Below are 144,179 nucleotides of genomic sequence, written 5' to 3'. Positions count from 1 at the left end.
TGTTTTTTTAATTAAATCTGGTTCCAACCATGGTCTATATCTGTCCCAACAGCACCAGGTCACCAACATTTCTCACTTGTCCCAGGGTAAATTCTGTTTAACTTGATCAGGCTTGAATACCAACTACAAACCAATCAATAATAAATAAAATTCATGTACTTTGTTGCTCATGATGCATATTTCCAGATCCATTCCAAACTCCAAAGGCATTTCTTTGGAAAAATCAGTCAATGCAGTCATACTTATAATAGCAGGGGCATGAAAATTTTTCAGTACCAATCATTGAAAACTTAAAGCAAAAACCCCAAGAAAAGAAGTTGCAGTCCAATTGCTGTAGGGCTGCAGAACCCTTTTCAACTCACAGACCAAATTCTATTTAGGAGAAACTCTCGGGGCCACATTCCAGTCCTGGATGGAACCAAAAGCAGAAATGGCTGGAGCAAAGCTAACAGCACATTTTAGCTTAAAGTTCTTAGTCCAGTAACTAAGCTTTAGGAGGAGCATTTCAACCTTTAGAATGGGAGAAAAGCTGTATAAAAGTCTAGAAGTTGGCAAATGATCAGTGGCCAGGGAAAATGGTGTGTTCATGGACTGGCCCCCTGTTGAAAAAGTTTGGGGACCCCTGTGCTGGCCCCCTGTTGAAAAAGTTTGGGGACCCCTGTGCTGGAGGATTATTCCATGCAACACAAGGATGATGTGATCTCTAATTCTGATGAATGGAAGAACCATTTCCAAGGTTAACATTTTCTGCTGCAGTGTTACAAATTTTCCCTCCAATATTTATCTATGGCTCTTGGTTTTACAGCTGAAGCAGGATTTGCTGTTTCAGCAGTCCCTAACTTCTGTAAACTGAAATCCTTCATTTAAAGTCCCCCTGCAAACATTTTAAGGTAATCTTGGCATTAACAGAAGAACGGGATCACACTGCAGTGAAGCTGTGCACAGCTGTTCAGTCATTCCTGTCCTCTTAATTTGCACTTTATTTTGATTAATATCTGCCAGCCATGAAGGGGACTTGCAGCTCCAGTTTATACCATCAAGGAGCAGAGAACATACTACTCATTTGCTCTTAGAAGCGCAGTACAGTTCAGTTGAGTGCAATCTGGTGTTATCTTAAAGAAATTGCTAGATAGTTGACAGTACAGAATGCTAATTGGACTTAATGAGTTTTCCATGCTTCGTAGTGCAGAGGGAAGAAGGAAAAAAAATGGAGTTAAGAACTATGGCAAGATCCTGCAGAAGTTCTTGGGTTCAGTGCATAGCATCTTTATTTTATTTATTTCATTTTTATACCACCCACTAGTCAAAGGCTCTCTGGATGGTTAGAAAAATTTAAACAAGAAAAACAGGGAACAAACATGTAAAACAATAAAAATGCAATTGCAATTTCCAATTAATAGAGGCATTAACAGAAGAACTGGATCACACTGCAGTGACACAGAGAGATGCAGTGATTAAGAGAAAGGTTTATACCAGGAGTGGCGTATCTCAGATCGAAGGACCAAATTTGGCCTCCCTGGAGTCCCAGTCTGATGCGCTGAGGTTTTCCAGGTAGCCATTCCCACTTTCCTGACAACCACAGATCAGGGGTGGGTTTTCTGACATTGCACCCTTCCCCACACCCCATTCCAAAACGTTGATGCACATCTCCTGAGGCTTCATTACTGGCAGCAAGAACCTTCACCTACAATCGCCTTTCGCATTTTGGACACATTTTGGACCTGTATCTTGCCTTTGACCCTATTTCACTTGCCTCCAGCCCTGCCAGTGACTGAATGTGGCCCTGGTAGCTTCTCCAAACTTGAAATTGAACCTCTGAGCTGAAGGAGGTTCCCCATCCTGGGCCAACACAGATGCCAAAGAGTGAGGGAAAGTCCACCTACATACACGGTGTATACGTGTGGGTACCATCTCACCACCTTACCCTGAACTCCTTAGGTGGTCTTACATAAACTGCTCAGCCTAAGCTCCTTTGGCAATATGGAGGTAAACGTGCTGATCTACCTATTTATGAATGTGTTAGTGAATTATATTATAGCCCTGCCTTTTTTACCTGCAAGGAACCTGAGGTAGCTTAGATAACCTCACACTGTGATTTATCCTTGTGACAACCTTGTGAGGTTCAGTAGATTAGGCTGGGTATAGGGACTGGCCCAAAATCACCCAGTGAGTTGCAAAAAGGGCAAATGTTATTTTAGGCTGCATTAATAGAAGTATCCCTTTCAAATCCCATGAAGTACTAGTTGTCCTTTACTCAGCACTGGCTAGACCTCATCTGGAGTACTGCATCCAGCTCTGGGCACCACAATTTAAGAAAGATGTAGACAAGCTGGAAAGGGCCCAGAGGAGGGCAACAAGGATGAGCCAAGAACGGGAAACAAAACTCAGGGAGGAGAGATTGAAAGAATTGGGCATGTTTAGCTTTGAGGAGCGAAGACTGAAGGAAGATATGATAGCGCTCTGCATGTGTGCTATCTTGAAAGGGTGTCACAGAGGGGAAGGCCAAGACCCCATCTTGATCATCCCAGAGTGCAGGACATGAAATAATTGGGCCAAGTTACAGAAGCCAGGTTCTGGCTAGGTATCCAGAAAAAATTCCTGACTGAGTTGTATGACAATGGAATCAATTATCATGGGAAGTTGTGGGCTGTCCCACACTAGAGGCATTCAAGATGCAATGGAGTTGAGTGGGGAATAGAATCCAAACCTGAATCTCATCTTCCCAGTTCGGCGCTTTAAAGGTTATTGAGTATGACAAATATTTACAGGAGAAATAATGCAGGAGAAGACTCTTGCATCAACCTGTACAGCAGTCTATTTTGCAAAAATTTACGCAAAATTGAGTTATTTATTTATTTATTTATTTATTTAAAACATTTCTATGCCGCCCGCATTGCAACAAAACCTTGGGGCGGCTCACAACAAAAACAAACAAAAGCATATAAACATTGTACAATAAAAATATTAAAACCCGGTGCATCTCGGCTTAATTTTTAAAAAAAGCTACATAATAAATTAACAATTAAAATAAGTTTAAAATAAAAAGGTCTTAGCCTGGCGCCAAAAAACAAATAACGACGGCGCCAGGCAGACCTCTCTGGGGAGTGCATTCCATAGTTATATGCTCTTCCACATTTTTCTCAGATATGTTTCTCTCTCATAAGTTTATCAGTTTCACAGAAAAATTAATAATATTCTGAAATGTATAGTCCTATGATGTTTGACTCAGTTTGATTCTAATGGAGCATTCGACAGAAACATTTGTGCTGACAGACTGTGACTTTTGACTGAATCTTTCACTGACCTAAGAACCTGCTATGGAAAAGGATTTTTTCCAGTTGAACTCAGTAAAAGATGCATTCCAGATAAGGAGGTTAGGAAAAGGGAGAGAGTCAGCTAAACAAGGTACATGTCCAGCTTATGACACAGGTTAATGAGCATGAAACATTGTGGGGAAAGTGAGATCTACAAAAGAGAAACAAATGACATCTTTTGAAAGGAAACAGAGTATAGAAAAGCTGACAAATAACAAAAACAAAAACTTCCCCTGAAGCGTAGTTGAAAACTTGGAAACAACCATCACCACAGCGGCTAAATGTTAGCCTAATTCTAATTTTATGATAACCATATGCAAAGAGTTGATAAGAAATAATTAGAGGTAAGGATCCTACAGGCTTGTCAGAGAGACTGTAGTATAGATTGCTGATGTCAGGATACAATCTCAGAGGAGAAGTAATATCAAGTGAAAGATGTTTCACTGGAGGTCAAGGCCAAGATCATGCACAAGATTGTATTCCCCATCACTATGTGTGGACAGTGAAGAAATCTGACAGGAAGAAAATGGATCCATTTGCAACATGCTGCTGCGGGTTGACTTTGTGAATACCCTGAACCGACCGAAAGGTGAACAAGTAGGTCTTAGGTCAAATGTAGCCAGTGCTTTCCCTAGAAGCAAAAATGACAAAACCGAGGAGGTCATACTTATGGCCATCCTAAAAGGACTGCATCATAAATGGGAGAGACAAAATGTAGGAACCTTTGTAGGAAAAATGTATCTTTTCTCACAGAACCCAACATTGGTTCTCACAGGAGGATGCAGCTGTCCTCAGAAGAACCGTGAAACTAGTCCTCATTGACTTCTTTGCCATTTTTTTTTTCTTTCAGCTGAGGAATATTTTAGAGTGAGATGCTGTAATCCTTAAAGGCAATGTTCCTAGCTAAATGTAGAATGCTTTAATCTATGCCTTGTTTACATCCTCTATGTGTTGTACTTGTTCCACGGGCTTAAAGCAAATGTAAATAGTGAAAAAACTGTTTGAGATTTTGAAGTAAAAGATGAAAAGATGTGCCTGATATCAGGATTCTCTTTTTCAAAAGACCTCCTGTGTTGATGTCAGGAATACTGTAATGTAACGGTTCCTAAGTGACACCCTTGTACCTGGAATATGCATAGGATGCTGATCTATGTTCAAAGCTACAGCACTTATCCTATAGCATAATATCCCAAGACAAGGACAATTCTGCCCCATGAAATAATGAATGTGAAGTGCGTTATGCATAGCACGTGGCACCATGGAGGGCCCCCTTGAAGCTCAGGATAAAAGCCAAATGGATCTTCACTCACGGAGGTGTCACCAGTCTGCCCTGGCTTTCTGTACGTATTTATGGTTTCACATGCCCATTCACATAAGATTACCAGGTTCCAGTGTCCACATTTTATTTTGCTGACAGCAAGAGGAGTGCAAGGGGCTAAGGGAAGAGCTGGTGGAATATAAGCCAAATTCGAGTATGCACAGTCTATTTGTTTTAATTTATTATATTTATATCCTACCTATTTTCCTTTCAAGAAACTCAAAGTGACTTACAGAACCCTCCTTTCCACAACAACACCCCTGTGAGGTTGGTTGGGCTGACAGTCCATGACTGGCCTGAAGTCACCCAGCAGCCTCCATGGCTGAGCGGGGACTCGAACCCCGATTGCCTGCATCCCAGTCCCATGCTCCTAACCACTACCACTGTTAGGGGAAAAAAGAGCAGCTCCGAAAAATATTTCATGGCAGCATTATGGCTTTCCTAACTCCCGAAAGGTCACATTTGCAGAAAAAACCCCACACACAACAGTCTTTGGAGATATCTATATAGCTTTGCAGCTGCTGCAAACCTTCGTGGGGATGTGCTTTGTTTTTAAAATGTTACTGTTCGAGCACTTCAAGTAAGTTATCATTAACTCTAATTGTATATTTTCAAAATAGTGAGGCAACAGTTCTCCTAACTAGTTTATGGAATTAAAGAATCAGGAGAACGTGGGCGTTTTCATAAGGATATCTGTAGAGCCCTGCCAGATCAGGCCATCATTCTGATCACACCATGGCCAACCACTTGCAAGATCCACCCATGTTCCCCAGCAGCTGGACTACATATACATCCTGCCACTGAGACTGGAGGAAGCATATACCCATGTGGCTGACTGTAGAGTCAGCATTAGCTTCCCCCTTCCAGAACTTGTCCCATTCAAATTGGGATTTGTTATTCTTCCTTTCTTTATTTTTATTATATAGATTTAGATCCCACTGATTCCCAATGCTGGGACCCAAGGCAGCTCACATCATGAAAAACTTAAACCATTATACAACTTGTTACTCTTCAACTACAATAACAATCATTTTGGAACAGAGGCAGCTGCTCTCAGCCACCTCAGTTTCCAAGGCTATTTTAAATAATTGGTTTATTTTGCATTTTCTTTTTTTTATTAAATGTGTGTTTCAGCCAACTGACAGAAGTTCCTGAGTGGCTTACCATCATACAAAATGGCAATAAAGTAACAAGCAACACAAGAATTGAAAATATCAAAATATTAGAAGATTGAAGAAGTTTTAAAAGCCTATTGAAAGCCAGCAGTAAAGTTAATAATGGATGCATTTAGTTGCCATGATAAACTGTGGTTTATTATTATGAAAATTAAAAACTCCTCAGGCTTCCCTCCTTCCTTCTCCTCCTCTGCTGTGGCTAGAGGTCCGGAAGCTTTGTGTTCAATTAAGAACAGTTTTCTGTTCCTTCTAAGCATTAAACTGTGATTAATTTCCACTATGATTTTTTTGAAACAAACCAGCTTCATAAACTACTGTTTAAAGTGGGCTTGTTTCCAAGAAGCCACAGTTAAGCTTAAACACATTTTGTTATATTTGGAGGACATGGAAAGCTGCAGTAAATGGAATAGAAATAAACACTGTTGAAATCTAAGATGTGATTGGGAGACTCGGACCATTTCTGTCAAAATAAGCCATGGTTTCTCAAGGCAGCTTAACAGAGCCAATTCATAAACTATACATAGGAAATCCTGGTAGGTACCAAATGACATCTACAGACATACTAAGATTAGTTCACAATTCTACAAAAATTCTACAGTTCTACTATTTGTCTCAGTTCTAAAAGAATGTTATCACTTGACCTTAAAGATAATGGATACTCAAACTTTTTCATAATCACTAGGAAATTTTATCTGCAAGGAGTTCCTTAACAAGACGTATATATGGAACCTGTGCAAATCCTCGTGAAGAGGAAACATCGATTGCTGATTCCTATATTGGCTGAACCCTAACCCTAAGATTGTTTTTGAATTGTGAGTTGTCATTACATACAAACCTGGCACTATGGTTTTGTATGGTCTGTTAGGCACAAACCATTCAGAGTTCACCACCTAACATCAAAACATGGGTTCTCTTCCTGGGTTGTTTGTGATTCACAACCCATAGTTAAATGGCAGTACAGAATTCCCATGTGGCAACAACCCATGATACAATGACAACCCATACTCTGGGCTATCAATATGGGCAGAGGAAGCCATTGTATCATGAGCATGAAGATATGATGCAAAAAGGCCACCATTCAGTGGAAGTGCCTGCTTCACATTGAGAAGATCCCAGATCCAACTCCAAGCACTGGGAAAGACCTGTATATGAATACCCAGACAGTTGCTGCAAGAGGCCAGGAATGTATTGCTCTGTTGATGTTGTCAGACCACATCTCCCATCATGGCCATGTTGGCTGTGGCTAAGGGTGCTTGAAGTCCAACAACATGCAGAGGGCTGCAGGTTTCTTCAGCTCCTTACAGAGTATATTTGCTCTTTCCCATGATTCAAGTCTGAATCATGAAAATTACTCGGCATAAAGTTAGTGGTTTTGCCTTTTAGTAGAGAGATGATCAAATGGACTTCTGGTCTTTTCCAAGAATATGTGTCTATGATTCCATGAAATTGTTGGCAATCTGTCCCCAAAAGTCCATGGTATGTCACACATTTATTTCTCCTTGGAAAAGAATATGGAAAGTCTTGGTCAAACAGAACTTCTAGTTGGTTGGTCCCAAGCCCAACTCTGGTTCTGCAAGGAGACATAAGTCAGGCTCCACATCAGTTGCATGCATGTTCAGTGGGGATGTTGAAGCATTGTAAAATGCATCCAGAGCGTGTTTCTACCATGCTGGATGGCAGTGAGCATATCTTGACTATTTCCTTCTGATAACCTTGGTTTAGTGTGCACATACATTTTTCAAAATGTCACCTTTACTGATTGTAGTTTTCATTTTGTTGACTAGAAAATACCAAGATGGGTATTAGAAACTGTTCATTCCACAGCTACGAAGGAAAATGTCACACATGCATTGTACACGCTACCGTAGAACTTCTGCAGACAAATTCATCATGGCCAGCTTCTTTCTAGGGGGAGCTGACCTGCACAAGCAAGAGAATTAAATTACGTGCACTGTTGCATTTCTCATTTCAAAGAATACTGTTTGCTCTCTGTCTTGCATAAACTCATGTAAAATGACCTGATGTCACAGCTTTTTGAAATGTATTTGAATTGAGAAATGTCTCCTAAATGTTTATTTCAGAATGAATGAATAGCATCGCCTTGAAGATTTTCATTTTCTTTTATTTCTGCAGATGGAGAAGGTTTAAAACAGGCCATGCTATTGTTTCATAATGCAAATGCCAGCTCTCAGATTCCTTTTTCAGCTGCTTGCACTTTCATATGTCAGCAGCTGACTCCTGACCTTCCTGTCATCCATGATCCCACGAGGTCCAGGAAGCATTCATTATTCTGATTCCTATTTAGACTGTTTCTTAGCAGTGCAGGAGAAAAAACCCCACAATTTATTATTGCTCCATCTTTGGAGAAAGAGGTATGTAAATGTATGCACACTGATTTGTATTTTGCTCACTAATGTCTTCCACATTGGAATAATTAAGACCTCAGCTTCCATACTTTTCTTTTCTTCTTTCTTCTCCTCCTCTCAACAAAGCCAAGAAACTGTGGCCGGGTGCTTGCAAGTTGCTCATTCCTTGTCCGTATAGCACTAACGGCTGTGACATTTATGTAATTCCAGTGAAAGAACACGTCCCACAGATGGGGTGGTTTTTTATTGAGCAAAGGAGGGGAAGAAGAAAAACTGCAGCCTCCCCCTCCTATTCTCATTCCTTTGTTTTTGGCTGTTTCCCCCCAGTTCCCAGATCCTCTCATCTCCTTACTGCAGACTCGTGCTCTCCAATTAACTTGTTGTCTTCGCATTTCCCTTCCAACCGTTGCTCCTGTCCTCCCTTTTTGATTCCCAGTGATCTTACTCATCCCCTTTCCCCCTCCTGTTCTATCCATGCTCTTGTTCTGGCAGTCCTCTGGTTTCCCTGACCAGTTGTGGAACCACAAGTGGTAGAACCCTCTAGGAACCCCAATACATTTTCGCTAGAATATATTGGAAAGGAATGGTACCCTTTGACATGGAACAGGGCACTTGCTTTAGGTCCTGCATGTCCACAACCACCCCCACCCCCCCAAAAAAAGAGGGAATGTATCACACAAAGAGAGAACACAGATTTGTATAAAATTTGCATGTGGATGTATATTAAGATGCACATTTTTAAAGTAATCCCTGGAAATGCAATTCACCAGGCCATAATGAGAGAGAATATGACCAGGGGCCAATGGACAGTAAATTTCCCCTTGGTATTGTATCATCTGGCTCACATGTGGGGCACAGGGCAGCCCTCCAAACCCCGTGTCCCGTTGCTGTTCCTTCCTCAATATTTTAGAGCCAGTGTGGCTTCGTGGTTTGAGTGCTAGACCTGGATACTGGAGTTAATGTGGTTTATGTCTGAGTCGACATGAATCTTGGCTAGTTTTCAGCTGCTTGTTGCTTGAGGCAAGGGGAGAAAGCGGACCTTGCAAACTTTATTTTTTCAAAGGCAAAGGGGACAGGGAAGCAACATCGCTTTTACCCTTCACTTAGCTGGCTAAGTGAGAGAGAGAGAGAGAGAGAGAAATTGAGAGAGAAAGAGGAGCCCGTTTGGGAGAGGGGGGAAGGAAAAAAGCAAATTGAGGATCTCTTTTTCGGAGCTGCTGCTGTTTTGCCAAAGCCCCTCTAGGACACTTCCTCATCCCATCAGACCCAGCCGATTGTGGCCACTCCTCCCAGATGTGGGGCAGTACCACAAGTTTAGTACACACTGATATCTATATATGCGCAGCATATACAAACATCATGATATAACTGGAGTGAAGGAATCCAGGATAGAATCCCAGAAGCCGCACAAGGAAGACAGTTTGTGTTGAGTGTTACATGACACATGAGTGAGTCAGGCATTACAACTCTGGTAAAAATCCCAAATGTAGGCCCAGCCCAAGGGAGGAAAAAGAGGGCATGGGAGTGGGGGTGTCTCAGCAGGAAGTGCTCCAAAGGCACGAGCAGAGCAGAGCGAGGCTGAAGGAGCTTGGAGGGGACCCAAGAGGAAGAGTCACGAGGGAGTGATGCTCACCCATCCTGCCAGCCTCCGTCCCGGACAGCAATGGCAGTGGCAGCCCCATCGTGGCTGCTTGACTTTGGTGCGTGCACCCTTCTCTTCCTCCTCTGTGTTTTTTGTGACTGTTTCTTGCTGCTACTTTTAACTGCATGCATATGGAGGAGCAGAACTGTGAATTATCATGCGATGTATTTTTAAACCTCTGTTGTTGTGCTCTGTTGAAAGTGAGCATGCAGCCCGTGGAGTTAAGAGGAAGAGGAAGAGGAGGAGGAAGAGGAAGAGGCTGCAACAGTATTCTGATGGCTCCCACCATAAACTCACATGGTAGACCACATGTGACTTTTGAACTCCTACCTCCCTGCCAGTTGCATTGGTGTGTGGCACTTGATTGCATCATGCAAATAGTGATCCTGCAGTTTATTGATTAGGATGTTCCCCCGTGATGGCATTTTGAAAAAATGCTGGCATGTTGGTGCCTCACACATGAAAGCATCTCCACAGATGATCTGGTACCTCTCAGTCTGTGGCTTAACAGCTATCAGGCAACTCCAAAGTCCTTTCTCACCTTTCTGATAGTTCTTTATCTTAAAATTAGTCTCAGACCAGGTAGCCCTTCAAATTGGAGGATGTCTTCAAATTAAGGACGACCACCTGACAGCCTTTCAGAGAGAAGTCTGTAACCTGCATGCTTGCAAGCTTTGAAGCACATCCCATGAATTGGAACTTCATGCATAGAAAAATATTACAAAGTTTCTTTGCAGGTTATTTCTCCCTGCTAGGCTAGTTCTCATTGTGGAGAATGGTTATTTCAGTGGCGGACCAGTGAAACAGGCAACACACCACTAACACACACACACACACACACTCACACACAGCATGAAGTGGAAGCATTGATGGCTGCATAAACTGATGATGAAAAGACCCAAGCAGAGGGAGGTGGCCTGAGCCATGTAGTTGCTGGGCCAAAAACACAGGGCAACCAACTATTATGCATCCCAGTTGCAGTCTACACAGGACTCATCCTCACAGTGGTTGAACTGGGCAGAGAGAAGAATAGTCCTCCTGTTCTAAACGTTCATTTTTGCTAACCATGTAGTTTCCAGGTGGTCTCCCCTCCAAGCTCAGGCCAGCTCCAGGCCTGCTTAGCTTCAACATGGGAATGATTTGAGCAGTTGAGTTCCCACCTGAGCAGGACAGGGAATCCAGGTCTCTCCTCCAGGCCTTGGTAACCTCAATATTTTTCCCATGTTGGCCATCCTTTCTCAACCAGGGCCCTTCCCTATGAGCTCGGCTGCAACTCCAATCAGACCAGCCAGCTTCACTGATGGTAGAGGCTGCAGGTCAACACACCTGAGGGGTACCAACATGGGGAAGGCTGGATTTAATCCAGTCTTCTCCACAAACAAGGCTGCTTTTTCCTCTGGCTCTACAGTGACCCATTTAAAAATAGTATTCAGGAACCAAAGTCAGGCTTTGGAAATGTAGCCGGCAGCTTCTTTCCATGTTTGTCTTAATGAAAGTCATTATATTTGAAAATGCTGCATTGTCTCATTCCCAGCTTCTGCAGAAGACGTGATTAAATTTAAGTGTCTTCTGTAAGACGCTTTGATCTTCGCCTTTAGCTACTTCCCCTGGTTTCAATGGACAGCTCTAAATCAAGCTTAAACCAAAAACAAAACAGAGCAAAACTAAACTAAATTAAACAAAACAAAATCTGGAATTTTGATCCTTGCATTTACCATATTCAACTCATTAGATCATAAATTCAGATTCATACGAGCCACTAATAAGAACCTGCAAACATCATCTGGTCTTTTTCTTAATAAAAGATGCCCCACCTGATTTTATTGGCTTCTGAACAATATTTATGCTAAAGATTCGCTGGGACATATATTCACTTAGATTCTAAGTTGTAATTAGGTGGTGATGGGTCTAGGCACAGAGGACGGTTAGCTGGACATAGGCTGACCTCCATTTCTTTCCTTAGGCATGCCAATGTTGCAGGAAGCATTGCAGAATCTGGGCCCAGCCTTTGGGCTAACAGGTCTATGCAGACATGTAAGCAGTCAGGGCATGAACAGAAGTGAAAACAAGAATTAGGGGCAAATGTGGTGGTAGGACGCTATATTCTTTTCGGCGTCAGGCAAAAACCCTTTTATTTTCCCACTATTTTAATGTTCAATGGATTTAAACTGGGGTTTTAGCATATTAACTGTTGGATGCTGTGGAGTTTGTTTTATTCTATTCATTTATTGTAAGCTGTCCCTGGACAATTGTAGTGGACAGGTTAGAAGAGCTTTTAATTAATAAATAATAATAAATAGGTTTGATGGCATCTCAACGATATTCCTGATTGCAGCCTGCACAAATGTTTCCTGCAGAACTAAAACGTGAGTGCTGACATATAGGAGGAAAGGCAAGCCTGCAGAAGGGAAGGTTAAGGGTGCAATCCTAAGCATGTTTCGGCAGAAAAAAGCCACCCAACTCACAGAATTCCCCAGTCAGCAAGCTGGGAGCACTTTTTCCCTGTCTAAACATGCATTGAATTTCCCCTTTAGTGCAGGTATGTCAGGAAGGAGTGGGGTGAGGTTGGAGCAGGAATTCTGGAGCCCTCCCTTGCCCTCCAAGGTGAACTGGCACAGCCTTGATTCATATCAAGGCTCCACTTTCATTTTCCCTTCTGTTGTTGCCCGTCCTCTTCTCATCACAGTATATAATAAGCGTATCTGCTACCTCTCTCTCACTGCTAATGAGATTACCTAGATAATTCTTCCATTCATCAAGATGAGAACAAGCTTTGATAGCACCCTTGGCAAAGTGAGCTGAAACTGTCTGCTGAAGTATGGAGGTGCCCAAGCTGGGCATCTGGGCATGGAATGCATTGCCCAGCCCGTGCTGTCATTTAATTTCATTTATTTCATTTCTATACCACCCCACCACCTGAGCTCTAGCCTAGCTGAGATAACATGGCCCAAGCACCATGGCACCACTCAGCCAGCCGGCAATGTGAAAGCATTGGAAAGCAAATGCGAATGGATAACAGGCATGCAGAATGAAGAAATAAAAGAAAAATAAGGCTACAGCCCTTAATGGGAGGGGGCTGGGGCACTCCTGCCCTATGGGGGGGGTGGTCCTGTGGGCAGCTGATTGGCCATTCTGTGAATGGAAGTCTGGCTGTACTTGGTCTAAGAACAAGGCTCTCCTTGTGTTCTCCATCCTCTTCGCTGGCCTTCCTCAATCCCGTTACCTCCAGATGCTTTAGGCTACAGCTCCCAGCAGAGTCAGCCCACATGACCAATGGTTAGTGATGATGATGATGATGATACATTTATGCCCCATCTTTCTTCATCTTGTGAGGAACCCAAGGCAACTTATAAGAGTCTTCTCTCCATTTTATCTTCATGACAACAACCCTGTGAGGTAGGTTAGGTTGAATGTCACTGACTGGCTTAAAATCACTACTGAGTTTCAAGACTAAGTGGCAGCTAGAACCCAGCTCTCTGGGTCTCTGGTCAAACGCTCTGAACAACTATACCATGCCGGCTCAGTGATCATGGCACTTATAGCCTCAAACATCTGGAGGGCACTAGATGTCTCTATACTCTCACCAAAGCATAAATGCCATTAAGCTCAATAGGAATTTCTTGAGTACACCTGCATAGGATTGTCGCATAAAACAACGCATAAAGATGTACATAGATGTGTCACAAGCCGACAATAACTCAACAAGGCAGTGAGCTGGAAAAAAAGACTCATGCAACAAAGTTGTTCAGAAATAGGGCCAAAACAGAGGACTTCTGTATAATAAGCTTTTGGTTTCTCTGTCATGTGAACTATGGTCTTTGTGATTCTAAACCTGAAGTCAATGCAATGGGGAAGGAAAAAGCTTTCCTTCACATCTGGCCTGAGGATGATAGACATTATAAAATTAAGCATGGTATGAAGAAAGTGAATACAGACACTGGTTTGGTCCTCTTTCATAGTGTTAACTCAGGACCATCCAGTGGTGTGATTGGCATGTCCCAGGAACACCCCCCCCCCCCCCCCCAATTTGTGAATAAGCTATCAGGTTTGCCCAAATGAAGTTCTTTACCCATAATTAACTTACAGATCTCCTTGCTACAACATGTGAAAAAGAGCACTGGGTTTTAATGAGGGTTTAAGGAGGATTCCACACATCATGGGGGAAAGGTATATTGATGGTTGTGGTCCATGATGGCTCTAATAGTCTTCATCCTATTGTCTGGAAAGGCTAGCAACACCTATGTCAGTGGAGAACCTTCTCTTCTGCAGCTGTTCTTTTCAGGTTTAGAGGAGCTATCCGTGGTACTCCATGATGGTGAACCCATTTTGCAGATGGAGCTCAGCATGGGTAGATCTGATAAAGCTCAAAATGAAAAGCTGAAATGGAGGGAGGTCTTCATGCTCAGGCTGCTCCATCATTGCATGAAGTCCCTCATGCTGCTGAGGAGCTTGGGCAGAAGCAGGCCTTGCTTCCATCCTGCTTGAGGGATCCTGAGAGTGCTGGACTAGATGCACCTTTGGTCTGATCCAGCATGAGTTTTCTTATAGTAAAAACAGTGTGAGTTCATCCCTTTCCTGTTGTCACTGTTTTGTCCCTTGGTCTCTCTTGGACACAACCTTGGTTGTCATGTCTTTAACTAGGAGACATGTTGCTTGTGTGTTTGCTTTTTATGTACTGATACACCCAGAGACAGCACAAACTCCACCATGTAGTAGTGTAGAACCTCAGCCCAAAGACCTGCAAGTGCCAAACCTGCTGTTGGTTCCAGTTCATTCTTCCAGGATTCTGCAGACCCTTTCCTCTAACCATTTCCCCTGATGGGCTTTCTGGATCTTGTGCAGTCTTTTGTGTGTGTTATGTGCCTTCCAGTCATATCCATCTTATGGTGACCCTATGAATGAGAGCCATCCAAAATGTTCTATCCATGACAGCCTTGCTCAGCTTGTGTAAATTTAGGGATTTGCCTCTTTTTATGCAGTTCATCCCTCTTCTTCCTTTTCTTCTTCTGTCTTCAACTTTCCCTAGCATGATGGTCTTCTCTTTTTGATTTATGATGTTGTGCTGAACTGATCTTCTAAGAAATGCCCCTCATAAGGCTTAGCTACTGACAGTAAGATCTTTAAGCTGAGCTGTGTGTTTGCTACTTTGGCCCTGCCCTCTTGGTTAGTGGCCCACCCCACCATTGGTAGGCAACCCTCAAGAACTCAGAAATTGAATATGGCCCTCAGGCTGGAACAGGTTCCCCATCCCAGCTCTAAAGGCTTGATGTGGAGTACGCAGGACAGGATCAGTCAAGTTCAACGGTAGCCTTCCTCTGAACACCAGACTATCAGGCACCAGGGTCAAAATTGGGGAAGGTCTTCAAGCCCATCTTATGTGTTTTCCAGAAACATTTAGGTAGCCAATGTTGGAAAGCGGGTGCTGAAGCTGATAGACCCCTCATTGATCCTGCAACAAGAAAAGCAATAAAAGAAAGAGGGTGCTTTCTATGTCATGGAAAAGGGAGAACTGAAGTAGAGGAACCACCAGTCCAAAGTCTTTGGGCACTTGGGCTGGCAGGCCAGAAGCAGAGTCTGGGAAGGCAGCTGGATCAGGGTGGCAACTGATCAGCAAAAAAGAGGAAGAGCACCCTGGAAAAGAGAGCAAAAGAGGACATGATGTACATGGAAACTTGTTATAGTGCCTGTGATTAATCTAAACACTTTTTTAGTGTTTAGTTTGCAGCACAATCCTATGCATATGTACTCAGAAGGAATTCCAGCAGAGGAGCCCATTAAAATGTACAGCCCCTGAGAGATCCTCCCGAGACAGCAGGATTGTGGCCTAAAACTTATTATTCTGTTCTGTATTAACACCTGTTTATTTTTTTCGGCTGCATTTGAGCAGTTAATCCAGTTAGGAGTCACTATTATAAGTTAGCCTTTGGATTTCATGCTAGCATCAAGACTTGGCACCATGTCTTTACCTAGAGAGATAAAAAGCATGTTGCTTCTGTCAGTAACAGGAAGAATATTCTTCACGTTAATATGGCCAGACACAAGCTGAATTACTAGTGAAAGTCTATTCTTTGGCAGCCCAGGCAAAAGTGTAGTGTTCTCAAGTGGAAAGCTTTTATAGGATTTTATACATTTTATTGGTCAATCTGGAAAATGGAACCATACATGAGTCTGCTAATTATATTTTATGTTCTGGGCTCACCTCAGTTGCCATTTAATCAAAAAGAAATGGAGGAGTTTTCCAGAGGTGCATCCCCTCAATGAAATGTTGGCAAGTTGTAAAATTCTGTGGGCACTGAAAGGTTTGGAAGGCAACCATCATAAATGCCTTTAATTAAAATAGCTGCAAAATAGCTGCTATTCTGCCTACTGTCTAAGCTGATGCAGCAACTCGTCAGATTGGGTATCTTTGTGGCCTTGCCCTAGAATGAAGGAAATTAATTACTCTGCATCCTCACTGGACTTTCTCTTCCAATGCTGCACTCCTTCGGAAGCCGGAAGGGCTACCTAAGGGTCTATTGGAAAGAGCAGATCTCCATCTTTGTCCTGGTTCACCTGCCTCTTGTTCTGCCCCGCATAACTTTGTTGGGGAGAAGGAAGAACAGATGCCATGGCCCCCTCACTCACTGGCTGTCTTCCTGCCAAGCAAGCAAGAAGGGAGCCAAGAGGGGAAAGAGGATGAGAAGGTTGATGAGAAGGCAGGCTCACTCATGGAGGAGGCCACTGAGGGTACCTTGCTGAAGGACCCTCAAAAAGCTGGGGCCAGCACTGCCCTCCTGCCTTCAGGCCTTCAGTGCTCTCATGTTAATGCAACATGTGGCATTCCAAGAGGGATCAGAGCCAAAGTCTTCCCATACCCTTGATAAGCCCTCAGAACAAAGGAAAAGTTACTGAGGCCATTCAGAGATGGGGAAAAAAGAGAGAATGGCCAAGGGGAAAAAAGACTACAAAAACAAGGAAAATGACCCCCTTCCCATCAGTTTGACCATCATGAGCTGGAGCCTGCCTCCAGGTGCCACGTCCAAGGGAAGCTCTGTTGATGGCAACAAGAAAAAGGGCCTTTTCAGTGGTGCTATGGAATATGGAATAAGCTCCCCCTGAGGTCCGCCTTGCACCAATTTTAATACCCTGTTGGTGCCAGCTTAAGATTGTCCTCTACCATGGGGCTTCTTGAGCTGCTTAAACGGGTCTTATGGTCTAATTTGTGTAAGCTATTGCAACCTTTTTATGGGTGCTTTAAATCTGGTTTCAAATTTTTGTTCAATAATCTTTTAATTCAGTTTTTAATGCTGTTGTATTTTATATTGTATTTTTATGTGTTGTTGTAAACTCCCAAACAGCTTGTATGATAGAAAATACATACATACATGCACAGTGGCAGGACCTCATATTTTGAGTTTATGTGCGCTGGATTCTTTCTTTCCTCTTCCCATGAGATGGTGCTGCCTAGAGTCATGGACAGGACATTTAGGGTGGTTTCATTCATAGGGTCACTATAAGTCAAAGACAACTTGATGGCCCGTGACAACAGTGTCAGCTGGAAAGGCTGATGCAAAAAGGGTTCTGCTTTGATTAGGTGGCCTCGGCTGGAGCACCATGCCTGGTTCCGGGCATCCCATAATATAAAAGTTACCAAGAGACTGGAGCAAACCTCCCTTCCAGAGGAGGGAAGATGAAAATGGCAAGAGCCAATGTGGTATCATGGTCAGAGAGTTGAATGCAGGAGATCTGGATTCTAGTCTCTGCTCATCCAGGAAGCCCACTAGGAGTCTTTGGGCCTTTCATTTACTTTCAGTTTAACCTGCCTCACAGGGCTGTTATGTTGAGGTTAAAAAAGTGGACTGTGTGAGCCACAAGAGCTAAAAAAGATGGGATATAAATTAATTAAGTAGATAAAAACAAGACATCTGGAGATCAAGTTGTACGAGAAAACTTGGAGGAGTCAGGTTATGTTTCACCTGGAGTGATGATTAAGAAGTGATATGATGGACTGACATGCAGGTATGCAATGCACCTTTGCACATTGAGTGTGCAGGTATACACAGGCAGGCAGGCAGGCAGGCAGGCAGGCAGAGAATCATTTCAGCATAAAATGCCAGCTGTGCTACAAAGCGCAACAATATCATGTATAAATGAAGTCAGAACCAGTCAAGAACAAGCCAAGCCACAGACCAGAGTGGAAGGTGCAAGATTTACTCTTGCCAGGGGCTGCTATGCAGAGCTTGGGTAGTCATGGAATGCCATGATTTCCTGCATCCACAGAAAGTTGGATGGGGAGAGCAATCCTACAGCCCTCAGCAATCTCTGTGGGGTACTTCATATTCCCAGATCCACCACAGGGAACAGAGCTCCAGCCACAGAACTGGAGATCTGTGCTCTGATCTCCCTCTCACAAAAGCAAGCATGGAAAGGAGCCCTCCCAGAGCCAACGAGTGAGGGTCAGGGAGGGGAGGAGACTGGGGCTGCCAGGGATCCTGAAGGGGTTCCACCTTCTTTCTCCCCTTTCTGAAGAGCTGCCATTAGGTGGGTGAAATGGGCTTTTGTACCACACTGGGGAGCAGGAGTAGTGGGGAACTAAATTGCTTCTACTGCTGCTTCTACTCTGAGCCAATATTCATAAGCTTTGGAAGTCAGAGGCTTACAAGCATCAAAGGTGCTATCGATAGGACTGCTCCCTAGCTTACCTTTCTGGTACCTTCCAACTTGGCTTCCTTAGCATAACTCTGGCTAGTGTTGCACAATTGTGTAATTGACACTGAGTCAGTTACAATGCAAGTGCTCTCCAAGTCAAATTTCTTTCTTCCTTTATTACAGTGTTAACTATAGAATTTGTGTAGCAGTGCGAAAGTGAACTTCTGCTCTGTAGGGTATTTCTAGGACTTCCAGAAAGTGCCTGGCCTGCAGCATCACCAAAACAAAGAATATGTTCAATTACCAAGGAAATACATTCTCGCTGCAGCCAGGAAGGCAACATGTACTGGTTGCATTTTTATTTTTTTAAAAAAGCAACACTCCAATCCAGAGTGAAAACTGCAAAGTGAAAATGGTAAAAAACTTATTGTCTGGAATAGTTCAAAGGGGAAAATGCAAACAAGTTACAAAGTACATATATATAATGTATATTTTTTATGTATCATCAAGCAAATGCAAAAATGTCTTTGATGTTTCATGAGAGGTCCTTAAGTGCAACAAAAACATTAACACACCAATTTTTTTGTGGACATTACAACACACCATTTTGTGGACAGGATTTTGGAGCCCCCTTGGAAATTCTGTTGCTTAACCTTGAAAGTGTGTATGAACTGGTTCTTCCTAATAACTCAAAGGCCAATTTGTGGGTTTGGAATTCCCCACCCTGCCTTGCTCATGGACTAGTGGGCATTTTTGATTGCTGAAATGCCTTGGATGTTTTCTCTGAAGTGGTGTTGCCCAATTCACCTCAACAGGGATTCTGTGGGAGAAAAGAGTCGCAAACACTATGGATGGCATAGAAAACACGGCTTGCAATCATCTGCAAGAGTTGGGTGCAGTTTCAATATTTCTTCATGGGATTCAGCCCCTTAAAACAGTGATATGAGCCAAATATAAAGCCAAGGGCTTTGCATTCAAAGCCATATGTTGCCATCAGTTCGCTCGCCTGTCTGTCTGTCCTCTATCTATCTATTGATCAATTGATCTCTCTACCATCATCATCTATCTTTTTCATCTGTTGAAGTCTTCCTTCGTAATAAGGAAGGCATGCATATTACTTACTGCTCTAGGTTGTCTGCTTTTCCTTTGAACATCTGAAACTGATACAAGAATGGTTAGAATGATGCTGTTTTCCTACTCACATCTTCCACGTCTTTCCCATTTTTCAAGAAAATCTTCTGTGAAAGATGTGAACTATGTCTAACAAAATTTCCATTGAAGATCGTGGTGCATTGAATATGAGAAGAAGCATGGCTTGGCTATGAGGTAAAGGCCAAGATTCATCATGTGCTCTAAAATCCACTTCCAGCCATCTCATAGTTCAGACCGACCTTCCCCAGCCTGCTGTCCTTCAGAAGTCTTGGACTCCTATAAACCCCAGAGAAGAAAGCATTTGCTTTGGAGGGAGGGGAGATCTCACATTCTGGTCATGCTGGCTGGGGAAGATCAGATTTGTATTTCAAACACATAGAGAGGATACCCAGTTGGAAATAGCTGGGCTGGGCTGAATTTCTTACACCTCCACCTGCCTTGTGATAAAAGGTGAAGACATGGCACCACCTGCTGGTGGAGGTGCTACCTACAGCAGGTGACATTTTCAATAGTCACAACTATTTCCTTCTCTGTCCTGAATCTCCCATCTTCATGGGATGATGACCCTTCATGGCAGAGCCTGGGTTGTGAGGTTCTCAGCTCAGTCCAACCAGCAGCGTGGGAGCAGACTACACAGCTAGGGTTCCCTCCAATCCATTCCACTGCTGCAGCCTGAGCTCCTCCTTCTCTGACCAGAGAGCCATTGCGATCTTGCCCCCAAGCCTCCCTCCCTTAAGGCAAGGTGGTTTATTGCTGCAGACAACAGTCAGCCAATGGTTGGTGGGGCTGGGAAGGACTTTCACCTCTAGAGATCAATTGTTTGGGTTGGCAAAGCTACAGAAGTTTGCTTGAGTTATTTGGTGGCAGCAACATCTCAATTTCAAGACAGACAGCATTGACCTGGATGCAAGGCAAAGGGAATAGGGTACCCTAGGAATTGGAGCCACAGGACTTCAGCCAAGTTCAGATATTAGCATGCCAACACCAACCCCAGGCAGTAGGAAAACTTGCAAAAGGCACAGACCAGCTCATGGCCAACCCATGGCTTGGCAGGATATCCACCACCACCCCACTTGAGTAGGGCTGCCCTGACTGGGTGTAAATTGGCCAGGAGGTGAGCTGGCTGATGAAAGAATCCACCCCATACCATGACTGATGCTGAACTGTAACCAATAAAGTAGCTGCCGAGTTATCACCCAAACTTGGTTCTGTATAACTCTTGAGCACTTTCCCTGTGATGATGACTACGAGATGCTTGGGCTGAAATTGGAATGTTTCCTCATGGCAGGCCCTGCATCATTTTAGTTCCCTTTTAGTTCCACACTCTCCATCGTTTGCACTTCTACAAGGAACCGCTACCAATGAGCAACTGCTTGTGCACAGCAACTCCATTTGATCTGTACAGCCACACACTGCGGTGGCCCCAGTGTATGTAAGCCCATCCTGCAAGCAGCTACTGATGTGCAGGGCCCCCCTCAGACATCGGTGCTCCAGTGCAACTACTCTCTAGCACCACCCCTTGTGTGTCTTACGCATGAGCGTTACATAAATAGGGCCAGGGTCGGAGGGAAGATCTCCACGGCAGCTCCTATTGCGCAGTCTGGGGCTTGAGACAAATTCAGGTAGTATAGGAAGAAGCTACACACAGTAAGAAGGAAGGGATGACCGGCCAAAGTTAGAGAGATCTTCCCAGTTGGCTGCCAAGTTTTCAGGGCTTGCAAGTTTTGGATGAATAGGAAAACACACCCTGTACAGCCAGGTGGATTGTGCCTACCTCAGTATAATTGGGGATGTATGACGAATGTCTTACAGCTCATTTATACCCAGCTCACACTCCCCAAACAGCAAACCTAAATGCAAGCACAATCTGTACTTGAAATTGGTGCATCCGCCAATTTGTGAAGCAGTTATCTGGGCTGGTATGCATTTGAAAAGTACATGCAATAGAAAAAAAATGCATGAAAAGGTGTGTACAATATGTGTACAATCACATATTAATAAATGGAATAAGACTGCACACTTTTGAATGCCTATGCAAGAGCACCAAAGGTCTTTGAGCATTTCTTACTATTTTTTTAAAACCATAATTTGATACAGTTGTAAATTGAACTGGGCTTCAAGGTGGAAATTTGAAAATCTCAGTGAACTTGATAGTGCTGCTTTTCACATTGTTTGTGTCATAATGTGTGTGCATGTGTTGTTCATCATATTTCTAAGCCTTTGGCAAAAGGTTCAATCTATGCTATTTCCAGTAAAAAGGATAATGTTGAAAATGATGAGAAAGACCCCTTCCTGGAACTCTGAACTGCTGCTGACAGCCAATGAAGGCAATGGTGGGTTATAACAGTCCAACTTGGCTAACTGAGGATGTGAAATAAAATCCCAGGCTTTTCAAATCCTGTCACATTCCCAGATCCTGCCCCATTCCAACATGCCCCATTCACTACCCTGAACAGATGGGAATGCATTTTTGGAAAACAATATCAGCACATTCCTGAATGTACATGCTAAAAACAAATACTATTCAAAATCCATTTCCATGTTTAGTAAATTGGAGAAAATACATACACTTTTCCCATCTGAAGAAACTGGAAAGCAGGTTGTAAACAAAGACATGAGTGAGCCAAACCAAGCTTCAAAGCGACTTGCAGAGAATTTCAGCAAGCCCCAAAATCCCAGTTTGTTTCTCCCATCCCTAGTGCCGTCCAGCAACAAAAACTACAAGGAATGTTGACATTTAAATCCATTGCTTCTTGCTGAAAGGGATCCTACAGGTGACATTAAGGAAAGTTTTCTCTGCTGAGCACCATTCAACCTGCTGTTTCTTCTCTGGAGATGATTTGAGTAGGTAATGGCAGATCTAATTCAGGGAATGATAAATGCAGATAGAGAAAGATGGGTTTCTATGAAGCAACAAAAGTCTGGCTAATGTTTTTTTTAAAAGCTCAGAGACTGCCCTTCAGTTTCTTTCTACTGCTTCCCTCTTGCCTAAATTATAGTAGCATCCCTGAATTGTAGTAACATACAGATCTCTTTGACTAGGGGCAGGCAAGATATGGCTTTCCAGATGTTGTTCAACTCTGGTACCTATCTCAACCTGCCAGCACAGGGATTGGTCAGGGGCGACAAAAGCTGGGCTCCAAGCAACATCTGGATGGCTGCAGGTTGCTCGCCTCTGTCCTACCATTAAGGTTCTATGAGTAATTAAGTTCTGTGAATTAATTAATGCATGATTGCCCAAAATCTACACAATTTGCACCTCCTGCACCAGAACAATGTGGGGAAATGCCTACAGTTTGAAAAAATGTACGACTTTTTGGAAAATAGGTATGAATTTTCTGGTAAAAACAGCAACAACAACCAAGTGCAAAATCTGATATGAACATGAGTTAGCAAGAAGCTTCAGGACAGAAATCGGAGAACTTCAGTGTCCTTGAGTTTTGCTGATTTGCACATCCTTACCTAGAATCCAAGTGTCTCTACCACCTGCCTTTTTCTTATCTCCAAGACACTGAGGGACAAATTGAATGTGATATAAAGCATCTCATTTAGCAAGCATTGTGGTCCATTCACAATTCCCCCTTCCCCAAGCTGATATCAGTACAGAAAGAAATTGATTGGCATAATCAGAACTCTGTGTGTCAGCCAGCCCCTAAACTCATTATTTAAATTAAAGATGTATGCCAAACATTTACATGATTCGGTGTCACATAGAGTTTCGCACCGTTGCTCTTTCTGGAGCCAAGAAAGAGTTTCATTATCTCAGCCCTCTGGAGGTTGGAGCCGTGTCATTAGGGTGCTCTTGAATGTTCTAATGGAAGAAGCATCTCCTCCCATATTTGTCTCTCCAGACACCACCTGAACTCTTTCTCCAGGTGTTCCTGTCAAATAAGGTAGGTTTGGAGTTTGGCGGCTCCAATGTCAAGGGCCTTCCAGGGCTGACACCCAGGTTGAAGAATGCCTTCCCCAAAGAGTTGGGGCCCATGTCATGCTCTCTTCTGTGCCAGTTTTTTGCCCTCCTGTCCTCTCAGGCGCTTTAAGAACTATTTTCAGTGTTTCTATCAGTGCAGTTTTACTGCTGCTGGTTTTACTTTGGTTTTGATCTGCTGGAATATTTTTTACTTTGTGCTGCTGATCTCATATTGGCTTTTATTGCATTTTGTCTTCAGTGTTTTATTGTTTGTATTTTATGGTTTAATGTATTGTGCACATCTTAAAGAACTTGAGTTTATAGGCAGTTTGAAAGTATATTAAAGAGATAAATCTTTATTAAGGACTGGCTGAACATTACTGACTCGATTTCTGAATTCAGAAACAGATGCTACAAACTTAGTCTAAAAATTATCAATTCCATCAACTATGTTAGAAAAGCCAGATCCCCTGCTCCCTTGTCCTACCATGCAGACTTAGCTAAATTGGGGAGCATTGCCATGGCCCCAAGAGAGCATCTGATGGGCCCTAGGAAACTTTGGATTCCTAGAGAGTCCTCTGCCCTCAATGGGAGGAATCTACAATCTGTACCATCTCCTGCTCACAGCTGGTACAGAAAGGACCACTCTCTAAGCTGCCTCTCTAAGGTCAAGAATATGAGCTCAGACAGTGGAGAAAGGGGGCATTTTCTGGACTGGAAAGGAAAGGGGATTTATTTGGAGGCCTCCCTGGTCTCCTTTCCTCCCCCTCCAAAACACTGTTGTTAGATGTGCAAGAACCGCAATTGCTGCAGTTGGGTTGTGGCCTCCAGCAATAAACTTCATGAAGGTTTCTGGGCAGCTTCTGGCTCTGCTTCAGCTGGCTGTATAACTCTGTTTCCCTTTTTTAGCTCCATTTATTGTCAGATCATTGGAGAATCTGTTGACAGGAGTGTGGAGAAGATGGAGAGCATCTCGCTGAGCTCAGGAAATGTGTTCGGTGTGAAAGGAATAGAGGAAAAGGTGTCTGACAAATGGCTCGAGAAGACTGGCTGTCCATGACAGAAAATAGATGATGATAAAACCTGGAGTGTGACAAACAGAGTGGGCCAAAGTGTTCAAGATGCTGATGATGCTCAGAAGCAGCAGCAGCAGGGAGGATGGAAAGGCCCAACAAAGTTATGTTGTTTTGGATGCCTTAAGGAGCAAAGGAACAGCAAACAGAAGTGATGATTTAACCCAGGGGTGGGAAACTTCAGCCTCGGGAGCCAAATCTGGCTCGGCAGGCCTCCTCAGAAGGCCATGCACCCCTCCCCTGGCACCACCCACTTCCCTACAACCACCAATCCTTTGGTGGCGTCCTGGCTCTCCATCGCTTTCTCCTTGTTCAATAAGGTTGAATTGCTTCTCTTAAGACAGGCATGAAGAGCTTTAAGTTAAAACATGCCACTGTTTTGTAGTTTTGGTCATGCAACCTTTTGCTTCTGGCCTTCTACCACCACTGGAACACAGACCCTGAGAGCTTCTCTGAACTTGGATTTGGCTCTCCAGGCTGAAAGAAGCTCCCTTCTGGTTTAGCCCATCCCCTTCCAGGTCAGGACAGCATTCTCCTCCCCACAAATGCTTTCCTCTCCACTGACTGGCAAGACTGCTGTACCATTTGGCAGAGCGAGGTGCTGGGTGGCCAGAGGGGTCGTGGCATCTGGAGGAAAAAGGCTGTGTGTGATACACGGCCTGCCATGGGCTGCCTAAGCCAGTCCACGGTCTTCAGAGCCCACAGCGGAGGTTGTCTCACCACCAGTGCATGGACAGGAGAAGGGGATGCCATTTTCTTCTTTGGCTCAGGTCAGGCAGAAAAATGTCATGGGCCAGCCATGCTCATTGGTTCTTCCATATCCAAATTCTGAGGCCTTATCTTGAATAGAGTCTTACGCTATCTTACGTAAGTCTTATGCCTTATGTTATCATTGACAGATGCTCCTGTTACACCAATTAGCTCAAGCATGTCACACAACAGGGGTTTCACACCATGTTTGTGTATATGTGCACTTGGCGGCAAGCCACATTGAACTAAGGCAGGAGTGAGGTGCAGCGCTGGATCTTGACCACACAATTGCCGTGCGATTTCTCCAGACAGTCATTTTGTCCATCTAAAGCACTGGAGAGGGGTAGGGAGGGAGGCTGTGATATTGACTGGAATCAGCAAAACTCCATGGCCCCAGCCTCTTCCCCACCTCAGAATGTGTCTCCGCCACTTCTGGTTGCAACCTTGCAGCTTGCAACTGCTAATGCGGTTCTCGCCACACTGGGTGCATAAAAGCAGGGTGGAGATTTGGCCTGAGATAGCTGGGACTCCAAAGACTCCTATGGCATCTTGGACAATGCTGGGAGGCCACAGGATTGTACTTCTAGTTTATCTTTTCAGGTAAGAACAAATTAATATATAAGCACAAATTAAGCTGTCCTTCTTATGTTATTATGCCTTAATGTTCCATCACACATGAATTCTGTCCCTTCAGTACTTTTTGCTAGCTTTTCTGCACCTTTTTTCCAAAGACCCATGGATTGTGCAAACTTTTTTGTATTTTCAGGGAATGTTCCCTTAATCATTTCTAAATGTCCTTCTCTCTTCTTTAATTTTCCATCTGTTTTCAGCCTTCTTTATGAAAACTACTTTTGTCTGTGCATTGATTTCCATCCATTTCTCACTTGCAAGTTCCTCTAGGCACAATAAGATTCTCTCTCATGAAATGAATTGAGCCATCAAATCTGAAGGTCCATTTGCTTGTTTTCATTTTCATAAAAATTGCATTGCAAACATAACATGACAATAATTGGTAGTGTTAAAAATTTGAAACCTGCCCCAAAGCACAGTACAAGCATTTCAGAATTGCCTATAAATCTTTTACACTAGATGTTAATTCATAATATACACAATTGCCAATTATTTATATTGAAATGTGATATCGTGATGCATTGGTGCAACACACAGTTGCACACACGCTATTCTGCATGATCTGCACAAGAGGAACAATTTTTTTAGAAAATCCTGCACTGACATCAGAGCTTGGACAGGTTTTTCATGCAATCTTTTATCTGCCATATGCATATTTTTTTCCTCTGGATTGTAGGGAGAAAGTCATAAGTGCTTAAGTCCCACTCAAACCACAAAGCTAAAACCAAAAGTGCAAATAATCCCCACTTAAATCCTCAGGTATGATTTAAGCAGCCTTCATTTTTTTTAAGCTCAGCTCAGTACAACTATTGTGCTATCTGTGGCCTCAACACTCAGGCATAAGCAGGATCTCCATTCACTTCAATGGAGGGAGAGCCATGCATGCATCTCTTCATGTATCTAAAGCTCTCCCTTCAACTTATGTGAATGGGAAGAAGGCCTATGGCACTGAAGCTCTTGCAACTGAAAGGTATTAGTGAACTGACACAAACACTGAAAGTCAATGTTAATTTTTAAAAAGCCATTGAAGTCCAGATTCCGAGAGCAGATCTTCCCTCACTGACAGCTGATGGACACCTGAGCTCCTGGGATTGATTCCAGAAGTATCCAGGCAGTGGCACACCTTTAGCTGTTCAAATTGGATCTCCAACCTTTTCTACACAAGTGAAGCCAAGCTGGGTTTTAATACCCCTGAATTGCTCCCATCTTCATATTGGGTTTGGCCCTGGGACAATAGTCAATAGAGCTATGGAGAAAGCTATTACAAATGTATTTCCTGAAAGGCAGAATTATTTGCCATTCTGGGTAAAAGCTATTCCTGTTCACTTGGCAACACCACAATTGAGACCCGAGTCTACTAAGAACCCCCTACAACAATCCTACGACTGATGGCTCCAGGAAGAGTATAGATGAAAAGTGCTAAGAATATAAGCAGGATAAGCAAAATGAAACCGATGATGATGTATTTCTTGTAATTTCTCCAGATGAGGTGAAGGAAACACTTGAAAGGATTCACAAACCAGGAGAAGGAAGTGTCAGGTCGGCTGAAAAAAGAGCAGACAGAAAAACAAATTAGGATTGTCATATTCTTATCTATCTATCATCTCCCAAAGTAATTGTCTCATCAGTTTAACCTCTGATAGTCACTGGAATTGAAAAGAGAAATATATTTTGCATTTCATCTCTGCAAAAATTGAAACATGATGTAGATTTTCCATTTACATGCATTTTTTTGTAAAATAAAATACCTATTACAATAGCATATTTTTAGATTCCCTAGGAACTAGTTAAGAGATAGAGAGAAAACAAGTCTGAACAGAAACTTTATCCTGTGCAATGGAAATGATATGACCCTGAGTGTCTCACTTGTAGTGTTGGATGAGTTCACACATAACTGTTGTGGCGTGTAGCTACATGCACAGAAGTGGAGCTGACCCTGCATGGGACAACTGGTCATTCTGACACTACTGATATGTGAGTCTAAGAATGCTACATTCACATGGGGCTGGGCAGAGGAGACACTGTTAATCTGGATCGCTATGACTGTGCTCTCCCTGTCCATCTCTGATCCCTGAGCTGCATGTCCAGGACTGTCAACTCAACTCTCAAGTGAGTCAGAAGAAAGAACGCAGAAGAGATTGGGTGTAGTGGGGAAGCTCCATGCCACCATACTGCTTGAACATGGACAATATATCCCTTCTCTATTATAACATGAGCTGAATGTTTCATTTTCGAAATAGGCATTACATGCCTGGCAATAGAAATGTTGGCCATGTCACTGATAATCAGTGTATAGATTATGCATGAGTGTTCTTGGTTCTTCTTCTCCATTAACCCAATTGCAAGCGAGGACCAAAACTGGTATCCACAGATTTCAAGCAGCCAGATCCAGGTATTGGTCATACAACATTAATTCTTTGACTGCTGGGGTAAAATAAACACCAACATGCAGCAACCCCACTTACTTGGGCTTTTCCAATGGTTCTGGCTCCTTCCTAGCTTTGCCTACTGGATTTTTCTCTGCTTCCTCTGCCGTGACTAAATGAAATTCCGCTTCCACTTTGCCCTAGGGGTGAGAAAGCAGCCTGTTTAGGTTCAGAGTATTTAACCTTCTCATGATGAGTTTTTCGCCATGGTATTTTTTCCCGAGCAGTTCATCAATATATAGAAACTATTGTATATTGAAATGATTAATAATAACTACTGACATGGGGAACTGCCTCCTGGCAACCTTAGAACTGGGCTTGGAGCTTGCCTACAAATTATATTCCAGAAGCTCAGAAAATATTTTGGTTTGTTTTGAGCCCAATTCATACCCCATTAAATTCCCTGTGATGTCAAAGGAAGCACAACAGGTTCGGTCCTTCCTCCAATCTCTCCTAGTTGTGGCTCTTTCCTCTTCTCCCCATCTCACCTGCTTACCTTTGTTGTTGCTCCTGTGGAAGTAAGTGGCTGAAAGAAAGGGAAATCTCTATTCCCCTTTCCCTCTATGTTAGGTGGCATAACACTAGGGCTGCACAGCAGGCACAAGGAGGACTGGGAAATGTAGTTTCCCTCTGCTTCCGATGTCACTGGCGCTCAGGGAACTACTTATCCCCATGCTCCTTGCCCTCCCTCCTTTCCTCCATGAAAATGTGAGCTTTGGCAGTTTTAATGCTCCTGTCCCAGATTCGTAGCTCTGAGCTAGGAAAAGAACTAGTAATTAGCATGCATATCATGCACCAGAGCATTCAACATTCTTCCAGTAGCTGCTGTAATTAAAAGCACACTGTTAATAAGTACAGCTGCAGAAAAAAGCCATGGCTGATGAAATCTCAGAAACCAGAATGAACTAAGCAGAGCGACCGATGGTTAGGGAGAGCATTGACTTCACGCCCAGCTGCTTAGCTCTCTAGGCAGGGAATTGAAATCCCTCCCCATGGCAACTTGAAGTCTTAATCAGCTTGCTACTGGCTTCTGATATTTCACCAATCAAGTTTTTCTCCATACAGGGGGAATGGTTTAAATGTGTTACTTTGAATAACAGCAAAGATGTTCATAATCTCATAAATTCTGCAGAGCACACAGACCATGCATGCTTCTGACCATAATAACTTAGCACCTCCACTTGCAATTTAATTAAGAAAAGGTGTTAAGTAAGGATATTAAGGCAAAGGCGCATACCTGTGCCTTTGAGATAATGAAGAGAAATGCAATGCAATGAGTGTTATATAGTCTGCGGTGTGAAAAACGTGGTTAGGAAATAATGATATGCCTTAAGATACCTAGATCAAAAAACCCAATGTCCATTAATTTATGGAAATCTTTATGTTACTCCATTGCTAAGCTGTACACCTCACAGTCATCTAAACATCTGTAACAGGCATGGCGCTTGAACTACCGTTAGGCCAAGATGGCTGCTGCAAAGTGCAGATGAGTCCTCCTGAGCGGCTTTGTTGCAACCAGGTGCAGCAAAGGATGCTGTGCTCATTACAAGCACTGCCTCGTTATGAGCTCAACTTATTTGCAGTGTAATAGCTTGAGTGCTGGGCTAGGAGTGGAGAGACTTTGGTTCAAGGCCATCTTCTCCCATGAAGCCCATTGGACAGCTTTGGACCAGCCATTGACTCTCAACCTTACCTATCTTCCTAGGCCTGATGTGAAGATAAAACAGATCCTGTTTTATCATGGATCTTGCCTTGGGCTCCTTTGAGGAAAGGTGGAATATAAATTTAACAAATAAATTGAAACACTGCCATTCCAATTGGCCTTTGCATGTCACACTGGCACTGTGTTGTCCTTTCTTCAGGCAGCCGAATGTATAAAGCTGGTTCTGACTAAGGGTACATTCCTTTCCTCATTTTCCCAGGACTTCTTTTTTTTCAACTCACAGTTTCCAACTGGCCTGATTTTAACCTCCTTCCAATGGTCCACCTCGTCTCAGGACCCTACTGTCCAATCTCACATTAGGAAAGAAACCCAATAATAAATTGCTGATGTTTGGACTGAGAACTATTCCTTTTATAGTAGAAAACCGATGCTTATCAAGAGACAATGGCTAGGTAAGCTTGAATCCATGTACAAGATGCTGGAATTAGTTGGCTTAATGAAAACCCCATTTGCAGAAATACTTCCAAAAAATCTAGCCCCAATGCCATGAAAATTGGACACACTAAAACATAGAATGTAAATAAACCCTGGTGGTGGGGATGGAATAGAGTGGAGTGGCTGGAACCTGAACAGCAGCTTTTGTTGCCAGTCCCACCCGCTGCACTGAGGATCTCCACAGAATATTTACCGTGAGTTCTCCAGCTTTGATGAAAGGCCACCAGCCTCTGACCCGCTTCTGCTGAAATATGGAAATCTTGTTCTCCTCGCTCATTGCTGTCACCATGCTAATGTCACAGTGCTTGGCAGTTTTGGCAGCTCGGGGAAAGCCATTCAGGTTCATTTCCAGAGAACCTGTGGGGCAGGTGGATGAAATCACACATCAGTCACAGATCAAGTGGTCTATATAACTTTCCAAGAACAGCTTCCAGCTCTGATAAGCCAAGCTCCACATACTATAATCTGATCATAACTTTCCAAAATTCTTCCTTATGATGCTTAGCAGAGGATGCAGAGCAGCATATTAAAACTGAGCTGTCTCACTAGAGAGCATGGCTTTCCCCATTCTCCACTGAAGTGACAAGCTGTCGCTCAGTGCTAAATCGCACACTTAGTGTTCAAAAGGTCCAGGGTTCAAATCCTGCATAATTTGTATTGTTGTATATTTTTATCTCTATTTTATTAGTGTTGCATTTTTAAACTGTTGCTCTTAGTCTGATTGTGGCTTTTTTAATCTTATGATTGTGAGCACAAAAAGCGGCATACAAATCTTTTAATAAATAAGTAAATAAATAATCCTCAACACTTTAAAAGAAGTAAACCCTTTAAATATTGCCTTATTTGCTAAAAAGCCATCAAGATCATACACAACTGTTTTAAACAGCAAAACCTTAAAATGATCAAAAGGCATTAAAAAGTAAAACATTAAGGGCAGAATTCTGTTCATTTAGATGGAAAAGAAGTCCTGGCTGCAGCATGTTGGGAGCTGTCCGAAGTCTTTTCTAAATTGTCCCTAAATCACTGAAGCTGCTATGCAACTGAAAAGGCTGTCTTTATAACACTTCTCAAGGCCAAGAGGTCAACCGTAGTTCTTGAGGGAGTGCATTTCATGCTTTGGAAACATGGCTTATGCCCAAGATAAAGACCTCTGCAGCTCGTGCTATCCCAGGGAAACCTTTCCTGCCGATCTTACCCACTCCCAGCATTCCTGACCATTGGCCATACCGGCTGGGACTTATGGAAGATGAAGTCCAAAACATCTGGAAGTCACCAGGTTGGGGAAGTCTGGTGCAAAAAATACTGAATTAGTTAAAACAGTAAGATGGCCCGATAACGCCGCTTTCCATTCTGCCCATCCAATAGATCTGCAGTTCTTGATGTGCACGCACCAATCTGCGCAGTGGTATGGGCTGGCCTGACTTCACTACAATGGAGGATGGATCAGTCCAGGTTCCATCAAAGCAGGACCTGAATCTGCATCACAATCAGCACTGTGTACAGTTGAGCAGCAACCCGGTTATCCTTCAGTCCATATCCAGGCTGCTCCATTCAGCTTGGGGCTTACCCAGGAAGTCATCAGAAGAAAGCCTCTCGAAGTCCCACACCTGGAGCACTAGTTCTGCAGGCATTTTGCGTTCTGTCTTTTCCAAGGAAAAGATGTTCTCCCTCTTGCAGACCACCATTTGCTTCTCAGCTGGGAGATAATGGAATGGGAACACGAAGCGCCAGTTGAAGTTCCCCTCCCCAGTCAGGGAATTGTAATGCACATCTGTCTCCTGATTATCATCCTCAAGGCCTTTCAGCCACCTGTCGTGTGTGATGTTGAGAAGCAAGAAAGAATCAGAGGGAATCACAAGGGAAGCACAAACGATGGAGCCAAGATGTCTTCTGCTTAAGCGTTCCAGACAGGTGTCTGTCCGGCCTTTTCTTTAATTCCTTAACATTTCCATGGAAGACAGATCTGTGACTTATCAAGAACTGTCCTGAATCCCACCAGCCCCTTTTCTATTCTAAATTATTTGCAGCTGGAACTACAAGCAAGAGGAATGTGCCTAAGACCACTTCCCCCCACACCTGGAAAGGAGCCACCTGTGCAGTGCTAAAAGGGAGGAAATGCAGCTCCTTTTAAAAAGAGGGCAAGGGAGGACATAGATATGCAGAACATGCTGATTTGCATGTAGCAAATGCATGTAATGGGTGTACCTGCTCAACCATAATGTGGGGGGCTGTGGCCAGATTACCCACATCTGGCAAAGTCTACTTTCCAGGGAGTAACTGGGGACAGGCACCTCAAGACACCAGTCTTCATTCTGACTTTTTTAAAATCTTAAAACTGGACTTGGACTGGAGAGCACTTCGAGGAGACAATGCCTTAAGACCGCAGATTATTCTCTGATAGCTCTTCAGACAGAGGACTGTCCTCTGCAAGTTAGGATACCTGATCACCCGAACCCTACCACAGTCCTTTAAAGGAAACAACAACAACAGATAATCTGAGCCAAACTATAGGACAAATGTTCCATCTATAGTAGTTGTCTAGTAAAGGAGAAAACAGTCTGTTCAATTGCAGAAACTAGGCATAAATACTATAAACATTTTCAGGCTTCTCAGACACTCCCCGCCCCAGCCACACACGCACAGGTTTGCATGGCAATGCTATGGTCTAATAATGGACTTGAAGTTCTCTGCTAATTTTCTTGAAGGAGGAAGTGCAATGCAGAGCCCAGGTTGTTACTGAAACGATTTTAAATCTCAGGAAGCAATTTGCTTCAAACCAACATTCAGCTCAGCTCTGCGTCAGCTTAAAAAATGTTCCCTTCCTCTTGCTGTTGATTATGTTATGCAGTTGCAACGGAAGGGAAAGCATGTCAGGAATGATAACAAATTTGCTCCGTGATAAAATCCTAAGAAGAAGCGATTAAAGTCCCTTGCTGCACTGCTATGTGTTTAAAGAGCACATCTAATGGTGACATACAACACATTTCCAAAATCACTTACCTTTGCTATTGATTTCCTCCTCCTTTGGTGACTTTCTTCACACAGCCACAGTTTGCTTCACTTTATTAAGAAGCATTGCTCACACACAGGGAATTCCACATGGGCCCCGTTGTGGAGTCCACTTTAAATAATTACATAACAATAACAACAGCCTATACATATTCTATAGAGCAGTGGTGGCGACCCTATGGTATGCGTGCCACAGCGGGCACGCAGAGCCCTCTCTGTTGGCACGTGAGCCAAGTCGTCCCGGGATCGCCCCAGCAGCCGAGCATCGCATAACAGCGCACATAGGGGCCATGCGCATGCTCGGAAAGGAGTAGCAGCGCCAGGCAATGACATCATGAGCCGCAGATCATTAGCCATGACTTGTCTGAGCTTTCGCATGACTGGTCAGTGCGCTGCCAAGGATAGATAGATAGATAGATAGATAGATAGATAGATAGATATTTGCTTGGACTGGATGTGAGTTGTTTTTTCTAAACTAAAATCTTGGTTTTCAGGTTTTATTGCGGAGTTGGCACATGATGATAAATAATTGGGTTTTGGGGTGCAGTTTGGGCACTTGGTCTCTAAAAGGTTCACCATCACTGGGTTAGAGTTAGAAAAATTAGGTGTTCTCACAGGATTTTGATGGTTGCAATGTGTTAAGAGTGGGCAGAAATGATGAGCAGTGCAGAAAAAGCAACTCACCAAAGGCTTTTTTAAAATCACCCTCTTTTCAGTGAAAATTTAACCCAATATTAGGGTTAGGGGTGTGCACCAGGGTAGGGTTAAGGTTAGAAAAACGAGGTGTCCTGGCATGATTTTGATGGCTGGAACATGTTTAGAATGGGGAGAATTGATGAGCCATGCTGAAAAAGCTACTCAAAAATGGCTTTTTCAAAATTACCCCTTTCAATGGTATTTCATCCCTATATTTGGGATAGGAGAGTGCACCAGGGTAGGGTCAGGGCAGTGGTGGTGAACCTATGGGACGTGTGCCACAGCGGGCACACAGAGCCCTCTTTGTCAGCACATGAGCCAAGTCACCCCAGCATCGCCCCAGGAGCAAAGCATCGGATATTAGTGCACATGGTGGCCATGCGCATGCTCAGAAAGGAATTGTAGTGCCAGGCGTTGACGTCACGAGCCACAACTCATCAGCCGCAACTTGTCCGAGCATTCACATGTCCGGTCTGTGCACCGCCAAGGATATATGCATATATACACATATATATTGTTTGGACCTGCTGTGAGTTGTTTTTCCTATACTAAAACCTCAGTTTTCAGGTTTTATTACAGTGTTGGCACTTTGCGATAAATCAGTGGGTTTTGGGTTTCAGTTTGGGCTCTCGGTCTCAAAAAGTTTCGCCATCACTTCTATAGAGGAATCTGGCGTCCTACAGATGTCTTGGACAAGAACTCCCATAATTCCTAACCAGTGCAGCCATTGACCAGGCTGACTGGGAAATATGGGCCTTCTCGACCTGGAAAGTTGTTGGGGGAGGTTGCTGTGGGCTCATGGCATGTACCATGAGTCCCCTCTTGCTTGAGAATTTTGCATACAACCTGTGGAAGAGCATGGGAATTGTGGGCCTTGCTTTCCATGTATGCTGCTTCTCTCCCTACTTAATTCTTGTCAGCGGTGGAATCGCTGATGCTGTTGCAATGACCTGATGAAATAGCAGAGACCTTGCTAATAGATCCATTACCTTCTTTAGATGTGTAGTGCAGGTAGTGAATCAATGAATCTGCCCATGACTAAATTATCCATTCAGAGGTCCAGCCAAGGTGAACTTACCCTTTTACGTAGATGTCACTTGACTTTTGTCCTGTGAAGATATTCTCATCTTCCAAAATGACATCTTCTGTATTCCAGATTATTACTCTCAGTTCATAACTAGGAAGAAGCGGTGGGATTAGATTAAATTGGATTAAAAAACTGGTATGATTTGCAAAGGTATGTCATCCAACTACTGTTAATTTGTAGAGTGTAGTCAATCATTTTGGTCACATTTCTAATATTGCATTATCTAAACACAAGAAAATAAAGTGGATTTAAAGAAATTGGACCCTTCTCTGTTTTGCCTTTCATGTTAAAAGAGAATGAATTACCGTCTTCATGCTTGTTTGATGGAATGACCGGAAGCATATCCACAATGTAGGGTTAAACAGTGATTGACCAAAACTTTCACAAAACTACTCTAGTAATTAGAAGATAAAAAGATTTGTGAACTCTTCAGCATCTTTGAATCATTTTGCTAACTGTGCTTGGAAAAAGTCCCGTTGATCTCAGTGGGGTTTGCTTCTAATTAGACATACAAAGTACATACTATAAGGATACAATCCCACACATGTAGGAAGTGTCCTGAAGGTCTCAGCATTCCACAGCAACACCATGTTGGACCATTTATGTATCACTTTTTTCTGTCTAATCTTGCATAGGACTGCATCCTTAATTTCTAATTCCCCCCTCCCCACAAAACCCCGGGCACAGAATGCCTAGACGCTGTTGGTTCTGCTTCCAAAGAAAGCCACAGTGGAACTTTTGTATTTGAAACTGAGGGAATTTAGCTCAGTATTAGTAATAGTCACATAAAAGGAATATACCACAGGCCACCTCAAAGAGTTGAATTCACTCCGACACGATTTCTAAAACTATGAACAAAGGTTTTATACTGATAGCTGCATTGTTTGTATTTATTACACATAGATTTTCCTGCTGGAAAGATGCATCATTTATAGCAAGATAAAAAAAATCTTGCTACAAATTAGCTGCTCTGAAAGTACCTCTTTTAGGTCTTCATTATTTTTCCCTGGAAAGAGGCAAACATTTTGTATTTCTGTGTTTAACAGTGTCAGCTTTAGACTGAACATAACTGATGTAGAACCCCACCCCCCTCAAAAGACTGCCAGTCAAAGCCCTCAGTAATTCCTTTTAAACGAGCCTTGAATTTTATTTCTTTCTTTGTCCATTTTATATGCATCATATTGTCTTTGGCTGACTAGTCTATTCAGTGAAGTTATCTGAAATTATGCCAGCCAAGTACTGCCAAATTCCTTCAAGCCATATACCCAAATAAATATCCATGGGTAGTTTAAACCAGGTAAGGTCCAACATGCGATGCACCAAGTTCATTCCAAGGGATCTTAGCTCTAAATTTGAGTGGCAATGTAAATGCTCTTAAAAGTTAAAGAGCAAACATAAATATCTTAATACTGGAGGCACAGATCAAAAGAAAATAAGGATGGAGACAGACAACAGACCTCAGAAAAACACAAAACCAAACCTAATAATTAAAAGTTTTAAATAGTTTTAAATTAAACTATTAATGATGTTGACACTTGTCTCCCTTCTGGTAAACAGATCTTGCAGGTTTTTTGTTGCCTTAAAAACCTATAGTACCTATTTAACCAGAGAGGAGCTAGGACGAGACAGGACCAGCTCCAGCTTTTCAAGGGTTCAGGAGGAATATTGGAGCAGGTAATGGTGGAAGGAAGTTGAGGCACAGCCTGTGAACAGTGGAAGGAAATGAGGAATGTGGGCTAAGATGCCCTCGGGGCACCACATGGTGTGCACTGCCCCTGCCCTCATTTGATGCACCTCTTAATGGGGTGGGGAACCTCAGGCCCATGGGCCAAATCCAGCCCTCTACGTTTCCCCGGAGTGCCACCCCCTCTTCCCTGGTAATAGCCTTTTTTCCCAACCACCCACTGATTGGTAGTTTCCTGGCTTTTATGAAGCTTTCCTCCTCTTTCTGCAAAAGTTAAAAGCCTCTCCTAAGTTTTAGCTGTTAATGGCAGTAGGAGCACAAATTCTGTGGGATATTTTTGGTTTTTTATTTTAATCTTGGGTTGGGCCTCGCTTCAACCTGCCCATCGCTGGAGTGTGGCCCTTGATAGGCTCCCGGAAGAGGGTTCCGCACCCTCTGCATTAGTGGGTCTGTGCCTGGAAGAATTGCCAAACTAACTCATACCCGATACACACTTCTAACAAGAAGAATTCTTGTTAACTTCTCTTCAGCCAGTATTCAAAGCCTTCTAATATAAGGCATTACAGCTGCTTCTCGCACTATCACTTTTGTTAATAAATGAATACTGTGCAACCTCATTTTACTCTCTTCTTTTCTGCAGAGGATTATTTGCTTTGCAAGTCATCCATTAAGTAGACATGAATCTTGTTGATGAACTACAGTGAAAGGGAAATGATTTTAAAATTAAATGCAGACTCCACTCTCTGGCCCAGTTCACGTCTCAGAACCACTCAGGCTGTTTTAGTTTTAAACGCTGGATTGTTGTGAGCTGGCTCCTGCTGCCTTATCACCCCTTCTGCAAGCGGGAATGAGCTGCTGCTGGGTTGCTGCCTGAGAGACAACCCAGAGTTAGAATGCAGGTTGTCTGCTTTCCATAAACCTGGGTTATTTAGCCCTTCCCACTCACAGCAGAAGCAACTAGGCAAAGAGAATCTGCATACTCTTTCATGCTCACTCAGTTCAAAACAACCCAGGGAATTTTTTAACCCCCCCACCCCCGTTGTGATGTGCTAATCAAAACAGTGTTTGAAATTCAGAATTACATGTGTGGGAAATTCAAACAGAAACACAGAAACAGAGCAAGTCAGAAGGGGTCTTCTGGGCCATCTAGTCTGACCCCCGACTCCAGCCGACTCCACTCATGACATGCCTACCATGTGCATGTCCAGCCTATCCTTGAACACCCTCACTGATGGGGCTTCAACCACCTCCCGTGGAAGCCATACCCTAGGGGTCCTACTCATCGGGAAGTACTTCCTGGCATCCAAACTGAACCTTGAGTTCCTGAGCTAAGCTCTTACATACACAGCCTGAGAAAGAAGCAGAATATGTAAAACTGTAGATGAAGGAGAGGAGCGTGTGAGATGAATTACCCTTTGGGTTTTCTGGGTGAAATATCAACTGGTGGTCCTGGGAGAGGCATATCCTTCGGAAACATGTCCACCCACATCTGCACACGGCCCTTTAGGAAAGGAAACAGAGAATACTCGGAATGGGACTCCTTTGGTTAAGAAATAGCAGGTTGAATTGCAGCATCGTGTCTTCACTCCTGGGGCCCAGGAAGAGACATGTCTCTTCCTTCCACGAAGGCTCTGCTATGATCAGTGAGCCCCTGCCATTCATGGAAAAGCAACTCTAACCTAAGTTTATGTGACTAATCAGATATAATATGGTTTTTGGTGGCAATTTGTGGGTAAATGGTACAAGCCAGGAGTTAACTTGGGGTTGTTTAACCCACAAACAACTGAAAGATGGAAGCAGCTCTCTCACGGGGTTCAGCTGCTCACTTTGTGGGTTAATTAACCCACAAACGGTTCCCAAAAGATGCTGTTACATCTGAACAGGGTCTAACTCTTGAGTGGGAGTGGATGAATCTGTCAAGTTCAATTCCACCCAGTTTTTCTCTTATGTCGGGCTCATTTTGTCTTGTTTCTGTATCAATCGATTTTGTTTTTTAAAGCCTGGATGGAAGCCTGTTCACTGTTTTGTATTTGCCTTTGTTTTTGCATTTATATAAGTTTATATATATAAATTTTTATATATTCATTTTATCTGGTTTTTTGAATATGTGCATTTTGTATACATGACTAAATATACACATTAGCTTTCCCTAACATAATGTGGTATTATGCAATTATTATATTGCAAACAGAACAAAGTTCTCACCCAACCCTAGTTTTGAGTGCCACAAAAGGAAGGTGGGAAGTAAATTATAAAACAGGCAGGTTACGGCAAGGTTTTCTTCCTTGCCACTTATCTAGGCCAAAGCAGTTACCTGTTCCATCCCAGGCTTGTCTTTGTGATAAAGAGGACGTGTCTCAATGTGTTCAGGCACCAGCTTGCAGCCAATGTCTGGGATTTCATTCCAGGAGCGTAAAACCTTCAGAGCAAGGTGCTCGTAGGATTCCACAGGTTCCTCTGCGTGAGAAAAAGCAGTGCAAAATGCAGAATCAAGTCGGCCCTAACAGAGGCTGATCAATATGGCTGCATCATTAAAATCTGCCTGGGTGAAAGCTGGTTTCTACTGTAGCATCCCATGTTTATTCTAGAGTAGACCCATGGAAATGACTACATAGGACTAATACTGGATACTGCACTATGGTGCTAAAGGGAGAATTCTCATCAAATGGATTCTTCAACACTTGTGTATGGAAATGCCCCAGGGAACTGTCAGAGCTTTCGTGCCGAAGAGGCAACTGCCCTTAGAAGATTATGAATTATAAGTTATATGCAATAATAAAAACTGAAACCCTGAAATGTGATTTTCTATGTATTTCTGCTGGTTTTTTAACATAAAGCAATTAGAAGACTAAATAGTGAGACACTCCCCATCCCCACAAGCTAGCCCTACCTGCAAAACAGGGGTACTAAAATTCTTCTGGAGGCGCTCTCCAAATGTGGAGAGACCACATTCCAGTGGTGGACGGGGCCACAGGTGAAAGAAGCAGGGCCAAACCTACCACCTGAATATAGCTTAAAGCTTCCATTGCCAGGAAGTCTGTCTTAGGAGACAAATGTCAATCATTTAAAATGGGGGGCAGGAACTGTACAGAAGACAGGTAACCACCCAAGAATCAGTTGTTGCAGGGAAAGGATCATAGCCAGTGGAAGGCAGCCTGGCCTTTCGGGAAGCACAGAACCAGTTCTACTCTCCTGTTCTAAAATAGCTAAACAGGAGCCTGGGTCCTGGGTCTCAATTCAGTCCCAGCTCTGGGTGGTTGGAGATGCCCATCTTTTTTCATTAAGTAAATGAATAGAAGCAGCACTCAGAATGGTTATTCGTACCATGCCATCAGAGTGAAGTTTCACTATGGAATGACAAAAATGTTGGGAGTATGGAGACATACTCTTGGTGCTCTAGATATCAGTGATAAATAGATAATATGCAGTTACCATCCTCATTTTCCTGGAAGACTGTCTGCCCTGTAAAGACCTTGCTCCCTACTTGTATCTTTCCAGGTTGCATGTAGGGTCCATTCAGTTTGTTCTCTTTGCAAAGCTTGGTCAAGATCTCTGTTGGCTTGGTGGCATCTCGCCAGGCATTGTATCCATCACTGCAAATTAGACAAGATGGTTTGGGATGAATGGATGTTTGTGGTTATTAAAGACATTCCCTTCGGACTGGAGCTACTCAAAGTACCTCCACTTTGTTAAAAAATCATTTCTGTGGTTATACAACCACAGGATGCATAACTTTAAGCAGCATTAACCTTCCACTGGACATTTCTGAAGCTACACAGGCATTCAATCATCAGCTGCTCATAGATGAAATGTCTGGAGAGAAGCTTACATTTCGTATTGACTCTGTAGCCCACAGGTGGCTCGATGCCGACTGTAGAAACGGTTTTCCAAATCAATTTTTGTTTCTCCAATGAGGTCATCTGAACCAATCAAGTCATGGTCATAGATCAGGACTGAAAGCAGAGATTCCTTGGGGAAAGTTGCCTGAATTTCAAATGACCTAATACCGGAAGATAGATAAAAATATGTCAGTTGAATCAATTTCAGACTGGAACCCCAACCATACTTATCTGCAAATAAGTTTCATAGAACTAGTGCAGCTTTCTTTTCAATAAAGATGGTAAGGATTGAGGTATTCAATAAATTAGCATGTGTGCATAATCGTAAAAGGTTATCACAAAACTGCAGAGATGACTGAGCTCTCCAAAGTTGTCCTGAGTTTCCCAGAATTAAAATGGAGACCCAACTGCACCTCTCCAGGGTGCTGCCTCCAGGAACAGCATTCCCAAAGCACATCTTCCTGATGCTTCCTTTAACTGGGTGGTATGCAGTAGAGAGAAGCGAGAGGGCCTTGACTAAGACTGTAATGGTGCTTGAGGAATGATGGAGGTTCTGGTTCCCATACAGGAAGGGGCGGTGGGTCGGCGGGTTGGCGGCTGGGCTGTCATGGGTGGAGACACATTTGATCCAACTTAGGGAAGCATTGCAGTGCATTTAATGCTTGCTCTCTCATTTTGAGGTTGACTTTATAGGCTCCTGAGGGGGTCTTTTGAGCTTGCTTGGAAGTATTTCTCTGGCATCCCTATAAAACGTTCATTAAAATGGCAACAAAATGAGCAAGAATTAAACTCAAGAGTTGTTTATGGCTGCTTCCAGGGATGGTATAAGGAAAAGGTTAATTCATGCAGGTATCTTTCTGGTTGTTTACACCTTTGGTTCAGCATTCTGTCCTCTTAATTTCTTTGCAGTAAATTTAGCAACACTGTGTGTATCACACATACCACGATTTGAGAAGAAATAACTTATCTTGGTGAAATTGTTTGGTTAAGGTACACCAGGTTAATAGGAAATGCATCCTTAGGTTTAGTATGTTTTGCACAATGTGTTGCATAGTGGCAAGCTGTTTCAGTGGCTGAGGCCTGATTAAAAACATGGAGAGAGCTCTGCTGGATGTATCTTTAAGTCAGGAATGTTGAACTTTAGATCCACAGGCTGGATCTGGCCAGATAAAGTCCCCCATCCAGGGTTCCCCTAACAGCCATACTCCTTCCTGCCCTCATTTGGTGGTTTCTCAGCATTTTTAAAAATAAATTTATATGCCACCCCACTAGCCATAGGCTCTCTGGGTGGCTTACATCATATTAAAATTCAACAATATAAAACAATACAATTTTTATTTATTTATTTATTAAAACATTTTTCTGCCGCCTCATTCGCCGAAGCCTCGGGGCGGCTTACAACAATATGCAATATAATATGCAATATAATATTTACTACAAAGAACAATACTAATAACAATAAAGTCAGTAAATAAGCTAACAGGATTAAAACTAAAATAGAAAAAATAGAATTAATAAATACTAAATACTATATACTACATACATATATAAAAACCCTAAAATAAAGCATAAGCCATTAAAATTAGAAATGAATATTCCTCCTTTAAAATCGTGTCCCATTGGCAGCAACATAAAATAATGGTGTTAAAAATTCAGTAGTCAAAATAACTGCTGAACAGATCAATCTTTAGTTGGCACCTAAAAGCCGGAAGAGTCGGTGCCAACCAGTCCTCGAGAAGGACTGAATTCCAAAGTTGGGGTGCAGTGCAGGAGAAGGCCCTCCTCTTTTCAAACTCCCCCCTCACTTCTTTAGGGTGGGGAATGAAGGAGAGCCTCAGATGGAGAACACAGGGAACAGGCTGATACACATGTGGAAAGGCACGCCTCAGATAACCCTGCCCCAAACCATTGCGCATCCTAAAAGGTTGATCTACCTCATTTAACAGATTCGCTGTGGGCAACATGAGCTTCAAGAGAAAATATTTTAGCTTTTCAGTGCCATCCATTTTGCCTTTGCCCTTATCCTTTAAGGCCTTTAGGCTCATCTGCCACTGGCATGCAGCTCCTGAACATTTATCCAAAATGGAATTGGGTCTTCCAGCTAAAAGAGGCTCAGCACCCCTGCTCTGTGGCTTGGACCACGGTGTTTGAAATTTTAGTGCCAATTGTGTTGCTTTTCTGAAATATTGGTAGCATAATATTCATCTCTCAGCCTTCAGGGATGACACTCACCAATTAAGATTGTTCAGGATATATTCTGGAGGAAGTGTGTCCCCCCAGGGGCTTTCTAAATATTGGAGCCCTGGATTAATCTTTCTACCTTTGAGGGAGATTCAGAAAAAGGCATGAATTAATCTTTTCCACCGTGGGGAATTTAACTTGGCAACGTGGCTTGAATGCCTGTTCCCTTTTGCAGCTGAAAACATGCCAGAATGATGCTTCCTGTCATTTCCAAATTCACCTCTTAATTTTTCCCCAAATACCAACATTTCAAGGTATCGTCACTCACTGCAGCAACTTCTAACTTCTCCATTTTATGTACCAAGAAAGTTAAACATTGAATACTACAAGTACATATTAATAATTCACAATAGACTTTCCTCTTGAGCTGAAACATGAATATAAAGAAAATTATTCTTTCTACCCTACAGGCACCCAGAATTTCTTGTAATCCTTTGACTTGAACTATGAACTGCATCTTAGTTGGACTAAGACATGAGACAATTCCACTCTTCATTAAACTTGATTTTTATCTGATGTTGTAGATGTATGAGTAAAACCCTGGCCCAACTATTTTAGTTTCAGCATAGTCATACAAGCTTAACTTATGCCCTGCTAACATAAATAGACAAGGTAATCTGTGTTATTTCATGAGAAGAAATGAAGCAGAAGAAAAAAAATGAAAAGTTTATAACTTGTAATTAGATAATGTGACACCTGATAAAAGAAAATTGTATTAGTTATTTAGAAAGCACAAAAAAGACAGGCATCAATCTTTAACAAAAGCACTTTGTGCCAAATAATGCAGAACATGTATTTACCCAAACATTAATTTTGGAACATCACACAAATCTAAAGAACTGACCTTCCAAATATTGGGTTTAGTTGCTTGGGAATGTAATTGTCTCGATCTTTAATTTCTGTTTTCCCCAGTCTGACCACAATATAAGGATCAGATTTACCATCTGGGTCAGCTGGGCTGAGATTAAATGCCTGCAGGAACAGAAACAGTTATCCAGGAAATGCCAAATGTTAGAGGTGCTTTTCAAAGGCAATACTGAAGCTGTCTTTGAATACAAGGAAGATATGAGGGGCCCAGGAAGCATGTACCATGGGCCTCCTCTAGTCTCCTTCTATTTTATCCCAAATAGGGATACGCTCAAGATAGCAATGACAGCTCCCCAGGAAGCATGATGCAAATGCTCTGGCTCAGTGTATAATCAGTGGGAAAGGATGTACATGCCTCTTATGCTGCCTGCTCCCAGTGCATCTTCATTAGATGTAAAGGGTCTGTGTTCAAAGTTCACAGAGAAAGGAGGAAGAGGAGGAGATGGGGAGGAGGAAAGATGCATGCGCAACTTGACCCCTTTCCCGTATTTCTGCCATACTTCCAACAGCAATTGCACCTGGGCACTATCTGACCACACCTGGGCATGCAAAATCTGAGACCTTACTCTAAGCATCACCTCCAAGAGAGGCTCACTTAGTGGCAATAAGGAGGAGGACCCACAAGTTAAGAAGCAGTCTCCCCACCAAGGCTCACTACACACCAAATGTATTGTCTTTCCAGTGCCAACTTAAGTCTGTTTCCTTTGCCAAGGCATTTGTCAACTCCAATAGCACATGGGGGTGGTGGCGTTTCCAATTCTTTTTCTGCGAGTCCAGCTCCAGCCTGCTCTGCTCATGTAATGCCCAACATGTGGTCATCCAATCTTTCCTTGAACACCCTCACGGATGGGGCCTCAACCACCTCCCTTGGAAGCTCATTCCATATCCCAGGGGTCCTAACTGTCAGGAAGTACTTCCTGCCATCCAACATGAAGCCTGGTTACTTGAGCATTGTCCCATTGGAACATGTCCTGCCCTCCACTGTGGGAAAGAACAGATCAGGGCTCTCCTCCATATGACCTCCCCTCACATACCTGTAAGTGGCTAAAAGATTCCCTCAGAGTCTCCTTTTCACCAGGCTGAAAAGACCCAGTTCCCTCAATCTATCCTCACATGTCATTCCCCAACCCCCAACCTGGCTACCATTCTTGAGATCCTGCACTGAACTGATCCTAACCTAGCTATGTTCTTGAGATCCAGCATGGCATGGTGGTTAGAGTGTTGGACTGGGGACCTGAGAGTTCCAGGTTCTAGTTCCCAATCAGCCATGAAGCTCACAGGGTGACTTTGGACCACTCGGCCACTCTCAACATAATTTATCTCTCAGTGTTGTTATCGCAAGGACAAAACTGGCGTGGAAGAGGACTATGCAAGCTGTCTTGGGTTCCTCGTGAAAGAAAGAAGTCAGGATAGAAATACAACATAATAATAAAGACGAAACAGAAAATCCATACTATTTGAAAAAGGAATCTTGACATTAGCTTAAAGCTATAACGTGTGCTATTACTTACTGCCACGACATATATTCTGATTAGAACTTTCACTGAATGATTTGGAGGTAGACCTTGTAGAATCCTAGGCTGGCCTCCATCTCCCGAGTAACCCTCTTCTGGACTTTTGTATAAGCAGAAACAGCCCTGTCAACACACAGCATGCCCACAGTTACAAGCAGCAAACCCCAAATCAGAAAATGCAGACAAACTGTCAGGCATGCAAGCAGCATTTTGCAAAATGCATCCCTGGCTTTTATCACAAAGTGTCATCGATGCTGTGCTGCTAGTCCTCTGTTTCAGGATTGCGTCCTTTATTATTTCTAGGCCATTCCCAGCAAGATATTCCAGTTTCTGAGAACTAAATGTAACTGCGGTGGGTAGTCAACTATAGGTTGATTACCGATATTAATGCTCTGATATTTAATGCTCGGAACTATTAATGCTCGATATTCGAACCAGTTTATGAGGAGTTGTCCCACTTACTATGGTGAAGCAACTCCAGATTAAATCCCTGAACCTCTACATCCTTCTGCTAACCCAGTCCCATCAGGTGCAGTAGCAGTTTACTATACCTAGCAGATGGGAAACATACTGGCTATGCTTGAGTGGATTTTGACTGCTTTAGAAATGGATTTTATTCTACATCACCAGTGAGCCTGAAAGGCAGGTTGGCATGCAAAATATGTGTGTTGGCATAAGCTAGTAGCTTCTTTATGCAAAGTGCTCCAAGTGACTAATACCTTGTAGAAATACAGAAATTGCATAATTCTTTGCTCAAAATATAAAAGAAGTCACATGTGTGGAAGAAGAGTCCTGCTTGAACTCACTTCCTGCCACACGCCCATGCGAATCCTCACACGGGATGGACTTAGGGGGAAACGAAAGTGGGTCAGAGTCCAATGAGCCCAGTTGAAGAACCCAGATGGATCCCCACTCCCAGATCAGATTCCTCCCTAGCCTTGAGCTTACTGAATGTGTGAAAGAGGTATCAAGGCTTGTTTTCTCTTGTGCTTGGGAGCTGAATGTCATGTGGTTTGTCAGTCAACCAAGAACCACAAAATAAGTCACCACAGTTGACTGCAAAAATGTGAGGAAATTGGCCACATTACCAAAGTTTTCCCCAGCTTGGTGCTCCCCTGGTATTTCACACTTTAACACCCAGGATTCCTAGCTGTCAGCCATGCTTACTAGGAATGCTGGGAGTTCTAGTCCAACACCTCTCAAAGACACCAGGCTGGGGAAGGCTGTTTTACCACATTTGCATATTTACTGTTATTTTTATTTATATACTACATTTCTATACCACCCAGTAACCAAAGTTCTCTGGGTGGTTCACAAAAGCCAAAACTCTAAAACACAGCATGATAAAACATAAACCTTTAGAAGTTTAAAAAAGAATAAAACTAGCAGTAGGACAAATTCTGGAAATACAACAAAGCACATTTAAAAATTAAATTAGACATAAAAAGACTTGGGAAAACTTAAGGATTATCTCTTTGCACCAAAAAGAACACAATAAGTGCTCTGAGCAAGACATAGCTGAGAAACCCCACAGAAATGCATGCAAACTTTAGAAGATTATCAAGTAATACGGATTTTGGTGCAACATGAATTTCTATAGCTCATCTAGCAATTAATCCATGCTCAACAATACCTTAAATTTTCCTACTATCCTCTCCTCATAGTCACTGTGATCTTCATCACTCGATTTGCCACGGAAGAGTTCAAATGTTTTTACCCAGTCTTCAAAGTTGTTAAATTCACTCTCCAGGTCTCCATCATAGATCTTTGCAAAAAGATTAGACGAGGTTCAGCATTTCATGGTAATTAAAGGCCTCATTTCCTCAGGGGAAACACTGGCAGAACAGAGCTTAGATTCATTAAGGATGCAGTCCATGTTCGACAGAAGAAGTAGGACTTCTCAGGATGGCTGGGGCATGCTGGGAACCGCAGGACTTTTTTCCATCTAAACATGCGTAGGAATGCCCCCCCAAATAAATAATAATTGTGCCATGCAGAGCTGGTTGGCCTGGGTATTCCCATGTAAACACACCAAGCCATCTTGTGGTTTGGGCCACGCCAGTTCTCTGAACCAGATTGACAAATTAGCGGGACAGTCTCAATTGCAAACTGAGAAAGGATTGCCGTAACTCTACCTCCATGGTTGATAGTTTCGGACATTCCTCTTGCACTTTCTTCTTAATCAATTTATCCTTCTTCTTTTTGTCTGGTTCATCCTCAATGCTGAATGCTACGTGGCCAGTCTTCTCATTCGCTGCAAAGATAAACGGGCAGTTTTTGCAGTTACAATAGCTGCGTCAGAGCATGAACCTGAAGGCTGCCATCCTTCTGGAGTTCAAGGCAGATTTCAAGATTGCAAGCCAGACATTTACATATTTATTTATTTGATGTGCATCCCACCTTTCGACCATGAAGTGGCATTCACAGTGGCATTTAGATTCTCTTGAGCAAAAATAAGGCATCATTCAGATCCAACTTGGGGGACTTCATCAGGCCCATTGACTGAATATGGCTGAGGACGAGGTTCTCATCTTTCCAAGTTTATTTCCCATGCTCTAACCCTCTCCCCTGCCTCCCTTCTTTCCCCTGCCCTTCCACTGACAGAAGGAAAAGGCTTATCTCCAGTTTGCAGCATAGCAATAATGCGCATTTCCTTTCTGCATCAGATCATTAACCCCTTTCCCACTTTCGGTCCTGGAGGTGGGAATGGTACTTATGTCCCATCTGCTGATTTGTTGGAGCCAACGCAGAAGGAGTGTTAGAACAGGACAAGCACTTCCTGGGCAGGGGGCTGAACACAGAGCATGTGCTTGTGCAATTATAGTTTGATGGGCAGGCAGATGTGCTTCCTGATGGACAAACTCTCGAGAACAACCAACCCCAGAATAAGCAGAAGGAAGAACTGCAAGAAGGGTGGTACACTACAGTAAACAGATTACAGAGAGTTAGTCTGTTGAAGCAAAAGCAAAACAGGGTCTGTAACAATTAAGGATGCAATCCAATGGGTTGTACCCGTGATGCTAACAAGATTCTGAACTTCAAGGCTTACAAGCATCCAGTGCAGAGCAGGAAAAACAGAGGGATGATAGTCTTACTCCCTACTCATCCTGTTCTGCATTTCAGCCAGGTGGCCAATGTCAACCTGATAGCTACAATGCTTCAGCTGGGGATAGAAGGAGGTTGAAGAACTGCCAGGATACATAGCATTCTCCCGCCCTCTCCTGCCGCAGAAGTTGCTTCCTCGTCCCTTCTCTGAAGGCACCTTGGAGAAACAACCAACACAGTTCTTTCTCTGCTGCTTGCAGCGTGTTGGTGGGTGGGATCCACCTGCAGATTCCCAGCTCTGACGCTGCAGCTCTGTTTCTGACCTCAGGTCTGGGAATTCAAAGAGTCCTATGGACCTTTAGACATACTTCTGGGGCCCCAGGATCAGTTTCTAACCCTTTTATTATGGAATACATCTTCAGGGTTGAAAGTCCATTTTAGATACATGTAGTGTTATTCAAAGTTGCAGGTACACTATTTGGCTGGTGAAAGGTAAGAGGCAATGTTATTTTCAATACAGGAACAGATATATAGCTTTATGGAGCTTCACTGGCCCATAAAGACACTTCACTCAAGCGGAGATGCAAATTGCCTACATAATTAGATTTCAGCAAGCTCTCAGTTGTACCAGTGATTTAATGATTAAAATTCTAATCACCTGCAGCTTTCAAGGAGAACTGTAAATTAGCCTATATATGTGATTTGTCCAGCTCTTCTCCCATTAGCTGTCCTAGTATATCTACTCTGCAATGCCAGATGTGTAAGTGTAGAGTCAAAAAACAGATGTGGTGTCAGTGCCCTGAAAGCAGTGTGCAAGCATGCTTTTGTTATGGAAATGGCAACCATGGGGGAGCTTCAGCAAAACCAGAGTTATAGGAAAGGGGGAGGAAAAATGTAAAACTGCTCATGCATACACACGTAGCGCGCGCGCACGCACACACACACACACACACAATGGTCATAAGAACATAAGAAGAGCCATGCTGGATCAGACCAATGGTCCATGCAGTTCACCACACAGTGGCAAAACAGCTTCCTGCAGGAACCCTCAAGTGGGATGGGTAAAAGAATTCCACCTCCCCAAGCTCCTCAGCAACTGGTGTATGCAGGTACACTGCCCCTGTTAATGGAGGCAGCACACAGCCAGCAAAGCTAGTAGCCATGGATAGTCTCCTCCTCTAGAAATTTGTCCAATCTCCCTTTAAAGCCATCCAGGAAATGCCACCACCATTTCCTGTGGCAGGAAATTCTATCGTTTCGCTATGTGCTGTATGAAGTCCTTCCTTTTATCTGTCCGGATTCTCCTACCAATTAGCTTCATGGGGTCCTGGTAAGTACGGGCTACTAACTACCTTGGGAGGAAACGTTGGAAAGGATTGCAATGGAAAGGACGGGAGGTTAATTTTCATCCTAGGGGTGGAAACATGAAGGGGATTTAGCTGAACCTGTCCGCGTGTCCACGAGTGTGTGAGGAGCTGTGTAGCCAAGTCCTTGCCTGATGGCCATGCTCCCCCTGCACCACCTGCACGGAGGTGCATGGAAGAAACTGTCATACAAGAGCATGCGGTTCCTCCATGCAAGGGAGAACTATCCTTGGCCCAGTTCCTCTTGGTGCATCAGGCTCTTCATCGGATGGCCAGAGAAGGCGCTGGCAGCAAGGGGGAGCAAGAGGAACAGCAGTCCTCTACTCCAGTGCACATGGTAACATGGGGGATTTATCCTAGGCATGGGTATCCCATCATGGTAAGTGTAAGTCCAGCCTTGCAAAGCAAGTGCTTGCTGCTGACTCTTCTTCTTCATGGAGCAGCATGCAAAATTGGTGGCTAGCTGGATAATTGCAAAGAGTGAGGTGGATAACATAAGCAGGGACACCCAGGAGAAACAAAGAGGACCTCGTGCCATGGGATGAAGGACATGCCTCCTGCATGGGAACGCTCTACAGCGGGTGAGGCAATGCACATTAAAGCTGGATAAAGGCAAACTTTGCCCAAACATCTCCTTCAATTAATGGGCTTTCATCACTAAACATGAAAAACATAACATTTTATGTTAATAAAGTGCAAATATTTACTCACTGTTCCCTGGTTTTCCATCATTGAAATCAAGCACTTTTGCCTGTCAAAATGAAATTAAAAAGCACAGTCAGAAACTTAAAAGAAGCATTGGTGGAGCATTACACTAAAGCCATTTCAGTTGCAAGCCAGCTTTAATATATCAATTTTTGCTTATTAAGATTTGCACAAATCTACCTCCACACAGATTTGCATCTTCATGTTTTAGCCTATGGGAACGCAAACAAGGTTAAACAAACTTTGAGAAAGAATTTGGAGAACTTCCGTGAGCTCCAACAGGAATCTCTCGATGCAAATGCACTCAGACAAAAAGAATTCTGTGGCATGTTAAAGAATGCTAACAGATTTACTGTAGCACAAGATTGTGTAGACTAAAGTCCATTTCATTAGGTGTACAATGTGTGATCCTGAGTTGGAGACACATGTGCATGCCACTTATGAACACGTGTGGGTCAAAGCACCATGGCAAGCAAGATGTAAACACTCAACTATAGACATAAACCTACTTTCTGTGAACTTCAGCAAAAATTCATGACAGAAAAATCTTTTCTACACTTTTTGCTTCTGAGGTTTTGTACTTTCCCTGCTTCCACCAATATAGAAACAATAATTGTGCAAAACCTTCTTTTCCTTGCTTGCTTGAGGAAAAGGGAGAGATGTAGGCCCATAGTTCTTTTGGTTTGAATGCTCAGGCTGTGCGTGACATTCCTTATGTACCGTAAAGTTATCAACAAGCTTGATAGAAGCCCAAGCAAATTGAAAGTCTTCTTGTAAACCTTGAAAATTTACAAGAACAGCAACAGTTAAGAGGACAATAATCTAAGGAGCAGAGTCCCAAAACAACCCAGTGAGGACTGAATGTCTTCAGTGGACATTGAAAGCTGACAATTGAGGTGGTGGTGGGAGTGTAGTGTAGTGGTTAAGAGCATGGGACTGGGACCCAGGAGATCTGGGTTCTAGTCCCCGCTCAGCCATGGAGCCAACTGGGTGACCTTGGGCCAGTCACAGACTCTCAGCCCAACCTACCTCACAGGGTTGTTGTTGTGGGGATAAGATGGAGGAGGAGGAGATTTAAGCTGCCTTGAGCCCTTTGTAGGAAAAAGGCAGGATATAAATTGGAAAAAAAAAATAAGTGAGGATGGAGTGGAATGAGGCAGGAAATCTGAATAGCCACACTCCATCCTGCAATATTTTGTTGTAATTCCCACTTCTAACCATACATCATCTATAAGAAAGCTGCCATTTATATATGAGAAGGTTTTAAGAGACTTACCTTTTGGACTTTTTGTACAGAAGCATAATATTTTGACCACCAATCAATAACATTTTCAGCAGATTCATCAGCTATAGTTCTCTTTTTTCTCTTCGTAGAACGCCGAATTGATTTTCTAGAACCCTAGGAAGGAAGAAGTTTGGGATGCTGAAAACAACTATACACCTGTCCTTCCCAATCCAGAGGTCCTCCTCTGTGTGCATGCTTCTTTGGGAAACTGTGTGCACACATATTTTGGAAGAGCAAATCCAACATTGTGTTCTCCTTGCATGGAAAATAATATAGGATCCCAGTGTAACAAAAGCATCTCATGCTGAAGGAGATCAGCAGATCTCCCATTTCTGCATGAGGAAAGATGCTGCTCTCACCTGTATCTTAAGATGAATGTGGAAATACACATTGCATTAAAATATCACACACAGAAGGCCTTCTGCATGCCACAAATAGGTGAACCATGGAATTCAGTTCCACAAGATGTAGTGGATGGCTTTAAAAGGGGTTGGACGCATTCATGGAGAAGGCTATCAATGGCCACTAATCCTGATGGCTGCCTGCTCTCTCCAGCTTCCCTCCTTCTCCTTCTTAGGCCCAGATACGCGCAATGCTGGGTGACAAGGGCAGGAGAGTCCTGTTGCACTCACTTCCCGTTTGTGGATATCCAGTGCAAAACAGAGCTGTATCTTTTCCCCTTTGTGAACTGGACTCCTGCTCTTTATTTCATAGTCTGACTAACTCTCAAACTGAGATGCATCAGCATTTACAGAAAACCCTGTTGCGTCTCCAAAACAAGTCATGAATCAAGGAGGCTTGTAGTCATAACAGGCACTAAGATATATAACATGGAAGAAAACGCTTTGTGTAACAAGCACTGTGACTTATAACATGGAAGAAAATGCTTCATGTAGTAGACAGTGCAGAGTTCCAAGCTGAAGAAGCCAGTGCTTGCAGTACTACCTACTTTTTCTTTCCCATCTTTTGTAGGTTCTGAGGTAGAAGCTGATGTAGGCCTCGGAGATGCTGGTTCCAGTGGAGGTGGTGATGACACAGGGGGTACCGCTGGCTCAGGCTCGGGGATTGCAAAGGCAGCCGCACCATATTCCACATCAATGTAGACATGATCTGTTGGAGGCTGTTGAGGCTGCGGGGGCTGAAACTGCTCTGGAGGGGGTGAAGCTGGAAACCAAAGAACATGTAGAAATGGATGGGACCATGAGTAGGTAATGCTGTGCAAGCATAGCCAGAAAAAGGCCTATAACTCCCTGCACATTCCAACCAGCGTTTTTAGCCCTAATCCTAAACTTGCAGAGGATATTGCAATAAGATAATGCACTTAGCACGCTACATATTTTGCTATGTATGGGTGTGAATGCAGGACTGTGAAGCTGACAGGAAGAAAACTGATGTGTTTGAGACGTGGTGCTGGAGGAGAACCTTGTGAATGCCCTAGATCAATAGAAAGAGAAACAAGTACATCCTAGATCAAATCAAATCAAAATGGAACTTCTCCTATAAGTAAAAATAACAAAACTCAGGCTGTCAAACTCTGGGCACATCATGAGAAGGGAATGTTCCTTGGAGAAGACAATTGTGTTAAAGAAAGTTGAAGGCAGAAGAAGGAGGAAAGGATGATCAAAGAAGAGTTGAGTCGCAGCAACAGCAGTGGTGTATTATTTATTTATTTATTTATTAAAACATTTTTATGCCACCCCATTCGCCAAAGCCTCGGGGCGGCTTACAACAATAAGTTAAAAATAATTATAATATTAAATTAAAAAAATATAAACATTAAGTTAAAAATACAAAAATACCAATATAAAATAAGCCTCCCTGGCCAGATAAAATCCAATAATATTAACAGTTAAAATGCCACTTAAATAAAAAGGTCTTTGCCTGGCGCCGAAAAACAAATAACGACGGCGCCAGGCGGACCTCTCTGGGGAGCGCATTCCATAACTTAGGCACCACCGCAGAGAAAGCCCTCCTCCAAGTACTTACCCTCCTAATATCCTTCATGGAGGGTTCCCGGAGCAGGGCCTCTCCCTCTGATCTCAAGGGGCGGGTGGGCATATATGGACATAAGCGCTCCTTCAGGTAACCAGGACCCAAGCCATTAAGGGCTTTATAGGTCATCACCAACACCTTGAATTGGGCCCGGACTTCAATGGGGAGCCAGTGAAGCTGACGGAGGACTGGAGTCATGTGAACATAACGCCCAGTCCCTGTCAGCAGCCTGGCAGCTCTATTTTGAACCAATTGAAGTATCCAGACCATCTTCAAGGGCAACCCCATGTAGAGCGCGTTACAGAAGTCAAGATGGGAAGTCACCAGCGCATGTAGTGAAGCCAGGACCTACAGGGATGCAGCACAAGCACTTTCTAACTAGGAATAACATGAATATCATTTGGCACCTCTCTCAGAATCTCCTGATTCCTCTGGGCTTAGCTGCAAGTCTCACAATAGTTCTCTCTGTGTATTGAATTTCCCCAACAACAATGGACTTTTCCCTGTGGTCAGGGAAGGTATTTCGGAGTGGCTTGGTCTTGAATGATCAATCCAAACCCATTAGCTTCACAAACAACCCTCTTCTGGTGGCAAAGGAAATGGATGAAATGGGTTTTTTTGATATGGACCCATGCAGCTGGTGGAGTCTTTGGAATGTCCTTGGGGACCTGGCTATGGGGAGTATGCCTACAGTTCAAAATCCAGCACTGTGCCACTGCTCAAGAGTCAGCCACTGGTGCATCTGTTAGAACAAGACCACCAGGATCTCAGACAGAAGTCCTCCCTGACGTCCCTTAAGTGGAAAATCCAAGGACCAAACCTTGAATTTCAGTGTACACCCAAAGCCAACATAGGCTTATATGATTATGCCTTCAGAAAAATGGACTGCAAATATCTAGGGGGAATTACAGTTGATTCCTATTTAATTAATCTCTTGGATAATATACAGAGATGTTGAAGGAATCCTGTTACAGTGGGTCATATTGTTGCCAGACTGAATATTGATTGCATTTGGTTTATGGCAACCCACTGCAATAAAGCATGCCATATTAAAAAATAATTATTATTATCCAGGTATTTCTCATGAGAGTTGCTCATGTAATAATATATCAGTATAAGGCTCCGGAGTGCAGTTCCTTGGCACATCCTACCTTTGTCTGTCTCTACAATGTCAGCTTCTTTTGCTGGTGAAACAAGCACTTCTTCAGGCTTATACAGAAACTGCTTGAGGCAATTGATGGTGTGGGTCCCAACCAACGTGCTGCGGCCGAAGGCTCTCCAGTCAACCACACAGATGCTGAGCGGAGGGTGCAGCAGTTCATTTTCAGGCAATTCCTAGCAGAGGAAAAGAACAAGTCTCCATAGCAATCCATGATTTGTCTTCTTGTTTCATGTCTATTAGCATTCGCTCAGGCGCTCACTGAGAACATTAGCTTCACCTGAGATGCATTTTCAGTCCAGTCTGGAGAGGTATGGGAAAACCCGTGGGAACTTTTCAGATTATTTCTTCCCCAGGCTCCTCTGAAACTTCTGGACTTTTTTGAATAAAATTGGGGGTGGGAGGCACTATTATGCAAAACCTCCGTGGAATGAAATTAGTCAGGTTAGCCTAATAGCCATGCACTTTAAAAGTTAAGCCAAAACTATGCAGTTTATGTTTATCATAAAATTAACTAGAAACAAGGTCAGAGACTTCTCAATGAACATTAAAGTTCAAGTTTCTGGAAAGAAAACATCCTCTGCTATTACGATACTTTGGAATACACAGACATAATATTCAGTAAAAATCATAATACGATAACTGTTTGTGATACCAAGTTCTCACTATGGGAAAGCAGACCAGAGTCCAGGAACTGAGTGCGGGGAATCTGATGGGTTCCCAGCCCCAAAATTGATTCCTCACATCTCTCTAGGAGGTTTAAGCCTTCCTTCATCAGCCATGGTCTTGGTGCAACTTACACATCTCTTGGTGCCCATGGGAAGGTTCCCCCCAACCCCGCCACACACACACATACAATAACTGCTGGGACACAAAGGCTTTTAGATCTTCCTTCCTTCCTTCCTTCCTTCCTTCCTTCCTTCCTTCCTTCCTTGCCATAGCTCTTCTGACCATTTGCACCCTTGGCCCCAGTATTTAACTGGATACAAACAATAGACAATGTGCTTGCTGAGCATGTCATTCATGCTCTGTGCAGCGAGGCATAAGTAAGCCTCCCCCAGTCTGTCCTCTCAGCAACTCAAGGAGCATTGAATGAACAGAGAGCTGGACTGATCCAAAGTCAGACACTGAGCTTCAAGCTGGAGCCAGAACTGAACCCAAGTCTCCCCAGCCGTAGACCAATACAGGCCATCCCTAAGTTATGAACATCTGAGTTATGAACAGCCCATAGTTAGGACTGAGCTGCCATAAAGTTTACTGATTTTTTAAATTACTGCAAGAAATTGTCGTCACCATAGAGAGAGATCCGACTTACATACGAATTCGACTTAAAGACAAATTTCCATTTTCTCAGGAACAGAACTCATTTGTAACCTGGTGACTGCCTGTACTTTATTTCACTGTGGAATGCTGGATCTAGCCAAATTTGCCAAAGATGGAGGACAGGAAGGCAAAAGTTGCCTCCAGAGCATCTCCTGCCAGCTTCAGCCCAACAGTGCACAGAAATCTTGGAAGCCTTCAAGTCCTGAGATCACTGAGCAGCAAGGGCACAACTCTGTCAATTAACTTTTCTCCTGGCCCTCCAAGTAACTCAAGACTCTACCTAATGGCTGAGTCTATATGAAACAGCCAACTCTACTTCATCTTCTCCAGTTTTTGTTTTTTTTTAAGGAATAAAATTAGCTGAGCATTGCAAATATGTACCACTTCAAACCAGTCTGTCAGGACATTAAAGTTTGGATTGTTTTTGTAGCTCTGGATAACACACGATTTCACTCCTTTGCTGGCACATTCAATGAGAACTTGTGGCCGATCCACAGAGAGGAGCTGCACTTTCTTGAGTTCACGAAGGCCCCAAAACAGAACCTATAGCAGGAAAAGTAATAATACTTAATATGCATGTAACCAAGCTTCATGAGCGCTATCAGAGTAATGCGAACAACAACTTTAAGGCAGGTCAGTATTATTGTTCCCATATTACAGATGTTAGAATGAAGAAGAGAGGGGATAAATTTCATTGAATGAAGACTGGTTTTCATCAGAATTACCTTTTTTCCATTTTTTAAAAAAGGGATTGATTTATTTAGCCAACTTACAAAAACAGTAGAGAAGGCACAAGTTAAAAATAAAATTTCTTGGCATATAAAGACTGCTGCCTCCAGTTCCCATGATTAAACAATGTTTAATCATGTTTGTAAGCAAATAAGAATGAGTGCATGGCTTCCAATTGCTTGACAGCTTCTACGTTCTGTTCCTGGGGTGTTCTCTGACATATCTCAGGTCGGGATTCTGGGTTGCTGAATGAAAAACAACCCTGAATTTTAACCTGTGGTTTGTTCCTGGTTAAAAGTTCAGGTTGTTTCTCTTTCAACCAACCAGAGTTTCGGGTTCAAACGTCATGGACAACAACCCAGGAATTGAGTGTTTTTGAATTCTTTAGTAAAACAGAAGCAGGCAAGCAAGCAGAAACCAGCATTCTCACTTGCCCCCATATGCTCAGGAACAACCATGGTTGTTTTGGGTCATTCAGTGTGCTGGTTCACATGATCACCAGAGCCCACCAGGGCTTATTTAAGCCACAGTGAGTTGCAGTGTGCAGGCAGTCATTCTGACTATTCAGCTCCCAGTGCAGGTTGCCATGGTCTCTTGAGACATCCAAACCTGGGCAGCAGGGGTTCCCGGAGGAAGGAACACTCCCAAATATCCCTACAACAAACTATAGAAATAGAATCATAGAATAGTAGGATTGGAATGCGCCAGGGGACTTGGATGACATGACAAGCCATGACTGGGCTTGAAGTTGTAATACAGCATCTACAGGCACCATGGGCTGCAGGGAGCCAGGCCAGTAACTGCATAAAATAAGCCCATTTACCTGCAAGGTGTTTGTTTGTTGGAGAATTGGCCTTGTTTCTAACAGAAGATACATTTGTACATGACTTATGGGTGGTCAGCGGATCCTTAGTGAATGATGCAGGTACACTATTCTTCATTAACTCACCTCTACTCTGTATTTACTTAATACAGGTCTGATGTTGGCTGGGACTGGATAGATTTGACTAGCATCTGCAGGATCCACAGGTGGCAGGTTTTCAGGGCCAGAATCAGGGACCTGTAAAATGAAACCCTCTCAGTCTTTCATGGTTTGGCTAAATACCTTGGAGATTATCCAGAAATTCTCACCACAAGCAAGTCCACCACACAGATATAGAGGATACGGTCATGGTTTGTAAGGATCCATGATTGCTTTTCTATTTATACCTAAGAAAGGATGCTTGTATCACATGCAGAGGATAAGACAGGTCTACTGAATGGTCATTCCTTATTCTTCCTTATTATTTCCTTATTATATAGTCTGGCATTTTAATACAGTCGTAGTCTATACAGCAGTGACAGGAATGCTTCTGGAATAATGTTTGCCATTTTAAAGAGCAATGTGGAATCATCAGTTAGGGTTGGCTTGCTCCACATTCACTCCCATCTGCTGAACAGTAAGATCCCGGAGTCTTTTGGGCATCCTCTTTGTTTCCTTTTATTGTTCCTAAAATTAGTCAGAACCTTTGGAAGTTTGACAGCATTAAAAGGCTTTTTGCTGTACATAGAGCAAATGTTTGGGTACAAAATCCCTGGAAAGGCCATGTGTGTGCATTCCTGAATTACCAAAATCAACTGGTTGAAGCTAATGGCCTAGAGAAAGAAATGAATTTCCCACCTGCTGAAACATTTTCAATGACTTGCTGTCATCTCCCCACCTTCACATGCCTAAATCAAAACAGTTCTACAGAATTTCAGGTTTTAGTCATTTAACTCTCTTTGCCAGCATTTATGAACCATCTTTCTATGAAAAATAAACAATCTCAAGACACTTTACAAACAAAAGTATAAATGACGCTAGATTAAAACAATCTTAACAAGAAGATGAAACAGGTGAACAGCAGTGAAAACAGCATGATAAAAGCCATTAGCAATACTAGACTAAAAGAGCCATTCTATCCTAATTTCTGTTGAAAGTGGGCTAAGGATACAGGCAAAGCTGCTAGGCCATCAACAGCGAGGTGCATCTACGACTGCAGAGGTCCCTAGAATACCGATAAAAAATACTACGGTGTAGGTGTACCAATTTTATGCACACCAGCAGCAAGGGCAGAAATGGGGCATTCCAGGACAGTGGTTTGCATACAAGGAAAACATTAATTCATTGAAGTTCTCCAGATTACACCTCAAAGTCTCATGTCCATATCAGATAGTTCTGATAGTTATCTGTGTGCATCTTTTCATGTATATTTCTTGCATGCTTTCTTCTCCCATTGATTATCATGCATTTAATTGATGGGAGCAGAATGTAGTTTTCAAAAGTATACATTATATCATGCACATTGTTCAAAGGTAAACATGCTGCCAAACACATTTGGGAAGAGGGTGTCCATGAATCACATGACAAGCTCAGAAATATACAGACGTTGACCAAAGATTGCATTCAAGTCCTTGCTCAGTTCGGAATGAGAGAACTAAGTAAGACCTGAGCAAAATGAACTAAAGGCACAATCCTGTTGGGATACCTGGAACTTTTTAAATGAAGAGGATTAAAGGGTCCCTAGGCAGGTCACCATGGTGCTGCCCGTGTCTTGCAAAGCATTTGCACAGCTAATTTCAGCGTTCTACACTTTGCACCACAAGAGTGTATGGAAAAGTGGCTGAGATGCCAGCAGCCAAAATGTTTTGTGTTGTGGCTCTGAGTGTCTTCTCCCCTTTCTGCTCCAGCCCCACCCCCCAGATATTCCCATCAAGGGTACACTGAGCATGGAGACTCAGCTACAAAATTTGGAAATGCTTTTCTGGCCTCATTGCTGGGACTCTCCCCCTGCCCATCCCCGCAAAAAAATAAAATAATAATCCTATTGTTGCCTAGGCACTATCTAGTGGCCAAAGGATTACACTGTGAAAGAAACGTCCCATGCACCCTTGTTCTCGCGGTTTCTTTGAACCCACTGGATCCATACATGCCTTTCTCCCCAACATGCACCCAGGTCAAGCCCTTTAAGTATACGGACCTGAGTTGGCATAGCTAATTTCCTTTCCCTTGGTTTCAGCAGGAAGGAAAAATGAGCAAATGAAAAACATATTTGGATTATACTAGGACCATCCATTGGTGAAATCATATTCTAATCATTACCAGCCCCAGATGGAAGAGTTTCAGTTATAAAATTAAATTGTTTCTCATGGAAAGGTTAAGAAATGGATAGACATTCTTTGGGGATATATAATTTTTGCTCCTATCAAATGAGCTCCATCTGGATTTTTATCAATTGAGATAAGGTGAATGGTGGCTTTTACAGTGGTACAGAAAAGCTGTCGAGCAGCTTGCTGGAGCACACAAAGGAACTGCCTCAGTATATTGGAGAACTACAGCAATAAAGGACAATAAATCATATTATATATAGGACAGCCTTCACTGAGAAGAATCCCAATGCAGTGGCAAAGAAAATAGAGAAACAGTCTTCCAGACCTCTGAGAACTCATAAAAGAAATGCTAGTTAATCTGTAGGGAGGCTCACATCAATCTATTTCCAGTCCCTTTTAGTTCTGCGCATATTTGCTCATAAATCTGCTCCACCCCATTTCCACAATAATCAGTGCTTTTTATAAAACAATCCATAGAATTCACATTTAATTAATATATACCTTCATACTATTTTCTCTCCAGAGATTTCAAAGAATGCAATCCTTCTGACCTTGGGAGGGCAGTTTTATGATATTGCAGATATTTCTCTCAATAGGAGGAGACAGGATTCTGCCGTCAAGGCAGGAGGCTTCAGACTAAGCCCTAAACCCTAACCCTACCTGCCCAGGCTTCAATGTGATAGCTCTGGTACCCCACAACCTCAAGCATTTTCTCACAAAATATGCATCCTGAAATGTATGTAATATCTTTCTATGTATTTATTTTGGTTCAGAACATCACCAGAACACTCAGGAAGGCCAAAATACTGCAGATAACTATGTTTTGATCTGTGTAATGGTCCGGGATGCAGATCGGGTTGGTCGGTTTGCACTGGAAATTGTGATTATCAGGTTTTTTTAGCATCCCTATTAATTTGCAATAGGGGATGCAGGTGGCACAGTGGTTTAAACCGCTGTGCTGCTGGGCTGGTGGATCAAAATGTCGCCGGTTCGAATCTGCACAATGGGGTGAGTTCCCGTTGCTCCGTCCCAGCTCCTGCCAACCTTGCAGCTCGAAAGCATGCAAATGCAAGTAGATAAAAAGGTACCACTTCGGTGGGCAGGTAACAGCGTTCCGTGCACCTCGGTGTTTGGTCATGCCGGCCCCATGACCACGGAGACTGTCTGCGGACAAATGCTGGCTCCTTCAGCTAGGAAACAGGGATGGGCACAGCCCACAAGAGTCAGACATGACTGGACTTTAATGTCATGGGGAAACCTTTACCTTATTAAGTTGCAAAGAGTTCACCTGAGGGACTACTTCTTCTCACATTCCCTGCAAGATATGAATTCCTTAAAAAAGGCCCAACCTGGAGTGATTCTGTGCACACACAGATCCCACTTTTATGAGATTCAGCAACTGGCTACAGTGCTTCTCAGTGGCTGATTTCAGAGAACACAATAGTAGAAGAATAACAACACAGCTGTTGTTAAACTGTGGAATCTTGTCAAAACATGGATTATTGTGTTGTGTGAACTCCAGCTCTCTAAGAAACCATAGTTTGTTGCCCACAAACAACCAAAGAAGAAAACCTATGGTGTGTTATTAAGAGAATGGGGCAGGCCAGTCCAGCAGATTTTAACTTGCCAAGCAGATTCCTCTGACATCCCCAGATTGAGTAGAAATGGCATTGCCTTCTTGCAGAAGGGCAGCAGAGGGGTGGCACCTGGCCTTTCTCAGCAGGGGGTTCCAGAACTTTGGCGCATCTCACTGATAACAACTGCACCAAGAGAAGGGCAATTTTAAGAAGTGGCTGGTCTGGTCAGCTCCATCACTGATGCAGTCTTATGTGGGTGGCCAGAACCCTCTAAACTCAGAGGATTACGGGCATCCCATGCAGAGTAGAAAGAACGTGGGGCAAAGGTCACCTCTGCGTTTCTGCTCTGTGAAGCAGGGGGACAACTGATCTCCACCATCTAACTGTGGCACCTCAGAGGAGGAGGAAAGGAGGTTGAGGGGCTGCCAGGATCCATGGGATCTTGGTGACAACTGGTGATTTCTCCTTTCTGCCTGCAGCAAACATGGCTCTTTCCATATGAGGTACATGGGGGATCCAAGGGTGGATCCCCAGCTCCAAGGTTGGAGAGATTTTCTGACCTCAAAGCTGGGTTTCTGAAAAATCTATGGCTGTCTAGATGCTGTTTAGCTCTGCAGAATTGTTCTTCCTGAGAAGCTTTGCACTTTTTGAAAGATTGATGTATGTGGAATTGTACTCCTCCTTGACACAACTGCAGGTTTGGACAATGATGCAACTGCCATGCTCAAGCCCTCCACATCAGTGGATCTCCTCATATGTAAGCAGGTGCAGCTAGGGTTTCATGTGGCAGATGAATGCTTGCTCACAATTGTGTGATTGTGTACCTTTAAGCAATGGCAGAACATTTTGGGAAGAGGAGGTATAGGAAGGAATAGATAGAAGGAACACCTCCAACCATTAGATGAGTCTGTTCCATATCCTTATTGGTTCACTAAGGTTATCTTATTATTTTGTCTTGTTATTCTGTTGCTTTGTCATGAGAAAGTTTACGAAAAGAACAGATCTTTGCTGGAGGCCTCCTCTTTTGGTTTAGCTTATTATTCTCCCACAAGGTCTGTTCCACTAAGCAAATATTACAACTGGAGGCATCCTGTTGTGATACCCACCTCTCCTCCATACATTCACCAATAAAACATCGATAAGGAAATTATCCTAAGCTCACCTGCAGAAGCTCAAATGCAGCAAGAAGATCTCCTCCAGAAAGATTCCCACAGTGGACTGGATGATAAGTGAGTTTTGGCGGCTGATATTTGTCACCAGCCAGCGTAATTACAGGGACAGCCATCGTTGATCCAATATATTCAGATTTACCCTACAAGTTAAAAAAGATACACACAGGATGGCATAATTTATCTGTATGTTCTACAGGTGCTTTGTGGTTTCAGGACGGGGCTTTGGAACATTGTTGCTTCACTCAGCAGAAGAGGGTTCCCAGATTAAGCAAGCCTGGCTTAGCGCGTTTTGACATTAAGTGGTATAATAAGCATTACCATGTAAAGACCTCCCGCTGCTGTAAGACTATTAAGCCCAAAGTGTGTAAAATTATCTAACTGCACTAGAATACTGGCCATCTGATGCGCTGCAATTAACAGGAGTTGGGGATATACAAAAGAACTATTTAGTGACTTGGCCCAGTTGCAAAAGGACACATTTAATAGTGCTTAGACAATGGAATTTCTGCAGGTGCAGCTTCTGTGCTAAGCACATTTGGAACCCTTCTGGGCACAGAGGTAATAAATGTGTGTGTGGATATTGTCTGGTGATAAAACCCATAATGGGAATGAGCGGGACTTCCATTAGCCAAGGTTAAATGTGCAAGAGTTGTTTCCCATGTAAAACAATGTAAAATATATCAGGAAACAAAATGGAAGCAAAGCTCTGTGACACTCAGCTAGTTTGCGCTGGTTCCACTTCATCATCCAATCCAACTCTGTTCCAACCAGTCAGGTTCTCCTGGTCTTTGTCCCAAAACCAGCCAAAGACAGCTATGCCTGCTCTACGCCAGGAGCCCAGTACCAATGAAATCCATCTTTCTTAAGCTCCTTTCCCTTCTTGCACAGAAGAAGTATATATTATACTGAACAAACCTCATTATGCATAAAGTGTACATTGTCCTCGGCACTGGGCAATGCAAGGAAAGGTCGCGCATATGCATGCATGTGTTCCTTTAAAAAATGTCCTGCATCTGCTATATATAGCGGAAAATCTTAGCCAGGTTTTAAAGACAGCTTAATTTGAAACTAAATAAAAAGGGGGAGTGATCTTTACCACAGCATCATCATCATAGAGCTCAATAACAATCGCTGGAGGGAATTTGGCAATTTCTTTTGCATCCCCGTGAAGCAGGATATTATTAAACAGCAGCATCTGATTCCAGGTGGGAGACAAAGTCTGTTGAATGATCTGAAGGACAGAAAGCAGTAAAGGTTTTTTTGTTTTGTTTTTTTAAGCCAGGGAAATCTGCACACAATTTCGGTCATTCTTCTGCAATTTGTGCAAATTTGCATAAATCGCCTACATTTGAGGAAATTGCATAACCTACACATTTTTTTTGCAAATGACCAAACAGATTCATGAAGTTTGCACAAATCAGAAATTAAATATCAGAAAATTCAGGGTGGTCAAAGTAGGGAGTGTGTCTATGCAGCGAGCGAAGCATCTTCCACTCTTGTCTTGCTCAGTGCTACAACCAGCATAGTGACAAGAGCAATAACTTGACACTAATGAGTCATCTCTGATTTTCACAAATTGCACTAGAGATATGCCGCATCCAGCTGTCCATTTGTGCAAATATTTCAAGCCTGAAACAAAACCCCGACTCTGCCCCTTTTTTCCCATCGGAAGTTGGATAAGCGCAATCAAAATGAGTTTTCCGGGGTTGTGCCTTCTGGCTTGACTGGTCCGGGTTTACTCCAGCTCATCTCTCCTTGTGTTCTTGTATGGCATGAGGCAGGAGGAGGGCTTCCCTCCATGCTATCATTCTCAGACATGCTCGGCACACGCCAGGAGATCTTCTCCGTGGCATGAAATGGTTATTTGCTGGTGTGGCTTAAAGACATTTCAGCTTCCCATCTCTCCACCCTGTAACTGTTGGATTCATCCTGAGTGGGCTGTACTTCCTAGGAGGTATTTGAGGGTAACACCTAAACAGTATTTTGGCCTGAGAAAAGAGAGGCCAGAGCTGGGGAGGTTTCTGTGGAAGAAGCATTGTTGAAAGAAAACTGAGGTTTGCTTGGGAGGCTGAGATTGTGGCGTGCAGTCCACCCACTCTGAGACACACATCCCCTTCACAGAAAAAGAGCAACCCCTCCTTACCTTTGTGGTCTGGCAGTGTGACACAAATGTCACTTTGGCAAAGGGATCTGAGAGTCCGCTGCTGTCGGCTGCAATAAGGCTCCTGGCCTGATACATGTGAGCTCTCAGCTGGAAGATATTCTTGGCTGTGTAAAGACAATAGAGAGAAGCAATAGAGAGTTGGGTGGACCACAGAGGTGCATTCTGCCCCAGCAGAAGGTGTGGGAGAGGATCAACGAGTTTGAAGGGCCTCGAAGGTCATATAGCCTTCGAGGCCCTGGAGATTCGGGAGATCTACAGGCATCGCATCCCTGAGAGGCGGCCATCCAGCCCCTGCCTGAAGTCCTCTGGGATGGTTTCTAGGCAGGGGCCACCGACATCCAAGGCCACCCACTGGACGGTTGAACAGCCTGCACTATCTTCTTCCTAATGTTGAGTCAAAAATTCTGTTCTGTTTGAACAATCGGTCAACATTCTGCCCTCTGGAACAGCAGAAAAGGGATTCTTGGATGGCCCCCAGAAAGTCAAACAGTCAAGTTGTAAGAGCCAGTGCAATGTAGTGGTTAGAGTGTTGGACTGGGACTCAGAGGAGCCAGGTCTTGGCCATCGTTGGGCCATGAAAGTCACTGAGTGACTATGGGCCAGTCACTGACCTTCAGCCTAACCTACCGCACAGGGTTGCTGTGAAGGTGCAGTGGAGAGGAGCAAGGGGATAATGGAAGCTGCCTTGGGTTCTCACAGGAGAAAAGGAGGGACATTCAATCAATCAATCAATCAATCAATCAATCAATAAGAGCCAGAAATGATCGTCATTGTGGTGATCGTGGCAGCCCCTGATGATCCTTGTGACAGACCACATCCGCATAAAGGTGTCAAAGAAACACACATCTCCAAGCTGATTTACGGGTTGCTGCTTGTTCATGGTACATCCCAGCATTCAGTGGGACCGCTTGCTAAATATGTGTATATAAAGCTACAGTGCTAGGGAGTGTTAAGACTCCTGTTTGGTTTTACAGGAAACTTGACTTGCAGCCATTCCTGAGCCCCAGCGCATGGCTGTCCCAGTAGCCATGCTGTTGCGGCAGTCTTTGGATACACCACTGCATACTATCCTGAGTGTGAGTTAATGCTGACATTGTGGGAGCCTGATTCAGTGCATGGTGCATAAGACCATTTGGTGTGCAGTGGAAGTGGGTGAGAGACATCATATGATGGGCATGTCATGAGTGGAGTAGGATGGAGCCGGGGGTCAGACTAGATGGCCCAGGAGGCCCCTTCTGACTTGTTCTGTTTCTATGTTTCTATATTAGGCACATCTACACCCCGCATCTACTTCTCAAAAAAATTGTTGCACGATCAGATCCTGGCAGAGGAATTCAGATTTGAGGAGGGGGGGGAGAAACCCTCAGAATTTATGAAATATTGAAACAGCAACAATGCTTTCTCTCTGTTCCTTAAGATCCCTTCCAATATTGCATCAGTGATGCATCAGTTGGTGGCTTCTTAATCCACCACTGTGGTAATGCTTGGACGGTCTTGGTGAAGCCAACTGCTTGGCTCTTTTCCATCCAACCACCACACTTCCTCCCTTGTATACAGACAATGAAGAGAAAAGCAGGTACATGGTTGGCAACACACATGTGAGTCTAGACTTCCCAGTGTAATCACAGAAATACAGGAGAAAGCCATGGGAATGATCTTCCAAACCTGCTACAGCAAGGCATGAGGTACTGCTAGAAGGAATGACCTTACTAGAAGCATAAAGACTTATACACATGAACCCAAATACTGGATTGTTAAAAATCCTCAGACACCTTCATTTCTTCACTGAGAAGAAAATGCAATCATACCGTGGATACTTTACTAGTTTGCATCCCTTCCCCTATGTAGGTTGAAATTATGACTTACTTTTATACACCAGACTAACAGGCGGAGGAGTGGCGTGATGTCCCGCACTGGATGCTGAAGCTGTTTCTGTTTCATATCCAACGAATAAATTGTCCAAAATTGTGTGGGCATATCTGGCTGAGCCAAGCCAGAAGTAGGTATCGACTTTTCCATGTACATTCCAGCCTGGAGGGCGTTTTCCTGGCAACTGAAGAATGGATGTAACCAGAGGGTCAAGTGAAGACAGACACTCCCAATCTTTTTTTTTGAAAAGTTTCAACCAAAGATGCATTGTCCTAGAGCAGGATTTTAATTCCTAGGTTTGTATCCTCCACTTTCTCTAAGCGATCAGAAAGTGACATATGTTCCCATAAATCTCCAGAGCCCAGAGCACGGTCTGAAGGCACGTAAAGGAATCCACCATGCAGAAGCTGAGCAGGTCTGAGATTGGAGGAGAGACCACCTGGGAACTGACTGTAACCATATTTATTTATTTATATACACATACATACATACATACATACACACACTTGTATGCCATCAACTATTCCAACAGGGATCTCTAGTAATCTCAGTAATCTCTTTGATTACTGATCTCTTTGCATCAGTAATCAAAACGCAATTCTTAAAAGCAATAAAACAGTGAAAACAGCATATAAAAACAGCATAATAAATCAGTTTCAGTATCACAGTGGCCATTTAAAATAGGGCTAGTTAAAAGGGCAACCATATACATCATAAGCAAAAAAAATAAGTTTAAATCAGTTATTAAAATACCTGGTAAAAAGAAATGGTTTTTGCCTGGTGGCAAAAAGAGAAGAATGTTGGCCCTGAGGCTGATGTGAACGGGGTGGCATATAAGTCTGCTAAATACATAAATAACCTCTCTGGGGAGCCCATTCCATAAATGGGGTGGGGGGGTTACCTTGAGTTCCACAATGGGAAAAATATGGGCTATAAATAAAATAAATGGATAATGAATTTCACTGGCTGACCATTAACTCCTAACCTAACCCACTTCACATGGTCGTTGGCAGGGTAAAATAGAGATAAGGATACTGAGATTGAAGGGCTATGTATTAATTAATATCCTCAGCAAATAAATGTACACCATATATTTCTGACTTTAAAACTACTGAACTGCTTTTCACACCTAACACACACCACATCTGCCCCTCTGCTTCGTTTAGTGAGCAATAAGTTAAGTTCAGATGACATCTCCACTCAAATACACAGAAAGGCTGCCCACTGCTCCCAAACTTTAGTTCCCATTAAGGAAACAGCAAGCAACCGTCAGCAGCAAGAAGCAGCAACAATCAAACAATTATTCTCATTGGCAGAGGAATGACCAGTGGCTGACTATAATATTTAACATGATGTACGCCTGTCCCAAGACTGGAAAGCCTGCACAAGTGATCCCAGCGTTGAAGAAACGGGAGATCATGGCGGACCGCAGATCCTTTTGCATGTGTGGGACTTTGCTTCAACTTTCGACCTTGGATCAGGTGGGAGAGGGTCTCAGTGTAATGTAACGGCTAAGAATTTAGGACAGGGATTGGAGAGACCCAAGCTCAAGTCCCTGGTGTACCATGAAGCTCATTGGGCATCCTTGGGATAGTCACAGACTTCCAACCTAACCTACCTCACAGAGTTGTTGTGAGGATAAAAATGGAGAGGAGAAGGACCATATAAGCCACCCTAAGCTTAGTACAAGAGGAGAAAAGTCAGATCATAATTGTAGCAGCAACAACTTTCTTTCTTTTCATTGACAGTTTAGACCAGGCTGTCTCCATACCCTTAGAGAGTAAATAAGGCATTTAATTGTTAATTAATTAAGCTTATTTTCCACTACATTGGCCAAATGGCCTTCTATGGATCTATTCCTCCTATGGATAAACCCTTTCCAAGTCAGATTTGATGAATTTATTCAATTTCTCTACTGCCCAATAGTCAAAGCTCTCCGGGCAGTTCACCACCGTCAAACCAACTCCCAGTTCCAAGCTGAGGTTGGAAAAATGCTGAGCAGAACCAGCCCTTCCATTCAGCCCTTCAGGCAGCTGCAGGGCTGGGAGGCAGGAGTGGAAGCCCCCCAGGTATTCTCCTCTTGGAGGACTCAGTGGGCTGTGCCACGTGGCCTCCCTGCATTCCCTAAACCTCAAGTACGATGTACTACGTTTACTGTTTCTTTCCTCTCTTGTCAATGTGGTTGTAGCTGCGGTCAGCCGCCCTGAACCCTGGGCTTCCTATCCCTGCCCCTGGCTTGAGCACCGGGCCTTGCATCCGGTGGCACTGCTTTCAGCCCTGATGCGCTTCAGGGGCCTGGCATGCTGTGGCTACTCATATGGCTTGCATGAATAAGACCACGGGCGGCGTCCTTATCAGCTTCAGCTGGAAGATCCGGCGAGCAGGTTCTAGAAGGGCTACTGCCTGCTGGAGGCATGGGAGGGTTAGTTTAAATCAAAGTAGACAATCTGGGGAAAGGCACATGGTGGTGTCCCCAGTAAGGCTGGGGAGCTTATTTGGGTTTCCTTTGAAATTTTAAGGAGCTATGCAAGGTGCTGAACTACAGCTCTGCACTATGGTCTGCAGCTCTGTTTTTGTTGTTGGTGGTGGTGGTGGTGTTAGTTCTGTAACACCCATCGTCAAAGATCTCTTGATGGTTCGTAACAGGATATAAAGACAATAAAATAAAATACTTAAAACGGCATTTCAAACATTTAAAAATTAAATAAAATAGCATTAAACTACATTAAATAAAATGAAAAAGACCCGGTCAAGAAGAAAGGGGGGAAAAGGCACCTGGATAAATCCATCAGGCCCCTGAATGACCAAGGAAATCTTTAAAGGCCTTATCAAAGAAGGCTGTCTAAACCTGCTGCCAAAGAGACAACTAATTTGGCACCAGGTGGGCCAAAGCAGGGAGGTTGTTCCAAAGATGGGGGCCCACCACAGAAAAGCCCCCCCACATTTGCCATCCTCCAAGCCGCTCAAGGGGTTGGCACCTGGAGGAAAGCCCCAGAGGCTGAGCATAGTTCCAGGGTAGATCAAGATTGGGAGAAGAGGTCCAGCATGTATTGTTGTCCCTTTATACGGACTTCATATAGGACTTTATAGGTTAAGATCAGCACCTTGAATTGGTTCTGGAAGCATTCAGGCAGCCAATCCAGGTGGGCCAGAACTGGTTTTATAATTAAATTTCATACTGAAGGCCAGGCTGAACACAAGACCCCACGGGCACAATTAGCAGTGTGCATCTCTCTGTTAAAGCAAACAACAAGCTGGAGGGCCTGATCAAGACAGGGACTGTGGCTAGGGACTTTACCCCTTGTCCTCTGCCATGATCCCAATCTGTATGTTGCCCTTGGCTATTGCATTGGAAGAAAAGTCTCCAGTGACATGAATGTGGGCCTACCTTTCCGGGCAAAGAGCATCGCAAGCCCTCTAAGTGGGTGACCATGTGGGAGTGAAGGATTAAAACTATCCTGAATTCAACTCTACTTATTTATTTGTTTAAAATTTTTCTAGACCGTCCCTTATGGTGGTCCTGGGATAGTTTAACAATAAGACAATATAAAATAGAACACAGTGTCCTAAGAAAATTTCCAACCAGCAATAAAAACCCAATTAAAACAATCAAATCTTAAAACATTGGGAAAATAAAATGGTTTTAGCCTGGCACCGAACAGAATAAAGTAATGGGGAGGTAATTTCACAATCAGGGTGCCACCACAGAGAAGGCCCTTCTCCAGGTAGTCACCCTCCTAATCTCCTTCAGGGAAGGAGGGCTCCCAGAGAAGGGCCTCTCTCCCAGAACTTAAGGGTTAGGGTAACTCTATCCCAGACTCACTATTTGCTCTTTATAAAATAGAAAGATATAAATGATTGCTAAGTTAGTTTACAAGACCAATGAAATAACTGTATTAAACAAGTAAGAAAAGGCAACAACGCTTTTTCAGAGCCTCCAACTGAGCCTTCCCCAACCTGTGCGCAAGGCTAGTTCACTCTCTTTCTCCCCATTGTTCCAGAAAGGAGGAAATAAAACTTAGTATTTGCTTAAGGGCACTTGTTTTCAGCCTGACAGGATGACTAAACCTGCCTGGTATATGAGATCTTTCCTCCTTTACACTTTAATCAAAGAGTAAACATTCTACCAAGAGAGTTATTTGAAACGGCCTCTTGACAGATTTGACTTGGAAGTGCCTCTGAGAATTATCCTGATTAGCAGACAGATATTTCATGGAAGAAAAAAAATGTTAACAGCTCTTTCACTTGGAGTTTTCACCACCTGGTGCTTCTGTGGTTTGCTTTAATTAAACAGGGCCATTTTATAGAAATTGGAGGAGATTTTTTTTTTCTGAACTGGGATTAAATGAATGCTGCCTTCTTCACAGAAATACATCATAAATATTTATCCTGCTGCCTCTTTGGCACACAGAAGACTGCTCTTATTTAAAGTCTTCTTTTAAAATTCTTCTGATTACAAGAAAAGATAGAATGCAGCAACATGGAGAGGCTTCTGGCTCAAATGTCTGTGGAGCAGCTTTGGATTTTACTCTGAAATTGAAGGAGGAGGCAGGGGGGCTGTCTGTGGAATAATGCAGGTGCAGCTAGTGGGGGCATTTATGAACTACTCAAGAAAAGGAAAGGCATTGCTACAAAAGAAACAGCATAAAATCTGCATATTCCGCTGTATATGCATCAATGCACATCTGGAAACTATTCCATAGTGTGGAAGACTAGCCAGGCAACCTGGGAGTCCCTGTTTGTCCAGGTGCTAACTGCTGATTGGCAACAGTTTTTGTGGCCAGTGGTGTCGTGGAGACGGGGCTCGCAGGGATGCAACAGCAGCACTGTTGTTGTAAGGTATGCCAATTTTGTTTATCACCTGCCTGAGAGTAACCCATTCCCTCTGGCCTTAGCAGCAATTCACACAGTCGCAGCCATGGAGGGAGGGCAGATTTCCCCAGCAACAATACAAGGCGGCCAGCTGTCAATATAATGAGAAACACTTTGGGCAATTATTACTTTACAAAAGATCTGTTTCCCAGCAGATGAAAACTTCTAGATCTCAATTATTGATTTTAATTGACATAAATTTCATCAGAGACCTCAAAATTCAATCACTTAGACAGAAGGAAAGACATCACATGCTGATTCATAGAGGAATACTTTAAAGCTGGGGTGGTGAACCCTTTTCTTATGAAGGGCAGTTCATCCACAAATGGTGGATAACCTGATGTAATGGTGGATGAACATCAGAATTGGACCTTATGTTGAATGCGGGTTTCAGCATCACGGTTCTCTCTTGCTCTTTCTTTCTGGGCCACCCCTCACTCTATTTCTTCCCCATGATCATCTGTGTTTGGGTATATATACGTGTTCCCCATCTCTCTCCCTCTCTCTCCTCCCACCTCACCCCTGCCAATGTCTCCCTCAGTGACCTGGTTCACACAATCACCACAGTCCACCAAAACTTCATGAAGCCAGGATGAGCTACTGTTCCAAGTTGCCATTTGGCTGCAAATTGTCATACCATCTGGTGTGACTTGGAGGTGGGGGACAACCCTCCAATACCTCATGGCCAGTTGCAGGGTTCCTGGAGGGGTGTTTCCCCCTCCAACAAGCCATTCTGCACAGATTCAGACTATAAAGCAAACCATGGCACCTCTCCCCTGGGCGATGAATATTCTAAATCCATGTAATGAGCTGGAGCTGGGGATCAGACTAGATGGCCTGGGAGACCCCTTCTGACTTGCTCTGTTTCTATGTTTCTACTGCAAATGACCATGGCTTAAATAAGTGACATGAGCTTTGGTAATGCAAAGCGGCCCCAGCTTTCTATTTCAAGGGCAGCAGGTTCCTCACCCAGACTTTTTTTTTTAAAGTACATCAGGGATCATAGCATCTATTTCTCTTGTGGTCTAAATGGGACAGCTGTAACAACAATGTGTTACTTTAAAGCATTAGTAGCTTCCCAAACTTACTTTTAGGAAGTGGGTTTTAATTTTCCCGCAGTGTTTGCCTCTCTGCTTGCTCACAGGGGAATACAGCAAGTCTTTGGCTGGGATTCTTGCATATGCGACTCTTTTGTTGTTGCTCAGCATCCAGATGAAGACATCAGGCACAGTATGCTGAGGCTAAAAGAGAGAGAGATGTGCTTTGAGAACTGATGATGGCATGAGGCTCCTGAAACATTTCGCTCCCCAGGAAATCTGCATTCTTCCATTGCGTGTGTGCATGACACAAGGAGCAAGAATAGCATGCCTTGGCAGGGACTGTCAGGCTTTAATAAGGAAAATAAAATGCAGGCATAGTTTGAGAGTGACAGAAAATATTCAGTCCGCATGGAGGGCATTCCGTCATGCACTGAATTCAGGTGTGCAAACAGTATGTCAGAGGTAGCTTGTTTGGCATGTCTTCTTTATAAACAAGGGGGAGGAGGCATCCTTTGGCTATTGGGGCCGGTTTCACCAAACAGGACTCACCTCGTCTACCAAGAAGCGAATCTTCTCGATAAAGTTCTGCGTCTCACGCATCATTGCTTCAAGAGGAATCTTCTTCTTTTGCTGTTGGATGATCCCTTTGGCTTCTTTGGACATTGCATCCTACAAGAATGAGGAGGAAGTGTGTTACCAAAGCCCATTGCTCTTTCCATTCCGTATCACAGAATTCCACACAATGTTCTGGGACATACAAGGAACACTTGTATGGTACACTTTGCCGTACATGTAATGTACATGTAGTGGTGCACCTTGAAGTGCCATTGCTCATGTTCTCCTAACAGTTCATTTCGGTACGCACAGACTGGTATGCATTTGTGCATGTATATACACCAAAGACCATCTGCACATAGTATAACATCCAATTTATTAGGTTCAGTGATAGTCACAGAATAGTGAGTTGGCAAAGTAGAGAATAGCACTGAGCACGCTGGACTTGGACCACAGAGATCTGAAAAAGGGAAAGAAAGGGACTCAACGGGACCCAAAGGACCATCTACTCCCATATATACCCGCCCGCCCCTTAAGATCTGGGCAGGAGATCCTTCCAAAAGAGCCAGCCTTTAAAGGAGATAAAGGTTGCTTGCATCTAACAAGAAACAACATCACACCCCACTGCACACAAACCTTCACAAGTGGCCCTGAAGGGAAATTCACCCAGGATGACTTCTCAGGACATGTGAACCAGACCTTTATGCCAGTGCCAACAAAGAAGTTCTACCAGTTCTCATTCTCCCATCAGAAATAAATGTTTTGCAAAGCTAGTAGGTCTTAATTGCCCATTCAAGTCTCTCTCACAAAAAACCCTAATGTGCATCACAACAGGGATATGGCTGGATTTGGATGGCATAAACCACACTGTGGAGCCCTGGACATAGTGTGGCTTGTAAGCCACTCCACCAAATAGACTGGACACCAGGCGCTATGTGTAGGGCGCCCGCTCCCTCTGCATATCCCAGAGGACACGGTGGGAGCACTGCAGGTTCCACCCACTTCTCTGCCACCCATTCTGGGCTCTTTGAGTCTGCAGCTTTACTTTCATAGCTATTCTTTTCAAGCTTGTGAAAAAACAGCAGTTGTACCAGCTTTGGCAATGCCCATGGAGGCATCCAGGAGATTCTGGAGGGGATGCCCATGCTTGCCCTCCTTTAAAAGAAATGATATATAATGTGTACAATGAATTGCATTTTTAACATGTCCTGCTTTATTTGCACTCTTTCTTGCAGGAAGCTTTAGGGGAGGGGTTTCCTAGGATAGGGCAGGGGGGTGTCTGCTGGACTAACCCAGCAGCTGTTCATCCTGTACATTGCCTGCAAGTAAGTATTTGCAGGTAATTTCGGGCTGTAGGTAAGTATTTCCTCCCTTTGCAAGTCTCTGACAGGTTAGGTATAGCCTGAGCTGCCAGGAGCTTGCAAAGCACTGAGAGATGGAGATTTGTGGAAAGGGGCTCACTCCTTCCTTTTTGCAGGGAGATCCTTGGCTTTCTTTGTTGTGGATCAGGTATCCCTACTGACATCTAAAAAATGGTCTTAAAATAAAAGCTTTGGTTGACAGTCATGGCTGCCCTCTGGCTGCAGGGCAGGCTTGGAAAGCAGTTTCTGCCACTCTTGCTGAACAGTTCTCTTTTAGCGAGGCCTGATTAAGATCTTCCAGGGACTGGATGACACAATAACTCATTGTGGTTGAAACAACCCCAGTTACAAACCTTGGGTTTTCACGGAGGCATATAACCCTGAAATAAGTCACCTGGACAAGCCCGTCTCTGGTTCAGGTGATACAACAATCTACCCATACACAGTTGTGCTGTGCAAACCCAGTCACAATATTGTTGCTGGGAAAAGCCATTCTTTCCACTCCTAATTTTTTCCTTCGCAACTTTGAGAACTGCAGCTAATCTTGGAGAGACCAAGGAATTCGTGAGGAGGAGATGCCATCTTCCCTGTTACTCAAAAATTTTCAGTGCTTTGGACCTATGAGCCCTGCTTCTGCTACATCACTGCCATGGAGAGATGACCATTTCTTTTAATGCTTTTAGGCAACAACCTCACAGCGAGTAGCAGTTGGAGTGAAAAGTTCCCCTTGCCCCATAATCACAGTGGGACAGACGGAGGTCAGAAGATCTTATGTATATACATTTCTACCAGCATGTTTGTGCATCATGAAAAGTTGAATTATTCGGTGGGGGGGGGGTCCCTTCACTTACAAGAACCCCAAAACTGTCTTTTTAACATCAGCCTTTATTGCTCCCCGAGTTCTGTGTGAATTGAAGAACTGGGTCAATGTTTTATGGACTGAGATGTTTGTTAATGTACTTTATTGTTTATTAATATCCTGTGGTTTTATTTATTCCTGTTCTGTTGATATGCTGCGACCCACTTTGGAAACAGCATGCAATGGAGATAAATAAAAGGAGTGAGTCAATGAGTGAGTGAATCGCTGAGTGCCCAGTGATGTGCCTCTGAATGTATGAGCTGCCTCCAGTCAAAAATATCATATTTAAAAGGAGGTGAATTAGTGCAGCTCAAGGCTTTTAGTTTGCCATTCCAGGAAGGATGACTCTTGTTGATGTCATAAAGAATTCTGGATATATGCTTATTTCTCCTGGGAGCCAGCCATGCTGGAAGCATATCTAGAAGCAGATGTATTTGTTACTTTTGTCACAGCAGGCAACTTCTCAATATCACCCTAGGCAGCAACATCATCTGACGGAATGGGCTGCTTTCCATATGAAATGCCAGTGAATGGCTTTGATCTTTAGTAAATGCAGATTGCCATTCCACGTCTCCTCACAGTGAGGGATATGCAAATACTCACTTTGAAGGTCATTGGTGTGCAATGCCAAGGGTTCCCGCATGAACCTAGATAAACCTTGAGATCATCAGCTGAGGCCCTCCTCAAGGTGCCTCCCAGCAGGTGAGGTATGACAAGTAGCAACCACAGAAACCACCTTTTCAGGAGCAGGTCCCCAGCTGAAGAATATTCTCCTCCTCACTCTAATGCAGCCTCCCCCCTTCAAATAAATCCTCCAGGTGTTTCGGTCTACAACTACCAGCGTTACAAATCCTCAGCCGTGCTGGCTGGAGCTGATGGAAGATAAAGTCCAGAACATCTGACAAGTATCAGGTTGGGGAAGGCTAAGTCAGGCTCTCCCCCTTTTTGGACTCATGGGCCACTTGGGAAATGGCAATACGTGCCATCGCAATATGACACCCACAATGGATGTGGCTAGTTACATAACGGCTGCTGCGAGGAACTAGCTGATCAAAGTGAAATAAAGAGAAGGGACTGCAGGCAGGGAAATAGTGAGGTTGGAGGCTGGGAAGAAGGAAGTGTTCCTACTGCTGTATTGCATTTATAGCCCACTATTTTCCCTCTCTGAGGAACCCGAGGTGGAAGACGTGGTCTTCCACCACTCCATTGCATGCTCACAATAAGAATCCTGTGAGGTGGGTTGGTCTGAGATCACCCAGTTGGATCCATGGCCGAGTGGAGACTAGATCCTTGACCTCCCAGATCCCAACCCAACACTCTAACTAGCACATCACCCTGGGTCTCAAATAGCGAGGCAAAGAGAGAAAGTCAAGAAGAGCAAGCCTACTGCCACAACGGCAGAAGACAGTCTTAATGCTTCCAGGGTGTTTTCTTTTCCATTTTTGGAGACAGGCAGGGGGCAACTTTATAGGCACCATTAGAGGCCCCTGTGGGTGGCCAGAAACCCACAGAAGCCATGTTGGAGACTCTCGATACCGACAGTGTGAGAAAGCCTGATAGATCTGATGTGATTTTTTAACTAGATGTTTAAAAAATATGCCTTATATCTGAAATCTTGAAGAGCTAAGTGCATCTATCCCTGGTGACGAGAGTGGACAATGCCACATTAATCCTGTGGTCAGAGCTTCACACAACTTCTTCTCAAGTTGCATGGAATTCATCATGCCAAAGCTGGAAGGTCCATTTATGAGGATGCAAGCTCGGCCCATTCTGCTTAACTGTATTATGCTCCCCAAACAGCTTTCCTGTAATTCCCTGCATATTATAAAGTACCCATCGTTCTTGAGATAGGTATAATTTCAAAAAGGACATAGACACAATAATCTGCAGTGCCTTTCAAACATATTGCAGCAAGGATCCAAGAAATGTATTTCACATACCAATTCTTGCTTACACAGTGTCAGCCTCTTTTTGTCCAAACTGGTCCTATTCATCAATTTGGGCTTCTTTTCAGCATTTGCAACAAAAACCCTGGGAGAAAGACACAGAATTAATCTTTGGAGTCAATAAAAATGTTATCTTTATAATGATGGATAATAATATCCCTGTGATAAGTTCAGTTATACAGCAGAGTAGAAGAGCCAGAAGATTCAAAAAGCTTGGATTCATAATATTAAAATGGAGGGATCATTTATAGTCGTGTGGACAAGTAGAAATGCAATTTGTATGGTAATATTTCAGTACAAATTTAATTAGCTTGGGGATATGTTACTATTTTGCATCTTGTCTACTGCATACGACAGAGTTTTAAGCAAGCGAAGTCTTTCGTATGCATGTTGATCTTGTAGATGTATGCAGAATATATTAGCAAGGAATGTCAATGATTATTTCCAACGAATGTCTTCTCTTAGCTCCAAATGATGGGTTGACAATCTAGTAATGAATTGCTGGAAAATTAACACAAGAGACAGAACTGAAAATACGTCGAATAAAGTTGAAACACATGGGATCTTCTGAATTCACTACAGGATAAAAAATTAAGCAAGGAAGGAATCCTTGAGGATTTCAGTTGGTCCACAGTTTTAGGGTACACTAAACTCCTATGGCTTGCATCCTCTTTGTTTATAAGATCCCAGACTCTGAGACTTAAGAGCATCAAGCGGGGTAGAAAGAGCCAGATACAATGTTTGCTGCCCTGCCCTGACTTCCTGCAGTTTCATAAGCTGAGTTTCTTTGGCTGTCTAGCAAAAGTGTTTCAGAGGGAGAGAGAAGGAAGCTGGAGTGGCTCCAGAAAAGTTGTTGGCAACTCCAGTCTTATCCACTTCTGGCCCACCAAAATGCCCACTTTTATCCCATTCCAAGACCATGTTCCTGAGCTCAACAATGCGGCCAGCATGGTTCTTCCTAAGCTAGCTGTGAGGGCTGGGGATGACAAGAGCTTCAGCTCCCAGTTGGGAGTCTGCAGCACTGCGTCTGACTGTGGAACTGGAAGTTAAAAACCTTATGGCTCCTCAGATACTTCCTAGGGGCCATAGGATTGCTCCTTTGCTGAAGCAGCCTTATTCACCATCTTGGAATAATATAAGACTCAGGGTGCAATTATCTTTTGGTTTTTGCACATCTCTAGATTTTTGGATGCAGCTATTTGTCAGAAAAGGGTGTCAAAATGTGTACTTCATGTTCAAATAGATACAAAAGGCATATTGTAGGATAAAATGCCTACAGAAATGCTGGAAATGTGCATTTTGAGAGAACAAGGGAGATGTGTATTTTGAGAGAACAAGGGAGATGTGTATTTTGAGAGAACAATACATACTAAAAAGTATAAAAAATATAAACAAAATATACTGTAAAAATATGTAAGTGCAGATTCATGTGGAAACAGGACAGGAGAGCTTTATGAATGAACTTGTGCAAAACTGACATGGACCAGAAACAGATCCTGAGGTGTAGCTACTTTTGTACGTCTCATAGATTACTTACTCACCTTCTGGGACCCATTCCCCAGCTATAAAGTACACCGCAAGTTTCTCCCATACATGTTCTTACCTACTTTGGTTGATAAAATCAGTTAGAGTGGACTTCATTTTCTCCTCTGATGCAATCTCAGAAACTTTGATTAAATCTTTCACTTGTTCTAAACCTTCTTCCTAAAAAAGGAAGAAAAAGACCAGTTGCATAAAGAACATAAATGTCACTGGAAATAGCAAGTGGTGGTTTAATTTAATGAATCAATAGGAGGAAAGCGATCATGAGCTAATTAGCATGAGTGATCAGTGATAATTGGTGCCAATTAGCTGGTATACTAACACATTTTCAATTGAGAAATGAATGCATTTATTTGTCAGTTCACTGTAGACTCAAAACATTTAATTTTAATTAATGGAAAGGTCTCCAGCGAGACATTGTTCACTGCTAAGGTCCTATTGTAAAACAGCCTGGCAATGCAAGCTGGGAAAGAAGCTGTTCCTTTCGTAGCAGCGGTAGAGCTGCTGAGAAGGGGTTCATTCCCATCACTCCAAAATCCTCCTCCAGAAACTGCTTTCCCACCCATCAGGATGGAGCTAGAGATACAGGACATTTTAGCCCTGGTGGGCATGGAAATAGAGGACAAACCTGAATGCAAATGTTGCCACCCTAGGGAAAGGGTTATGACCGGCTGGGGCTGACTGGCCTGAAGCAAAGAACAAGACAGTATCTCTCCCATTCTATGTACAAGTGCTGACTGGACCAGCAAACACATCTGTCTTCAAGACTGATTACATTAGTTTTATTGTTGGGAGTGAGAGTGAGACGGCTGCTTTGGGCACTTGTTCTTGCGTAAGGACTGCTGGCTGGACTTCAGGAGAAGATGGAGGAGAGGAGCAGGAAGGGGTGGGAATATGGGCCTTGTGGAGACACTGAGAGGAAGGAAGCAGAGATGCTTCTATCAAGGCTGGGTTCCCAGGTGGGCAGGCAGCCTCTGGGAATAACCAAGATGCACAGGTGGCAGGAGGGAACACGGAGCAGGGGAGTCTCTCAGATTCAGGTGAGCTGAGCACGGCTCTTGCCCCCATGATGCATGGCCAGCAGAGGAGGGTGGCCCAGTGTATGGGTGGCCCAGATCAAGGAGGTGTACTCAGTTTCAGAAGGCCCCTCTGAAAAGCACGGAGCCCAGGCATGCTCGTGAGCCGAATACTGCACTGGGTTCAGCAAACTGCTTGCGTGCTGAGAGATTGCAAGGAGAAAGGACTGTGGCTTTTGAATGCATGAAGGAGGAACCCCCAACTCCTGACATTTACACGTATTTCTACACCACCCAATAGCTGAAGCTCTCTTCCTGGCTCTTGCCCCATGATGCCAGGGCAGGTAGTTTATGGGGTGCTGGGCAGGCAGCATGGCTCACAGGTATCTCTTCTCACACCTTGCTCCTGCATCCCTGAAGCTTTCACCTGGCTGCTTTGCTCTGCCTGCTTAATGCTTTGGATGAGGAGGTGCAGGGAATTCTTATCAAATTTGTGCAAGACACAGAATTGGGTGGGATGGCTAATACCCTGGAAGCCAGAAACAGAATGCAAAGTGCTCACAGTAGGTTGGAGGGCTGGGGTGAAATCAACAGAATGAAATGAGAATCACTCTTTGATACTCCAACAGACTTACCAGGAGATCTGCCATTTTCTCCAGGACATTGGAGAAATACAGCCTGAAGGTCTGGTCACCCCAATGGCTCTTTATGTAGACACAGGGTTTCTTCTCATTGTAGGGCAAATAATAATAGTTCCTAGTGAAAAAAATAAGGGTGCGCTTCTGAAATGACAGAATGGGATAGGTAGGGAAAGCCAAACACTCGGCCACAGGAAGATTGTCCAACTCTCCAATGCTAAGCTAGTTTTGATCCCCCACTTTCAACTTTGAAACGCTGAAGTCAGGGCTGGCTCCACACCGAGGAAGCCTTCCAGGAGTCCCCGTCAGTGACCCCACAAGGCTTACCTGGCTGTCTGAACAGTGCTGGGCAGCTGTGTCCAGCAACCCTTTCAACTGTCTGAACTGACATAGGTTTGGGGCACAGTGGAAAACTGAATGGGTGGTCAGTTCCAACTGCTTAGTGGTGCTTGGTGTGCAGTAAGCCAATATGAGAATATCATAAAAGGATATTTGTGGATATGATAGAAGGATACTATAAATGGATATTAATGGAAATCCTAAAGTGGCTTCCCAACCTGGTGTCCTCCATATATGCTGGGGTACAGCTTCCACTCTTACCCAGACAGAAGGACTGGCTGGGGGATGCCAAAGGTTGTAGTTGATTTATCAGTTTCTTTCTTTATTATATTTATATCCCACCTTTTTTTCTTTCCAAGGAACCCAAGGTGGCTTACATCATTCTCCCGCTGCTCTCAATCTTATCCTCACAACACAACCCTGTGAGATGGGTTCGGCTGAGAGTCTGGGACTTGCCCAAAGTTCCAGTGAGCTAGAACCCAGATCGCCTGAGTCCCCGTCCCACACTCTTAACCACTGCACCACGTTGGCTCTTCAGATAGTTCAACACATCTCCAAAGCACCAGTCTGGGGAAGGCTGTCTTAAGATGCAATTCTATGCATGTGAGGCAGAAAAACCTAAAATTTCCAGCATTCCCCATTTTTATGCTAGGCGTGTCCTGGTGGAGGTTGTAGGACCTTTTTCTGCCTAAACATGGATAGGACTGCACACTTAAAGAATCAAAGTCAATTTTTTTGTTCTTCTTTTAAACAATGGTTTAAAGCATGCATTCAGTGACTGGGGATCCTGATTTTTTCCTTTGTTTCTTTTGCATTTTTGAAAACATGGTTTACTGGCAAAATTAAGGACGGAGGAAACTGCTTAATACCAGATTGGGCCATTTTCTACCTAGCCTAGTTCAGTCAGCCACTGACTGCAAGTACTGTTCAGGGTCACAGGCAGAGGTGTTTAACTGGAAATGTTGGGGAATCTTCCGCCTGCACAGAATGTGTTCTACCACTGAGTGATGATCAGTGCAGAAAGAGTAAGGGATGGAGTTCGCGAACTGTGTGCACAGCCAGTTGCTTCCCATACAGTTAAATCATGGCCATCTTACTCTTGGACCAGGCGGTTTTCTCCAGACCACCTCAGAGAGATGCAAAGCCATAGAGCAAGGGAGAATTCAATAGCCTCTCTTTAAAAAAAAACAGAACAAAACAGGGGAAAGCTGAATTGCAGAGACAGATGACAGAACACCCCAGTTATTCTCCCTTTCCTGACAGTATTTTCTCCTGAATCAATTCAGAAATTCCTTGCTTTGCACTTTGTGCGTGTATGTGCAAAAATAGAAATCTCTGAAAAAGAGCATGAGCTGGGAAGGCCAGCTTGGCGGGAGGCACTCTGTGAAATGGGCCATCCGTCAGAACTGCAGCCTGATGTGTTTATTCCAAGCATTGTCATGTCAGCATGCTGTCCTCGAAGGCCATTTTTAAGGCAAATTTGTTTGCAGTCAGGATGTTCGCCGCCTGTTAAATTGCTTTCCTTTCAGACTTTCTCCTATAGAGACACACTTCCATGCCGTTGATCGTTACTCTTTCCTTTGTCTAATTAAAATGCATTGGGCACATCACTGTGCAGTTTTTAAGGAAGAAAGTCTACAGAATGGGGCCATGTGAGGAGGAGAAAACATCTCTGATGTCTGTTAGAAGAAAGATGAGTCTTGTTGCCGCATTTGAGGAAGATCTGGGGCTGGATGCTTTATATATATATATATATATATATATATATATATATATATATATAAAGATGGAAGTCACCTTGGATTCCTTGCAAGAGGATAGGAAGGTTTTTAATTTGTTTGGGTATTTATTTATATCATCTTGCACGGAACCAAGGGAAGCTTATATCATCCTTCCCTTTTTCCTTGTATCCTCCCAACTGCCCTGTGGGGAAGGCTGGGCTGTGAATGGGTGGTTGGCCCAAAGTTACCCAGTGAGTTTCACAGCTGAGCAAGAACTGGCCTCTGGATATCCCAAGACCCTGCCTCACACTAACCAGCAACACCTGCACTGGCTACATCTCTGACTTTATGGCAGTGTTGTACCGAAAGCCCAGCTTCTGGGCAGCTCTCCATCCAGGCAGAGATGGTGCTTAGCTGATTTGAGGCATGAGGGATGCTGATGCTTTGTGCATTCATGTCATCCTCCACAGGGTAACATCCACATCTGCGTCAAGCCATCAGTCTCTTTGGCTCAGTATTGTCTGGTCCAGGGATGGGCAGAAGGAAGAATTCCCAGAGACTGAAGTCCAAAACCATCTGGAGAGCTACCTTCTGCACAAGCCTGACCTAGAGATATTGTGAAGATGTGCGTCAGAATATGAACGTAGCACATTTTGCAAAGACCTGGGATAAGCTCATCCTCGCTGGCCTTCATTTACCTAGTGCTGGCTTGGACAACCGGAATGCCTTTTCCTTCTCTCCCCTGCTTGGACAGCTAGAAGGGAGAGGAAGAGAAAGGAAGGCAGGGAGGGATGAAGGAAGAGTCCTGGAGTAGCAGGCAGAAATGGGCTGTGCTGGGGGCTCATGGGAAGCTGGGGCAAGTGATTTGGACTATGTTGTACGCTTGATGGTATCATTAAGAGCATGACAAACTAGGCAAATTTCTGAGATCTGTGAGAGTAGCTCAGTTTGCTAAGCAAAATGCCAGGCTGGACTGCAAAATCAATTCCATTTCCAAAGATTAATCATTTCTGTAATGCGACTGCTGAATAATTTTCCAGGTTGGGTATACATTTTATCCATTACGTTTCCATACATTGAACAAGGGATATAAACCATGAATGGCCAATATCTATATTCTCAGGGGCATTCATTGCACAGCTGGGGGCCAGAAATGTATTTTACCTCACAAACTCCCCACGACCAGTAGTGGTAAGGCTCTGTAATAAAGTGGGTGCTATCCAGGAATAAGAGGACAGAAATATGTAACTAAGTGTAGAATCTCTGTCTTTTCCATCAATTTTGAAGGAAAAAATATAATGCACTCAAATTATATTGAACCAAATTATGGGCATTTTTAAAACCTTGATTAGAAGTTATTAATTGTCACCAAGGGCTGAATGCAGGCCATTGGCTGCCAGTTGGCTATCTCCAATAAAGCATGATTCTGTTATATTTCATGTCAGAAGCTCAGTTGGCTGCAAGCATTCCACGAGGAAGGGGAAATGCAAAGTCTATAATAATATTACATCTCCATCTGAGAGATATCAGTCTTTAATGAAAGAAAGTAATGGAACAAATATTGCAACCATCCATATAAAGCAACTGTAGATATGAAAAAAAGATTCTGCTTGTTTATATTGCAGCTCTTTAGATCTTAATTTCTATCTGGAGCCAACATAAAAACCCATCAGCTGGCTCTCCAAGATAATAGCTGACTGCCTACATTCTCTCTCACTATTACAAGGGAAAGCAACTATATTTTTGGCAGATTCTGCTTTTCATCGCTTAGAGCATTTCTCTTCCACCCTAATCTTGCTAAAAATGATTTCATTTGATTGTGTCCTTTACTTAAGAGAGAAACAGAAACAAACATTGCTATGTTTTCTCAAGTTGCAGGAGGTAGCATCAGGTCCCAACGTTCCCAAACGCATGGGGTGTCCAACATGGAGTCCATAGGGCTACAGACTTTTCTTCTGGCAGCAGGGTCCCTGTTCTTCCCACCATTTTATTTTATTCAAGATTTTTAAATTTAAAACTTTATTTAAATTGGAGGTTAGGATGCTGCAAAGTGAAGTGTTGCTCTCCTCCACCATCTTCCTTTGACTTCTAAGGAGTGGGGTGGGGATGGGGGTTAGCTTCAGAACTAAGCCCCACCTGAATGTCCATGATTGGCATGGCTATCATGGCAGTCATTTCATGAATGGATGGAGAATCATAGAATAATAGACTCATAGGATAGTAGAGTTCGAAGGGACCAAGAAGGTCATCAGGTTCAACCCCCTGTTAATGTAGGACTTCAAGTTAAACCATCCAAACCCCTGCATCATGCAATTTGAGAGCAAGTGTAGAGTAGCAACTAGCAACGCCAACTAAAGAAGGTTTATTTCCCTGCTCGGGGATCCTGGTTCTAGAGGTGCAGAGTTAGGCCAACAATATCAAACTTCAGGTCTCTACCTGTTTCCCTCAGTGATGAGCGGTTTCTCAGGGTGCGTGGTAGATATCAGTGGCACCGCAATATCATGCGAAGCATCTTCTGTCCCTTCATGCAGCAAGGGGGCACTTTCTTCATCTTCACCTTCATGGGTCTTCTTTTTGCCCCCAGCTCCTGGTGACACCCCATCGATGACATTGCCAAAATTCCCTGGAGATACAAAATTGGACTTGTATGTGGGAAAGGAAAGATTGAATTAGCCAGTTTTGAGAGGTAAAGTCATTAATATGATTATAGCCTTATCCTTTCCTGTTCCTTAAAAAAAGTATTATTGTTACCATTACCGTTACCATTACCATTTAGTTCTATGCAGCCCAGTAGCTGAAGCTCTCTAGGCAGTTTACAATCTCACACAAAATTAATAAAATGCAATATAAAATACGGACAACAGTATAAAATCATAAAATTGAAATTTAAAAGCCAATTTGAAAAGCGAGATCTAAGAGCAATTAAATCAGTAAAGCAGGTAATGTAATGCTCCAATATAATGCTACAGATAATTAAATGCCCTATCATAGAGGACAGCCTGAAACTGGCACCAAAAAGATAGTAGAACAAGTGCCAGGTGAACTTCAGTGGGGAGCTTGTTCCATAACAGGGGGCCACCACTGGGAAGACTCTCCTCTTTGTTGACACCAATTGAGCCTTTCTTGGAGGTGGCAGTTGGAGGCCCCAGATCTTGATCATAGTGTCTGCATAGATTGTGCTTGGGAGAAGTAGTCTCTCAAGTGCTGTGGTCCCAAATTGTGTAGGGTTTTATAGGTCAGAACCAGCACCATGAATTGGGCTTGAAAGCATACAGGCAGCCAAAGCAAGTGGGCCAGAATTGGTGTTATATGTTCAGACCTTTTGCTCTCAGCTGCCTGCTGCATTTTGCACAAGCTGCAGCTTCTGAATAGGACAGTCCCACTTCAAATGCATTGCAGTTTAGAGATTACTGGAGCATAGGCCACTGAATCCAGGTTATCCCCGTCTAGGCAGTGGGACAGCCAGGCCAGCAGCTGAAGCTGGTAGAAGGTACTCTGTGCCACTGAGGCCAACTGGGTCATGGGTGATAGAAGAACACCTTCAAGCTATGAACCTGCTTCATCCAGAATAGGTTGACCACTATCCATCCCATCAAAGAACCACCCACTAGCAACATCTCCAAGCTGAGCTTCAGCTTGTTGGCCTCATCCAGTCTATTGTCACCACCAGGCAACAATGGAATAGATGAGAATATTTTGAATTAAGCATTTTTAAGCAATTATCCTGTGGCCCTTATTTCCAAAGACTTATCCTGTTTAATTTCAAGGATCAATGCAAATATGTGAATGGTACATTTGGTTGCTCGGCTTTAGCATCAACATTAAAATACACTCACTCCTGTAGCCTGAGCCTTTTTATATTTTGTTGTTGTGGCAGCCATTCCCCCACATCGCCCCCCAGGAAGCCACAACAATGCTATATGCAAGGCATTTTGGGAGAAAGCATATCAGCCTCCATCTGCTGGCTGCTGGGGGTTTGTTTTTGTTTATTTACATTAAAGTTTATTTAACTTTTGTGCCACAACAAAAAAATACTTTGTGTGTTCACAGTGTTGAGTACCTTATATTCACTGAGTGGTGACAAAGCCAATTAAATCCATCTCAGTTCCAGATTGCAACAAAACAAAATGTGGAAAAATCAAAGGGAAGTAAAAACTTCTGCAAAGCACTGATAAAGGATTAAGGGTCATATAGAAAAGCTCAAAGTAGGACTAATACTAGACATAACCAATGTAGCTCAACCGAAGACCAAAAACCCTCATCCAGTGCCCAAGCCTCAACCCTTAGCACAAAGCTAACAGGCGTTTAAAGGTCCCATTTTTAAGGTACATACTCTGGAGTTTCCCAAAGCAGATCTGACATTTCTGGTCTTTGAACCTCGATGCAATGATGCCACTCCTGACCTTGGCTCCTTGCAAGGGTCTGACAACATGGCCTTAGAGGCAGAGGCAGGCATCCAATCCTCTTCCCCAGAGTGGCCCAGAGTGTGTTTTCCCTCCTTGGGACAGATTCCATGAGAGCCACATTGGTAGAGGATTTTTTTCTCTCTCCCCAAAATCATTGAAGAGGCAGGAAACCTGTGGCCATCCAGTTGGATTATAGATCCTATTATCTGCGGCCATTGCTCAGCCCATCTGGAGTTGATGGGAGCTGAAGTCCAACAACATTTCAATTCTTTCACCAAATATATTAGCTAAGATGTTTCCAAATATGTCAAATGGATGTTGGAAATGTAAACATAAATTGGGTACCTTCTATCATATGTGGTGGACTTGCAATAATGTGAAAAAGTATTGGATTAAAATACATAAATGGCTTGAGGAAATGTTACAAAAATCCTTAGCTTTTAAACCTGAAGTCTTCTTATTAGGCATTATATCTGTTGATATTAGTAAACAAGAAATGTACTTGAGTTTACATGTAAATACTGCAGCAAGAATTGCATTTGCTCAACACTGGAAAAGTGAAGAACCACCCACTGGCAAACTGATCCTAAAAAAGATCTCGGACTGTGCAGAAATGGATAGATTGACTTTGTCATTGAAGGAGAAAGAAGATACTGATTTCTATCAAACTTGGGACTCTTTTTATTATTGGCTAGAGAAATGGGACTTCGTATAGATATAAATCTGTTTCTAAGTTATCATAAATGGAAAAAAATGTGGGGGCTGACCCAGCAGGTCTGACGTTTCTGATGATTGATGTTGTTTTTAGTTTTTCTTTGTTTTAGGGTTATAATTTTGAATAAAACTTATTATAAAAAAACTTTTCAATTCTTGCTAGCTTTCTGATAAGGCACTGTTGAGGCAAAGGTCTGGCTTGCCTGGTAGCCCTCATTGGGAGTTCTCCCAGGTCCTGGAAGATGTGAACTCTTTCTCAGGCTTGCTGATCAGTGTCAGACACCAGGAGCACCCCAGGTTGCCAGCCCCTGGTCCAGGCTATCCAGGGAACAGAATACTACAAATCTGTTCCTTGGCCCTTCTTCAGAAGAAAGAATCTGGTACAAACCAGGACCCAGGACATGACTTCAATCAGGAACAAGATCTAGCTCTTTATACTGCAAGTACAAACAAATGAGGTTCAGCCTTTTCTAAGTCCCACCACATTTAAGTAAATATTAGACATTGCCTTGTTTGCCTACAAGGGCTTTCCCTGCACGCCCAGTTCCTCGCAAGAAACACAAAAGTGCACCATCACGCATGCTGATAATGCAGGTCTGTTGTTTTGCATATAAACAGGGTGGGACATTCTTTGCAGGACAATACAAACAATTGTCATTTGGGAGAAAAGAGAAGCTGCAGAGGAATAATCTGTTGGCTTTTTCTTGCTGCCTACTTTCTGGTCCAAAATAGTAGGTAGGGTGTTAATCTAAGATACCAGAAGCCAACTGGATGCTGGCATAACATGGTTCATGAAATTGTGCTAACATATCAAATCGGCAAAGAGCATTGCTGCCCTGGGTGTCTCTGGGCCTGTCCCTGACATTTAGCCTAACCTACCTCACAGGGCTGTTGTGAAACTACAATAGGGAGGAGGAGGATTGTTTAAGCTGCCTTGGGCTTCTTGGAAAAGGGCAAAGGTGCTGCACACATACAATAATGAATATACAAATTTAAACCAGGGAAAGCACAACAGAAGCCGAGCACACTTGGTGCTGTTGCACTCCAGAGAAAGAGCCTATATTCTTGACAGATTTAGAACTGATCCTCACTATGAACTGATTCTCTCTGGAGTGAGAGACTTTTCCATGCCTGGTGCAATTCCTCAGATCAGATCCTACATTTAAAAATTGTGCCAAGGAGAATCGTTCCTTGAGGGATGTCAAAATTCTTTTAGGCTTCCTCAGACTCCATGCAGATGCCTGCTGGAGAAAAACCTCATAGATGCCCCGTTTCCACACTGCTAATGGCAACTTGGAAGCAATGCTACCGGTCAGGGCATGGGGCTGGGTTGGGGGAAGGAGGCCAGACATAGTGTGTGGGGAATGAAAGAGAGGAATGGGGCAGGCGGTGGGGATGACAGCAGAAGACAAATAGGTGGCACTTACTCCCGAGGAAACATGCTAAACGCTCTTTCCTAAATGCAGCACTGGAAGGCTCCCTGCCTCCACCCTCCAGTATCATCCAGAAGAAGACTGGATAAAATCACTCCTCTATTCATATTTTTAATGCATGTTTGACTGCACCCAATTCAAATTAGGACAGTTTTCTAGTAATCATCAACCCATTTTGGCTAGTGTACACAGAATTACTTAGGCAAAGATGCTGAGCCCATAATTCTCTGCACTCAGCATGCCAAGCCAATATTGGAAAGCATCTGCATTTGTTCTGTGTCCAAGCCAAGATCCTTTCGAGGTTTATCTATCCATAAAAGGGAACTTGCTTCTTGGAAGACTTCCATGCTGGTACACTGCTGGATGTATATGTCTCACCAATGCACCATAGGCCCAAATACTATGGATGCACCATAGGCCCAAATACTATGGATGTATATGTCTCACCAATGCACCATAGGCCCAAATACTATGGATGCACCATAGGCCCAAATGCTATGGATGTATATGTCTCACCAATGCACCATAGGCCCAGCATGTTTCTCTCTGCACCCATGACAATATTTACCATGATTCATGGAATTGAAGGAGAATGAAAAGAAAGAAGCAGGTTTACCTCCAGACATTTCATTTCATTGCAAAGAGCAGCCAGAAGAATCAACCTGACAGCAATGTAAGGTTGAAGAAGAATTTAGAACTTACCAACAGATACCTCAAAACTTATTGGTTTATCTCCAACCTTTCTATCAATCATTGTAGCTTCAAAAAATGCCCCAAAGAGAAGAAATTCCTCAAATTGTTCTTCGTGAATCTAGTAAAAGGTTACAAGAAGAAATCTAATTTATTACATACTCATTGGGAGCAGGTATTTACTCATATTATCTTATGAAGAGGAAATTAAGAGAATTGCATTAAATTTAACCTTGTGTTCTTGAGCTATCTCAAATTTCTGACCAGAATTGATCTGTCATTTTCTTGGGCTGAAAGTCAAGATTAGTAATAATGATGAATGGGAGGATGGCATACCACAAAGAATTGTCTTCCAACCCCATTTTTATTTGGTTTTAAAAGAGTAATTTCATGTTCTGGAGCTCTGACTTCACCACTATCTCAGTTTTAGGGACAGGGGCTTTTTTTCTGAAAAGGTATAGGTTTGCAGCTATATTCTCACCAGTTCTCATCTAGAAAAATAATGTTTTGTGACCAGCCTTGCCCACCATTTTATGAACAGTAACACTCCCTCATGGCAGCCATTTTGTGAAACTACTCACAAGACTCGCAAAGCTGCAGATGTGTCCACTGACCTCAAAAATTTGAGGATCGCTGAGCTATGACATCCATGCCAGGTGTTCTTCTAAGCCTAGAAGTTTACTTGTGAAATAGATCCACATTATAACATTTTACCTCAGGTGGCACATCAAAAGGCTCCACTTCCACATCTGTTGAGTTTGTTTTATCTGAAGGTGGAGCAGACTTCCCATCTTCTGCTTCTTTCTCTTTCCCTTTGTCTTTTGAGCTTTTGGAGTCTTTGTCCTTCGAAGGTAGCTTTATGTCCTTGATGATCTTTGTAAACTTGGACTCATGGGCTCCTCCAGAGAGGATCTCCACAGCAAGTTCAATCAGGAGGCGTCCCCTGAAGGAGACACCTTCCCCATAACCTTCATTGAGCTCCTGGTGGTCATCCATCAAAGTGTGATTCCTGGGTGAACCATAAAGGTTGATCCAGGCAGGCCCAAAAGTGGGCAAGAAGCCTGAAGAAGACACATATTCAATAAACAGTAAGAGGAAAGAGACAAACACACAAGCACACACAATTTCAAGCAGGCATGCCTACTTGCATACTTGTTTACTTGTGGGCACACAGAACAGTTTGCTATTGAAGAGAAAGGTTAGCACAGTCTCCTCGCTAGCAAGTTTACACAACTCTTCAAGTTTAAAGGGCGACATTTCTCACTGCACAGGCCACTGGGAAACTTAATCCTTAATGACATGTCAACTTTTCACTGCTTTCACTCGGAGCACTCCTGTTGTGGGCAGACCAAGTGCTTCCTTCCTACTTACATGCCTTGTGGCCCAAGTTAAGATTTCTATAAGGAGTTTCAGCAGGGCTGGAGCATCCCAGGAATACAATTTCCTTCCCAAGAATGCACACACTCCCAGCAGTCCTTGCTTGAAAAGACCCCCCTGCTGCTTGCTCACCTCCACATATACACACTTTTATTTTTGGCTGTCGCTATTTCTGTGGTGTGAAATTTCAACAGCAAAATTGTTGGTGCAGCCATGTCAATTTTGCTAGCAGCAGAAAGGGAGGCAACCCTGTTGGACTCTGGGGGCAGTAGGTGGGGGGAGAAATTGGTCCCTAGATCTAACCTCCAAAAACAAGCACAGATGTAAACATTTAACTATGCGTCGAAAGAGTTTCAATCTTGAATTCTGCAGGTCTAACAAGTGTAGAGAGTTCTGTAAGCCCTAGAATGGTAGAGTTGGAAGAGGCCAAGAAGGCCACTGGGTCCAACCCCCTGCTGTGGGAGGACACCAGCTTACACCATCCCTCTCAGATGACTGCCCATGTACTACCCTTTACCTTTATCACCGTCCTGTTCATTTGAGATCTTCTTCAAGTCTACGAAGTGAGTTGCTAAGGCCACATCGTTCATGCTACCTTCATCCCACACCTGGATTCTGACTCTTCGACACAGGGGAGGGAACATTTCCTTAAAGACAACCTGTTCGTGCCACACAGGGTCAGCACAGTTCTTCCTCACTGTGGTCCGTCCCTAGAAAGAAGGACCAGAGGCAGTTTTGGGAAACTGATCCTAAATCAGTGAGTCCGCCTCTTGGTTAGTAAAGATGCTTTGTACACAGAACCACTTTGCGCTGCTTGTAACTCCCTACTAGATTCTCCAGTGTGTGGAAAACAAGAGCAATCCAGTTCTCTGCCATCTGTTTATAGAAATCTACCCAAGAGCCTACAATGAGTGCCAATCAGTTAAAAAGGATATAAGGATGGAGATGAATATAGCATTTATAGGGTAGTGAAACCATTTTGGTAGCATTTCCAGTACAAATGTCCTCTTTCCCTCTGCAGAGCTGAGTGCTAGAGAAAACAGCTTGCTAACACACAATGAAAGGGGCTGATTGAACATTTGACTTGATAGCACACGTGTCTATCTGAGCTGCATCATCTCTTTAAATATTGCATCTGTTGATTCGGAACCACTGAGCAAACATGAGGTGGTTGGAGGCTTTACGTATTCTGAAAGGAGGCAGAAAGTGTGCAGTCCCTCACCTGGACAAACTACATTGTCTAGAACTCGCGCAGAACAAGCTGTTGTCTCGCAACATGCAAAACCCTCCTGAAGGCTGGCCGGTTTTAACTTGCTCTCAACCCCTTCCCCCTCCGAGGAGCTGTCTACTTCTGAAAAGGCCATTGTCCAGTTCCACACAGTTCACTTCTCTGCCCTATGGGTGGTAAGGGTGCCCTGAAACCAGTGATCCAAGTAAAGCATCCTGCGTTGAACACGTTGCCCTTCCAGGAGGCTGGAGTGTGCTGGAGTTAGAAGACTGATTGCTTGATGGCATCTCTTCCCCTTCTGAATTCTCCTCTGAACCAGAGCAGCTATTGAAGAATACGACCCTCTATGAAGAGGGCCTTGACCATCTTCAGGGGTCCCTCAACTGCCTGCTACACTGGCCTGCTCCCGTGCAGTGAGTTTGTCCTCCACAGGTGAGCATATCAGCAATAGAGCAACTCAGCAGCATGAGCACAGCTGGGAGGGTGGGTCTGCTCACAGAATTTGAGGAGGGGTTGCTAACACACTGCGAGCACCTCCGCATGCTCAGTGCCAAACATTACTAACGCTGTGCAGTAATTCTGGATCAAGTCCACTGACAAGACGACGCCACCGATGGATTGCTTTGTCTTGTCTTTCAGCACATTCCGTATAGCAAGCAGGCCTCACAAATAAAAGCCTCTTCGATAACATCATTATCTAACTGGCAATGCTTCAAAATGTCTGTCCTTGTTTTACGAGTCAGTGTTGCAAAGAGCAAAACTGCATCATTAAAATTAAAACTGTGCCTGATTTTTCAGCTCTGTGGCTGCTATTTACTCTAGCTATTTGTCTGAAAGATAGGAAATGGAAGCTCCCATGCATATCTTTTCAGCAAAGTATTGCCTCTTTAAAAACATAGCAACAAATACAATGAAGAATCAAGGTTGTTTCCCTTTTTTTAAAGGATGGAGAATCAGAAGTACAGAGAAACAGGGAATGTTGAATGTGGGGAATAATGACAGCTGAAAGAGCAATGAAGTCCTGTCCTCAAGAAGGGTTGAGGATAGTGATAAGAGAAACCAAGAAAGAAATGCTACAGTAGTAAAGGCTGGAACAGAGACACCTGAATTCAAAACCCTGTGCCACTATAAAGATCAACAAGTACTCTTGGGTCTCTCTCTCTATCTCTCCTGACCTGACCTCACAGAGTTGGTTAGGATAAAGTGAGACAGAGCTACTAGTCTGAGAGTTTTGGAGGAATGATGGAATAAAATTAAGGTCTACTCATTTAAATGTTTCTTCCACATCACTGTATTTGGGATTGCAATTTAGGTTGCATCCAGTTGACAGGCTGAAACCCAGCACAGCGACCCTATGCCTCATATGTCCTATTGAAATGTGTGCAGGAGGAGCCCTGAGTGGCCATGAGTCCCCCCATCTAATGTGCACTGACCAGCTCTGCCTCTCAGCGTCCATGCGTCTACCACAAGCATAGCTTCTGTGTAGCCTGAAGTGCCTGATTCTGCCTAATTTTGGAAGCTAAGCAGGGTTGGTCTGGGTTGAGATCTGGATGGGAGACTTGAGTCCTGCACTGAGCAGGCAGTTGGACCTGATGGCCTGGTAGGGCCCTTCCAACTGTATGATTCTGTGCTTCTATGATCTGCAGGAGAGAGGCTTTGCACATACAGCTGCGATCCGAAACCCCAGTCCTAAGGCAGCCCTGCTCCCCTTTCATGAACTGACAGGACATGTGAGGACTCTTATCTTCTGAATAGAACTCAAGTGTACAGAGCACTTTGTACCAAGTCCCCACCATTTACTTTTCCATGTCCATTTGCTTATGTAGTTGAGTGTCTTCTGAGTTTTCTGATGCTTTTTTCTGTCTACTATTGGAAATAGGGAGGAATGGATCCTTGATCGGATCCAGCAGGGTACTCATATTCTTTGCAAATAGTAATACATCATGATCTCAAACTGGGTCATGATCACAGAAATGACAAGAGATACACACACACACACACTTCCTGGAAAATATCTCAGACAGCCTCTCAATCTCTTGCCATATTTGTTCAGACTGAATGTACTTCAAGAAGAGTTCGGGGACAGTATGCCTACACTGTTGCTTTTCTTTGCGGAGACCTCTAGAAGAAGTTCCAAACAAGAATTATTGGTACCTCACCAAACTAAAGTTCTCAGGATTCTTTATGGGGAGTGGGACAGGTTCTATGATGATTAAAGGGTTAGGGTTAGGGTTAGGGGTTAATACGGGCTTGTAACACAGTGAGAGCCAAAACATAACTAAGAAGTTAAAATTCACATTGTGATTCCTTTCAATATATAATCTTTCCATGGTTATTGTGTTTGGGTGGGAGATGGCCTTACAGCACTGAAATCAATCTGCTCCAAAGTCTACCATTCACTCAAAATGCACAACAGCAATGTAAAGGCTTCAAGGATTTCTTCTTGACAGCAATAACATGAGGAAGATGAAAATTACAGGCTGTCAAGTTACAGGAAAATGCAACATTTGGTCAGAACTGTGGTTCCTCTTTACCATTTGACCCGCAAAGGTGACCACCACATACGGGTCTACGAGGTCTTTGCTGTCACCCATGAATGCCTTTGTGACGTTGGCCATGATGCTAGAATTCATTTTGGGCAGCCCTTCTGCTTTGTAGATTCTCACATAAAATCTGGCCCAAGGCCTTTCTGAAGGAAATCCTTTGGGTATCAAGAGGTTCCTAGAAAAAGAAAGCAAGGACAAAAGAAAACAATAAGCAATTGTAAGAATGGCTTCAGAAAGTAACTGCTGGTCATTAAGGGAAGGCAATCCAAATGGGGACCACGGCAGTTAAAGGGGCCTTTAACCTACGACCACCCTTCAGCCCCAGGTCTGGTATTTAATTTTTAAAACCATTCATTCAGTTGCTCGCTTCTCTGGATCTACATGTTATTCAGTGGGGAATATGAAATAAGAAGAGAACAAAAGTACCATTTATTCACATAACTATGCATGTGTTGCTTGTATATAGCGAACTGCATGTTTAGAATTGCCACAATTTAAGGAGAAATATCATACATCTAGGCATAATAAGGAAGACTGCAACCAGATGACCCATCTGCCTTGCTCAGCCTCCTGCCCAGGCGCTGTTGATGGGCAGCTTCAAGGCCCAACTCTTCCTTCAGATGCCTTTAGCTTTAAACCAGACTTGGATGGATAGCCCTTGAAACAAAGGATGTCTTTCAAATGAGGACTGCCTTCTGATTCCCCTTCAAACAGAGGACCATCCGTGGTAAAGCAGGACACAAGGCCACCCTAGCTGGTTTGCTGTTCTTCTGCCTTTTCTCTATGCACACAGACATTCAAATGATTCTGGATATGAGAACCATAAAAGGAAGCCACACAAATACTTGTGTGTACTGCCCTAATGGATGCAATGGCCTAAGCTGATGATTCATTTCCAGAAGGGAGGCTGCAGTTCTCCTGCATTCATTTTCATGAGGGGAGCTGAGATGTGCACACATCCATTTCTTGGACAAACTGACAGGTTCCTCTTGTACTAATTGGAGCTAATAGTTCAATGGACACAAATAGGCAACCACAATCGCCTGATGCAAGATGTGGACACATGAGCCTGATGGCAACACAAAATTAGCCCCTGGGGACCAGCCCAAGACATGCTGCTGTGAGAGTTGAAGGATAAGGTGGAGCCCTTTGCAAGTTATATACAGAAGCTCGCTGGATTGCCAGATGAATCTCCTTCAGCACTGACAGCAAGGCTGTCACCTGGCCAGCACCTGAAGGCCAGTTTAGCAGGGTACACCTGCACGCTGACTACCCTGACTGCCCTTTAGAAGGTCAGGTACTGAAGATGAAGCTCAAATACTCTGGCCACCTAATGAGAAGGAAGGACTCCCTGGAGAAGAGCCTAATGCTGGGAGCAATAGATGGCAAAAGAAGGAGGGGACGGCAGAGGATGAGGTGGCTGGATGGAGTCACTGGGGCAGTCGGCGTGAGCTTGAGTGGACTCTGGGGGGATGGTGGAGGATAGGAAGGCCTGCAGGAATGTTGTCCATGGGGTCATGAAGAGTTAGGCAAGATTTTGCAATTGACAACAACAACAACAACAACAACAGATAGAGAAGGGTGAGGAATCTAATACGAGGCTGAGAATCCACTGGATTTTCTCAGCCTGGCTCCCCAAACTCTGGCCCACTCTCTTTCACTCTTGCACTGAGAATTCACATGGGAATCTGGCTGGAAGGGAGTTCAAGAGGGGTTCTGCTTCCACACACATGACTTGCAGGCTTTGTGTACTTTGTGCAAACAATTATGTACTTTGCAGCGTTTGCACAAAGAAGCTGCTAGCATTCCCAAGCATTTGGGGACTTTCATCTCAACTTAGCTTGCTCCTTGGCTAAGGAAGAAGTCCTCAAGTGCAAAGAGCCTTATCCTAGCCTGAACAGAGAGGGGAGGCAGTAAAGTTCACATTACAATCTGAACTTAGCTCATTACAAATTTTTCAACTACACTATGAATGAAAGCACTATCGTCCTTCAAACTTTACCCTTCTCCGCATTTCACTGTGGAATTTGCCAATTTAACATGTGTAGAAAAGTTATACTGTATTCAGAAAATTGCTTGTAAATATATATATATATACACACACACACACACACACACACACACACACACACACACACACATGTGTGCATTAAGAGAAATGTCCACAGATTTCTTATGAATTTCATCCAACTTTTCAAAAAGTTCTCCACATTTGGGAGCAACTAAACTTCCGGTTGGATAAGTGATGAAAATTCAAGATAAATTAAACTTTAGATAGAAAAAAGAGAGACTGGGAGAAATGAAAACAGCCAGGTGTGCCAGTCTCTCTTTGATTCTCAGCTCATGGTCTGACTGCCTCTCTGCCTCCTCACATGGCCAAGAGAAGCTGCACGGGGCAGACCTGGCTCTGGGTCTCTGTACCCTGCCATAGAGCTGGGCCATTGTAGCAGATGGATGTGCTCCCTTGATTAAGAGTTCTGGCTACATCAGTGGAAGCCACTCGGCAGTATATCCATGGCAATAGACCTCTATATCTGGAATGAGCATGCCTGCCAGAGAGAAAGTAATTAAGCCATGACAGTACTTTTCTATCTGTTCTTCTGCATCACTCGCTTTCTGAAGGGCTTGTATTGTGTCTCCTTTTCCTGCGACGCTGATATCACACTTCAGGTATCCCTTGGTTCCTGTCCTAATGTCAGCAGGGTCTGTGAGAAGGGCCCACTTGTCACAAAACTGATGACCTGGAAAAACATACAAGCAAGAATGGCATACAAGAGAGTGGTTTTGAAATCCCTGCCTTTCTGCAGGTGTGCACCCTGGCAGTCGCAAGTTACGGGCAACAACTATTTTATCTGCCACACACATAAACACGGAGATGCTCTGGAAAGTAAATAATGAAAGCATCCTCTCCTCTGAAGAGTTCTCAGGTACTGGTAGAGCAGATTACATTCAGCTTTAAATGCCACCATTTCTTTTGGAAAATTATCTTCATCCTGGGCTGGTCCTTTATCCTATCCATGCAGCTGTTGTTTTAGAGGCAGCTCTTTCACCTTTATATGTGTCTCCTTCCCCATTAATCTCTGTAACATCTAACATGCAGTAATTTATGCTTAGCGCAACATCATGATGTGGCACATTTAATGGGCTATACAAGGGACTCTCTTTGAAAACAGCCCGGAGACTCTTGCAGCAAGACTGTGAACAAGGACCGAACAGCTGGCTCAGGCAGGCACTGGAAGTGTAGCGCTGGAAAAAGGACCTTACCTGGCTCGTTATAAACTGTCGCCAAATCAACTTTGAAGGAGCCAATCAATACACTTCCTATCAGCTTGTTATGCATAACCTGTTAGGGAAAGATGCATCAGATGTTACGCTTTTGCTAAGTAAGGCATTTTTCCAACAGAAATCCAGCATTATTCCCACGATGAAAGGAGCTGGGCGTTTTTGGTATTAGACTGTGAAAATCATACGTATTAAAACCAGTGAATGGTTCTGCCTTTTTGTTGTCATGTAATATAGTAAGCCCAGAAACAGAACCCAGCATGCACCTTGGATACTGGGAAAATGTGCTAAGTCCATAATAATAGTGGATCCCCCCCAAAAAATATATATAGATGCCCTGCTTTAGGCACCACTCAAAGAGACATTGCTTTAACATGGTCTTCCCAGAATGCATGTGTTGCTCCAATTTCTTGTTTGTAGTTATACTATTTTGTTTTACTTATTTATTTAGAAAATTTGTAGGCCGTCCATCACTGTCATCACTGTAGCTATTGTACTGGCTTTAATGTTTTTATTCTTTAAAAGAATGGGTAGCTTCAGTGGGGTGCTCTGAGTGTTTAAGTCCAAGCTGTGAGGTCGGAGCTTGATCTCTGACTAAACAGATGGTCTTTGAGGCTCTGCCCAGGGGTCATAGGACTGCTCCTGAAGTAACCAAGAAAACTGCTATTTTGAGCGAAAACAGAGTCAGCCCTCTGTATTATCAGCTAGGTGTATCTATGCATTGTTTGCACATAAAGAAAAATGGAATGTCAGAAAAGCCCTTAGTAGAAGAATATGGTGCACAGAAAAGATAATCCACAAGACCATGTTTTGAGTCTCTCTTGCTCTATTGCTTCTGCCATGTGCGAAAGAGACCAGTGCAAAGTGCAGTGCTGAGGTGATACCAGATGTAATTCTTGGCTAATTTAAGGACAAGCCTTGGATCAGATGTTCAGGGCTGGCCTAAGAGGTTGGCATAATCAGCCATTTCTCTGGGGAGCACTTGTCAAGAGCGTGTGCTGCAAAGCCTGGAGTCTTTGGGCCCGGCAGCTGCTTCTTGCTGTCCCTGCCTGTTCACTTGCTTTCTCAGACTCGGCAAGCTGGAGGAGCAAGGCTAACAAGCCAAAGCTTCTGCTTTCCTCTCCTTCCAGGTGGTCATAAAGATTGGACACATCAGGAAAGGGCAAGTGTGCCGGGAATGTGTGACATTAGTAAGGAGAACTTGGGCCTACTCAGGGAGGGGACCTCACCAGTGACGGCCACCAAGAACAGAAACAGAGTGAGTCAGAAGAGGTCTCCTGGAGTCTGACCCCCAGCTCCAGCCAACTCTGCTCATGACATGCCTACCATGTGCATGCCCAGCTTTGAAAAGGCACAGGACAAATCCATGCATATGGACAGCTTTGAAAGGGCATTGAACAAATTCATGGAGGATACAAGGCTACCCATGAGAGCTTCATGCCACCTCCAGTAACAGAGGGAATGTGCCTGTGTACACCTGATGCTAGGGAACGTGGATGCCCTGCTTGCAGGTGTCTCAGGGGTACCTGGTTGGCCAAGGTGTGAACAGAATGTCGATCTAGTTTGATCCAGCAAGACTCTTCTTATGTCCACTAGGAGCATATTCCCAAACTCTGGATCTGCACTGCAGGCGTTCACACACTCATGTCAGCTGTCATGTGGCAAGGGAGTTTGCAAGCAGAACACAGGAAACTACCTTAGAATGCATCACAACCTTGATCCATCCAAGCCAATATTGTTTGCACTGACTGGCAGCAGCTCTCCAGGATTTCAGGCAGGTATTTTCCCAGCCCTAACTAGAGGTGGCAGGGACTGATCTGGGGACCTTCTGCATGCAAAGCAGGTTCTCTATGCCCCCTCTCATAGCCAGCCTCTCCCTCATGCACCTACTAGTCATGCTTGCGGCAGGCATCCATGCGATTCTCCCCTTTCATAGATGGGGAGAGGCATGTGCAAAATGGACACCCCCAGGGATGGGCCGCCACAGTGAGCTTGCATCACATTATCCTTTGTGGAGCTTAGCCACTGGGTGCCTTCTGCCCCGTGCTTTTCATTTCATTCTGTTGGCTCCATGGGATTCCCAAAGCAGTGCAGCAAGGCCAGCTAAAATAAATTTGGTCTTCACCGCAGGAAATGCTATTTGACACAGGAGGTTACTAAGTCTTTTAAAAACTCCGCTCCCTTGCAGCACTCAGGAATCAGCACTTCCACCAAAGCAAATCCAAGAGCATCAAATGCATGTTTTTCAGATAACAGCTGAGATTCTGTCCCACTTTCTATGCTTTAAGATCTGTTATTTACAATCATATCTTAAATGCCAGTGTAGATGTAGGGTGACCATTTATATATCACCCCAAAACAGGATGCTAGAGCACATTGCTTTGCATTATATTTGCATATTCAAGAAGTAGAAATTTAATAGAAATGCAAGATGTCTCAGCACAGTGAAGAGGACTAACTGGGTGATCTGTGTGCTTGCTACTCTGTCTGCTGTCCAGGAGCTACTGGGAGATGGGAAAACTGAAGGTCCTTTCCATACATTCCTCTAAGTCTTTATTTGTAAAGCAAAGCTGGAAGCCTGTCAAACAGAGGACAGTTTCAAACAAAAGACTGTCAAACTTCCCAACCAAAGAACTATTGTCTGTAAAGTTGAGTGCCTGACTACCTTAGGGCAAAATATAAAAGATAGAAAACAAAATACAGAGAAAAGATGAGGGAATGAGGTGATGGTTGTAATTATAGCCTCTTTCTGCAGTGAACATTCTTTGTTTAAACATCCAGGAGCCAATTATTAGGAAATCTAATGAGTTCTATATCTGTACAGCTACAGAGAATTCCCTTTGTCTCAGTTCTCCTCCAGTCATTATTTTCAATGCCAGCTCCTGTTTGAAAATAACGATTGCCTGTCATTCTAGCCATTCTCACTCACTAGACTGAGAAAAATACTCACAGAGAGTTTGATGATTTTGTCAAAGAGATGTACTTGGGGCCCAAGAAAGTCGAACACAAAATACTACAGTAAAGAAAAACACAGGACACCAAAGTTAGTATATTAATACAAACAGCACAAATAATACCAGTAAATTATGGCACTGTCGGCTTTCCACCATAGGTCAATGGGCACATGGGTAAATGGGCGAAAAGTTAATCCCCTCTCACCCAGTTGAGGGTGAGGGAGGGTGAGGGTGGACTCTGCCCCTTAAAACTGTTATGGCCAATCCTAAATAATGTATCTCCTGCTTCACCCCTAACTGGACATGAAGTTGGACCTCACCCCTAATTGGACCTCATTCCTTCTCCCCATGGAATATTGGGAATTGTAGTTCTGTGGGAGCATTTTAGGAATTCAGAATTCTGATAATACTCAGGCTACAACCCCAAGGATTCATTACAGAACTTCATATGTTAACTACAACACCGGTGCGCAGGTATGCCTTAAGATTGGGAAAACTGATGCACAGGGAGGAGAGCTGGCATTTCAACCAGTTACATTTACTTTACACAACAAACCTACTTTTCAAACTCAGTGGGAAGTCAACATTTTGTATCAACAGAATAAAGTGACCTAATTTACATACTTCATTGTAAAATGGTGAATTGGTTCCTTCTTTGACTGTTGTCTGTTTCTTCTCATCCCCAATTTCTATAATCACAACTGGATCTATATTCTCACCAACAAGCTGTCGGGCTTCAATGATCGTTATAGCAATCTGTAACAGATGCATTCCTATCAGAACTGGGGACATGGATAGAGGTATGGGTCATTCATGATAGACACTGCCATTTATTTTGTTCTTTACCTGATAAGTCTGAGACTTCACCTCCCCTTCATGAATCTTCGGTTCCAGCTTTGCTCTGTTGCCATTTCAGAACACAAGGACATACATCAGCCTTTAAGAAGCTGTATTTCTTCATCTTGAAAAACTATCATGCGATTTACCTTAGCACATGTCCCCACTACCAACACCAAGATCAGTTATAACTGAAGGCAATCCAGGGAACTACAATAATCCAGGGAAAGCCCCAAAGTTCAGTGGTAGAGAATTCATAAAGTATCAAGTTCAGTCCCCAAAAGACCTCAAGGAACTGGGCTGGAACGTAACTCATCCTGAAACCTTGGGAATATGCTGTAAGGAAGTCTGGACCAAATGTGCTAATAGACTAAATATGGTAGCTAAATCTGAGAAAAGGACCGTGGTTTCACAGCAGAGCACAAACTTTTCTTGCAGAAGATCCTATGTTTAGCCTGGTTGCAAGATTTTTCCTAGCTGGAAGCTGCCCCCCCCCACCCCAACAGAAATTTCCTAGAAATTGGGGAGTATCAGCTGACCTAGTTTGGCCTATCATGCTTAAAGGGTTTTCCTACCCACCTGGCTGATCTCATTACAGTTCCTTCTGCTGGCCAGAGTGCCTGCTTGGTGGCACACTGGCTGAATCCCAGCCAAGCGTCCTTCAGGATAGCAAGACTTTATTCAGACTAAAATTCTGATAGGATAGATGGTACACCTCCATTTCCTGATCACCTATAAGGTGAATTATGTCAGCCCAGAGAGGAAAAGTGAATGGCTGGGCATTTAGATGTCTTTTGTTTGCTATCCAGATACATCCCTAACTTCACTCTATGCTGCTTTCTACTTCTGGCATATGAAATATTGCTGAGAGTTTACTTTGCAGCTTCAGCTATAAAGCAGATCAAGAAGGTTGATCTGGTTTCCACTGCAGTCAGCAGCTCTCTTCCAACAGTGAAGGCTGCATCAAGACCATGGGTCTCTTTTTCCTTAGAAGTGCCTGTGACAAGTATCGTCCACCCTCCATGCCGTGGTTGGTGGCAGAAACTATATCTTGTTCTCCTCCTATCACTCTCTCCAACCCAAGGCTTCCATCTGGTGGTAGTTTGTCTTCTGCTGACAGGGCTTTGCTGACAAGTACCTCATTCTGCCAGATTACAGATAAGCACAATGAGCCGGAGAAAAGCTCTCTCAGGCACGTTGCTTTCCTGTCATTGGCTGCGCCAACAAGGCAGGGCCTCTTCAGCAAGGGGAGGGGCAGGCAGCCATTTTGTGATGCAGCAACGCAATACCTCTTCCTCCAGGGCTCTGAGGCACCAGAGCTACTAGAGGAGACACAGTCATCGTACTGCATTTCCCCTTCTTCCCCATCTTGACCAGCAGCGATTTGTGGGTGCAGGTTTCCAAGGTCCTCATGGTCTCCTGTTGAGGGAGGAAGGCAGGCAGGCAGCAGGCAGGCAGGCAGAAAGACAGATAGAAGAATTGATAAACATAGATTCTAGAGGGTGGGAGGAGAGCATTAAGACCAAGGGTCTCAAAAAAATTCATTTGCATACATTTGCATTTCTGCGTACTTACCACACGACTCACATGCACTCACAAGGATGTCCCGACCTGCAGCAATTAGACTTGGGCAAGGCCTTTCATAGTAGCCACTAGAAGGCTTTCCCCCAAGCCTAACAGCAACATGGGGGTGATGTGAAAGAAAATTTCTTTTTAACCTTCATTGCTGCCAGGATGGGGTGAGCAACAAAGGAAAGCTCCATGGGATGGTTGGGAATAGCATGCAGGCCAGAGTTTTCTCACCCCTTGCCTGCAAGGATAGACAGAAACCCACTAAGGAAACAATCCTTTGCATGTTTGGGCAGAAATAAATCTGAAATGGGTTTGCCTGCTTTCAAGAGGAATATGCAGCCTTCCCTAGAACGAACAAAGGTGGTTTAGCATGTGAAGAGTACATTTCCATCTGCTCTGAATAACCACAGCAAAGAGAGCCTTTGGCTCTTGGGCAGGATAAAACTGAAACAAATAAATTCTCGGAAGTTTGTGTCTATTGCTGGCGCACACACCCTTTCTAATTTGAATGGCCATCTCCACACAGCCACATCATCCTCCAGTATTGTGTGGGATTGCAACATTCAGAAGAAACTCCTACAGCCTGGCTTGGCATGTAGCACCAATAACCTAAAAAATAGTGCTTTGTGTTTTCAAATGTTCAAGATCTTTGCACTGAAAGTGAGTTTCCATTAACTATAGCCAGTTTAAAGTTCTTGGAGCATACAAAAAATAGCAAGGCAATTCATCTGGTTTGCAGAACAGAATGGAATATGGTTTTTAAATAATTTATTTGTTTAAAAATAGGGGATGCAAAGAAAATGTTGGGGGAAGACCCCGGTTCATCCCTGATTACATCCAGCAACAACACTGTAAAGCAGGTCAGTAGCATAATGCCCTATATTGCAGATTGGGGGACTGAGGCTGACAGGGACCAGGTGGCCTGAGGCCACCGAGAGATCAGCCCAATGGGGATGCCCTTAAGCTTCCGACCTGGGAGGATGATGGGCATCCTGGGCAAGGTGAGAGCAGCACAGTGGTCCTCCCTGGTCCTCCAGCCCTGTAAGTCACTCGAAGGTGAATTCTGGCCATTGGCTAAGCCCCTCAGCATGAAGAGGAAGCAAGGCTGCTCTCCTTCCAAGCTCACTCTTCCTCGGAGAAGCCGCTGATGCAGTTCTTTTCACACTGGCTATGAGGACAGGCAGGGAGACCTGGGGGCAGAGCTCCGGCTTCAACTTCAGAGCACTTTTCTGATAGCGGCCCTGGGAGTCTGCAAAATCCTGCATCCCCTGGATGATACCTAGGCCAGTAGAGGATCCCTCTGCCTGTCAGTTCATGGTGCAGGCACACCTGATTCATGCATAGGTCAGCTCCCGTGATGTATCAGCACAGAAAATCAGAGAGGCAAATGGAAGAGCTGCTGGGTGCTTCAAAGGTCTTAGACTCTCTGATCCCGATATTGGTAGGAAAAACAAAAACAAGACACTCCACTGGAAGCACTCTAGTCGGGGCTCATGTTTCATCCAGACAAACATAACAACCTATCACTTATTTCCGAGTTGCAGCCAAAACAATTGCCCAGTGAGATTGACTGTGGCTCCATTTCATGTTTACTCTTCTTTCTAACCCCCTGTCACGCCAGGGAAAGCTGAAGGCAGAAGAAGAAAAGGAAGACCAAATGGATAGACTCCATAAAGACCAAATGGTGGATGAACTCCGTAAAGGAAGCCACAGCCTTGAACTTGGGAGAGCTGAATGGAGCTTCCATGGACAGGACACTCTGAAGGGCTTTCATTCATAGGGCTGCTATAGGTTGGAGATGACTTGACAGCACAACACTGCAACAAAAACAAGGCTTACCTAGTGCCCCTTTGTTTGCAATCATTAACCCCTTGTCTTCTTTCTTCTTTTTCTTCAGCTTTATTCCAGCAAACAACCCCTTTCTGCAAAATTTAAAAAATAAATTAACAGGAAATCCTGCAACACAATATTACCGTGTGGAACATTCCTGTTCAGAGCTCCACTAACCACAAGAAGCTTAAGAATGCTGGATCAGACCAAGGGCTCATCTCCCCCAGCTTTCTGTTCACACTGTGGCCAGGCAGCTGCCCACATGCCTATAAGTAGCCTGCAAGTAGAAGGGCATGAGCTCAAATGAGTCTTGGGCAGCTTCCCAAGACTATCAGCTCTTTTGCTTAAAAACAAACAGTTTCTAGCCCTCATGACTGAGAAGGTATGCTTAACAGTGAATGAGCAATGAATGCATGGTGAAATCTGAAGCCAGAGGAAAACGTCAATGGAATCATGGTCCACCACTGCTTTGTATATTTTGCCTCATTGAATGGACATTCTGCATTCTGCATTTGAAAGACTGAGAGTGACCTGGTTCATGTGACATAGATGATCACCCCAATTGTTTCAAGATAGCTTGTCATCACATCCAAGCCCAGCATAGCTACCTCAGTGCAATTTGTTAACCGAGCACAAACCATCCTGAGAATCCATGGCTTGTTTGTGGGCTGCTCAAGATGAGGCGTTTCCAGAGTGGTTTGCTATTCTTGTATTTTTAGTGGGAAATGATTTTGGAGTGCAACCCTATGGTAATGGCTATAATCCCCTGACCTTGGAGTTTATGGCCATCCAGTGCAGAACAGGAGAAGCATCAGAGATGACCTTCACCTTCCTGTCCTCCCTTCCTAAATCCTCCATTAGTTGGACTTTGCTGCCCATCCAGCTAGAACCTGCACAGACCTCAAGATGGCTCATCTCCCTTTCTGCCCATCTCCAGGGTTGCCTTCCCAACCTCAGGGAGAAGCTGGTGTGGTTCTTTCTGTACCAGCTGCAAGAGGTTGGTGGGAAGCAGCAAAGCTACATCCCAACTCTGAGGGCGAAACGCTGTTTTCTTCCTTTGACTTGGGAATCCAGAATATTCTATAGTCCCTTGGATGCTGCCTCAGGGCAGCAGAATTGTCCCCCTCGCTATTTGGTATGCTTTCGTCATTTTTGTTATCAGTTACCTTTTGTAAAAGGAAAGAAAAGAAGAAATTCATTTGAGAAATACTTTTAGTAGGTGCAGTATTCCTCTACCCAGGATGGTAAATGACGTTTAATCCAAGTTAGGGTTAAGACACCATTAATAATAATAAAAATCATAAAAACTCCGTGAACAAGCAATTAATTTGGGAAGCCATTTCAGCATTTTTTTTTCTGAAGGGTGAATATCTGCAAAAGTTTTGGGGTGGGGTGGGGTGGGGTGGGGTGGTTACTGTTGGCAACAGCCCTGATTTGTCCTTACTTCCCCAGTTATTAAATTTATTTTTGATGCCTCACCCTCTGTGGTTGGAGAGAACTTTCCCCATGACTACTGGTCAATGTCGTATTGGTTTTATTGTGTTTTATACTGCAAGCTGTGCTGTTTTAATTTCTATTTTACTTGTTGTTTGTTGTAAACCATCCCGAGATGCTAGTATAAGGACTTTAAAAGCTTTCAATCAATAAATAAAATACTTCTCCAATCCTGAAAACTTGCTGGAGCATTTCTGTCTTTGGAGGAATGGTCTGGGAAGTAGTCCCCATAATTTCACAGCTGAGGAATAGGGTGGAGAAATTTGGGAGGCTGCTTTTGCTCAGCTCTTTGGCACAGCACCTACCTGAGAATGTCTAAAATAATGGAAGTCTGTTTGGAATTATGTACCAGGACACAGTATAATTTCTAGGGATTCTGCTGGGAGAGTGGCCAGTTGCCAAGCTGGGGCAGCTGCCAAGACCAACTTCACCAGTGCTGAGGCAGCAGCAAGAGCCATTAAAAGAATCAAGGGCAAACTAGTACCACCAAAAAACCAGAAGGTCTCCTGACACTTTTGCAGTCCTCCATCCACAGTTTCTAACTGAGACTCTGCATGCACTGCTTTGGTTGCTGAACAGGAGCAAGTCTGGACTGCAGATTATGTATTTAAGTGGAGAAGGAGCTTTACAGTACAGATCATTCCTGCAGTTGTGCCAGGTTTTGTACCTTTCCTTTGTGGTTAATAAAGAAATAATGAATGTGGTTGAAAAGAAGAATAAACTGTTTCAAGCACCTCTTGTATCACTTTCCACAAAAGATTGCACTTGACCTGTAGCATTCTTCGGTGAGGCCAAATTCTCTCTTTTTTAACTCAGCCCCAAATTTATATTAGCCTTTCTCTGTGAGTTTTCCGTGAAGTCATATCTCTCAGATCCTGACTGAGAATATCTGTCGCGGCAATTGAATGACCACTCCTGGAAGTTCAATTTAAAAATGACTTTGCAGAAATGTTCTTACTCTGGCTCAAAGGAAGGCAGAGAACATTGATCTCGGTAAAGACTGAATAGATTCAAAATACCTCCCCCTTTTTCAAATGCCCTGTATCATAAGACAAAATCTTATCATGCTATATCTTATTCCAAATTAGCACAAGAAATCATTTGCATTACTCATCACATAATTCGTGCAACTCACACCGAATGTCTCCTTCCAAGATGCCGGTTTTTGTTTTCTGCTTTTTTAAGTGTCCTTTCCAGCAACTTTTAACAGGGGATGTTCCAAAGGGGGCGAGCCTGTCCGTCTACTTTGTGGCTATAAGAACTTCAGAAGAACACCTCTGGATCAAACCAAGCATCCATCTAGTCCAGCATTCATTTCACACAGTGGTCTGCCAGCTTCCCATGGACCCACAAGCAGGGACACGGGGGCTGAAAGCCAACAAAAGCTAGGTAGATGGAGCGGCTGCAGCTTATCAAGCAGAGGTGTTGCAGCACTGCATCCTCCTTACCCCATGGACAGCCAATCCAGGGTTAGCAACACTCCCTTGCTCAGCCCCACCACCCATTTGGAGTGATGGTAGTGCAGGACAGAAGCATTGCCCTGCCCTCACTCTTAATAACTTCACCTTCTATAACTGTGGCATCACCACCATGACATCATCACACATGACCTCATGATCTCTGTCAATAGGGAACCCTCCAAGAAGAAAACCCAAGCATGATTTGGTATGCGTGCATGGACACACTCTATAGCTTCCAACTGGGAGAAAAAAAGATGCAGGCTTGCATGACAGAAAGGAGAACTTCTGGGTCTATAGGCTCCAGATTCTTAGACCAAATGGACTTACTTGAGGGACAATTCATAAGTTTTGTCCAGCGCTCATGCCCCTCTTTTTTTCTTTTTTCTTTACCTCCCTTGGAATGTTCATCTCCCAGCATTCCCAAGTGCTGCTCTAGGTATCCTTTCCACATCAGGTACTGATGTGAAGGTGGAAGCCAAAATGTTTAGCTCTAAATATATTTTTGAAACTACTCCATCGTTAGCCTGCCTTTCAGATATATGGACACGCCTAACTAGGAACGATAAGCAAGGGACTCAGATTGATTGGGTTTAGTGTTTGCCAAATAAAGAGGGAAAGGAGCTGCTAGTGAAATGGGAGAGCAGGAAAGTGGAAGACATCAGGTTGTCTCCAGGAACTGCCTTTCACAACAAGTCTCCACTTACAGGAGGTCCCTTCCCTACACTCCCCACTTCTCACTCCATTCAACAGGCTCTCTTGACACTTCATGGTATTTCCAGGTGGCAGGAGGGGCTGCCATAGGGTGGAAACTGTCAAGAGGAAAAGAAAAGAAGCAGAGCAGAAGCAAACATCTGGCTTAAGAAGGGGAACCCAAAAGATGTTGGGTTGCCCACCTATTTGATAGAACAAAACACTTTGGTGTTAGGACAAAATACTTTGGTGTTTTCCAGGCTTGTTTTGGATCAAAAAAGTTGCCAATCTTGATTTTAAAAATACTGCAAGCATGCACAGTTTTGCATTTTAAACTCATGTCAGTCACAGCTCCATCCTGATTACGTGTAGGCATTTGGGTTTCCTTGGCTGCAGAGCCCTGGACTTTGGTCCCAAATCCATCCCTAGGTACCTCACTGTCCTTTGGTGGTAAGAACACAACAATTTAAGGTTTCTCTCACTCCTGATAAGAGTTACACTGTTCACAGCATGGAATCTGCCTTATGCTTGTGTCTAGACAACTTGGGGGGGGGGGGAGAAATGACAGTTTAATAGGTTGGCAGTTTCTATATGGAGATTTCTCCCCCCCCCAATAATATACCATTAATATCTAATCCACCCACAAAACAGCCAAATTACTGATCAAAGGTGGAGATTTCTAGGATGGCAGGTGCAAAATACCCGACTGTGTTCATTTCTGAGCAACCAAAAGCACATTTGCACAACAAACTGGCATGTTGAACAACCTGAATAAAGACATCACAGACTCTTCTCTTTCGACAGACTTGACAACAATCTCTTTTCTCCAGGTCCGTATGAAGCAATGCACACTAATAACTGAAAATAGGAAAGATGTCCCTGCAAAGGAGGAGGTGATTCAGAGGACTATTCCACATGCAGTTTGCAAGAATATCGCCTCTGTGGCCTTCATTCCCCTCGAGCATATTTCAGGCCATTGTAATGGCCCTGCCAACTTTCCAAAAAACAAGGATCTAGACGCTTTTCATGGGAAAATGTGCAGACAGAATCCTACTCACTTGCTCAATAACAACTGATCCTGCACCAAACTGGTGGATATTTGGCACTGATATTTTCTTGGTATGTGCTGTCAAGTCATCTCTGAGTTAAGGTCACCCTATGAAAGAGTGCCCCCCCACACACCCCAGATGTCCTGGCCTTGACAGCCCTACTCAGCTCTGGTAAACTCAAGGTTGAAGTTTCCTTTATGGAATCGATCCATCTCATTGTGGGTCTGCCCTTCTCCTTCAGCCATGGTTGACTTCTCCAGGGAGTCTTGCCTGCTCACGAGGTGCCTGAAGTACAACAGATTCAGTTTTGTCATTTTGGCTTCCAGAGCAAGTTCTAGTTTGATTTGATCCAGGACCAACTTGTTCGTCTTTCTGTCTGGCCAGGGTATTCACAAAGTTCTCCTCTGGCAAATGCTTCATTTAATGTCTATATTTATATAGCTCCAAGAAGCCCCTGGGCCAGCCCTACCATTAGGCAGAGTAAGACAGTCACTTCAAGTGGTAGATGCTATGGACCGCTTGGCTTGTCCTGTGTCCCCAAAACTAGCTTGCTACTGTCCCATCACCAGTGCTGAAGAAAGAACCCAAACTGCTCGTCCAGGGACCATCACATGGAAACAGGAGGAGACACTATTGTGTCTATTGCCTCAGGAGGCAAAATGTCTTACACCAGCCCTGAGAAGCCCCTTCCCCAGTAGGACCATCCACCACTAAATGCGTGGGTTTAGTTTTGTTGGCCTGTTGCACTGCAACCCAGAGAAGAAATGCCGAGCTTCAGAAGGACCAACAGTCTTGAGGGCTGGTTTGAAGTTATCATGTAATATCTAGTGAGGGTTTGCAGGTGCAGGTGGGCCATCTCAGTTCACAACTGGAAGACTCGGAGCACTTCACACCTGCATTCCTGCAAGCACAATGCACTTCAGTGGAGATGGCTCACAAGCCAGGTACCAGTGGTCAAGTACAGGAAAATCAATATATATTTTAATTGTTATTGTTTTAATTTATTGTGTATTTTATTCTATGCTGTGATCCACCCCGAGGCTTCAGCAAGGGGCGGCATAGACATGTTTTAATAAATAAAATAAATAAAAAAATATTGATTCGTGTGAGAACCAGTCCTGGATCATTGGTTGTAAGTGCAAATTCACAGTCAGACACATCAAAAAAAAAAAAAATATCACGGTGGGCTGGATAAAGACTGAGTCATAGTTAGAGTAGACCCATTGAACTATATGAGACTTACTATCTACTGAACCAGTTATCCAAAGGGACTGGAAGCAGTGTTTACCACAAGCACCTAGGATATTTAACCATTAATATAACTGGGATATTTGACCATTGTACACTACTCAGAATGCTTTGGTTAGGAATAAAAATCCTCATAATCTCCTACAGGATTACTCAATAAAAGGGATCTGCTTATTCCCTATATGCTCAGCAGCTTTCTACTATGTGCTCTTTGCCATGCAGAATCTCAGCTATGTGCAGAGATTCCAAACTGTTTGGCTGAAAAGTCTGAATGAATCAAAACTTAGCCCCAATACAAAAATCAGACTATGGGCCAATCACTCGATGGTTTGCCATTAAGTGAACATTCAAAAGGAAAGTGCAGGTAGTCATGGCTCTTGTTTTATGCTACCAATGTGATGCAAGGATATGTGACGTTCACACTTTACATTTTCAAAAGAACGCCTAACAACCGTCATGTGTGAAGTAGCTCCATTGAATATATGAAAAATACAATTCAGCAAAATGTATGTATGCTTAAGGCTGGCACTGTGCAAATTCTATCATGCCGCTTGCAAAACTACACTTCTGGACCTTCAAAGAGAGGCAGGAGTATAAGTGGGAACATCATCATCATCTCATTTCTGTTCACCCCTAGCTGAAGCTTTCTGTGAGGTTTACAACAAATGTAATGTGGGTCTGAATAAGACCCGTCTTGTGTGTCTTGAGTTCAGTACAAACCAAGCTTTTGAAAGACTATGGAGAGGTGATCCAATCCCTACTTCCTTAGCTACTCTAATAAGGAAAAGCAAAAGTAATGATGAAAACTCACAATGCAACAACAATCCATGGTTCAACAATAACCTGTGCTCATATTTTGAGAGTGGGTTATGTTGTCAGAACCCAGACAATAAATGTGATCAAGGTGCAGCCGAATTCTGTGCATGTTTGTTTGGAAGCAAGTCCTAATAAGTTTGATGGCGCTCGCTCCCAAATAACTCAACATAACACAAGTTGTTCTGAACCTCCCATAGAGCAGCTAAATAAAACAAATAAAAAGCATCGAGAGTAGTATAATCCTGATATGCAATATAATTTTTACAAAATAACCTAAAAATCTGAGTATTCGTTACCTGTGACTTTGTGGACTGCTCCCTGAGGGTTCCATTTCCCTTGTGAAAGTTTTCCTCCCAGTACTTGTGTTTTACATTCTGTACATTTTCTCCACCTCAAATCTGTGTATCAAAATGTATTTACTTCTAAGTGATGGATTGGTCAGGTCTGCAAACACTATCCTAGATTGAAGAATCATGCTGCTTGTGCAAACAATAGATTTCCATGGCTTGGCTTTTCAAGTACGAACTGCAAAATAGTAGGTTAGAGGTCATGGTGATGCTTCACAGCACGATACGAGGACAGCTTTTGCTTCAGCAGGCCCTTTATGCCTGCAATTCTACAGTGGAATGGGACAGAGCCAAGTATCAAAGAGATCCAAAGAGATCTTTACACTGTAAGCCATCCAGAGACATAAGTAATTGGACGGCATACAAATTTTATAATAGGAAATAATAATAAGATCCAGGGATCAGGCCCCAGATAGGACCAAAAAAAGGCAAAAAAGCACAGATTTACACGTGCTCTCAAGTCTTTCTGTTTTAGCATTTTAAGAACCCTGGCTCCCAAGTACAGTACCATTTTTAAAAATACTGTTTAATTTATGGAAAGGAAAAAGGAAAGAGGGCATCTGATTTCAGAAAAAAACACACACATGACAAAAAGAGTGGTTAATTCCCAGATATGCACCCACACTGAGTTTAGATGTCACAGCAACCAACACCTGTGAAGAATAATTAAGGAAATCCAGCCAGCGTGTGCAAGGCTAATTAACATACCACCATGGTTTATTAACCACACTCAAGTCATCTAAACACTTTCCGACACTGTTCCAAAGTCAGCTAGTGAGCTCCATGATCAAGCAGGGAATAGAATCCAAGTTTCAGCCCAACTCTTTCATCACTACCATATACTGATATGTCCCATTCAACAGACAGCTCCTGCAACTTTAGTTAGCAGCTTCCTTCTTGGTTCATGTACAAGTTTTCATTCACTTCTTTTTTCATGGATAACATCTTTTATTGATAAAAGAAAAATAATGAAAGAGAGCTGGCAATCAAGATGCCTCTGCTACCTCATGCTAGGGAAACAAAAGCCATCTCAAAACTTCTTCTGGTATAGATTCATCCCTGGCTGCATAAAGTCAAAATAACTTAGACTCATGACATCCATGCATTGAGTACAGACATCTTAAGAGGAGCAGCTACTCGCATAATGGGCTGCATGTGATCAGGACGCTTATGCAAAGACTGAGACATCTGAGTTAAGGAACACTGGAGGGAGAGACAGCAGACCAGTTGTCATTAAATAATTTCTTCATGTGTCAAGCACATAAAGAAGACTTAAAGATTAATCCTCCACTAATGCCACAGGTATGCTGAACACAAGCAACAACAGGTGGAAACTACAAAGTGGAAGCTTCTAATTAAGGGCACATCAGCACTTAAAAACCTCCATAGCACTTTGCCATTCCACACTGGAAAATCTAATGCCACAACTGAGTCTTCTGCCCCTCCTACCATTGCCACAAATTAGGTTTTAAAGTACAGGAGAACAAATCAGACAACACTGGGATACAATCTCTGGTCAATGATGCTTTCAGGATTTTCTGTTAAATGTGAATGAACAAAGGATAAAAATTCCAGAGAGCTAAATAGTTCAGCATGCGATAATTGCACTAATCCAATGTGTTGGTATTATCAACTCAGAAGGCAATTTGTAATTCTTTATACCTCTCTCCTTTCCAAGTATAATGGATATGGACTCTTCTAACTGAACACGAGCTTTTGTCCCTATCTTGACGGAAAACAATCAATTACTGAATGATAAGTTCAAATCTAACATCAGAAATGAACTCAGCAGGAAGAAGTAAGCCAGGCATTATCTCTCAGCCTCAGGCCCCCATTCACACCTGAAATATGGCAGTGATAATACTGGCTAAATTACAAAGGTGTGATAAGAATCACTAAGATGATATGCAGTTTTGAATGCTTGCAACCACTGATATGCTCCATATCATAATTCAGTCTAGTTTTATTCTCACAGACAGATAAGGGGGCCATGTGTCCCCTATTATACAGAGCAGTTGTATAGTTGAAAGACGCCCAGAGTTCAGTTCTTCACTCTATAGCATTTTTCATTTGAAGAATAAAAAGACTTATCCTAGTCTGAAAGATCAAGGTTCGTTAAAAAGGGAGAGCAGGGGATCTTGATGTTTCCCTTGTATTTCTTTCATCTGTTCCCAAACACTTGAAGAACAAGACCCTAAATTATTTGGGTCATATTCATGTAGCTTGTTAAGCAATGGAATGGGGCATCTTTGGCTGATCGGGTTAAATAGCAAAGAACTGTGTGTTTCCTCATTCTCTTGTTCATTCTTCCACTCCCACTTTTGAGTGTATGTATACAAAGGTTGCATAGAAACCATTCTCTATTTACAAAGGAGGCGTTTCTTTGGGCATCATGATAAATTTAGGTGGGAACTCTATCTAGCCACCAGTCATAAGATACCCATCAGGAGCTATGACATAAGAAGGTTCACTCATAATGGGGCGTTTCTAGTGAACTGAAAATGACTCCAGCTTAAATCACTTGTAAAGAGACAAGGATGTTCAGCCCACAAGCAATTCCTACCTCCTTGCTCCATTTTGTTGATACAGAAAGCTATTCTTGGGTCTAGATTCCACTCCCACCCCCCAGCCCCACCACCACCACCACCACCCTCCTGCTTTTGGTGGACTCCAGCTCCCAGCTTGACTGCCTACTTAGGAATTACCCAAAAAGGGGGAACTCAAAAAGAGGCTAAAAACAGACAGCTATTTGCATACACACCTGGATTTTCCAATTTACTTGTCTAGATGCACATTTAGAAATAATGATTTTAAATGGAATTTTCACATTTGTATCTACATACGTAAATCAGCATATGCACGTTTTATGTAAACTGGCATGCCCGTTTGACTTCTCCTACTCCCTTTGGTGATACATTTCTTCTTTTCTGGCAATGGGTAAATGGCCACCCATGTCAGACCCCATCTTTGTAGTCCAGGAGTGAAAAGGAAGGTTCTCCATTCTCAAGGCTGAAGCCTCCAGGAAGTGAAGTGGCACAGCTGAATGGGTCCATTAGCACCACCTGGGAGGCCACACGGCCAGGTGGGCCTCCAGCATCAACATGATATCACAGAGGTGGAAAGACTTGGAAATAAAGTGATGCTAAAAGGGGTGCATTCATCTCTTGGTTTTTCATTTGCCTTTTCCTATGACCATATTAATTTGTTAAATTCTAGGCAACTATATAAGTCTGAAAAACTGCAGACCAGGTGGAAAGGGTGCAAAGAATTTTTAGAACTTTAATTTGCTTTTCAGTGTCGACTCTGCAAAAAGATCACTTCGGAAGCAGAGGTATGGTTTTTCAAATGTGTTGGGCTCCTTTTGATTTTCCTCCAGAAGGCTGGTCTTTTTCCTATCTAGTCTCAACCTAAGGGCTGCTTCTCTTCTTGTGATCTCCATTCTCAGGAACTGTCTCTTTCGGGGTGGAAGCCAGGGCAACCTCTGCTTGTCCAAAAAGAACAGCTGGAGGCCTCTCAAATACATCACTTTCATTTTTTTGATGAAGCAGCATAGATGTGAGAGGAACAGACCTCTGAACCTGGTGTGTTTGGATTCTATTAACCCATTCCTCAAACAAGGAATGCACCAGCCGGGATCTGGTGAGATTAAAGTAGAACAAGCTAGACACTGAGGAGAAGGAAAGCAAACAGCTTGCTGCAGGGGAGAACTTGGCATCTCCTTACCCATTTCATTTCTCTGTATCTAATAACCATTTAATACACCTGACGTTTTTCTCTGAAGCTGGTGCATTGTTTAATCATCATTCAGGAAGTTCAGCTGGGTGTTTGCCAGGGTCAACAGCCTTACCCTGGTACATATTCAGGATTAGTCACACAGATGCTCCTGAACAATTCAACCAGCAAATGTGCAGACACATTTTTTCCATTCCACTGTGCACGGGAATCTTTTTTTTCCCCTCATTGCTAAGCAGTGCAGTAGCTACAGAATATGTGTCTCCCCTGCGACAGCCTGTTGCTTTATCTTTCTGCCTAACAGAAGCATGATTGCAACAAATGAGTCATCTGTACATGTGGACAAATAATTCCAAATGAAGCAGGGAAAGTGGGGCTTTGGAGACATCTTTGGGTGACCTATCTATTCTAGATCAATCTGGCTGGTTTTAAAAGTCTGCCTATGTCGCAAACATGCCCAAAACATTTCTGAGAAGGAAACAGTAGCGCCATGTTTCTCAACTTAAGGACTTTTATGAACTTAAAAGGTATCCTGCTGGATCAGATGAAAGGCCTGTCCAACAAGATGATGCAGCTATGCAGCCAAGAACGGGATGCAAAAAACAAAGTTGCAAAAATGCTGTAAAAAAGGTAAATGCTGTTTTGGTTGCAATAACAGAAGTACGGCTTCCAAATCACGTAAGGTACTGGCTCTCCTCTATTAGGCACTGGTTAGGTCCCAGTTTGAGTATTGTGTTCAGTTCTGGGAAACACACTTCAGGAAAGATGCAGACCAACTGGAAAAGGTTCAGAGGAGGGCAACAAAGAGGAGCAGGGGCTGAGAAACAAAGGTCTGTGCAGAGAACCTTGAAGAACTGAGGATGGTTGGCTTGGAGAAGAGAAGACTAAAGAGAGATATGATAACACTTTTCAAAGCCTTGAAAGGTTGTCACACAGAGGAGGGAGAGGATCTCTCCTGAAAAGTACCAAAGTCCAGGGTGTGGAATAATGGGCTCAAGTTGCAAGAAGGCAGAATCTGGCCAGACAATAGGAAAAGACTTCCTGGCTGTTAGAGCAGTACAGCAATGGAACTTATGACCGAGGGAGGTTGTGGGCTCCTCCACACTAGAAGCATTCAAGATGTAGCTGGACAGCCATCCATCTGGGATGCTTTAATTTGAAGCCCTCTCTTGAGCAGGAGGTTGGACCAATGGCCTTATACGTCCCTTCCAACTCTGTTGGATGATTCTATGGTTCTAGCATTCTGTTTTCTCCCAGATTCCATTGATCTCCTGATGCTTTTCCACAGCTACTGGTATTCAGAAACATGCTGTTTGTGATACTTCTTGAATCTTGCCCCTTCCCCTTATTTATTTATCTATCTATCTATCTATCTATCTATCTATCTATCTATCTATCTATCAAAAAGCTTTTCCATATCATCCTTCACTGTGAGTCCCAGGCTGGTGATACAATAAAAGCATGACATCATCTGAATTAACACAAATAAAACCCATCTTTAAAATAGCATCAACACCTAAAATAGAGAGCAAATTAAAAGGTTTCAGCCTGGCCAAATGAATAAAGTGTCAGCACCAGGCACACCTCTCTGGTGAGCATATTCCATAACCAGGGCACCACCACTGAGAAGGCCCTTCTCCAGGTAGCCACTCTCCTGATCTCCCTCAAAGAAGGCTCCTAGGGAAGGACCTCTGATCCAGATTTTAGGGGGCAGGCAGATGTGAATGGAAGGAGGTGCTCCTTCAGATATCCTGTTTCTAAGCCCTTTAGGGATTTATACATCATCGTCAACACCTTAAATTGGGCCCAGACTTCAATCAGAAGCCGGTGCAGATGGGAAAAGACTGGTGTTACATGTTTATATCTGTCGGTCCCTGTTAGCATCCTAGCTGCTCTATTCTGGACACTTTTAACCTTAGTATGCGAGCTTGAATGCCCTTTGCCCAGTGTGTGCACTGCCTTCTCACGGCTGGCATGCACACAAGAGCACCAGATCCAGCAGAATGTCTGGAACCCACCATGATGATGATGGTCTGTGCACTTTTCATGCCAGGTTGTTGCAGACCCCTGAGCAAGACACTGTTCATGGGCACCCTCCATCAGCGAGTCTACTTACTCACCACCACTACCACTGCTTTCCTCCTCCTCTCTCGTCACGACTTGCTTGCTTCCTTGCTTGATGGTCAGAGACCCTGTGAGCAAGAAGGCAGTAGCATCTGCTCCCTTTTCTTCTCATCACTATCACCATCTGGGCTAGAGTAAGAGACAGGCAAGCAAGCAGAGCTCCAGGATAAAAAGAGGGAGCCAATGCAAGGGTTCCTTGCCAATGGGCCCCTGTTGAGGAGAAGGCTCTTGGAAGATGCCCAATTAGGCCGACTCTTGATGCCAATCCTGCATTGAGGCATTGATGCAACTCTGGTGTTTGAAGACAACCAGAATAGGGTTTCTCACACTGTCCTTAAGCAAGCTCACCAGGGAAGGATAGTGGACAGACAACATCTCCCAGATGCTCCCAAATGCTCTGCAGTTTTCATGTTTATCTGAATAGATTTGGTGGCTACACAAAAACTCTGCTGTTAGGAGAACAAGGTCTCTGGATCCTCCCCTTCCTGGAAACTTCTCCTGGAAGTTGGTACTCAACAGCCTGAGAACCGCTGTGATAGGATGGGTGCTAAGTATTCACCCAACGCTCAAAAGAGTCATGGGCTGTGTCAGCTAGTGCTTGGGTGGCCGCTTGTAGATTGCTAAAAAAGAGAACACATATGACCAAAAAGAAGGACATTAATTTACATGAATTGTGCATATCCTAATTTCTATGTACAGGCACTCATTTATAAATTATTGTTATTTTGATTTAAAAGTAGTACAACTCCACCATTGTGCGGAAATTGGTGACAGGTGGCCTGTGTGTTGTGCTCATTCTACTGTCCAGGTGGTGTAGATGGGCAGCTTCAAGGGCAGCTTCAGGTCTCCTTTCAGGAGGTTCTTTATCTTTAAACCAGACTTGCACTGGATAACCCTTCAAACAGAGGAGGGCTTCAAAAGAAAGACCATCCTCTGGCAGTCCTTCAAATAGGGGACTGGCCTTCAAAAATGAAGGACCAAACTAGATATGTTTTTAGTCTCGGCATAGCTCATTCAACATTCTAGAACATCAGACCATGCATGATAATATTCACCATCTCATCCCATCAGAATTCTGTTTCTACAGAGGCGAACCAGATGCCCATGGGAAGCCCTCAAGCTGAACAAGGAAGCACCACTGCTCTCCCAGCCTACACAACTTTCTCTACTCACAAAAAATACGTTTTTAGCTTATGCTCTGCAAAGTGGTAGGTTCCCCTTTGTTGGTCTCCCAAAGAAAGTACTTCACCTGTGAGCTGAGCCCAGAGAGACTTTTTTAGGTGGGGACTGACAAATGGGATTACTCACCAGGCTCAGAGTAAATAAAGGCTGAACCAAATAAACAGCTTTGCTCCTCTGACATTTGCCAGCATTTCTGAGTCTGGGATAGAACAGCCTTTGCCAATAGCAACGCAGACCTGGTGCAAAAAGGCAAGAACCGAAAGCGAATGGCATCTCCAACAAAAAAGCAGGCATGGAACAGATTGCCTTGTCTTTGCAGTTGCTTCAGCATTTTTTTTAAAAATTGTCAGGTGGGAAAATATCCTGGTTTCTAAATAGATTGTCCCATAAATAAGCCTGTGGGAGTAATGCTGAGCTAACACAGAAAACACAAAGACATCACAACAGATTGGCATTACACAGCACCAGAAACAACCTCTCGCTCACAAATTTGTGAGACTTCTGTGATGGCTGGGCAAACGTGCAAATGTAGGTTAGGGTGACCTTCCTCAGTATGGTGCCTTCCCAAGATACTGGAAAGCAACACCCATCATTCCAAACAGTGTGATGACTGGGAACGATGGAGACTGCAGTCCAGTGTATCTGGAACTCACCAAGTAAGGAGAGCTGGTTTAGAGTACGATTTGCTGTTTGCACATATATGTTGACACACAAAGTTGCTTACACTGAAAATAGGCTGGCCCACAGTTGCCCACTGAATTTCACAACTGAGTGGAGATCTGAACTGTTCTGCTATGCAAAACTAGAACTGACATCTTACATAGACTCGTCAGGAACCTTCAGTACATCTCACCCCTCTTATGAGATTAGGTTGCTTGTGCATTGTTAAAAAAGGAGGACCAAGATTTGCATTGTTAATTGTTCTATACAGGTAAAGTTTTAGAAATTGTTCCTATGACATGAACAGAACAGAATGGGTCTTGCCCTAGTGAGGGGAGGCCGTGAAGATGTGATCAGTGCCGTTTGCTCAGCTTGGTGTCCAGCCACTGCTGCTGGCAGCTTCAAGGGTCTCTAAACAAGACCTGGATGGGGGAAACCTTCAAATGAGGGATGCCTTCAAAATAAAGGACAGTTTCAGCAACCTTGCAATATGATTTCCGGCATGATCATCACGCTTGCGTTGTAAGCATCTGCTAGCCACATTCACACTTCACATTTCAGGAGCAGACTGTAAGCTTCTTTGGTGAATACCCCAAAAGGCCAAGTGTGTTAGGGGGCCCTGATCCTGTGTGAAATATGATTCCTAAACTTAGACAGGCCCAACACATACCATCAAATATATTGCAGGTGTCCTTCCCCATCTTACCTTCCAAACACTTATATTAATATCAGACTCCTGGTCATCCCAGAACTAGGAGAGTCCTCTTTGAAGAAGGAGGTCACAGGGCTTCCTCAACAAAACCCATTGCACAGATGATGCCACCTGAGGACTCCTGCTGCAGAGGTAGGTTACCCAAGGTCTCAAAGAGCAGATCCAATCTTATCCTAGTCACTGCCATGATCCTTTAAAGGCACAATCCACATGATAAAGCAAGACTACCACTAATGGCATTTTGCTTGCTTTACTAATTGCTAATGAATTTCTTTTGTGACATCTTGCCTGATGAAGAGACCCAGAGATCCTGAAAGCTGGACCTATGTATTGTGTATAAATGTATTGTGCCAGGAAGCATAAAGGAATTTTTCTTATGTGCAAGTTACCCATCTCTGCTTTTTCTATGACATAGGCAATACTAAACTTAGCTCCACAGCAGTTGCCTACACTGGAAGAAGAGGGCTTTATACTCCCTGAAATGTGGACTTTATCTCTTGACTTCCTCTTTTTTCTGCCTAGTACGACAGGAAAAATGCAGTTTCTCAATATAAAAACAGCCTCATTTCTCTGTCTCCCATGATAAAGGATCCTGGGTGCTTCGCTAAAGATGGAGACATTTCTGAGTAACAGCTGCATTCTATATTTTCAAATATGGGGATCCAACTTTCCTCCTTTTCTCACTTCTAGTAGTCCCAGGAGCAGCTCCAGGGGAAACCTTGAGCCATGACATCACCTGCTACCTGATATTTGAACATCTGCGAATCTTTTCTTCCCCGTTCTGTCTCAAGATTGGGGTCATGCAGGCATGCTGAATTTAACATAAAGTCAGCCTTTTTCTGTTCTGCCATCTGCTTTTTTGTACCTTCTCCCCTGATGAAGAAATTGGAGCTCTCCAATGCTCATACCTTCTTGGTGACCTTTTAGTTGGCCTTATAACAGTATTACACTAAGATGGATTCTGACCATTTTCTTTTAGCTGCCGTAGCTTTTTGTGTAGCATTGGGCATCACGGTTGACTCCAATGCAAAACGTAAGCTTCTTATTGCAGCCATTTGAATGGTCCTGGTCCCACTGCAGAATTGCTCTGCAGCAACATCTAGTGGTTTCAGAAATGTACAGCACCAACTGAGGTTCTTCCCAACACTTTTTGCTTTGTCTGACCAGGGAAGTACAGCAAGATCCTGCATTCATAGCAGGAGTGTGTCCTGTTCTAAGAAACTGCAACCCTTCTGAGAAAGCACACATGTTAGGACTGTGCAACTCATATATCAGGTACATAATGGCCTATCCTAGCAACACCTGGACAGTGCCTTCATCACTGACATCTTCTATAGGATGTCAGGCTTCCTAGGAGGAGAAATACACTGGAAATTCCCAGCAATAACATCAAGCCAAGGGGGAGAGGAACCTGTCTCATCCCTCAGCCAGAGAAGAAGCTGTAGAGGGAGATCACTTCCCCCTCTGTGCCAGAAAGAACTCTGGGTTCCAACTGGCCAATGTCCTGGGATACAAACCAAAGGAGAAGGAATGCCATGGCCCAGTTCATCGCCTTAAAGAACAACAGCCTCATTCATGCAAGGACACCAGCAAAGGAAGTCCAGTTGGCCGGAGGTGCATTGAAATGCCCACTTCTCACATACATTCTGGCCTTGAAAAAGTCCTCCTCCTCTTCCCTTCCCTCCATCTCCCTTGTGTGTCTTCTTTTAGTCTACAAGCCTGACGGCAGGGCCTGTTTCTCCATTAAATTGGTGCAAGCCTCTTTGCGAGGGCTCCCGTGTCTATGGGGGCCCTCATCCGTTGCAGCTTTAAAGGAGCTATCCATGGTTCTGGACTGCATCACCAGAATAGCTTGGCACCATGCAGCAGCAGAGACAGCTGCCATAAGGCTCAAAGGGAAAGCTGCAATGGATGAGAAGCCCCACCAGCCTCCTCTGCCACTTTGGAGACAAGAACTGTCTGAAAGGCAGGTAAAAATGCCGTAATTAAAAAGCAGAGTGTATTGTTGTCTTCCTTCACTGGGGCAGTTGTGTTGCAGCATTTTGGAATGCCAGGGATATGCTGACAAGAGGGGAAACTATCTTGATCCCCTGTTAAATGTGAAAGGAAAAAAAAAGCAATCTTCTAAGGCACAGAATTAGAAATTCATAACTCAAGAGTAGCTTCCTTTTCAGTAAAGCCTTCCAGCCATAGGAAAAGTTAATTCTCCTGGAGATTTTGAAATTCAAGGGTATAAAATACACATTACTTTGTACTTGCTTAATTATTTAGTATTATTGCTTTTAGACTGCTTGTAATCTTAATTGTTAGTCATGTTTTAGTAAAATCCAAGTATTAAGTTCTGCCCTGGGTGTATTATATGTGAAATTGTAAACATTTCATTTTCTTGTAACATGATGTAGTCCTATATTTACCTTTACATGCCATTTCAAATGTGTCTTGCCTTCATTTCAAAATGGTCTTCAGGCCAATTCAATACTCAATTCAGTATTCATATTTATTTATTTAGAATATTATATATCAACATTTCTTCTAAAAGTTCAAGGCAGCTTCCAGTATTAATAAAAAATATAACTGAACTAAAAACAAACGGAAAAGCCAAAAGAACAACACTGCTAGCAAATAAAAGACCATTGAAAACAGCAGTAAAACAAAATGAGATAAGGCTGTAGGAGCAGCTAATTTTATCAGCAAGATAAATATAAAAAGGCTAGGTAATCCAATCATACTTTTCATGACCAAAGGCCATCCTAAACAAACAATTGTTTCTCTCCAGAACTTTCCATCTTCTTTTTGCCAACATACATGAAGAAAATTGCTATCTGGACAGTCAGACATGTAAGAACAGGCTACGGTTTCTAGCATGCCAATTAGCCATCCTGGTTCAGGCTAATGGAAGCTGGAGTTCAATACCTGGAGAATCCTAAATAATGCATTGCATCAACATGCAAAAGGGAAATAAGGTTGCCAGCAGTGCTCTTAGGGCAAAGCACACCTGAGACTCTGCAGAATCTATTTGTCTTGTCAGATCAAGATGTAGCCTCAGAGGAACGGAGGACAAATCTTTAGCCCGAGGAAACATTACGTCCTTGCTCAAGTACTGGGAAAGGAACTTAACCACATACCCAGGTCATGGGTTCAAAGTATACTTCTGTAGAGTTTGTGGGATACACCTCAAGGCCTACATTCAAAGAAATTAGCACAATTCAGCCTTCCCCAACCTGACATCCTGCAAAGGAAGTGGGCTGCAATTCCTGTCCTCTCCAGCCAGCACAACCAACAGAGGGTAGTTGTATTTCTGTTTCCCAAGTCCCAGCAATACGTGCTCTGATGCACAGTGAAACTGATGCACCTATACGCAAAGTGAAACGGACTAATCTTAATCTAACCTAGGGATGTGGAACCCGTCCATGCCACCTGGGCTGGAAGGCAAAAAGCCAAAGACTTGCTGCCTGGCACCAAAGAAGGGGATTCTTCCATTTTGGTTTGAAACTGGTCAGGTTCGTCTCCCTCCTCAGCTCCTTTGCATGCTGGACACACCTCTTAGGACCATGACAGGGGATTGTGGGGGGAGAAAGGATTCGCTTATCACCTGTGAAGTCACAGACACTAAGTGAGAGATGCCCACGATACAACTGTACTCCAGACATCATTGTGTGGGAGACACTGACACCTTCCCAGCAAAAATAGGTCACTCAGTTCTGAGAACACCTGAAACTGTCTTATACCATGTCGAACATTTTGTCATCTTTTCCAGCTGGCAGTGGCATTCCAGCACCACAGACAGGTGATCTTTCCCATTGCCTTTATTATTATTTTTTAATTATGTTTTAGCAGGAAATGCCTGGAATCAACCCAGGGACCTTCTCTGTGCAAAGTATTTACTCTGCAACTGAGCTGTGGGCCCCTCCATGGGAAAATATGAACCCCAAACTACAAGTCTTTCCTTATGGGGTGGCAGCTGTTTGTTTGCTGTGCCAGAAAGTGATTAGTTTATAGCCTCATGCAACCTATTAATTAAGAGCCATTATAAGTTTATCCAGCTAATGTATTTATTTAAAAAATTAATCCACTTATTCCAGAGTTGTCTAATGTTCACAGACACTTAAAGAGTTGTGACACAACCCTAAATCAGCTTACTTGGAAGGAAACCCCACTGAGTTTGCATGGGCTTAATTGCAGGCTTAAACCAAGGTTGGGTGCAGTCCTATGGAGATGTTCATAGCCCTCAGACCCTGGAGGGTTACAGGCATCCTGTGATGGGTATCTTCATTTAGGGCTTCTCTGGATGAGGCATTATTTGTTCGTTTGTGATCTCTCCCTCACAGAAGTTTGTAGGGCCTTTTCGTGAAGTCATTATCCCTCTCCTGCGTTTTCCAGCCTTTTACACTTTTATTTTATTTTATTTTATTTTATTTTATTTTATTTTATTGGTGGCAAGGAAGGTCTGGTATTCAATTCTGAATCCAAAACAGAATCTTGGGTATTGCTGCAATTCTGCTGTAGGGCAGCTGTGCCACAGCTCCACCTTGTGGGTGGTCAATAGAATATATTGAAAAGCAGAGCAATGCAAACTGCATCTAAAGCCCAAGGATAAGGGCTTTACCCCCACAAGGTAAACAAGTAAACAGGAAAAAGCCTCCTAAACCCCTCATACAGAAAAGCCCTTAGGTTAAGTTCACCCTAGTTTTGACTGCTCCTTTTTTCCCCTCAAAAGACTGGATTATTCTACCTCCCTGAGGTCAGAGGAACACCAAACCCTGATTCCAAAAAGTCTCTTTTCAGAAGAGTTCCTCTGTATCCGTGGTGGACCATCTCAGGGGCTCCTGGGGCCAATTTTAATCCCCTGGGGGCCACATGCAACCTAAATGTCCCAGCAACAGATGCCTGAAAAAGCCAGATTAGCTTTAAACCAAGCATGGGGGGTGGGGGGAAGTAGAGGTTATAATTTAGGCTGGTGGGGGGGGCACAATATACCACCTTCTCTCTCTCTCTGCCCATTCTTTATATAGAGCATCAAAAAAATAAAATAAAAAAGGAAAGACATTTGACCACTATTTTACCTAAGGAAGCCAATTAACATAGAAACAGAAATGGAGTGAGTCAGAAGGGGCCTCCCAGGCCATCTAGTCTGACCCCCTGGCTCCAGCTGGCTCAGCTCATGATATGCCTACCATGTGCAAGTCCAGCCTATCCTTGAACACCCTCACCATTAGGGGCTTCAACCACCTCCCATGGAAGCCCATTCCATACCCTCGAGGTCCTAACTGTCAGGTCCAGACCAGGGCTATAAAGGACCCCTGAAGAGGAAACCCAAGCTAACCGCTCCACCACCACCACCACCAAATTTAGTGAATTTAGTGGAACTTAGTTCTGAATAAGACCAGGCTTACTCCTAGATTAGCCTGCATAAGACCGTAGCCTGAGAGATCCTGGCACAATTCAGGCTCACAGGCATTCTTTCCTTGGAAGAAGGGGGCAAAGCCCTGGAACCTGCTGAGACAGCTTCTTTCAGGAATCTGTCCCTAGAACCAGTTCCTCTTCCTCTCCCGCCGACTGGCCGCATCAGCTCCCTGCAATACCAGCCTCCAAGATGACCCAGAAAATGTAGACCTACTTTGCTGGCTTCTCCATCGTCCTGCTGAGCTTGGGGCTGGCTCAGCAACCTCCCACCGAAGTCCCTGTCTTCTGCCGCTAAGTCACAAGCACGGCATTCTTCTGCTGCCTCCAGAACAAGGATTTACCTGTAGTTAACCAACCAAGATATCAGCTTCCACAACAGGGTGGGGCTGTTTAAACATACAATTGTATGCATGGCTTTGTCATTCAACCTAAGAATGTCCAAGACCGTGCAGTTAAATGAGCCAGTGCACAACTTGGCAGCTTCGACATTTTTTTCCAGTGTGGGATCGCAGGACAATAAAGCATAAATTGTGCATTGTTTCCAACTGTTCAGATCAATTTCTCTAACGGAAATGATGCCATACACTGGTTAGAGCATTGCACAAGGACACAAGAGACCTGGGTTCTAATCACCATTCTGTCCTAAAGCTTACCAGCTGACTTTGGCCCTAAGCTACCTCACAGGGTTGTTGTGAAGATAAAATGGAGGAAAGGAGATTCGTATATGATGTCCTGGGCTCCTACTAAGAAAGCCAGGAGGAAATGAATGAACAAGCAAATAACTGCCTCAGTTTGGCATCTACTGGATAGATTTCTTGCCACATTTCATAACTGTCTCGTTTCAAAACAAACCTTTGCAGCCATATCACATCTATGCTATAAAAACATCAGTAACGGATCCCTGTGTTAGCCATTAAAAAATGACCAAAATCCATCTTCATGTAATACCTATATTAAGTCAACCAAAAGATCAACAAAAATGCACAAACATTTGAGATCTTCGGATTGTTTTGTTTGGTCACTTGTTCCTGTTAATCCAGGGCCGTCTTAACAGCATTATGGGCCCCGGGCAAAGTAGTGTACTGGGGCCCCTACGACAACTACAACTACTGTTAATTTTGGAAGTTTTCCAATTTTCCAAGGGTTAACATACACAGATTAGTATGGGGCCCACGGGCAGGTGCCCATCAGGCCCATGCGTTAAGACGGTCCTGTGTTAACCTCCCCCCACTCCACCCCCCCACACACACACACACACAAAACTTGCTTTTAGCAGCAATTCCTGGCTGGGGCATGCTAGAAGTTGGGAGCTTTTATCCGTCTCCACATGCATGGGATTGCACCTTAGGAGATCCATAGATGCATTGGTGATCTTTTAGTGATCATTTCTGGTGATCTTTTGGTTGACCTAATAAAAGTATTATACTAGGATGGATTTTGCTTGTCAAACCAGTCTAACGGCTATACCTTTTAAAAAGAATCTCAGAGCTTGAAGCTTGAGGGTTCCGAGAATTCCATCCAAGCATTTTCCATCCAACTACATTTTCCCAAGTGTTTTGGGGTGGTGGGGAAGCCCAATACATCTAGAAGGCAGTATACTGAGGAAGGCTGGTATAGGTGCTTTGGGCTGCATTTGTGTCTGTGTGTAAGAGCCATTCACACAGTGGGACTTCTGAATCACCCTTATGCAGTTACATTGTCAAAATCAGCAGGATTTGAGGGGGGGTTGGGGGGGACATGCAGAGGATTCTGTCGTAATATAACCTTGTGATGTAGGATATGGTGACAAGTTCTAATGAATTCATACAATTTCTAATGCACCTCAGTCCTTCTTATTCATGAGCAGCCGTGAAACACATAGACAGCCGGAATGTTTTGGAGGGCCAGAGATGCATGGAAGCAATTCCAGCCTCAGTGCTCCTCCCGTCTTCCATCATCCCCAGAATTCGGAAGGTTATGGGGAGCTACATTGGACGGCCCTGTAAATGAGTGAATAAAATGTCTCCCAGTTTAAAGCAGGCATCTATTTTAAGAAAAGGAAGTTTGCCGTGTTTACTCGAACTGTACGAGCCAACATCAGCTATCAATCAAATGCAGCATGAGATAGCAGGATGGCAGCTGCCAAGCGTGTCCATCAGCCACTGTTCCATCGGCAGAAACAAGCATGCTCCTTTTTTATTGCACTACACTGTGATTTGGAACACAGCCCAGCATGGCAACGAATGGAGGAAAACGCGCAGGGTACTCTGCTGCAGGAAGAGGAGAAAGTAACCAACAGGCATCCCCTGATAACCTTTCCTTAAAGCCAATTGCCGGAAACAGTCTGGAGGATATCTTGTAAAGTGCGGCGGAGCAAAATTATAAGTCTGCACTGATCCAAAAGGTTAGGTGCAGGGCCTCATGCAGAACAAGCCAATTCAAGGAGCGGTCGGTAAGAAATCTGATGGGAACAGGCTCGGCCTGTCAGCTGAGGCAGGCCGGAAAAGTCCAGCAAGCTACAGGGCATCCCGTGAGGCATGGACGCATTAATGTTTTAAAGACAAGCACACATGGGCTTTCCCACAGGACCAGACATTTCGGGGCCTTCCAGATGTTGACCTACAGCTCCCATCAGCCCTAGCCACCCTATCCAATGATGAAGGATGATGGGAATTGTGAGCCAACACATCTGGAAGACCGCAAGTTACCTTCTCCTGCCCCCTTGCTCCCTGCCTGCCAAGCAAGCAAAAGGTAGCAACTACTGCAGAGCTGGTAACATGGTGTTGAGTGTTAGACTCATTCAAGGAGGGGTCCATTCAAGGAGGGGTCGTGTAAGAGCCTGCAAAAGCCTGGAGTCGGCACCCCTGCTCTGGAGTCCTCCGCCAGCATCGGCCATCGGTCGGGAGCGCTATAAGTTGTCACCCAAAACATCTGGAGGGGGCCATGGGGAGAGAAGCTGAGCTAAGGAAACATCTGGAACATCTCCTTGCTGCCTCCCCAACTTGGGATGGCGTAAGCAAAGACTTTGTGTGGAGAATTCTCAGCATCCCTAACCAAACTACCATTCCGTAGATTCTTTGGGAGTGAAGGCATGCCGTCACTGAGTCAGCATGTCCTGAAGAGGAGGCTCTCGTTACAAAATGCAGGTGGCCAACAAATTCACATGGAAAAACTTCAGCTCAACCAGTGCCACTTCCCAAACCCACAGTGTGAGCATTGTTCCACAAACATTTTACTTCCAGCAAGATGACATTTTCCTTTGATTTCAGGAGACGCAGAACTAGTCATTGCTGTGTTCATTCTCAAAAGGCTTTGCTGGCACAGGTAAAGTAAATGTATATTAACAGGTAAATCAATCTCTGGTATTACAAAGGTGCACTAGGAAATCAGACTTTTTTGGACATATTTGAAAATCCTCAGCCAGCAATACTTGCCTGAGGACCAATTAAAATGTCACGAAATAGGAAATGAGCTTTTGGGTCGCTGGAAATGTAAAGATTTTGCTCAGATATGGATGGAGAGAGCAGAGAGCAGAAAGCTATGATCCTTAAGATGGTGTCATATTGCAACTCCTATCAGCCCCAGACAGAAAGCTACCTGTTCAGGAATCAATCATAGATAAACCCCTAGCAGTCTTTTACTTTGACTTGTATTTCCATTTTTTTGAAGATAATCAGATCTCGTTGAGCCCATCTGATTACTTCAATTACCACTGAAGGCCTGTTCCTTCGGAACTAAAAGTGGGCACCTACTTTTCGCAGAGCCTTTTCGGTGGTGGGGCCTCACCTATGGAATTATAGTGACTCTGACTTTCCCTGCCACTGAAATCTGTCCTGTTTATGTTTACCCACACACAGCGGTGCTTTCAGAGTAGGATTTTAGGACAGATGTCAAGATCCCACTCAGCGGAATAAGCAGGAAGGCAACAAACCAGGCAGGTCAGGCATGCCGCATTTTCAAATATGTGGAATAATATGAATTACGCTATAAACTGGGGAAGGGCTCAGGTCCAGGATCTAAAAGGATCACCCTTACCATGTTATGGTGCAATATAAGGCTGAATTATTTTGTGTTGTGTTACTGCTTAATCTATTGCATGGATAACTAGCATATTCTTGTTATTTATAAGGCTGAGTATTTTTAATAAATTGAAGTATGCCTCAAAAGTGATATCTGGAAGTATTTTACTTATTGGATAGGAATTTAGTTAGAGTAAGCACATTGAAATTCATGGGATTTAAGTGGATTTAAGGTTTCCTCCAAGTAGGACCATGGGCTCAGTCCATGTTTAGACAGAAAAAAGCCCTATATCTCCCAACTTCCCCCAGACAGCCATTCTGTGGGATCCTGGGACTTCTTTGCATCTAAGCATGTATAGGATTACACCTTTAATTTAGATGTAACCCTGACTTATTGTAACCAGAAGTGCTTTTATAATTCTACTTTAAACATGATTTCAATATTAATGTTTTAAACGTGATTTTAATCTTTATCTATAATCCTATGACCACTAAGATGCTGTCCAAATAGCCACTGGAAAATTCAGAGGCCTTAGGTCAATGGCTCCCTTAGGAATTTCATTATGCTTAGTGGTAAATAAATACTACAAAAATAGATATGAAAAGACAGTCCTTCTGACATATTCATGCAAAGAGGGAATCATGTATAAGATATATGTAGCCCGTGAATCTGCCTGCTCAGCACATGGAAAGATCCCCAGGGAAAGTAGGATTTTTCCCATGGAAACTACTGCAGGTACCTTGAATGACGGGAAGCAGCCCTGCGACAGAATCTGAGCTTCCTGCTGCTGTTCTACATACCTGAGGCTTTCCCCAGCCTTGCTAACCTGAAATTGTCATGCTCTGTTTTGCAGAAGGACTGCCCATTCCAGCGGGCAGGAAAGTGGCCAGGCTGGTTAACATCCTGGTTTATATGTAAAACAATTCCACAGGCCATGAATAGTTAGAGGACTCATTATTTTCACTTGTGGAAGGTGAAAATAGTGCTGGATGTTGATGAAGGGGTGACACAGCTGAGTTACGAGGCTGGAATGTAACGCGGCAGGCAGAGAGCTGTGAGTAAGGAAATTAACTGCCGGTTCCATTTGTATCTCTTGGAAAGCTCCATGCCCCAGTCCACAGAGGTGCACAACATTTGTTCCGCAATTACATTTACATCTTGCCTTTTTTCCTGCAAGGGACCCTGGGAAACCCACATAATCCTCTTCTTCTGCCTGTCCATTTCATCCTGAAAACAACCCTGTAAGACAGGTTAGGCTGAGAGTCAGTACCTGGCCCCAAGTCACCCTTCATGATTGGGTGGGGACTAACACCTGGATCGCCCAAGTCCCAGCCTGTCACTCTCACCACTTCACCCATGTTGCCACCACACACAGCAGCGTCTTTTCTGTGCTGGCATCCTCTGCCCCCCACCATGGAACTTCCTTCTGGTAGAAGGGTTGCAGTTTCCCACACGGCTGCTATTTAAACACCAGTTAAAAATGGATCTATTTGTGCAAACTTCTGAAGTGCAGGCAAGTCTTCTCCTTGTTTTTCTTTTGATTGTGTTGATAGTTCTATTGTATTTTATTATATATGCGTGACTTCAGAGTTATGCCTTTACTGACATCTGTGTCTTGAATTTTGTTTTAATGTTGGTTGTTAGCTGCCTTGGTCTCTTTGTGAAGAAGGGTGGAATATAATTTGATCAAATAAAATGTAGTGGTATTTTTCTATTATCTAATATCTCTGGAAAATAGATATAGCCTATGATGGATTAAACTAGTACAGCCATCTTCAACCTGGTGCCCTCCAGATATCCACCCCCCCCCCGGATTCACGACCACTGGTTATGCTTAGCTGGGCTCTCCCAAACCAGTGGGGGGGGGGGAGCCTATATCCATCATATTTTAACTTCCTCTAATATTTCAACATCTCCAAGAAAATAGAATCTGTAATTTACTATCACTTAGAAGCAATCAATTTCTAGTGTAAGATTCGTCACCTGAATCTCGATTTCAATCCAAAGAGAAAAGAGAGTAATCTTGATTTCATTTTTTTCTGTTACTCATAAGGTTATTTCTCAACACTTCTTCCCACCCAAGACCAACCCACTTAATCAGTGCCTTTAAAACAAAAGCATATGCAATTCTGTTTCAGTCATACATACAATACTGTTTTGCAAGACAATTACATATTACCAGTCACTTTTCACTTGCCTTTAGAACAGTCCCTTCCTCTCTCACTCCTACACGCACACGTACGTGTGTGTGTGTGTGTGTGTGTGTGTGTGTGTGTGTGTGTGTTTATAACTGGCACGGTTGATAACATGTTGCCACCTTCTGAAAAAAAGAATTTGGTGGTCCAACCAGAGTCTGGCTCCGGATTGTCTTGCTTCATTTTGCAAAACCCACTACAGGCAATCCACGGACGTATTGAATGGATTTATTGCTATATATATATCTATTTATAACATTTATAGGCCACTCTACATCTTTGAAAAAATCCCTGAGTGTAAAAAATGCATTTTCAATTTATTTATTTATTTATTTAAAGTTTTTGTATGCCGTCCCCTTGCTATAGAGCCTCGGGACGGCTCACACAAATAAATAAATATAATCCAAATACAGATAAAACCTGGAAACACCCTGGCTGTACAATTAAAACCTATAAATATTATACGTTGTTCAAATATTGTTTGAATAAAAAGGCCTTAGCCTGGCACTGAAAAATGGTGCTGAAAAATGATTCCATTTTTGCTTTGATTATACCAATAAAATCATGACTGAGCATCGAGAAGCACCTGTTTAGCACATGCCAAAAACAGAGCAAAATTGGTGCCTGCTAGACATAAGCACCAACTTTTGACAGATGGAAAGAGGGACAGTTGTGCATTTATACCTGCTCTTATTGGAGGGATCGTTATCTGAACTCAGGATGCATAACCTGCTCCGTATGGTTTTCAACAGCCTGTCCAATGTGAGTTTCATAGTCAGGATGCATTAGTGGAAAAGGAGATGAGCTGTAATAGCTGAAGCAGAATTCCCTGGCCTGGTGCCATCGAGATGTGTTGGACTGCAACCTGCATGCCCTCAGCTGGGCTACCAGGGAATGGTGAAAAATGCAGCCCAAGAAATCTGGGAGCATCAGGTTGCAGACGGCTGAGTTAGTCTATTGGAGGAGGATCAAAGAAACCTGGGCACAAATCCTGACACATCCTTGAAGCCAACAGGGCCATCCTGAACCAGTCAAATGCCTATATCCTAATCCACCTGCTAAGATATAATGGAGTAAGGGAACCATCTACATTGCCTTGATCTCTTTGAAGGGGAGCAGGGTGATAAAGCAGTAATAATTGATTCCCCTGGAAAAAAATTAAAACATTACATCAATAAAATAAATGAGCATTTGTTCTTTAAATTCCAAATGGATCCAAATGACTGCATCTCAGGCACATTCAGCAATATTGATTATTGGAAAAGGTGGTCATGGATGCTTGCAAGAATGAAGCAGTATACTGGGCATTCGGTGCTCACGTAGTGGCACTCACATGTAAATGGGAAATACTGCCTTATACTGAACCAGTTGTTCTTAAATTAAATTTATACTCCACCTTTTTTCCTCTTCCAAGAAATCCAAAGCAGCTTACACGTTCTCCTCCTCTCTATTTGATTCTCAGAACAATTCTGAGAGGTTGGTTAACCCTCGGACTGGCCCAACGTCTACCTGTAAATTTCATGGCAGAGTGGGGACTAGAACCCAGATTTCTGAAGTCTCAGTCCAACACGGTCACCGCAATACCACACTGGTTCTCCAGTTAGTCCTTCTAGCCCAATATTGACTTCTATAAGTGACAGCAATTTTCCTAGGTTTCTAGGGATTGTATCCCCGTCACTTGCTACTGGATAAAAGGACTTGAAAGGCCCTGAAAGTTGCTGCACAGACCTTAGAAGCAAGCTAAGGACTGGTAATAGTTTCATTTCAGTCTGTATTTGGTGAGCTTTTCAAAATTATCCTTATTTGGAAGAAAGAGAAATTCATGTTTGTACATGGGGAAAACCAAAACAGGGAGATTCATTTCATCAGGACCAGAGCTTTGGGTCTTAAAAGTCTGAGTTTGAATCGTGGTATGTTCAACCATGCTAATTAAGGTTTTAGGATAGGCTTTAGGACATCCTCCTCTTTTAGGATAGGCTCCTTGTGTTTAATAGCTGTTTGGCAGGCAGGCATATCTTGGTCTTCTGCAGGCTGGAAAAATCTGGACCTATTGAATTATGCTGATCTAGACAGGTAAGAACTTTGCCTCAGTTTTTTGTAACTATTGACAAAAAATTTGCAACATTCTTCATATTGGAGAAAGAACTCCAGATGTTAAAAACAGGAATGTGGGAGAAAGTAAAACTGACAGATTTGCTCATGGCTCCCTGCAGCTTCCATCGGATAGTTGTAAGTTCTGAATGACAACTGAGATACTGTGACAGCAATCCTACACATATTTAGACAGAAAACAGCTGCATCCCCCTCCCACCCAGCTAAACAGGATTGCACCCTATAGATGGGCTTCTAGGACTGCCATTCTACACATGCTTGCTAGGAAGCCCTATTGAAGACTGGGTGTCTTTCCCCTGAGTAAATATGACTAGGCTTGTGCTTTAGATCACTGAAGCTAGGAGAGCTAGTTTGGCATAGAGGTTAGGAGATCCCTAAGTCTGGGGGCTTACATGCATCTGTATCGGAAGGCACTGGACTGCATCCTTAGTCTACGCTGGCCTTGGGAAATAAAAAGGGAGCAGCAACTGGTAGCAAACATTAACCGACATGTTAAGGTTGGCTGCTTTGGGCAGGCAGGATTGCTTCCTGGTGGACTGCTTTCCCCTCCCCGCATGCCATTTGCATGTTCCATTTCTTTCCAAAGGGAAACCACATGAATCATTTTGCCCTGGTCCCGCTCCACATGGCTTCCTCTTTGGCTGTTTTTAAAATGGACGTGCTACAGCTGGAGCCCAGGTGGCTGGTTCTGACCAGAGCGAGCTCTTTAGTACTTCCATGTCCGCCATGCTCGTCCTGAGAATTATCTCACCTCAGTTTCCTGCACCCCATTGGGTAAGCCAGCTTAAAGGCTGTAACGAGTAACCCTCTGCCACACTGGGGCTGCATTCTGATTAATCATGCTTAGACTCGCACGGTTATTGCTCTTAGTGATGGCATCATTGGAGTAAAGGGTGCTTCAGAGTGCAACCCTGGTAGGTCCGCCCTGGGTAGATAAATGTTGGCAGTAGGGAAAACTAGAGAAAGGGGCAAAGATGCTGTGAGACCTTGCCTCAGCCCAGAGACCTAAATGGCTTGGGTCCTGGATACCTGAAGAAGCACCTTCTCCCCTATGTTCCTTCCCATCCCTTGAGATCTGAGCCAAGGCCCTCCTCCGGGAGCCAACCTTGAAAGAGATCAGCGGGATGACTACCCGGAGGAGGGCCTTCTCTGTGGTGGTGCCCTGATTGTGGAACATGCTCCCCAGGGAAGTCCGCCTGGCACCAACGCTTCTTTCCTTTTGGCATCAGACAAAAACCTTTTCATTCTCCCAGTATTTTAATTGTTAACTTGTTTTGGTTAGTGGGTTTATATTTTAACATTGGATGCTAGGCAACTGTTATTCTTCTTTCTATTTTTAGGATTAATTTGTTGTAAACCGTCCCAAGACATCTAAATATGGGACGGTATAGAAAAGTTTTAAATAAATAAATACCAGTTCTGGCTTAAAGGGAGAAGCTGAGCCACCTGTGAAGAGAGAGGAGCCAATACTATTACATTACAATATCAGAGTCTGAGGATGATGAAGATGGGGATGATTCCACCTTTTTCCTTGCATGAGGAACTGAAGAGAGATGACATGGTATGCCACTCGATTTCATCCTTACAACCACAGCCCTTTCGTGGGCTAGGCTGAGAGTGAATTATTGGGCCCAAGTCACCCACTGGGCCCCATGGTCGAGTGGAGACTAGAACCCAGATTTCCTGGATGCCCAATCCAGCCATCTTAACCACTGCGTCACACTGGCTGTGCCCCACTGGTCCACCACTGGAGCACTTCTCCTTCATGGAGACCCTGCAGCTCAACCAGAGGCATTGTCCCTGGAACCAGATAGCAGGAGGAGGTCCCTGCAAGAGAAGGTGCTTGGGGTACCTTGGTACACCCTCAGCAGAAAAGGGCAATGCAAAACCACCCACTGAGGCACCGGAGTTGCTTGAGAGACAGGTTTTTCCGCTAGCAGCACATCTCTGATTGCAATCCTTGGTGGACACTCCCTTGTATTAAACCAGTGCATCTTCCAGGAGACAATGTACTGAAAACCTGGAAAACATTCTGCCATTTCTAGTGATCTTAATGGGATTTTTTTCCAAGAGGTTGCACTCTACATGATTGTCACTCTTTTCCTGAAGAGACTTATTCCTGGGACTTTGCTGTAATTGGTTTCTGTGGATCTTTGTCACCACTATAAATGCTGGTAAGTAATGACTAGAATTAGTGCAATAAAGGATTTTATTGATACTTGTCTTGACTCTGGGAAGCCAGGTTCTGACAGAAGCACAGGTAATTAGGGATAAATTTGAGCAAGAACCATTGCACTTAGATTCTGTTTCAGTTATACAGATGTGTGTGCAACCCACTTCCAAGCAGTGAGAAGTTTCAGGGTTCAGTCACCTTAGAAGGAGGTCCCTGGGGATGGATGGGGGGTTATTTACACCTGGATACAGACAGAACCTAAGATGGGAGCTTCTGGCATTAATACTGCAATGGACATCTGCTTCTGCGGATACATAGGGGAATAACCATGCCATAGGCTTTCCCACAGAGAGCCAGGTCAGTTTTCTGCTTCCTTTTCAGACACAGTCCTAGCACAAACTGACTGTTGCACCCAGGAATGGTTAGTCTGTTCTCACCCCTGACTCTGAATCTGCCCATACCATGAGGAGAAAAAGAGACACGTAAGCCCAACTTCAAGAATAGCTTATAGCAGCAGAGGGTGGGGAAGAAAATGGGTCAGCTGTGCCCATTGCCTATAGCAAGGTGGGGAAATAGGTTCAAACACAACCCTCCGAAATCCCCCAGAGCAGATAGCCACGCTCCTTTTCCCCAGAGATCCCCCCTTTCCCCTCTGCCAAACATTCATCTTGTGCATAAACCACATTCCATTCTAATAGAATGAAATGGTTAGTTACTGGAGGTAAAATATTATTTATTTTGTTTTGGTATTTTGACCCTACTACCCCTGGAATGAGACTGGTTCAGAATTTCTCTGAACTGAAATATGGCCCTCAAAATGACAGGGTTTCCTACCCTTCACCTATTTCTTTTTACTCTATCCCAGCTTCCTTTAAAATCTACCTGCATGATGTTATAGAATATTTCTAGCCAGTGAGATTTAGGGGTTAGAGTACTGAATTAGGACTCAGGAGATCTGGCTTCTACTCAGCCGTGAAGCTCACTTGGGTGATTTGGGGCCATTCACTGATACTCAGCCTAACTTGCTTCACAGGGTTGTTATGAGGATGAAATGGAAAGGAATATAAACTACCTTGGGTTCCTTGCAGGAATAATGTTGTCATAATAAATAAATAAACAAATAATTGTCAGGTCTTAGAAAGATGCTGCCTTCAGACATCAGGGTCCTGCACTAAGCAGAACTGGGGCCTTCTGGCCCCTTCCAGCTCTACTATTCTATGATTCTCTGATCTATCCTGAAAGCTCCAGTTACTGAAAACTAACAAGAAAGAATTACAGATCCAGAAGAGGAGCTGAATCTCTTCACAATTAGAGGAACTTAACACACTTCTGAAGGGACATTCAGACCAACTTCAAATCCATCCTTCTCCCAACCCCTAGGAATGATGGCCTAATTAAATTTGATTTTATTATCAGTGCCTCCTACAGTGATGTAGTACTAAATTTAAGTGAAGAAACTCATCTTGACAGCCCCCTTAGCTATACCTACAAAGAGAGTCCCAAAATTCAATCTGATCCATATGAACAAACTAGTTCCAGCAGTCTGCATCTCCCCTAGGAACAGGTTTTCTGTAAAACTAATGGGTCTTAATTGCCCAAATTCCACCCTCAAATCCTTTGCATTTCAACAACAAAAAAGTAGATTATTACATAGAAAATGCACACACCCCCCCCACCAGCTGTTGTAAAGGTTGCAACTGAACTCAGAGGAAGTTTGCTTTGTAAAAAGAATCAAATAAGTGGAAATCCAACTCTATAAAAGTGCCTTCTTTCCGCACACTTCAAAGCATATCAGTACTACAATGATATCGTAGTTAACTTGGGTGCCCTGGGGATTGTAGCTTGACTGTGCTGGGAATTCTGTAAGATCTCTAATATAGTGGCCCATAATTATAATTCCTAGGTTCCTGTTTGTTGTTACATGTCATCAAGTTGCCTCCAACCTATAGCAACCCTATGAATGAGTGTCCTCCAGAATGTCTTGTTCTTCATAGCCCAGCTCAGCTTTTGTAAAACTCAAGGCTGTGGCTTCCTTTAGAGAATCCAGCCATCTCATAGGTCATTTTCATCCTCTTCTTCTGCCTTTGACTTTCTCTAACATTATCTTCTCCAAGGAGTCTTGTCTTTCCACAATGCACCCAAAGTAGGACAACCTCTGTTCTGTCATGTTGCTTCCATGGAAAGGCCTGTGGCGAGAAAGAAATGACAACTTGTCTTAGTGCCAATTAGAAGAGAAGCAGTGGGTGCATTATTAGCAGTGGTAAATTCTGATGTGCAAGAACATCAGAAGGAGAGCCCCAAAATTAGTATTATCAATCCAGTTCTTGCAGTTTTCATCTCCCTGAGGAGCAGGTAGATTTTTAGAACCATGTATCTCCATTGCCCATTCAAGGCCAAGGTACCCCAAAATATTCTGCACTGCAACACGGAGCAATCCATGGGCTGGGAAAAGTCAGTTCTCCCCACTACTTCAGGGATAGCAGCTAATCACAGAGGAAACAGGGAAATTGGAGGGGTGCCAAATGATGTCAGTTCTTCCTGCTGATGAAAACAGTCCTAGTGCTGTGACTCTGTGAGTCCTGCTTCCACTACACCTCTAAAAAGCTGACAAATCTCACGGTGCTTTTCCCTCCACATCTTTTATTTCCCCCATGCCATTACATGGTGAGAGCTAAGCTTCAGAAGAAAAAAAATGTAAACATGTATTACCCAACAAAAGCTGACATAGTTACAAATATATCTGCAGTTGCTATTTAGAAAGGGGTAATCAAATGGCCAAACCTGACCAGAAGGTTAGGAAGCTGCTTGAAGCAATAAGCTGCCAAATGAACAGGACTAGTCTCCATAGTAAATTCCATGTGACCTGCAGAGGCCTTTGGATCACATTTCTTAGATTGTGCCTGGTTCAAGAGAGAAACCTGCAGGTGAGAAAGGAAGATTAACCAAGATTAGCATAATAAGGTTCTTGAAAAGGAGAGCTGTATGCCATCATCAGGAAAATTGCTTCTTTTTTGGACATGGTTGTAACTTTCACAAAGGGAAAATGTTCTTGTTTGTGCTTGATTCCAGATGTCTCCAATAACCTCTGACGCCACCTGCTCAAAGGCATCAGGCAGTGTGAAAAACAGTTCAGACTTGGGAGGGGAACTGGAACCTGTCCTTCTATATATTGCTTGTAGAGTGCTTTAAAATTACAGTTGCATAGAAGTGAATGATATTTAATAATACAGTATTTCTTCCACCTGGAGAAAGATTCTTCCAAATGGACTATAACTCCCAGTATCCCCAGCTGCATGGCTTTAGATCATCAAATGGGTACCTGGCTTTCAAATTATATTTTCCTACTTTTGATTGCATAAGGATATGTTCAAATGATGGTCATGTACATCTACTTATTTAGTACACTCCTGCCCCATCCATTTATCCTTCAAATAATAATTAAGGAACTGTGGGGCACAAGAACAAACAGGGGGAAATTCTCTTTTTATTCTTTTAACTTCCTCCATATTTATCCCAATTATCAAAGTCAGGTTCCACAGCTGGAACTTGACAGATTTGTTAACAAGGGTTTGTACAGCGTCTTAACATGAGCCTCCAGCAGGGCTTCTCTGCAGCAAGGGATGAGCAGAGAATGTGTTGTACTTAAGCAAACACCTTAAACTAATTCACAATGTCTGTAATTCCAGGAACAGCTAGGAAGCAAGCAGAGAAGTTATTGTAGTGCTGCTGAGACAAGGCCAGGCACCCTCCTTCCTTGACTTTATTCCAGAAATGATCAAACCAGAGGCTTCATGCTGCTCCCAAGTCACAGGGTCCAATACTGCATCCTTCATTCTGTTCTTCTTCCAGAACAATACTTTGCAGGATGAAAGTACAAACAGTTGTAGATTATGCTCTATATGTTAAGACCTAACCCCCATCTGCGGGTTCATGGTTCAAGTCCTGGAGTATCTGACACTTTGGGAGGAAAATGATAAGCTTGGAATAAGCTTGCAATTCGTTTGATTTTCTGCACCATTTAGCAAGCATCTGTGTGTGTCTCCTAGTTTAACATTTGCCTTTTCACTCCAAGCAGACCTGGGGGAAGGAAAGCAATTAAAACTTTAGAAAGTCTGCACACAATGCCATGCTGTTTGCTTCAGCCCTGACTTGTCGCTAGTGAATGTACCATTCTACTAGCTGTGTTTCGCTGATGGCATTTGCAGAACCCTTGTGATTAAGACACTTTGAGACTGATACACAGTTCAATTAAACTGTGCTCTCTCTCTGTGATGTGGGGGGATCTATTTATAAGCTGATTAATTACTTGGATATAAGAATATGCTAGGAAGCTGTCTCTGTGTTGCAGGATGGATTAGATTAATACAAGGTCCCATACTGCCCATTCAATTCTTTTTAATTAAAGGGTACACAAAAATGAACACGTCCCAATGAGTGCCCAGAGAAAACAGAGTTATTCTGAAAGATGGAGTCATTCTTTATCTAGAGTTCAGTTTAGATCCAGGGTGGGCACATTTCAGACTTGCAGGATATTGTTTTTTAACTAGAGCTTCAAAATCCATCAATCATTGCTTGGTGCAGGAGGCTATTAGTCTGTTGCAACAAAAGCAAAGAATCTCATGTCACCTTGGAGCCCAACAATAATATTATGGCAAAAGCTTTTGTAGACCAGAGACCACGTCCTTCATTAGTTGAAAGACTAATTAGTTGCCCCAGTTTGCAAAATTCGTGCCACTTTTGATTAGTGAGATTAGTGCTATTGTTTGGGATTGGTCTATGGAAAATGAAGACAGAATTAAGAGGAAACTATAATGCATTTTGGTAGAGCATCAAAGAATTTTGGCAAGGGGCAAATCTTTTCTATGACAGACTTCCTACGTTGTCTCAACAATTGTGTCTACAGTTGTTGGGGAATGTGACTTTCTGGAGCATCCTGACGTGGTTTGGGAGAAAGGTTAGCATGTCATCTTATTTTAGTTGAATAAATCTAAGGAAAGCCAGTGTCCTGCATCAATTAGTCAGCCATTGCCTGAAATTTCTGGCACAAGGTTGGGGAAGGCTGAATTAGCTCATTGGGTTGGGACATGGAAGATCCAGGTTCTGGCACTTCCCACCCCAACATGAAACCCACTCCATGCCTTTGGACCTAACCTACTTCACAGGGTTGTTGTTGTGAGGAAAAAATAGGAGAGGAGAAGGCAGATTATAACTTGTCTTGGAGGGGAAAGGATGAAGGGATGAAAAAGACTGCCAGCATGATAAGGAGCTCAAAGTGCTGGCCTGAGCCTTGGGAGATCTAGATCCTTATCCCCACTCAGCTGTGAAGTTCACTGGGGAACTTTAAGCAAGTCACTGACCTGTAGCCTAACCTACCTCGCAGGGTTGTTGGGAGGATAAAATAGAAAAGAAGATCATGGAGCCCATCTTTGGTTTCTTTGAGGAAAGGGGGCTAGATATAAATGTAATAATGGCAATGATATCAGTAGTATGTTTTCTAAGCAGATTTAGTCATTGTTTTAATATTAATTGTTGAGTTGTTTCCATATGGCAATTTTAGAACCCAGCTTAGGGCACGTGGCTAGGGTTATGCTGTTAGTGATGCAAGCTCCAGAACTTAGAGGCTTTTAGTCATCCTAGGCAGAACACGATACTCATCTTCCTGTCCTTATGGCCAGCATTATTTGCCTGTGTAGTTTGTGTCACAAGTCGGGATTCCCCCTTCACGCAATCAAAAGCCACAGACCGTTTTTCCTTGCAATGCGTCCTTCCTGACCAAACAGCACAAAACACCAGAATGAATCTCTGAGCATGCACAGAGTGGTTTGCTGAGCCCAGTCTCCAGGAACCTCCTTATGAGCATGCCTGGGCCCCTTCCCTTTGGGAGGGGCCTTCTGAAAGCAAGTACACCTCCTCTTTGCATCCAGATCCATGTAATGGGGTCAAAAGCCGTGCATGTCTTGTTGGAGTCTTCACTTCTTTCTGTGTTTTCACTTCCCTCATTGCAGTGTCTCGGCATGGCCCAGATTCCACCCCTGCCCCATGACAGTTCCACTTCACATTCTGATTCTGGTTCCTCTGCAGCCCAGCCAGTCCCTTGAGAACCAGCACCCAAAGCAACCCTCTTTCTCGCTCACAACAGCTGGGGTGTTTCAGAGGTAAAGGGAAGGGAGCTTCCATCCTGGCCTTCCCGCCCTCTGAGTTATGCCCTGTCCCTTTCTTTACCCATCCTCTGGTTCATGGATGCTGTTTAGGGGCTCCACAGGATCACTCCCTCCTCCTTCTTTGCTAGGAACTCTGTTTTGGAAACAGAGAAGCCTATATATCTGAGTAAGTAAATATCCCCCCTTTGTTGACAACAAGATGCTCACAGCCCACCCAAAACCTATTTACTATAGATTTTTCTCAGGAACTCTTCCTAAATTCTGCACTCTAAAATGGGTTAATTATGTCATGCTTATAAGCATTCTATTGCTTACAGGGCAAAATGATCAATTTAAAGGATAACCAGCTGAATGTGATTAAAATATTACTGGTCTTAGCAGGAACTGTAGGGCAAGCTGTTACAGAGGCCTGGGCACATGCAGTCTAGCCTGGATTTAGTTTTAGCTTTTGTCTTTATCATGTTGAGATTTACTTGTTTGGTTTACATTCGATGAGCGATTCAAATCCATATGGACCAAACATCAAATTTTCAAAAGTTACTTTTAAAATTTGGAAAATCCATCGAAAAAAGGTGCCGGAACTCTGTGTTCTATGACAAAAAGAAGCACTGATTGTACATCAATTTGAAGGTTGCATGGCCAGAAGAGTTATGAATCAATACTTTTCTTAGATGATGATGATGGTGGTGCACAATAAGAAGAAACAACATGAGCACAATACCATACAGAATCAACACCACCATTAAAGCATCAGCAGAAATTAATGCAAAACCATTGGCAGCAGAGATTAAAACAATGCCAACTGATCCTTAAGAAAAAGCAAAAAAGTATTTGCAAAATGATGGAACGCCCAACAAGAGCAGGCAAGGAGA

General features: G+C 43.5%; 1 protein-coding gene across 1 annotated transcript; it reads right to left on the bottom strand.

Annotated features, from left to right (window-relative positions):
* Window positions 1-27,315: 27,315 nt before the first annotated feature.
* On the bottom strand, window positions 27,316-107,258 carry FER1L6 (fer-1 like family member 6). Its single transcript, XM_044421469.1, has 41 exons — window positions 107,230-107,258; window positions 105,760-105,842; window positions 103,638-103,767; window positions 102,358-102,412; window positions 102,136-102,267; window positions 101,508-101,570; window positions 98,540-98,618; window positions 97,860-98,016; window positions 95,264-95,450; window positions 92,019-92,211; window positions 90,839-91,185; window positions 90,137-90,245; window positions 85,318-85,504; window positions 80,819-80,939; window positions 79,229-79,329; window positions 77,620-77,710; window positions 73,454-73,573; window positions 72,953-73,105; window positions 66,990-67,176; window positions 65,103-65,227; window positions 64,056-64,190; window positions 62,950-63,099; window positions 58,031-58,141; window positions 56,734-56,895; window positions 55,022-55,205; window positions 52,828-53,042; window positions 51,870-51,992; window positions 50,600-50,639; window positions 47,615-47,733; window positions 47,113-47,244; window positions 45,477-45,602; window positions 43,943-44,070; window positions 40,848-41,018; window positions 40,451-40,611; window positions 39,333-39,475; window positions 38,431-38,519; window positions 35,326-35,424; window positions 32,110-32,351; window positions 30,736-30,899; window positions 28,424-28,524; window positions 27,316-27,502 (listed from the first exon to the last, which is right to left on the bottom strand). Exons 1-41 carry the CDS (start codon window positions 107,256-107,258, stop codon window positions 27,316-27,318), a joined length of 5,631 nt encoding a protein of 1,876 aa, XP_044277404.1.
* Between the last annotated feature and the right edge of the window lie 36,921 nt (window positions 107,259-144,179).

This window comes from Varanus komodoensis, unplaced genomic scaffold (assembly GCF_004798865.1).
Source record: "Varanus komodoensis strain SLA01 unplaced genomic scaffold, ASM479886v1 scaffold12, whole genome shotgun sequence".
Taxonomy (NCBI): domain Eukaryota; kingdom Metazoa; phylum Chordata; class Lepidosauria; order Squamata; family Varanidae; genus Varanus; species Varanus komodoensis.
The sequence above is the reverse complement of the archived record's forward strand: the minus strand, read 5'-3'. Positions and strand labels throughout refer to the sequence as shown.

Excerpts from the sequence above, each read along its gene's own strand:
- FER1L6 (XM_044421469.1), bottom strand. The coding sequence starts at position 107,258 with ATGGGGAAAGTTCTCTCCAACCACAGAGG. Across the intron at positions 47,245-47,614 it reads CGAAACTATCAACCATGGAG|ATCTATGATGGAGACCTGGA; the intron begins GTAGAGTTACGG and ends CTTTTTGCAAAG. Across the intron at positions 41,019-43,942 it reads CTAAACCCAATATTTGGAAG|GTCATTTGAAATTCAGGCAA; the intron begins GTCAGTTCTTTA and ends TTCCGGTATTAG.